The sequence below is a fragment of the Phoenix dactylifera genome, chromosome 7 (assembly GCF_009389715.1).
Source record: "Phoenix dactylifera cultivar Barhee BC4 chromosome 7, palm_55x_up_171113_PBpolish2nd_filt_p, whole genome shotgun sequence".
In the NCBI taxonomy this organism is placed as follows: Eukaryota; Viridiplantae; Streptophyta; class Magnoliopsida; order Arecales; family Arecaceae; genus Phoenix; species Phoenix dactylifera.
Window position 1 is genome coordinate 384,770 of NC_052398.1, and position 134,780 is coordinate 519,549.

General features: G+C 39.3%; 11 protein-coding genes and 1 pseudogene across 19 annotated transcripts; 5 read left to right on the top strand and 7 right to left on the bottom strand.

Annotated features, from left to right (window-relative positions):
* Positions 1 to 5,046: 5,046 nt before the first annotated feature.
* On the top strand, positions 5,047 to 7,385 carry LOC103714091 (WRKY transcription factor WRKY51-like). 2 transcript variants are annotated; one of them, XM_008801226.3, is made up of 4 exons: positions 5,173 to 5,819; positions 5,921 to 6,046; positions 6,121 to 6,348; positions 6,469 to 7,385. In XM_008801226.3, exons 1-3 carry the CDS (start codon positions 5,173 to 5,175, stop codon positions 6,308 to 6,310), a joined length of 963 nt encoding a protein of 320 aa, XP_008799448.2. In that variant the 3' UTR covers positions 6,311 to 6,348; positions 6,469 to 7,385. The 2 variants fall into 2 exon arrangements, with proteins under 2 accessions (XP_008799447.2, XP_008799448.2); XM_008801225.4 differs by having other exon boundaries at positions 5,047 to 5,819; positions 6,121 to 7,385.
* A 13,964-nt stretch (positions 7,386 to 21,349) lies between these two features.
* Positions 21,350 to 30,384, top strand: LOC103714092 (exocyst complex component EXO70A1-like). Its single transcript, XM_008801227.4, has 2 exons — positions 21,350 to 24,504; positions 29,962 to 30,384. Exon 1 carries the CDS (start codon positions 22,129 to 22,131, stop codon positions 24,169 to 24,171), a length of 2,043 nt encoding a protein of 680 aa, XP_008799449.2. The 5' UTR covers positions 21,350 to 22,128; the 3' UTR covers positions 24,172 to 24,504; positions 29,962 to 30,384.
* A 6,197-nt stretch (positions 30,385 to 36,581) lies between these two features.
* Positions 36,582 to 37,999, top strand: LOC120111272. Its single transcript, XM_039127811.1, has 2 exons — positions 36,582 to 37,189; positions 37,466 to 37,999. The coding sequence occupies exons 1-2, from the start codon at positions 36,852 to 36,854 to the stop codon at positions 37,842 to 37,844; spliced, it is 717 nt and encodes a 238-aa protein (XP_038983739.1). The 5' UTR covers positions 36,582 to 36,851; the 3' UTR covers positions 37,845 to 37,999.
* Positions 38,000 to 42,861: 4,862 nt separating this feature from the next.
* LOC103714095 (prefoldin subunit 1) lies at positions 42,862 to 48,315 on the top strand. Its single transcript, XM_008801229.4, has 6 exons — positions 42,862 to 43,024; positions 43,194 to 43,247; positions 45,763 to 45,868; positions 47,716 to 47,722; positions 47,844 to 47,928; positions 48,019 to 48,315. The coding sequence occupies exons 1-6, from the start codon at positions 43,001 to 43,003 to the stop codon at positions 48,130 to 48,132; spliced, it is 390 nt and encodes a 129-aa protein (XP_008799451.1). The 5' UTR covers positions 42,862 to 43,000; the 3' UTR covers positions 48,133 to 48,315.
* A 3,562-nt stretch (positions 48,316 to 51,877) lies between these two features.
* On the bottom strand, positions 51,878 to 55,791 carry LOC103714094 (annotated as a pseudogene).
* A 306-nt stretch (positions 55,792 to 56,097) lies between these two features.
* LOC103714093 (coatomer subunit beta-1) lies at positions 56,098 to 63,735 on the bottom strand. 2 transcript variants are annotated; one of them, XM_026807278.2, is made up of 5 exons: positions 63,472 to 63,735; positions 61,230 to 63,332; positions 57,967 to 58,476; positions 56,812 to 56,897; positions 56,098 to 56,658 (listed from the first exon to the last, which is right to left on the bottom strand). In XM_026807278.2, exons 2-5 carry the CDS (start codon positions 63,279 to 63,281, stop codon positions 56,454 to 56,456), a joined length of 2,853 nt encoding a protein of 950 aa, XP_026663079.2. In that variant the 5' UTR covers positions 63,282 to 63,332; positions 63,472 to 63,735; the 3' UTR covers positions 56,098 to 56,453. The 2 variants fall into 2 exon arrangements, with proteins under 2 accessions (XP_026663079.2, XP_017699988.2); XM_017844499.3 differs by having other exon boundaries at positions 61,230 to 63,387.
* A 2,905-nt stretch (positions 63,736 to 66,640) lies between these two features.
* LOC103714126 (plant intracellular Ras-group-related LRR protein 1-like) lies at positions 66,641 to 70,292 on the bottom strand. The gene is made up of 4 exons (XM_039128429.1): positions 70,111 to 70,292; positions 69,459 to 69,627; positions 68,361 to 68,530; positions 66,641 to 67,370 (listed from the first exon to the last, which is right to left on the bottom strand). The coding sequence occupies exons 1-4, from the start codon at positions 70,290 to 70,292 to the stop codon at positions 66,641 to 66,643; spliced, it is 1,251 nt and encodes a 416-aa protein (XP_038984357.1).
* Positions 70,293 to 77,565: 7,273 nt separating this feature from the next.
* LOC103714097 (protein MANNAN SYNTHESIS-RELATED 2) lies at positions 77,566 to 82,953 on the top strand. The gene is made up of 6 exons (XM_008801230.3): positions 77,566 to 77,856; positions 78,517 to 78,670; positions 78,772 to 78,842; positions 80,402 to 80,487; positions 81,054 to 81,636; positions 82,496 to 82,953. Exons 1-6 carry the CDS (start codon positions 77,755 to 77,757, stop codon positions 82,772 to 82,774), a joined length of 1,275 nt encoding a protein of 424 aa, XP_008799452.1. The 5' UTR covers positions 77,566 to 77,754; the 3' UTR covers positions 82,775 to 82,953.
* Positions 82,954 to 84,268: 1,315 nt separating this feature from the next.
* On the bottom strand, positions 84,269 to 110,767 carry LOC103714099 (calcium-transporting ATPase 5, plasma membrane-type-like). 5 transcript variants are annotated; one of them, XR_605159.4, is made up of 35 exons: positions 110,526 to 110,767; positions 110,233 to 110,411; positions 108,986 to 109,102; positions 108,860 to 108,902; positions 108,011 to 108,123; positions 107,783 to 107,914; positions 107,588 to 107,677; positions 106,245 to 106,314; positions 104,202 to 104,272; positions 104,013 to 104,096; positions 103,844 to 103,921; positions 103,692 to 103,763; positions 102,246 to 102,329; positions 101,893 to 101,975; positions 101,708 to 101,816; positions 101,572 to 101,627; positions 101,399 to 101,441; positions 101,235 to 101,318; positions 100,918 to 101,052; positions 100,113 to 100,178; positions 99,925 to 100,023; positions 96,799 to 96,909; positions 96,553 to 96,720; positions 95,606 to 95,665; positions 89,396 to 89,560; positions 88,072 to 88,188; positions 87,861 to 87,959; positions 87,633 to 87,770; positions 86,975 to 87,075; positions 86,085 to 86,130; positions 85,839 to 85,926; positions 85,441 to 85,548; positions 85,256 to 85,347; positions 84,719 to 84,798; positions 84,269 to 84,572 (listed from the first exon to the last, which is right to left on the bottom strand). XR_605159.4 is itself a non-coding variant. In XM_039127812.1 (35 exons), the coding sequence occupies exons 2-35, from the start codon at positions 110,365 to 110,367 to the stop codon at positions 84,532 to 84,534; spliced, it is 3,225 nt and encodes a 1,074-aa protein (XP_038983740.1). In that variant the 5' UTR covers positions 110,368 to 110,376; positions 110,526 to 110,766; the 3' UTR covers positions 84,269 to 84,531. The 5 variants fall into 5 exon arrangements, 4 of the variants coding, with proteins under 4 accessions (XP_038983740.1, XP_008799454.2, XP_008799453.2 ...); XM_039127812.1 differs by having other exon boundaries at positions 85,839 to 85,973; positions 110,233 to 110,376; positions 110,526 to 110,766; XM_008801232.4 differs by having other exon boundaries at positions 85,839 to 85,973; positions 110,233 to 110,379; positions 110,526 to 110,766.
* A 3,931-nt stretch (positions 110,768 to 114,698) lies between these two features.
* Positions 114,699 to 120,543, bottom strand: LOC103699000 (zinc finger CCCH domain-containing protein 40). Its single transcript, XM_039127814.1, has 4 exons — positions 120,368 to 120,543; positions 118,622 to 118,891; positions 116,828 to 117,051; positions 114,699 to 115,724 (listed from the first exon to the last, which is right to left on the bottom strand). Exons 1-4 carry the CDS (start codon positions 120,470 to 120,472, stop codon positions 114,884 to 114,886), a joined length of 1,440 nt encoding a protein of 479 aa, XP_038983742.1. The 5' UTR covers positions 120,473 to 120,543; the 3' UTR covers positions 114,699 to 114,883.
* Positions 120,544 to 123,756: 3,213 nt separating this feature from the next.
* Positions 123,757 to 124,464, bottom strand: LOC120111274. Its single transcript, XM_039127818.1, has one exon. The coding sequence runs from the start codon at positions 124,324 to 124,326 to the stop codon at positions 124,123 to 124,125; it is 204 nt and encodes a 67-aa protein (XP_038983746.1). The 5' UTR covers positions 124,327 to 124,464; the 3' UTR covers positions 123,757 to 124,122.
* Positions 124,465 to 124,712: 248 nt separating this feature from the next.
* LOC120111273 (metal tolerance protein C4-like) lies at positions 124,713 to 133,866 on the bottom strand. 3 transcript variants are annotated; one of them, XM_039127815.1, is made up of 13 exons: positions 133,184 to 133,829; positions 133,012 to 133,063; positions 132,235 to 132,367; positions 132,018 to 132,073; positions 131,629 to 131,743; positions 131,438 to 131,495; positions 131,233 to 131,351; positions 130,879 to 130,998; positions 128,266 to 128,367; positions 128,117 to 128,189; positions 126,678 to 126,745; positions 125,315 to 125,375; positions 124,713 to 125,238 (listed from the first exon to the last, which is right to left on the bottom strand). In XM_039127815.1, exons 1-13 carry the CDS (start codon positions 133,506 to 133,508, stop codon positions 125,114 to 125,116), a joined length of 1,407 nt encoding a protein of 468 aa, XP_038983743.1. In that variant the 5' UTR covers positions 133,509 to 133,829; the 3' UTR covers positions 124,713 to 125,113. The 3 variants fall into 3 exon arrangements, with proteins under 3 accessions (XP_038983743.1, XP_038983745.1, XP_038983744.1); XM_039127817.1 differs by lacking the exons at positions 124,713 to 125,238; positions 125,315 to 125,375 and adding an exon at positions 126,013 to 126,569 and having other exon boundaries at positions 133,184 to 133,866; XM_039127816.1 differs by lacking the exons at positions 124,713 to 125,238; positions 125,315 to 125,375 and adding an exon at positions 126,013 to 126,575 and having other exon boundaries at positions 133,184 to 133,866.
* Positions 133,867 to 134,780: the final 914 nt, after the last annotated feature.

The window sequence follows — 134,780 nt, forward strand, 5'->3', positions numbered from 1 at the left end:
GTCCAAGCTCGATTTAACTTGATTATGCTACTATCGAGCTCAGGTAGTTCAAGCATTTTTTAGAGTGGAGCTCGAATAGCAAAATAATCAGCTTGAAAACTTACAAGCCTAGTCGAGTATACACATTTTTATTAATATTTTTTATTTATAATTGATGGAAAAAAATATTGGATATCTTGGTCTCGGCTTAAATCGACCTCCTTGACCTCGATTAATACAGGGTGAACAACATCGGTGAAAACTGAGGTGCCACTCTACTCGTACTAATAAAAACCAACAGTTAAGGCGACACTACAGTCAATGCATGATCAGCGTAATTGTCGCCGCATGTTGCTCACGCGGGACAATTACCGTGTTGTTAACGTGCAGCCGACCATTACTTTACAACCAAGGCATATCATGCCAAATCAAGTAATTGATGAGTATTCTACCTTATATAAAGGGGTGGTCCGGAAATTCTCAGGTAAGTTAACTTTTTGGACATTGTACTTGATAATTTTTTTTCTTCCACACTATAGACCTATTATTCTAACTTAACCATCGAAATTCCTTCGCCGGAAACCTTTCGACAAGCAAACTTCCTGCAGATTGATCTCGGCAGCATTTAGCTTATTTTCACCTCGGCCACATCTGACCTTACTACTCTTCGGTTCACATTGACCTTACAACACGCTAAGTAGCTGCCAATCTCAGTGTAGAATTTAGCGGCAACAATAATATATTATTAATATAATATTTTAAAATATAATATTATGTTATATTTTGTTTTAACTATATTTTTTTAATTATGATCAAGGCTCGAATTCAAGTTAAACTCGAGCTCGGATGTGGCTCAGCTGATATTCGAGTTGAGTTGAGTCAATCTCAAGTGCTGCTTTTTTTTTTAATCAAATCGAGCTCAAGCATGGATATTAAGGTTCAATCGATCTTGAGTCGAATTTTGAATTTAAGTATTTTGAATTAAGTCGAGTTCAAACTTCTATATGCCTAATTCATTTTGACTCGATTGCACCCCTACCTTAGAGCGGACACATGAGAGGACGCCCCCGAGATTACTATGCAGCATCGGGACAGCGGGTCAATCTGACCAAATCAGCTATTACTTTCAGCCCGAAGACCAAAGTGGCGGTGAGGCGGTCTATATTGGAGATCTTGGGGGTGGAGAGCATGAGGGCACGATGACATACTTGGGGGTCCCACTCTCGGGCCAGTGGCTGCGGCGTAGGGACTATACATCCCTAGAGCTTAATATCAGACGCAGATTAGAGGGGTGGCAGATGCATACACTTTCTATGATGGGTAGGATCACTTTGGTTCGATCAGTTCTTACTTCGGTCCCTATTTACCTACTTCCAACACTATCATTCCAGTTACACTCTTGAGGTCCCTTGAGCAGCTATTCAAGAACTTTATTTGGGGGAGGAGCAGTGACAGAGGTGGAGTCCATTTGCTGGCATGGGATGTTGTATGTCAGCCGACTAGCTACGGAGGTTTGGGGGTGCAGTTCCTGGTGGCGAGGCGGAAGGCCTTAGCGGTTAGACATGCAGCTAGATTTGTGCTCGAGCCCGAGAGTATGTAGTCCTCGCTGATGAGGGCCAAGTATGGCGCCTTGACTCCCGGGGTGCGAGCTGGCCGTCACCATTCTCCGATCTGGAGGGAGATGTGTACTAGAGCTGCGGTGGTGCTTCCAGAGATCAGATGGAACATAGATGACGGTCGGTCTATTGATATGCTGGAGGACAGCTGGGTGACCGAGCTACCGATTTGTCGCATGCCAACCATGGTGGACCCGATGAGATTAGCTGGCTGCAGGGTTAGCGAGCCGCTGACTTTAGAGGGGGGTCGATGGAGGGAGGAGATGATCCGAGAGGTTTTTGGGGAGCAGCTGGCGGAGTCGGTTCTGTCTCTTTCGGTTCCTTCCGGGGGAGGCCGACAGGCTAGTATAGATGTCGACGGGACGGTCGCGGGTTCGTGCTAGAGATCTTCATGCCTTGATCTGTAGGGAGCCATCTCGTCAGATTGAGGGTGGTTGGATATGGAGACTGCGGATTCACCCCCGTGTGGCGTTATTCATCTAGAAGGTGGCCTGGGACTGCCTTCCTACGAGGAGCTTGTTAGTCTGGTGTGGCATGGCGGTCTCTCAGTGCTGTGAGGAGTATGCAGATATCGAGGAAACGACCGAGCATGTCCTTCTGCATTGCCCTAGAGCCCAAGAGATATGGAGGAGGTCACCGGTCCTACTACCCGACTCGATGGTCTCTGCGCAGGATATGATTCATATGCTGAGAGTATCCATGCGGAGTCCCGTATCTGCTGAGGCTGGGATTTTGGTGGCATACTTGTCCTACTACATCTGGTTGGAAAGGAATGCCGGCCTGTTTGAGGGAAGGAGGTCGCCTCCGAGGATGGTAATGGACAGAGCGACGCTATATGCGAGGGAGGTTCTTGCGGCTACTGTTGGGTTTTCTTCTGGGATAGCCAAGGACATCTAGGGTACTCTTCACGCTACTTCAGCTCCCCGGTTTGCCCTTGTTTCTTGGGTACCCCCACCCCTTGGCTATCTCAAAGAAAATTTCGACGGCAATCGGTCAGTGGATGGTGTGACTGGAGGGGTTGGATTTGTGATCAGGGACCACCTTGGTAGGATGATAGCAGCAGGAGGGCGGCGCACGCCAGGACTCACAGTGGTTGGGGCAGAGCTGCAGGCAGCTTGGGAGGGTATCTCCTATGCGTGGCAGGTACTTGATGTGAAGCGAGTCTGCCTCGAGGGAGATTCATCTGGGGTTATCGACCGGCTCCGAGGGGCGGATCAGTTTGGAGATGGTCATCCCCTCATTCGGAAGATCCGTAGGATGGCGCGGTTGATGGGTGATGTTCAGATAGAACATGTGTTCAGGGAGGCAAACGAGGCTACAGATTGGGTCGTCTCCTTTGTTGCCCGGCATTCCGAGAATTTTCTTTGGACGTCTGTATCAGACATTCACCTCTTTTTGTATCTTTTACTTTTCTGTGATTTGGCAGGTTGTACTCACGTTAGAGTTATATGAAATGAGTAGCCGCTTTTATCAAAAAAAAGGAAAAAAAGAAAGAAGGTCCAAGAGGTTATGTGGCCCAAAATCGGTGACGATGGAGCCACCTCCGTCCTACCCCACAAAATATTGCCGGGCCTAATGGGCCATCGCCTATCTCAAAGGCCACTGATCCAACTACTGTTGATGGACCCTAGTACCAGCGAGTGCGAAAACAACATCATCAAAATTTTCCCCGAAATAAATACTTTCGGCAATACCTTCTTTCTCTTATCTTGCAAATTACTGGGATGGCTTCTTATGCCCTCTTTATTTATCATCTCCGTGCTGCACGTGTTAAATTCTAGCCGTTAAGAAACAATTCTACTCTTGGCTCTCTCCAACTGTTTTGTCCTAACACATAAATTATATAATGTTTTTTCTTGAAAAATCCAGCCAACACTAATATGATATTAACTCTGTAGGACGTAGTTACCAGGAGTGCTTTTTGGTAGAAATTTAGAGTAATTTTTGGCATATTTAGAGAGAGAGGAATAGGCTGCAAATAGATTAGATTGGTTTGTGACTCACATTAGTTTCAACGTGAATTGTTTTTAAAAGCCCAGACATCGAGCTGGGTTTGAAAATTGAACCTGATTTAAAAATCTGGTCTGACTAGGTTTGGCATTTTTTTAATCCAATCCAATCCATATGTCATTCAAGTCTAATTTAATTTAATAAGGAATACATCCGGCCTTAGACCAAATCAAATTCGAAAACCTAAATTATAAAATATATTCTTCTACATCCTAACTATCTTTCTAGAACCATGGAACGAATTTTCATTTACGATAATCTCTATTCATCTCAACGACTCTTATCTCTCCTCACCTACTTTTATTAAATTATATTTAAATATTCATACTTTATTTGATAGTTTCCAATTTGTAACGTTCTCGTGTATATTGAATAAAGTTTACGAACCTATTCTTTTACAATTATCATTTTTGGATCAAACTAAAAACGTTTTTGAACGAATCTGTGGCTAGCTTTTTAGTTTTTTCTAAAAATTTCCAATAATACAACTTTGAACTATAAAATGAGTAGCTAAATGAAGTTATAGTCTATAGGCCCAACCTAATCTGATTTTAACTCAAACAAAAATATATTGGATTAGGTTTAGATCATACTTGACCTCGAGCCAACCAACCAAATGGTATACCACACCTAATTCAAGACTTGAGATATAAAATTGAGTGGAGCGCCGGGATAAAGTATGCCTCTATTCAAACCTCGCTAGAAATCAAAAAAGTATATATCTTTATGATGTCCATTGCAACCCTTCGGCAGTGCTTCATCCGTTGACTATTTTCTCGCACTATTTAAAGTGCTTTTCACGTGATCCATCCGATACCACCGAAAGACAACTCAGATCATCTAGAAGTCCATCATCCGCTACGTGCAAAGTCCACTACCACCAAAACCACCAGATATACACCGAGTTCCAGTGTACACAAGGACAATGATCTCATTAAACTGAAAACATAAATTAATAATAAGATTCCTTCAAATTACTCTTCTCCAAACGACCTATTAATGCAGAAGGTTGATTTGTTCGATTTTCATTATTTTTCCAAATTTTAACGGTTGACTCGTAACCTTAAGCACGTTCTTTTGCTTAATTATTTATAACCCGTAACTCGAGCCAAAAGTCCATTCGTCGGAGGGAGGGGAGCGTCCAATACGCCGTGATTAAAAAAAATAAGAACATGCTCTGGCGATACAGGTACTTGGACTTTCTTTTTTTTTTTTTTTTCCTCGAAGGACGAGCTTGAAGCTTCCCACCACCTGCTCCATGCTCATCCAAGAAGTTCTTTATTTTTTATTTTTTTTTTGTTCCCATCACGAGAGTAAGGACATAAAAAGATCACATAGATGCTGGCCGTCTGATGCAAAGTCTCCTTTGACTCCAATCTCGTTTCCCCTCCCATTTGGTTTCCCAGGACGAAGCGCTCCTCTCTATATAATCCCCTGCTTGTTCCTTTTTCCCTTCCTCCTGATCTCCTTCTCGGTCCCTCCTCCTCTTCCTCCTCCTCTGATGGTGGCCTGATACTCTTCTCGACGAAGAGAGGGTTCGGATTCTCTTGTGATCTTCTTCGATCCGATGGCCGTTGATCTTATGGGCTACTCTAAGATGGACGATCAGATCGCTATCCAGGAGGCGGCGGCCGCCGGCCTCCGGAGCATGGAGCACCTCATCTTCCAGCTCTCCCACCACAAGTCCCCGCAGCTCGACTGCCGGGAGATCGCCGACGTCACCGTCTCCAAGTTCAAGAAGGTCATCTCCATCCTCAACCGCACCGGCCACGCTCGCTTCCGCCGCGGCCCCACGGCGGCGCAGGCTCCCCAGATCCTGACCCACGCGCCGATTCCCCTCCAGGCGCAGCAACCCCAGCCGGCGGCGCCACTCCCACCGCCGCCTCCTCCCCAGACCCTGACGCTGGACTTCACCAAGCCGAACCCGGGCACGTACCCCCCTGTCATCGAAGGCGGCGAAACCGCCACCAGCCAGTACACCAAGGAGAGCTTCAGCATGTCGACCCCGATGCCCTCGGCGAACTCGTCGTTCATGACGTCCATCACCGGCGACGGCAGTGTCTCCAACGGTAAGCAGGGGTCATCCCTGCTCCTCCACCCTGTCGCCCCCTCCGCTGGCAAGCCGCCGCTCTCCTCCTCTTACAAGAAGAAGTGCCACGAGCACGCCCATTCCGAGTACGCCTCCGGCTGCCGCTGCCACTGCTCCAAGAGAAGGTAAGCAACCACCCGGCGAATTAATTCCGGCAAGCCTTACTCATCTCCTTTGTTTTTGTTCGGTGAATTAATTCTTAAATAATTTTTTAAAAAAAATGCAGGAAGTCTCGGGTGAAGAAGACGATCAGAGTTCCGGCGATAAGCTCGAAGATGGCCGACATCCCTCCCGACGAGCATTCCTGGCGCAAGTACGGGCAGAAGCCCATCAAGGGCTCCCCCTACCCGAGGTAACTAACTATCCTGACGGTCTGATCTCGATCAGACGGTTTGCACTTGATCTAACTGTTCTCTTTTCTCGCAGGGGTTACTACAAGTGTAGCAGCCTGAGGGGGTGCCCGGCGAGGAAGCACGTGGAGCGGGCGCCCGACGACCCGTCGATGCTGATCGTAACGTACGAGGGGGAGCACCGCCACGCCCAGAACGCTGTACCCGAGTCCACGGATGCTCTCGTCTCATATTCGACTCCTCCTGTGAGATCTGATCAGATCTGATCGAGGGTTCCTGCGATGTCGTCCCTCCATCCCATGAGGTGCTCATCGTTGTATCTCGTCCTCGGATCCACTCCTCCTCCTCCTCCTCCTCCTCCTCCTCTTTATTCTGTTTCTTTTGATGGCCTTTTTCTTTTTTTTCCCCCCTTCTCTGGGTTCAGAGCTTTGTAGAGGGAGGTTTGGTATATCGTGTAAACAAAAAGGAAAGAAAATTGGAAAGAAAAATCAAGATATTTGACCGACAGGGGAGGAGCAGGGGAGGGGAGGCGGCCGCGGAGCGGAGGCCGTTTTCCGAAGGTGGATTTGAGACTGGTTTCGGGTCCGGGGGTCTCGTTGCTTCGCCCGTTGCGCTCGGCGGAGGTCAGAGGCCGCGGGGCCCACGGGCCGTAACTGAATTTTTTATTTGCGGGAGGCGGTATGGACGAGGAGGTGGATGTGGGCGGTGGGTCCCGCTGCCTCTCTGTTCTCTCCGTTGACCGGCGTCAGGTTTCGTGCATCCAACCATGAACTGTGACCATATGCATGCCTTCCTTATCAATTGCATTTGGATTTGTTTGATCAAATGTCAATGGAGCATTTAGTACGAGCTCATAGAGGTCTCTCTCAAGCGTATGGGGTTGGGGATGCAGTGACGGGAGTGAGGGATGGCGATATCCACTAATTTCTACTGTTGTGTAGCTTCTTCGCAAAGTTTCATAAATGGGGTAAGTTATAGATTTTTAATGGGGTAGATCGACTTGTATCCAACGCGACAAACATTTTGGAGACGCGTGATAATGGGATGGGGATGGTCCATGTCACGTGAGAAGCTTTAATTTAGGAAGTAAAGCTGGTTTCTTGATTTTTTTTTTTTTTTTTTTTTTGAGTGTTGAAGATGAGCAATGATTTCTTGTTTGTCAAAGATGCTTTGGGCCATTCGAGGTGTTCTCTTTGTTCCATTATTAAAAGACCGTGCTTGTCTTTTTTTTTTATTATTATTAAACAATTATAAGTGGCCTTCCTCGGGGAAATACTCCTTTTGGAAGACCAAGAAGATGATGTTATTAGTAATACATTAACAAGAAATGGTTTCTTGATATGGCAGGCAGTCTATGGCTTCTATATATGTATCCTCTCTTTATTTCCCTTTTCCTTTTTTCTTCTTTTTTTTCCCGTGAAAAGAGTTTTGGAGGAAACTGTGTAATTTAGCGCTCGGGTCTTTGTGACAAAGTTTCTTGGAAAATAATAAGAAAATGGAACGTACCAACATTACAAATCTGTAGTTAAAGTACCTTTTCTAATTTCTCCAGTTGGCGAAGGAATCCTGTTTCCATAACCTGCCTATAAGTTCAGAGCAAGTTCCAAGTGTATACACTGGAACATATGGTTTGGTTATGCAGAGCGGAAACTTTATCTTGAGTGGAGAATATGGAATAAGAGGCTTTACGTTTGGATATAGTTGAATCCAGCATCCTATAGTGGAATCTGATTTGACTAATTTGCCCTGGTGGGAGAAGTTCACCTTTCCCCTTCCATATCCCACCAAACCTATTTATCGGAAGCATGTTGACTTGAAGTTTGGGCTAATCCAATGGCAACATCGGACAATACAATGCAGAAGAGTATTATGATCCCATTATTCAAGTCTATTCCATAATATTCCGTTAAAAGTCTCATATAATTCAATATCCCTTTCTTGTATGGAGCCATATATTCATCCTAGTGGGTGGAGGTTTGACAGCAAAAGGCAAGATGGTGGGAGGAGTCAATTCCCACTTTGCATGCTCTTTGGTGGAAGAACGAAGAGGAAATCAGCGAGCATCGTATCTCCATCAACTAAAAGGGTCTCCAATTCTGCTATGGCATGTAGATGATCAAATTATTTGCAGATAAGCCTTAGGTTGTCATCTTCTTTTGAGGTTAACAAGCTCTAGATGTTATCTTCAAGCTTACCTTTGCAGAGTTCCAAATAATTCAGTTAGGAAGAAATTTTAAAAATCCAACCAGTAAAATCTGTTCCAAAATAGTTCCCAAAAGATGCGATTGATAGAAAAAACAAGGAAAATAGATCTATGATCCGCAGATATGTCTTTTTGCTCACTGAACAATATTGACAACATATCTTATAAAGAGAATCTTATAGTAACCATAGTTCCTTTGTCTGGGAGAATTTATACCCCACTTTATCACATAGTCAACTTGAATAAAAAAGAAAAAAAGAAAAAGAAACAAAACGATAGTTCATAGAATATAATCTTCGGTCAGGATTGCCTAGGTTTGTGTCTGTCTTCATGTGCACAAGTCCAACGGCAAGGTTAACCATAGTTAGAGGAGGCAAGAGTCCACGAGCCACAGTGCCCTCGGGATGTGGGTGGGCTCGACCGACCATGACTTGCCAGCTAGGCACTTTGACTTAGCTTGTGGTCCTCCGGAGAAAATGTCTCAAGGGTCCCACCACCCACTATAGTAGAAAGCAGCAACACTTACGTTCTAGAGCATGGCAACATCTCCTATTTATATCATTCAGAGGCCTATGTTTTTTCTTCTTTTTTACGTTTGTTTGTTTGCTTGCTTGCTTGTCTCTGAGAAGGTCCACTTCCCTTTCATTCTTTCCTCTTCGCTGGACCAAAGGGACAAAGGTGGGGCCACTTGATAGCGCCCGGTTCCTAACTCTAGGGTAAGGAGTAAAGTTTATACCACGGGCCCAGCCATATTGAAGGGCACACAGAAGAAACCCCTTGCCAAAATGAGGGCTTGACAAAGGCCTGAGTAACTGAGTTGCGTGCCCACCCCCTCCCTTACGAAATTTACACGCATTATCAAATAATAAATGGGTCAACCCTCGGTAGGTTTGCAAGCGCAAAAATTAATATTCACCATTAATTTAATTTACGGATGCATGCACTTATCACCAATCACAGCTGCTTATTTTTATGATTCCTATTCATTAAGTACTTATTTCAGTGCACCGCTATGGAGATGAATGGCTGATGCATGCCGTGTAGGATATAATTTTTCTCAAAGAAAAAGTTTCAACAACATAAGCTGGCATGATAAAGGAGGAGATGGCGAGAGAGAGATAAGCCTTCTGTTCAACAACATAAGCTGGCATGATAAAGGAGGAGATGGCGAGAGAGAGATAAGCCTTCTGTTGAAGAATAGTCAAGAAGCGTGGATTGAAAACTTACATTGACTTGGCGCTCCGAAAAGGAATCGACCAATGAGTTCATACAACGCATGAGAATATGGTGGTGCTTATACGTTAAAGAATTGTAACTTGTCTTAGATTTCATGAAAACATAATTTTCTTCTTCGAGTGTTGACGGTCATTCTCCGTACACAAAATGGAAGAAATAAAAGGATATCTCCTTTGGCGAGTACGTGGTGCTCGAATTGGGCTAAAATTGGTTTCAATTTTAAGATTCTTATTTGGACTCGGACCTGAATTGATCTGAAAAAATTTCTAAACCTGCATCTAGACCCAAGACAGTTGAATAAAAAAAAAAAACATTTTCTTGCAACTTTGGTCTAGGAGAGCGATCCTTTTCTAGATTTGCGGATCATTGACTAATTGCCTTTTCTAGATTAGCGGACCATTGACTAATTGGGCGGTAAGAAAAACGTTTTGGTTCAATAACCAATAAGTAACCTCCACAATTAGGTTTTGACCCTTATTTTTTTCTTTTCCTTTTTATAGAATTGATGGGGAATACCGTCATTTTAAAAGATCAAAATACTTACATCTTGCACTATTTATAAATTGTAATTTAGAGTCCAACACGTGATGCACTTAATTAATTTAAGACCATTGAATTTTTAGTAGGCCACTGACATTCGATTTAATTCTATTTAAGATCATGTGGTTCGTTTATTGTATCCAACCTGCTTGACAAGGTTAAGGTCCCAACTCCCAATAACGAGATTGTAACGATTACAACGTTCTACGAACCTAAACAGCAATTTTGGTTGGAATTAGACAAAATTTATGGTGCCTTTTTCTCAAAATGGATCTTGCCTGACCTAGTGCTTGCCCTGTGCCAATCTATTTAAAAGAAATTATTAGTTGAACCAGGTCCACTAGCTCTAGGGTGGATCAGTCCAACTATAAAAAAGAACAAGTACAAATATGGACGAATAAAAAGAGAAAGCAAAGGGAGCAATGCAGACCTAAACTTCTGTGGTTGGACTTCAGCCCTAGTCTGACAAAAAATTTCAGGCTGGCTTCCACCTTCCATTCAGCAGGTTAAGCATAAGACCGGGTGAAGAGTCTAAATTTCCATGAGTCCCATTCCCAAAGAAACTTAGTCACCCACAAGTCAGCAAAGGTGTGGACGTATTGGAGTTTTGGTGATATGTTTCTTTCAACACGTGGAAAATCTAATTAAGTCAGTCTTCGAGAGGAGTCAACACTAAAGACGTACGCGTCGTTTACCTGACTTAGAAGAACCTCATTCTATTATTTGAACGAAATTGGCTCAAATAAACAATGCTGTGAATCGCCAGCGTGAGATTTTATACAAGTAAAATGAAAGGTTTATGCGTACACTACCTTTTGTTTTTCTTTTCTTTAAGGACAAGAAAGGACAGCTTTTTTAGACTTTGCTCAGGACTTGAGTTGCACGCTATTTATTAAAAAAATCAGCACTTTATTCGCGCACACCTCCAAAAAAAAAATAAATTTCATAAGGTTTCTATTCGAGTTAGAAGGGATTATTACAATTATCATGAGATTATCATAATTATCTCTCCTTTTTTAAAAAAAAAAATATGCGTTGTTTATGAGGCAATATCTTACTATTATAATGAAAATTCTCATGTTTTCATTCTGTTCGATGTAACTTTATTATTTATTCATTTTCTATACTAGTTGGAGTCCCATTATTCTCCACCCCACCCCCTCAAAAACCTCGGACTCCTATCGCCTTGTGCTTCTCTACAATCCAACCTCAAGTGGCAAGTTTCTTCTTTGGCTTCGAACATGGGCCTACTGGGCTCATGAAGGAATGACCCTAATCAGGTAGACTTTATATGGGCCTACAATAGAGTCTAAAGAATGGCCACAAGTACTAAAATTTAAACCTATTGTTTTGTTTACACTATAATTTGCATTATGCGTGAAAATAAATGGTGTGAACACTATCAAAGTTTTCATACAAAAAATGATGGATGGCAATCTATAAAAATGATTGCAATGTGCAGGAACAGGACACATCTTTTTCATTTGCGTTAATAGATGATGCTTGTTGTTTATATTTATTCTATGTCGTAATTGCAGTTGGTCAATACAATTTCATAACCAGCGTCTATCTTCTTATCATAATTTGATGTAGGATCATGGTGTCCATTCTTTAAAAATATTACTCAATTATTTAATTTGATGTAGGATCATGGTGTCCAAGGCGTAGCTTTGGCCCTGCCATCTAGGCTCAAGCCCGGATTTCCAGCTTTGGACCGGATCCCGGACTTTAAGATCATCTTTTGGATTTTCAAAAGAATATTTAAAAATATTAAATATGAAGAATTAAATATTGCCAATAAGCTACAAAGTATCTATTATTATATTAAATTCATATATCAATGATAATTATCAGCTAAATCTATAAATACATCAAACATAAATAAGTAACACAAGAAAAAAAAAAGGGATCAGACCATGCTTTTGTCCTTCTAGTCCAAAGTCTGGCTTGTTTATTATATAGATCTATTTTCCAACTGGGCCTGATGCATCAGGCCTAACAAATTTTGCCTCAGCCCGTCTAAAAGGATTTTGGGCTTGAGCAGGCCGGCCGAGCTGCCAGCTGAAGTCCTTTAATTCACATGTGAAACAAGAATAGCTGCCCTTCCTGTGTAGTGATTTCTCCCTCGCAACATAGAAACAGGTATGGTCGGTAGACCGGAAATTGGATGAATCCAGTGGGCGCCGAAACTTACATTTGTCGGCCCGTAGCGCAATGAGTCCTGGCTGGTGGGCTGTCCTGGTCGTTATCCTCGGGCTCATCGATCAAGATCTTGGTTCGGGCTTTTTCATGGGCTCAGACCTGGCCAGCAAGAAACGGTAGCAATTCATTTTATTCTGCCATGCCAACGGGGCCAGGCCTTCTTGGGCTGGGCCTTTGCTTGTTCCTCCGTAGTCGTTCTGGGATCGGGCTTCATTATCCAAGAGCCCATCTCATACTGGCATTTTTCGTTTCCCTTCGCGTGATGCCTTGAGGAAAGTCTAAATATCGACAAAATAAAAAATTCCATGGAATAGAAGTCCTTCAGGGTAATTGTTGCAACTCAGAACTTAAGATGTCACAAATCCCTCGATGAAGTGTTGATATTTTATGGGGCCCAAGCTGAAGACGGCATAGCTCGGCCTAGGCAATACTCGATCCATGTTACGGGCCATCTTCTGCTTCAGAACATTTCAGCTATGATCGATGATGATATAGCTTTTTAGGCCAAGCACGTGTTCGAAGATGCTAACAGAACCGCAGACCGAGTAGCATCGTATGCGACTTGTTACTCCGGAGGTACTTTATGGTTGAAAAAAAGAAAGCTGCTTGGAGTACTCCACGTTGGCACGCCTCCCAAGGCCACATCACCTGCTCGTAAACATACCCTTTCTACATACTTGAATTCATGGAGTAAGGAATTGCATTGCCTAATCCTCCCACTCGGTGGACCCCTGCAATGAATGCCCGGTCCATTACAACCACTTTGTATTACATCTACCGTGGATATAGGTAGCACATCGATTCCGTCGAGGAGCTTCTATAACCCATCATGATCGAACGATGACATATGTCGCATCAAACAGGGTTTGGAATGATATTTGCCAGCCTATCTCCCTCGTCCCATGGATTTGGACCCAAAGATTTAATACATTCGAGACATCAGACATGACCAGCATTTACAAGCCCTTAGTTCCGGCCGCCAGCTTATCTCCATTCTCCAAGCTCTCCCGAGCTTTCCTGAAACAGAAGCCTCAGTCTCATTTTTACACATAAACGCATGCAATAATTTTATGATATGATCCGATTTCTCCCATGCTTTCACCGCAAACAAACCCATGTAATAATTTCACAGGAGATATGATATGATCCTGTTCCTCTCGACACCGACTCTGAGGATCAGCATAAGACAAGTCTAATTAATTGAGTCAAACTCTGATTAGATGGGATCAAATTCGGAATTTATTTTATCAAAATCCATCGAGTAGTTTGGTCAAATCGGGTAAAGAATGGTTAACAATCTGCCTCGCATAAGATTTGCAGGGTGACCGCATATAAATTATAATAAACAGCATAAGACAGGATTAACTAAATGAAATTTATCGTTAAATTGAATAAAATTATTAATCATGACTTTGTATCGTGCAGTATTCGATAATTTTTTTTTAAAAAATGTAAATTACCCTAGATATAAAATTTTATATTCACTCCTTTTGTTATTTTCGAATGTATCCAATTCTGAACTTTGTGACCAGAAACCAAAAACCTCATAGAAAATGTTGTCTTTTCAAGGTTCCCAACACTTCAAGTCATGAAAACAATTAAAAATCATAATTTTTGAGCCTAAAATATCCAAATACAATTTTAATGGTTCAAATCTAATCCACACGCAAAGCCTGAATCAAAGCAAAGTCCAAATAACTTCGATTCGGATTGGGCTGCGTTATTTTTAAATTAGTTCGAAATCCGTGGAATTTGATACCGGAATTTTTCCTACGAGAATGGGATAAAAAGAAAGATAAGAAATCCTTCTTTTTTTTAACACTACCCCGCCGCTTCTTACTTTTTTTTCTTTTGTTTTTTTTTGGTACAATGGCTGCTCACACAGCTCTCACATGAGCACAGCCAACTACATCATTTTCAAGAAAACTATACAAAGCAGAAGAAACAGAGAACTGCTGGGTCTACAGACAATCTCTAGAATGATGAGCGACAATTGAGGTGACCCAATCCACAGCTTGATTCATCTTCCGAAAGACGTGCCTGATCTGGGCAACACGGCACTCCCGCAACAAATGTCGTGTGTCACTTAGGAGCAGGTACTCAACCTTCCTTCGCCCCTCCTCCCGTAAGCGCTCAATCAACGAGACTGAATCTTCCTCCAGAAAGATATAGCTGACTTCAAGTACGTATCTCGCATATAAAAGCCTCTTCCATGCGGCTCTGAGCCCTGCTCCAAAAACTGAACCCTTAAAGGAACGACATCCCTTGCAACAAGCAGTCTAGAGCAGTGGTTTCTGATTACAAATGCCACTCCTGCCCTTTTGTCCCTGGCAGACAAGCTTCCGTCAAAATTTATCTTACGATGATCAGGAGGTGGGGGCTAACTACCTCGCTGCTTCTTCGCCGTCCGATTACGAGGGGTCTCCCGGTACATCCGAACGGAGCCCCAGTGCTAGGTTGGTAGCCGGCGAGATCCGGATTCCAATTCCCAGACTATTCTATTCCACCATCATTCCACCGTTAATTATATTAGTTTTTTGAGGGGGACGCGACATCCGCACCGAGTCGTCCCAGATCCGCATTCCATTATTAAATGGCCTTCGGCAATCACCTCCGTTATCCCTTGATGCCAAGCAACGTTAGCGGAAACGCCTGAGCTGGAAAGTCAAAATTATTTTGCTAAAAGGTGGCATCAATGGAATACAGTCTCCTCGGCTTCGCACGATCCGCTTCCGTAAGCTACAAGCAACTCATAAGTTATTTCAACGTCAATATGGAAGTGCGTTTTTTTTTGTATAGCATTTTTAAAACACAAAGCTTATATCACTAGGTTTTTTGTTTTGGACGTCTGCACATGCCCAAATGTCACAGGAATTTTAGAAGCCCGAGATTTCGCACTCCAAGTTTGTCTTTGACTTTATGGCTAAAGACCGATCGGCCATTTCCAATCAATATTTTAAAATTTAAGAAGATTGACTTGCACTAAAGTAGAGAATTCATGAAAATTCATTTAAATTTCACTTTCATGTTTGCATTAAATAGATCGGCCTGCCTAGCATCTTTAGCTTCTTCTTTTTTTAATCCATTTATATTCTCCTATCCACAAATAGAGGTGCCGGGTTTGGCTACATCGAAGCCCAAATACAAAATAATTTTATTAGATCTAAGCCTAAACTAAATCCAATTAAAATCTATACCATACCCAACTTTGGACAATAAAAAAAATGGGTGCCGGGTCAAGTTTTTGGATAAAATCAGATATTTGACAATTATTTTACTAAACCATTGAACTATTTTTTTAAGTTATTTGATAGATCCAAAATACTCTCATATAATGCGAGGCACAAAAAAAAAAACAAAAAAATACAAAAAAATCTAAAATATAATATCTATTCAACAAATATTTTTATCAACAAGCTCCATATAAGATAAAGATAAAAAAAAAACGATCCTGGCTCATCCTACTGCAATCAAGCTCGATATAATATTAAATCTAATAAATATATTAAAAGGAACTAAGTGGCATGAATAAATGTTTGGCGGTAGGAGATAAAGAAAAAAAAAATATATAATATTAATTTGTAAAAATATAAAAATATATATGTTTGTATGTGACCATGTAACGGGTTTATATTTCAAGTTTTTGGGTATGTATATATTCAAACACGAACCTAGGTCTAATATTGGAATCTAAACTCAATCCAATAGCTTATCGGATCTATTTTCATACTCGAGTCCTATTTTTTGGATTTGTTCTAAATTAAGTTAATTGGTTATCAACTTTCATTAGTACCCTTAGCCACAAAGATTCAATCTCATCTATTAGTTATTTTATTATCTTTTTATTTCCTAACAATGCATTATGGTTGTATCTTTGATGTTTTTGAATGCTAACACAGCATCTTGACTCATTTGTTGACTCTATTATCTGTTTGGTATCACTGGAGCCAGGGGCGGCCCAAGCCTTAGGCGACCTAGGCGGTCGCCCAAGGCCCCGGCTCGAAGGAAGGCCCCCGCCAGACCGCAGACGCCGCAGACCACGACTCCTAGACTCCTAGTCCTAGCCTCCGGCTCCCAGCTCCCACACCCACAGTCCCACCCCTAGTTACAGCCTATAGTGTACGTAGAGCTTCTACAAGACGCTTGAGGTAGGGCCGCAGGAGCCAATGGCTACCTCGACAAGACGCCTGAGCTACTGAGGGTGTCTCACCGCGACGCCGTCCCGTGACCGGTGACTCCCGCCCCAATCCCATCGGCCATCGCCCATCATCCTTTTCTTTAAATTTAGTCATCATCCTCCTCCACAGCTCCACTCCTCCTCAATCCTCTTTTGCAGCTGAGCTCCTCTTCTACTGCTCTTAGTGCTCTACATGCTGCAAGTCTGCAACATCGACCCAAGCCTTTAAAGTTTAAAATCCTCTTCGCCAGCGAGGTCGTCTCCTCCGCCTCCCCACCCCACCTCCCCGGCATCCCGCGAGGCCGCGACCTCCTCACCTCCCTCCCGGCTGCCTGCAAGTCTTTGCCGCGCCAGCCGCCAGCAAGCCGGCGAGGTCGTCTCCTCTGCCTCCTCGGCATCCCCGCCTCCCCGGCATCCCGCGACCTCCTCGCCTCCCTCCCGGCTCCCGTCCGGCCGTCCCCTGACTCACGTTTGTGAGATTGCGACGGTGCGCCCCCATCTTTTTGATTTCTTCACGTCAGGTGATCAGGTCGTCAACCCGCCGGCTGCTGCATTTGAGTTGTAACTTGTAAGTCTCTCTCTGGCTTAAAGATGTTTGATGAAATGCCTAAACCAGTAAACCATATGTTATTTCTTCCTGTTTTTTAGGCAAAGGATGGGAAAGTTCATTAGATTCATTGCATTTATGATTTATATAAGAATATGAGATGAAGAATGATAGAAATCGAAAGAAAAACAAAGTTAAAATCAAAGCTGGTTGATGTCTAAGCATGATGGTTTAATTTTTTGGTTTGCTTGAAGAACTTCAAAGCTGCATTTTGTTTGCACAACATTTTGAGGTTCAGGATGGTAGATGTCAACCCAAGCACAACCAAGATCATGAGGTTGGGCTCCACATAATTAACAGTTTATCTTGCATCATAATGTGGTAAATGGTAATATAGGTATACCATATAGATCAGTTCACCAGAGGGTCTGGAAACCAGTAGTCAGGTGAATCACAATTCACACGGTATTGTCGCATGTGGGATCATGATTTATCCATGAGGTAATATAATTAATGGTTCTACATGGAAGTTGAAGCCACACTGCCACACCAATTTCCACATGAATTTCTGATTGAATGGGCTCCAGGTGCTGTTATACTAGGATAGTTTGATCCCCCTTTTATTCCAATAAAACTTCCTTCACTATTTTTTGTTTCTAAAGAAACATATTTTTTTAATTTATAATCTCCTGCTTCTAATTCCTCTAATTTTGTTAGAATTCCTATAATTTTGTTACAATTTTTCTCTTCTAATTTTGATTGTTGGTTTCATCTTACCGTTTTTGAATAGTTTGCATCTTGGGCGTGCTCGAATCTCGACGGTTGCGTCTTCGGTCTCTTCTTCAACTCCATCCGTCAGTCTCCGACACCGCTTGTCGGGGCTTGAGTTCGTTTTTCTTGACATTATCAAATTTTATCATTTTCGACTCTTTTATATTTTGATTTGTTTATAGTGATTGTCTTAATTGCTTTGCTTGATAATATAATTTTTAGATTCAAATGTCTAATAGAAAATATGAATGTGGATATTAAAAATTAAAAAAGAAAAGAAAAATCGAAAAACTCATTCAATCTCAAAAAGAAACTTTAGATAGTTTTATTGTCACAAACAAACAAAACACCACATCAAGTTTAACTCAGGAATTAGCAACAGAACAAGCACCCAAAATAGAGCTAGAGGATGACATGAAAAGAATGAAACAAAATGAGATTGACAACCATATTCATGGTGAAGAACACAATGAGAAATTAGAAGGAGATAGAATAAATAAGGATAGTGTAGAGCTTAATGAAACTAGCTCTATTTCTACAAACATATACGATCCTGGTCAATGAAAACAAATCGATACAAAGTTGAGAGATCTATTAGTGGAAAGAGGTCCAATTAGAGATTATGATCTTCATTTTCCGAGGGATGAAAATAATAGACACTTCTCTACGCTACATTACATTCGTAAATTACCTAATAGTGAAAAACATGATAGAAGATGGTTAGTGTATTCGAAGAATTTGGATAGGATATATTGCTTTTGTTGGAAATTATTTGATTCAACACCTAACATGAGTCACTTAGTCATTGAAGGAACTAGGAATTGGAAAAATGTAGGTGTTATACTCAAAAGTCATGAAATAACTAATGAATATATTACTAGCATGAATAAGTGGATTAATTTAGAAGTGAGATTGTTGAAAAATAAGACAATCGACAAAAGTTTCCAAGAACAAATAAACCAAGAGAAAGATCATTGAAAAAAAGTATTATTGAGAATTCTTGCTGTCGTAAAAAATCTCGCAAAAAATAATTTAGCATTTCGGAAAAAGAATGAAAAGATCTATCAAAACAATAATGAAATTTTTTTAAGTCTTATTGAAATGATTGCGGAATTTGATCCAGTAATACAAGAACATGTTCGACGCATTCAACATGGTGAAATTCACAATCATTATTTATGTCATAAGATTCAAAATGAATTGATTCAAATGTTAGCATTTGAAGTTAAAACTATAATAATTAAAAAGATTAAAGAAGTAAAATACTTTTCTGTAATACTTGATTGCACTCCTGATGCAAGCCATCAAGAACAAATGACTCTAGTTTTAAGATGTGTAGATATTTCAACAAGTCCAGTAAAAATAGAAGAATATTTTTTTAGAATTTTTAGAAGTAGATGATACATCTGGAAAAGGCCTTTTTGGTGCACTTATAAATATAATAGAAAAATATAAACTTAAGGTTAATGATATAAGAGGACAAGGGTATGACAACGGGTCTAATATGAAAGGAAAACATCAAGGTGTACAAAAAAGATTATTAGATATAAATCCTATAGCGTTTTACACACCATGTGGATGCCATAACTTAAATTTAGTATTATGTGATACTGCTAACTCATGTCCTAAGGCTATATCTTTTTTTGGAGTAATACAACGAATTTATACCTTATTTTCTTCTTCTACAAAACGATGGAAAATTTTACAAGATAATGTATCTACATTAACTCTTAAACCTTTGTCACATACACGTTGGAAAAGTCGTATTGAAAGTGTCAAAGCAATTAAATATCAAGCTCCTAAAATAACAGATGCCTTAGTTCAATTAGCGGAAACTAGTGAAGATCCTAAAATAAAGAGTGAAGCCATATGCTTAGCTACATATGAGATTAAAAATTTTGAATTCTTATCAGGCATGAATATTTGGTACGATATATTGTTTGCTGTTAACTCAGTTAGTAAGAACTTACAATCTGAAGACATGCATATTGATGTTGCTATAGATCAATTAAAAGGTCTTCTTTTTTATTTGAAAAGTTATAGAGAAAAAGAATTTATGAATGCTTTGAATTCATCTAAAGAAATTGCGAATAAAATAAAAATAGAACCTACATTTTGTGAAAAATGTGTGATCCGTAGAAAAAAATAATTTGATAAAAATACTGATGATGAGATAACAAGATCAGCTGAAGAATCTTTTAGAATTGATTACTTTTTATATATAGTAGATCAAGCTATTTCTTCAATTCAAAATAGGTTTGAACAATTCACCATATATGAAGATGTTTTTGGTTTTTTGTTTAATTTTAGAAAGTTAAAATCTTTGAATGAAGAAAATTTGAAAAAGTGTTATCTTAATCTTGAAAACTTTTTAAAGCACGGTGAATATTCTGATATTGATGGTCTTGATCTGTTTTCGGAGTTAAATGTTTTAAAAGAAGTTTTACAAATAGAAACTAGTACCCCTATTGATACTTTAAGTTTTATTAAAAAAACAGATTCTTTTTCAAATGCATGCATTGCTTACAAGATATTGTTAACAATACCTGTAACAGTTGCTTCTGTTGAAAGAAGTTTTTTCCAAATTAAAGTTGATAAAATCTTATTTGCGGTCAACTATGTCCCAAGAAAGATTAAATGGATTAGCTATATTATCGATTGAAAATAGTATTTTAATGAATCTTGAGTACAAAAATTTGATTAGTAATTTTGTATCTCAAAAAGCTAGACGGATTATTTTTAAATAAATTTTTAAAGTATTTTACACTTATTAATAATTTATTATTATTATTATTATTTTTAAAAAGGCCTCTCTTAGTAACCTCGTCTTAGGCCCCCAAATACATTGGGCCGCCCCTGACTGGAGCAGAAGCTCCTGCCACCATTGGCCATGCATGAGAAGGAATTATTCCCTCTGGGTTCAGGCAAAAGTTAATTTTCCCAGTGGCAACCAACCACGCGACACCAAAAAAAAGCAGTAAGCGATGATGCACTTCATGCACGTATCATCCGCTGGAATATGGAAGGCATGGGAATCGTAGCGGCCAAGAAAGAAAGCACATGCTCTTGACTTCCAATTGTTATCCGTTCACACTTTAAGCGAGAGGGACGTGTTACATTTTAAACTCGCAAACCATTGCTATCTCCCTTAGTTAATATATAAGCTTGCAAGTTTTTTCTATCGTAATACAAAAAAAAATCATTTTTCTGGGATTAAATTTTTCTTTTTTCACCCGTACTTTTCCTTATCTAAGTCAAGATAATATTTTCTGGAAGGACTTAAAGTTAATTAGGGTAATAAAAAGCCATTGCCGGCCTAAATCCATGCATCTCGGTTTCTATATGAAATTCGGACGGTCAAACAAGCGCCGGTTACGGCTTCTCTCCCTGTGTATCTCGGGTACAATTTTCTCTCTCCTTTTAATGCTGATAAAATGTCCATCCCCCCTTTATGATCTGGCCAACGACAAGCCATCCACCCAGGGGCGGGCGCTGACATCAAAGCGATCCTGCTGGAATTTATTTATTTATTTTTCCTCTGAGGAACCGCTGGAACCGTTTAAAGACGAAAGACGTTCTGCAAGGAGATCACAACGAAATCCCTTTTTATTATAGACAAATCGGAAAACCACGAAGAACTCGACGGACGGCTTCAGAGTCCCAGAGGACTGCCGCCAACCAAACAAACGAACAAAAATTAAAGAACAAGCCGATCAGCGACCGGGCCCCTCCTTCCAATCCCACGCTTCCACCTCCAAAAGCCTCCTCTCCTCTCTGTCCACCTCACCTCACGAAGCCCCCCTCAGATTCCACTCCTCCGATCCCCGATCCTTCACCATCCTCTTCCTCTCACCAGCCCAATCATCCCTGAGAGAAACCCCCCATTCCTTTTCCGTCTACTTTCCAGCAAAGCATTTTTTAGCACTTTTCTATAAGTTTATATTCCGCCCTCAATGCCAGTGGTCTAAGTTTCCCTCACTCCTCACCGCCTTTCCACCGCCTTCCCATCTCCATCCTATATTTCCTTTCCGTCATTTTCTAACCTAGTCCAACGTTCAACTCCTTCCCTCTCTCTCTCTTAACCGAACTCTTACTCTTCTTCCACAAAACCCTCTCCCCTTCTTTTTTTTAGCCCCCTCACCCCTGAGAGGCGCCGTAGACCACAAAACCCCGCCTATCTCCCCTCCGGTCAAAAGATTAGTTAATCCACCGCGAATCAACCCCCCAAACCGCGTCGTGCTCATCAACCTCCATCATCCTAATATCTTCTGACATAAAAAGAATGCCATCCCTTCTCTTCTCCGTCATCTATCCTGGCTAGAGTAATTGGAGAGTGTCGCGTCCGGTTCGACCACCACAACTTGCCGTTTCTAACGTCGTGTCAGGGCTAATCGACGGTTTTGGGGGGATGATGAGGATGGTTCCCGGGGAGCGAGAGGGCGTCGCGAGCCTTGTGGCCGCGCGGCGGTCGCTGCGGGCGAGCCTGGACAAGTCGCGGGCGCTGTCGGCGGCGCTGGCCCGCACCGGCCCCCGCCTCGACGAGATCCAGCAGCGCCTCCCCTCCCTCGAGGCCTCCGTCCGACCGATCCGTGCCCACGGCGACGCCCTCGCTGCCGTCGGCGGCCACATCCACCGCGCCGTCGGCCCCGCCGCCGCCGTCCTCAAGGTGTTCGACGCCGTTCACGGCCTCGAGCGGCCCCTCCTCTCCGATCCTGGCGCCGACCTCCCCGGCTACCTCTCCGTCCTCAAGCGCCTCGAGGAGGCTCTCCGCTTCCTCTCCGACAACTGCGGCCTCGCCATCCAGTGGCTCGACGACATCGTCGACTACCTCGACGATCACTCCGTCGCCGACCCCCGCTTCCTGTGCACTCTCAAGACCTCCATCGCCGCTCTCAAGACCTCCTCCTCCCCCCTCGACGGCGGCCTCCTAGACGCCGCCCTCGACAAGCTCGAGGCCGAGTTCCGGCGCCTCCTCTCCGACCACAGCACTCCCCTCCCCATGCCCTCCTCCGCCGCCGGCGACATTGCCAACGGCGGTGGCGCCGTCATCGCCCCCGCCCCTCTTCCGGTCCCGGTCATCCACAAGCTGCTCGCCATCCTCGAGCGCATGACCGCCAACAACCGCCTCGACCGCTGCGTCGCCGCCTACGTCGACGTCCGCGGCTCCAACGTCCGCGCCAGCCTCCGCGCCCTCGACCTCGACTACCTCGAGATCACCCCGGCCGAGTTCGACGACGTCCAGAGCATCGAGCCCCACATCGACCGCTGGGGCCGCCACCTCGAGTTCGCCGTCAAGCACCTCTTCGAGGCCGAATACAAGCTCTGCGCCGAGGTCTTCGAGCGCGCCGGACCTCCCGACGCCTGGGCCGCCTGCTTCGCCGAGATCGCCGCCCAGGCCGGCATGCTCGCCTTCCTCCGCTTCGGGAAGACCGTCGCCGAGGCCAAGAAGGACCCCATCAAGCTGCTCAAGCTCCTGGACATCTTCAACTCCTTGAACAAGCTCCGGCTGGACTTCAATCGGCTCTTCGGTGGGAAGGTCTGCGTCGAGATTCAGAATCTCACCAGGGATCTCATCAAGAGGGTGATCGATGGCGGCTGTGAGATCTTCTGGGAGCTTCTGGTTCAGGTGGAGCTACAGAGGCAGAGTCCGCCGCCCTCCGATGGTGCCGTTCCGAGGCTGGTGAGCTTCATCACGGATTACTGCAACAAGCTTCTCGGCGAGGACTATCGCCCGATTCTCACTCAGGTACTGATCATTCATCGGAGCTGGAAGCAGGAGAAGTTCCAGGAGAGGCTACTGACCGATGCGATTCACAATATTGTCAAGGCCCTGGAGGCGAATTTCGAGACTTGGTCCAAGGGCTACGAGGACACGACCCTCTCCTTCCTCTTTATGATGAACACCCACTGGCATTTCTACAAGCACTTGAAAGGGACCAAGCTCGGGGAGTTGTTAGGGGATGCATGGCTGAGGGAGCACGAGCAGTATAAGGAGTACTATGCTGCCTTTTTCTTGAGGGAGACCTGGGGAAAGCTTCCATCTTTGTTGAGTAGGGAAGGCCTTATTTTGTTTTCCGGAGGAAGGGCCACGGCCCGAGATTTAGTGAAGAGGAGGTTGAAGGCTTTCAACGAGACATTTGATGAGTTGTATCAGAAGCAGTCGAATTGGGTCATATCGGACAAAGACTTGAGGGAAAAGACTTGCCATCTCGTGGTGCAGGCGATCGTTCCCGTGTACCGGAGCTATATGCAGAACTATGGCCCTCTGGTGGAGCAGGATGCCAGTGCGAGCAAGTATGCCAAGTACACGCCCCAGACGTTGGAGAAGATGCTGACATCTCTCTTTCATCATAAGCCCGGGAAGTCTGCAAGCTTTAGGGTTAGGCACTCCAATGGAAAAGTTGACAGCGTCATGGCCAGCCAGTTTCGATCTGCTTCAACTGTAATGTGATACAAGGCCTCCCTGGCTATCCTGAAGGGAAAGGGACTCCCTGTTTACGCGCCAGTCCAAAAGAAATGGATTGTGCGGCAATTGGTGTTCGGACACTGGTTGTGTGTGCATATACTGCTACCTGAAGAGCTGGCATGGATGGGCGGCTTTACGTGAAATTTATTCAAATGATTAGCGGGGATTTTTCAAAGACTAACCACAGTGGAAACACGAGAAGAAGCGTTCCCTGCATGGCCCTTTGGGTGCCGAGAGCAGCCACATACGAGCATAAGCTTCTCAAGAGCAAAATTTTATAGAGGGTGGTTTTGGGATTGGTTCCTCAGCACATTTCTGGTAGAAATTATTATTCCCTCCTTTAAGTACCGTATTTTGACTCTTACTGTTCTCCCTACATGTAACACCTTAGGTTGTACTCATTCATTTTAGGCATTTAGGATGGGAAGAGCTAGAACGTGTACTGTTCTCTTAGATATATGTAAATTCGTTCGATTGAGTTGCATATTAAAAAAAATCCCCTTTTTTTCTTCTTAAACATCTGTCGTTACTAAGCTGCTCTGGATTTTGGGAGCTGTCATACATGCATAATTCCGTGTCTAAAGAAGGTGAACTTCAAAATGAAAATTGATTATAATATCCATATGTAGCTATCTTCTTTTTTTTTTTTCTGTTAAGTCCTCATCTTCATTTATTATGTTTTGCATTTGTCCTCCATTTCTCATGATGAAGGTGATGCTACAATTCTTGCTGCTGGTTTATGTGTTAAATTATTTGTTTGAAATTCTTTGCATACACTTCATTCACATCCTTGCTTGTAGCAGGCTTTGTTTCAAATCAGTGCAAATGAAATGTTTTATAATTATGCATAGTGGAAACACATAGATTTCAACATGTTCAATTTCATGTGTTGAAATTGTGGTTCGTGACATCTAAAAACATTTAGAACTCCCCTAGTAACAGAGAGCTCCCAAGTTGAGTTAAACCTAATGACCTTTTTTGGTTTCAAAAATTGTAAGACTTGACCATAGATTAACTCTATTTATAGATTTCTCGTTGCTGTTTGTGTTATAATTCAATTATTAGAATAAGGAAAACCCTTTCTTGCAGGGATCTTTCCTGAAATTCTTGTGGAATCTTTTTTATGCTCTTATAGGTTTCTTTTCATGGTAATTTAAATAAAGTATACTTGAAGTAAGATATAGATCATATTTGTAGGGTTCAAAAGGTCCAACTGCATATGTTGGGCTGACATCGTAAGGAATGTAGACAAGCAGAAAGCTCCCAACATGCCAAAGGGCCTTGCCATCTTGAGCTAAACCAAAGTCTTTCTTCTAATGCTTTATGTATGAATTACTATGCAGACTTACTTTGCCCATCCTTTTGCTTTAATATTCAAAAATCAAAAATCAAATATGCCTAGAAGAAGTCTGATTTCTGACCCACCACCCACATGGTGCCATCCACAGCCATTTTCATCGCCCAAAATTTAAAGGTAGAAGGCTTTGTGACCTTCTCACACTACAAAGAACATACTTATGGAATTAGGAATCAGGGTTTTGAATGCTCCTGACCTCCACCTATTTCCTCTCAACACGGAAAATAGGCCCTACATTTCATTCCCAACCCAACCACTTTCAAGAAGCTAGTTTCAAGCTCGAAAATAATCAACATAAAAGCACCTAAATCTTGGATTTTTGTCAAGATTAAGTAGTTGTCTATGCTATTGAGATAGGCATATCATCAGTTTGTTGAGAGGCCTCATAAGCTTGTCATTTTGAACACATTTGACTAGTTATCTGTGGAGACATGAGCTAGTTATCTCTAAGAATAGGCAACGTAAATGTAGCTTCTCAATCTTAAACTTCATTAAAACACCACGATGTATAGGGAACGGAACAATGTGACCCAGAACAGGTAAATTATCAGTAAGGGGAGGGATAACCAAACCAGCATAATGATGTAGTAATTTATGTTGGCATTTCTGATAAAATTTCCGTTCAGGCTATCACTTATTTGTTTGCAAATCTGAGTTGTACTTTTTCTTTGACAGAGAGAAAATTCTGGCTGCTAGCCTTTTTTATATGTATATATGCATAGCACTTGCATTTGTATGGTCGGGCTAGCACCTCTTAAGAAGAGAAAAAAATCTGCCCTTAAATTGTCCCTTCTGGTTAAAGAGAGGCAGCAGGATCTGTTAGATCTTAGATGCTTAAATGATGTTTAACTTTTCTTTTCCTCCTTCCCTTCCTTGGCCGAAGGACCTTAATCACTGCTTGGCCCTTGTAGTCCCCATATTCAACTACCCTGCTCTCCCATCACTCATTTAAACTCACCTCTGTCCCTCTCATCACCCCCTCTTCTTTACATCCTTGGAGATCAGATGACGGGAGTAGCCAATGGGAAAAAAAAGAAAGAAAAAGAAGAGGGGGTTGTTTTGGGGGGGGGGGGGGGGGGGAAGGGAACAGGATTGGGAAGAGATAATAGGAAAGGGATCTATAGGGGAGATGGGGGAAATTGAGGAGAAGAGGGATGGCGTGAGAGGAGATGGAAACAGTGGGGACTATGGGTGAAAGAAGAGACACTAAGTGAAGGGATCTAATTATTTCTGTCGCAACCCTATGTATAAACGTTTAAGAGGGGATGCTGCCACCTGTAAGAAGCTTATGCCAATTCTCTCTCTCTCTCTCTCTCCCCCCACAAACATGTGCATATTGTGTATGTCTACAACTCTACATGCATGTGCGCATGCAAAAATTTTAATTCTTTGTAATTTTCATTTTTTTGGCTCTTATACATGTGTTTTGAAAGCAGCATGTATTTTGATGTCTTTGCAAATTGGAGGTCTTATTTTTATTCGAGGGTTTTAAGAAATGCTAATTTGTTGTCTAATCTCTAAATAACTTACTCTCATAGATAAGATTAGAAAGAGTAATGAAAGTTCAGGTTTCATATGATTTGCCTGTCTTTGCCTCTTTGGTTTGTCAAATGCACTTAGATGCACTTATGCTCATGTTGAAGCAAGTCATGCTACCTTATTGGAAATTATGTGATAAGGTTGATAAGCATGCTGTTCTGCAGTCCTTGTCTTGAGGTTCACTTAGATTATGCAGTTTTATAAATCTGAACAGAAGAAACTGTACTTTAAACTTTTGAAAAAATCACTAGCCTGTTCTTCTTGGGCTGCATGTCGTTGACAAGGGCTTAAAGACTGACATAACAGAGTTTGAACCCTTGAAACCATCCAACAATGGCATCATGTAAGATGGATAGATGCTTGTTGTGGTCTTTAGCTTTAATGGGCGCGGGCTTCATTCTAATGACCATCTATCAGAAGTTTCAATATTGTCACCCTTCCAGTAACTTAATGTCATATTTTCAGGTGGGGCTCGGAAGCTCAAAAGAAATTTGGTTATGATAACTGTACTTCTTAATTCTGAAAAGCTTATTGAATTTGATTATGATGCCTCTTTTTATTATTAAGACCTATTTCATGTTAAAGAGTGGGAGATGATTTGTTAATGCATAGTTTAAATAATACAGCATCCAATTATTTAACCTGTAGTGTTCAGTTTTATGCAATCAATCATGTTCAAACATATCAGAAGTCATGAAGTTAATCCCTGTATCTTGAACTTGAATGTACTTGTGAGCTTGTTTGTATTGCCAGCCAAGTTTTTCTGTATGATACTTCCCATACGAATGGGAAGATTTGGAGAAGCAAAGCAGGTCAGAGTTCAAGTTCGGAATATCTGACGTCGCTTTGTTATATCGAACTCAGTATCCTAAAGAATATGAGACTGTTGGAGCAGTGGCATATGATGTTTCGTTCATCCCTTTCTCTGCTCAGAACCTTCCACCTGTATGGATAAATATCACACAGATATGGTTATAAATCTGTAAGACTCACATGTCTGTTGAATTTGAAGACCCATGTTTTGGATTAGCGGATGTCCATGTCCATGCAGCCCACCCTTGTACGGCTTGTGTGTCCATATTGTATGAGGAGTGCGCACTGCTGGTGCACCCTTAGCTTTTCTCTCTCTCTTTTTTTAGACTCTTATGTAGTAATCATACTAGTGCAATCAGGAATCTTGTCCCTAGGGTGCCCATAGATACAATAATTTGAATGAAACCAGCAAACTTTTTTCCCAATCTCATTATGTGCATGGATTGTGGCCTTTTGGTTGGATCTTTCTGCTGTCAATGATTGTTGAGGTTGACTTGATTGGTTTGTTGGTTTTTTTGTTTTTCTTTTTTGAAGCTGCACAATGCAAAATATATTAGATTTTACCTAATTTTTTTCCCACTTCAAATTCTTGACATGATTGCCTTGTTGCTATCATCTCTCGCATATCTGTTTATCATGACATTGCTTCTTTCTTTATCTTTAATAGTAGAAAAGATGACAAGAAATATATGCGGAGGAATTTGCTATGTTGGAATCTTATAGAAATTTTTTGCATAGATCTGCTGAAGCCTTCCTTGTATGTCCTTCATGTGATCCTGATAGGAAAATTACTGTTAAGTCGGAAACAATGAAACTTTACCTCAATTTATTGTTGTTTCCCATAAATCATTTCACTCATCTACCCCTTGTGCTGAAGTTTTTGTCTTCATCTTTTAAAAAAATTGTTTTAATAAATATTCATCACTCTTGACATTTACCCATGTTCTGTGGCTCTGCTAGAAAGCTTGTATATTAAACTCTGTGTGCTTGAATGGATCGGCTGAAACAAGATCGGGACAATATGCCATTAATTACCAGCACTTCTTCCTTTGTCATCTATCATTTTTTAGCTCCAAACAGGTTGTTACTGGCAAAGATGGTGTACCTAGGTAAAATCAAAAACTAGTCATTTGCACATCATCTTTAATGTGAAGTTCCTTTTCTTTTTTTCTCCATCTTTTCTATATGCCAAGCGATGATATCAAAACTATCATCTTCCTGTCATTTTTTTCATTTGTCAAGCTTTTTCTTCATATGCATTCATAACTGACAGGGTACAAGGCAAAATATATGGTTTACTATCATAGCTTATTGATTTTAGCATTTCGTTCCTTACATGGGGTTTCTGATAGAGAAATTTTAGGTAAATTTGCATTTGACAAATTCCTCGCAATGCATTGTCAAAGAACTTGACTTGCTTTGGTGATAGAATGATTTCTCTCATGACAATCATGCCATCTTATGGAATTTCTCTTCAGTGATGTAGCCATTGGTGATAGGGACCATGACCAGGCAATAAGATGGCATGATTGTCATGAGAGAAATCATTTGTTCGTATGGGTGACACCAGTTTAGGTTGACCTGCCGTCTCTCCAGACTTGTTCTATTCCTACTCTGCTGATTAATAATTCGATAGTTTCAACTGTTCCCCAATGGGAAGCAATGGTTATGTTCTACAGCAGCACCTTGGTTAGCTTTGTATGACCATGTTCTTGCTTTTTGGTAATGCAAGTCTCTTCCGTATTGCTTGAAGCCTCTCTGTCTGATTTTTTTTTTTTTATACGGTGGAAATGTGCCAGTCTTTATAAATATTTTAAATGTTTACTACTGTTGTTGGAAGGCTTTTGAGAAATCAAGCCATCCTTAACATTCTTGCGATGATGCATTTGTCAAATGTAAACCTTGTCCAGGTCATCACCTTTTGTTACTCAAGTTTTTGCTTACCCCTAGTGTTGTTATAGCTTAAAAAAAAAATACAGGTATTTTGGTACCTATTTGCACGAGAATGTTCGCTTCCAGAGCTTATATTTTCTCATGTCGATACTTTTTCTTGTTTACGCTTGCAGAAGGAAAATACTTTTGAGGCGCCCGTTTCACATACACGAAGAAGTCATTTGGCCTACAGCTGCTGATTTGGCAACTCAGTAATCAACAAACCCTCCAACCTCTGTGTTTGGCAACAAATCTAATGAGCTGTATCACTCCTCTCTTGGATCATGGCAAGAGAATCGTTCATGTGCATATAATCGGAGCCCCTTGGCGTTACTCGTTATAGAATTAGAAGGTAATGCCAGTGAGTTACTACTTCTCATTTTAGATCGGACATGCCTTTTTTTTTTTTCTGTTTTGGTTTGCTCGTCAATCTCGCCATCAATGATTCCCGAATTCAATTATGTGGATGTTGGATCAATTTCTACTGTCAATATAGCTGTTATATTACTGAAGACGATATGCTGAGCCTGCCAGTGAATATGGCTGTTCTATTTGAACTTTTGTGGGAGTTAAAGCATCAGTCTGCACAGTGGCATTAACTTGGATGAGTTAGGATTTCCATTCCATCAGGTACTGAAATAATACAGCAGTAATTTCATGCGATGTCAGTTTTCCATTTTATAATTCGTCCTTCATAATGCTCGGCACATAAAAGAGAGGCTTTGCTTCATAGATTCCAAGACAGGCATCTTCTGCTGCAGCAGTTCCTGAAGTTTGGGAAGAGATCTGCTTCCAGATGTTATGAGTAATGATCAGCCAATTTGAGATTGGACTGATATCAGCTAAATTTTTCAATAATTATTGAAAAATTTGAGGTTGTACTGGCCAACTGTTCGATCGCATTTTGACTTCCTAAAACCTTCCCAAATCTGAACCCATTGATACCAGTCATGTATGGACTCGTGTTCATAATCTCGTCCAATAAGTGTGAACCCATTGATACCGGTCATGTATGGACTCGTGTTCACAATCTCGTCCAATAAGTGTGACAGAAATTATGTAACAAAACAACAAAAATGAGAATTAATAATCACTTGTTCTATAATTTTTACCTTTTTTTTTTTTTTTTTTTTTGGTATATCGACTGTTGATGCTGCTCTCGTATTTGCATCACTATAAAAAATATCAAGAAGACTACGTAGAAGATGTGCCTGACCTGTTTTTTTTTTTTTAACAGCAGCAACGAGTGATTGAGAAGTTGATTTAACATATAATTTATTCACATTTCACCACATAATCCGATGTGGTAGATGGTGGAACCCTGGATGCTGTCGGGTAAAGCAACGCCAGCATCTGCCGTTTTACTAGATCATAATAGATTCGTATCCAAGACTTTTCGGCACGCTCTTATGCAAAAGTCCAATGTCTTCCCAGGTCGGCAATCGTACCATGTTGGCCGAAAAATATCTCACCATCTGCAAGGTGGATTCAGCCCCCCTTCCCTTATCTCCACCCCAACAAAAAGAGGCAGGCTCCAAATTTCCCAGCTGCATCGATGCCCACGAAAGTCCCACCTATTTTGTTCTACGATGATACTGGGCTGATGGGCCCACGGCAGGCCATCTTACCCTCCTCATCGATCCCATCGAATACTTCGAAAGTTTCCAGGAACTGGGAACGGTCCTCCAGCTGCTGCTGCGGTGGAGACCAAGCGGACATCGTGCTGCAAGATATTATGTGCACGATTTCCTTCGCAACCCAGATCTAAATCATGTAATAAAAATCCAAATAAAATTATAGAATTTGAATATTAGAATAAAGTAGAAATTAATTTTTGAAGAATTAAAATATTTTTATTTTTTTAATTGACAATTAGAATAGAATGGAAATGAAACCATCTCTAACGAAATGATTGGAATGGAAGTCACTCGCCCCAGAGTCCAATTGCTTTGTTTACTTGGATGCACTTGAGGTGGTCCCTGATGGATGAACATAACATAATGTCCCGAGACCACTGGAATTGATCAATTGTTGCTCCTATGGGCACTTGACAAGTTTTGCTACCTACCCTTGGAACATGTCAAACCAATAGACGCTGTAACGGCTCAGTAGGACTTTTAATACATATATATTCAAATGTCTCACCCACCTTGCAGGCTTGCACGCTTTTCTTTTTTTTTTCCTGTTTTCTGCCGCGAGAAATAAAATTTTATCCCAAACTATGGGTCAGACTTCAAAAATCAGAGTTCACAACTTATTTTCGGTTTGCAGCCTTATCTTCTATCATGACATCTTTTCAAGATAATTTCACACAATTTTCATTTTTATTTATGTACCTACACATTGGTTTTCCCTGACCAAGTCCATTCCCCATTTTTCAGTCTCCCTGGTACCATCAATCTTATCCTTTTTAATAAGTTTCCATGCAATCTTATCAAATTTTGACTCCAAGACATACTTAATGGTTAGATAGCACATTAACGTGTTCTCCTTAACTGCCACACCATCCAATTCCTCAATCCTAGTTGATTGTCAGCCCTATCGTTATCCTCAAGTTTACACGGCAATGGAAACCTCAACCTCTTTGAAAATAGGTTAGCCAACATAAGTCCGTCTTGGACGTTTGCACCGGACTTTGAATCTATACGTTTACACCAGACTTTGATCTTTCTTGCAGCAGGCGGGATCATTCCAAGTCTGTATACCTTCTTAAAAAATATATTTTTTTTATTTAGTTGATTTTTTAAAAAAATATTTTTTTATAAAAATAAGATTCTCATATTTTTTTTAAAAAAGAATAACTCAAAAATTACTTTTCTATCCATTAGAAATTGAGATTTTTTTTTTCTCCTTTAATAGATATTTCACATAACTCTTCTACAAGCCCAACCAAATATAAACACCTCTAGAACATATTCTTTTTTTATGGTCAGCCAAATATGTCAAAATTATTTTTTCAAGCATCATATTTTTAGAAATTAACTTCTCAAAAAAAATATTTGGATAAAAAAATCTTTTAGCGGACTAAATGAACCTTAAGAGAAAAAAAAAAATCTTGAAAGCCCAGAAGAAAGCTGCCCATTTCCATCTCCACCACTATAGTTTGGTCACAACTCACAACTACGTAAGAAGGTGGCCAAGGATCCCAATGGATGTCACACCGGCGAGAATACAATACCCACAAGAGAAAATACCTTCGTATATAACAGCAGAAAGCATCCTCGATTCAGAAGGGAAGTTTTAAGTCCAGCAAGCAGAAAGACGTACCATGGGTGAGAATATTCCAATTAACTACGATTCCGTCGACACGCCCATCCTTTTCGATGCGGACGCCACATGCATGCATGTAACGCAGTGCGTCTGGACAAAACAACACCCACCTTATCCTTCCTAACCTAGCTACAGGGCACCCGTTAATTCCCATGTCCATCCATCCATCCATTCGTCCCAGCTCCTTCGCAGTACCTTCTTTTGAATAATTAAGTAGCTGCAAATTAACCATAATATCTTCTTTCCCTTCCATGGAAGTGGGAGTTAGCTAGTTCAGTTTCATGCATGGATAATAACCTGCTGATTCATGAGGTACATCAAAATTCTCATGCAACGAATGGCTTATATTTTTTATAAGGTACGTCATAAAGTGGGGGACAAATGGTGAAATATTTAAGAAGATGGTAATCATGATGGGGCTCTTATTTGGTCCTAATCCAAGCGATTTGGTTTTCTAATCCATGAACCGCATGCTTCTTCCCCACACCCGCCCCCTCCCTTCCTCAACTTTACAGAACATGCTGCAAATATTTTTATAAGACCCTGCTTAGAATATCTGTCGGCCAATACCTATCTAAAGACACCAGCTAGCCATGGACAGAATTTAATAATACTGTCGCTGGGCCTTTGGTCAAGGCATTCATTTATGAACTGTTTTACTCACTGAGGTAATAACCTTTCACTTCTGTCAGAACTTAGAACAGCCCCCACCGATTGGAAAAGAAAAAGGATTTTGAAATCGTAGGTCTTTGATGGGGTACTGATGAAGCTCTCTCCGTGCGGGGTTCCTCCTTATTTACCCGGAGAACTCCGGCCTGTATGTTTAATTGCAGGAGTTTCGCAGCAGGTTTCGATGTGGAGAACGAGTTAGTACTACCACTGGATAAGCCGGAAGCCTTTTTATTATGAACAAGTCTCCTCTCAGAAAGAGATAATACCCGAGTCAAACTTTCTATGAGAACAAGAAATCGCGAGCACTGACTTAGACCTGATGATTTTAAAATTGTTCCTTTTTGTGCTTGGAAAAGAAAGGACAGCACTTTAGATCAGCTTAAAAAGTAATAATCCTAAAATTGTTCTAAGATTCTTCTAAATTGTTCTTTATGATGAAACTGTTCCTTCAAGGGATATATAACACTTCACATAAACTGAAAAATGTAATAATCTTAGTGTTAGGCCTGATTAGACCAGCCTATGTTTGTCTCAAAGAGATCTGCCACGTAATATGATTATTTAGCCAAAAAAAAAATAGAGAACAAAATAAGAGAGAGAGAGAAATAAAAAAAAAACTTAAATACTACACAAAGATGCTAAATAATGTGTTTTGAGGCAAGGGAGTTGTCATAATTGATTGAGGGCCGAGAGAAATTAACCTGGATGGATAAGGATTGACAGCTGCAAATTAAAGGATGGAGCAAATTACCAAGGCAACGTTTTTAACTGAATATTATGGTTTATCAAAGAAAAACTAGTAATATTTTATGAAGTAAAAGTAACAAACTAACTCGTGCTTTTTGACAAAATATCAATTAAAGTTAATTTTGTGCGCATAAGTTTGTCGGCAAATTTGAATTTAGATGGACCCTCAATTTATCGCTGCTAACTCAGAATTTTTATCTTATGGCATAATCTATTACTTGTAACTCCCTTATAAATGTATGAAAAACTATGCTTCGAATTTCTGATCATGTGTTTGTAGATCCATTTTTGGATGAAGGCGATGTGGTTGGTGGATCGTTATGCCTTTCAATAGTGCATATATAAGAAGTTATGTTCCATTTGAATAGGTATTAAGTAGCAACACCTACCGGTATTGGTTTAGCATGAGATAAATAATGTTCAGGTAGACATGCATGATTTTGTGCCAGATGGATGCCGAGTGTAGGCTAGCGCTCATGTAGTTCCTTAACAATAATGGTGTCTAAAATGCTACGAGCTAGGCATTATAGATTTGCCACCATCAATGTTTGTTTTTTTCCAATTAACCTTTATTGGATAAAAAGTGCTTTATTTACTAGATTCAAGCTATCATTAGAGATCTTTGTCATCAGCTCTTGTTCTCTCCTGCAATTTCCTTACAAACTTCATGTCAAATATTAGTAATATGCTCATTATTTGCCTTGCCTTTTGTTATACACCATGGTTGATTCAATTAAAAGACCAATTGGAATATGCCATCATATCTCTTATCCGATCAGCCTCATGCAATGGCAAGTTGATGAGGACTCACTTTACATTGTAAATGCGATTGCTTGTCATGTCGTGCGAATTTTAGACATTTTCAATATTATCCAGAATCATAAGTCTAAGTGGGTGGGCTTGCATTTAGATCTCTCCCGTATCATTCTAAAATTAACAATATCATTTTATCGGATTAGGCAGGAGTAGTTTTTCCAAAATGCTATCTAGTGAACATCTGTCACATACCTAAACATAAAGTGATTTCCTATATCTAATATTTCAGACTTTCTATGTTCTTTTAAGAAGAAGATATTGCATCGAACGAATAGACAAGCTCTTGCTTTTCAACAACTCTACTTTCTCATATGATTTCATCGAAAATTCTTGTTGCGTATAATGGTGTTGCTGTTTTCTATCGCATCTATGATTTATCAGGAGGACTGCCCAATCCAAATGATCAACCAGAACAATATGCTGTTATTTTTATAATAAATATGGTATAATGAAAAGTTGATGACTTCATATAAACGTAGGCTTTCATGAAACATCTAAATTTAGAAAATGAAGCAAAATATATCGTGCATTACTTTATTTTGTTGTAAGCTTAATACAGACAAGCAATTATGATGCATTTTGTATATTATCATATTCAATTTTTGATAATATATATACATACACGTATCTATCATACACATGCATGCGCACACACTCTGCATATATCCATCCATCCATGCCCTGGATGCTTATCTCCATCAAACAACCTAAAGCATTCATATTATGATCGCTAGGCCACTCCATCTGGTAGCATGAAGGATAACCTTTGGATGACATATAGCCAATCTCCGAACCGTGCCGTGCTGCCACCGAGCACAAGTGCACAACAAACCCCCATCCCCACTTGGCCCTCTTTGAAACCTCAAAACAGATCAGGGAACATGCAAGACCCAAAGATTACCAACTAGCAGCAGCCAACTGGTGCCGGATAATTCTGATGATCCTACGTTTATGGCGCTGATACACGCCCAGGATCAGGTTGTACAAGAGAGAGAAAGATGTAGAGATAGAGATGGAGATGGAGATAATGGGATAGAGGATAAGGAGGAGAATGGATTATGGGGCCCGGAGGAGAGGTATTGTATATTCTATGGGTCTTGGTGATAAGGTGGTAAGCGGAGAGGGAGTTGCGGTTTTAGGGGCCGCGTCGCTGTCGCAAATGGAGACACGTAAACGAACACAGACGGGAACGTGTCAAAGCCCGCCATCCCGACCCCTCTCCTTATATCCCCCCTCTTCTCTCCATTTCTCATCTCGTTCCGTCTCTCACTTCTCTGATCACTTTCTCGTTCTCAAAAGAAAAGAGAAATCTAAGCCCGGCGGAGCTAGGAGACAGAGAAAGGAGGGAGAGCAGAAGAGGGCATCGCCATGACCCCAAGTTAGGTTGGGACCCACGAGCGCCGCCCCCCTGCTTATCTTGTCCCCCCCCCCCACCCCCGCCGCCCGCCAGCCGTCCGATTGATGACTAGGGAGCTGAGGAGGAGGACGGGAAGAACGAGGCGCAGAGGAAGAGAGGGGGATGTCTCTGGTGTTCACCGGCGTCGAGTTGGCCGGGGGGCCCACGGTGGGGCTGAAGGACCACGTTAGCATCCCGGTGTACCTGCAGCAGCACGGAGATAACAACCACCACGACGACCGCAAAGGGGAGGAGGAGAAGGGGAAGAGGAAGGAGAGGAACGGGTTCTTTATAGAGGAGAAGGTGGCGGAGGAGGAGTCTTCGGAGACCTCTTCCATCGGAGTCCAGTCGTCGGATTCGTCGTCGGAGAAGGACGACGAGGAGAACGAGGAGGTCCAGAGCAAGGCAAAGGAGGGGGCTTTCGGGTCCTTGGATTCCTTGGAGGAATCGCTTCCTATCAAGTCAGTTTCTTTCTCTTCCACCCCTTTTTTTTTGTTTATTAAAAAAAAAAAAAACTTGTTCTTGAGTTCGATCCATCAGCTAGCAGTTTCTGGTTTCTATTATTTTTTTAAAAAAAATTCCATGTCGATTGATTCTCATCTAAATGCATGTTTTCAACAAACAAAGATATTCGATGGATTTTTTTCAGAGGAAAAAAATATAAAAAAAGTAAATTTGATTATTAAGATTATGATTTTGCATGATGAAGGATGTTTTTTTTTAATTATTGTTTGCAGGAGAGGGCTGTCGAACTTTTTTTCCGGGAAGTCGAAATCATTTGCGAGCCTGGCAGATGTGGCCGCTGCGACCTCGAGAGATCTCGTGAAGCCAGAAAACCCCTTCAACAAAAGGAGGAGACTGCTGATGGCATCCAGAACAAGGAGAGCTTCTTCCTACGCTTCGTTTGCGACATGCTTGCCGCCTCTTCTCTCCTCCTCCGACCACATCGCAGAGGAGAAAGAGAGGGAGGAGGATGAGGAGGAAGAAGATGAGCAGAATAGCGGAGACTCATCCACATTGGCTCCCCTTCCACCCCACGTCAGCAAAGAAAGGAAGATAAAGAAGGCTTTTAGATCCCCTAGGTCCTTCTCCCTTTCTGATCTCCAAAATGTTTAGTTGTTCTCGTATTAGCATGATGATAAAGTGTTATTATAAAAATCTTAGCATAATATAGTAGAAAAATGAAGTCTCTTACGTTTCCTGATTATTTTTTTTGGTGCTTTTGTGTATAAAAAAAAAATATAATAACATACAATGAGTTCTTAGGGAAATATGGACAATTCCAACCTCACTTGAGAAGAGACCTCTTGCTCTCTTTGTTCTGATTCTGGACTGCGGAGTTTCCTAATTAAGAAGCGAGACAAGGGAAGACATGAAGCTCGAGCCATGATATATTTTGGGATCCCATGATGGTTTATTATTATTGTGGCAAGCGTAGTTAATTATTGGATGGGGGATAGGATAAGGTTTAAGGGGAATGAGGGACCACCGCGATGTCTATGTGGTGATCTTATCCTTCTGCAGCGGACCATTAAAAATATGCTAAAATCGTACGCTTCCCTGTTTGTCTTTCTTTATCCAGCTATTGGTGAATAAGTCTGCTCGTCCTTCCAACTTCGAAGAATGAAGTGGTTGCGAGAGAGACCGGCGGATTCCCCCATGCAAAACGTCGAGTTGCGTAGAATTTAATCAACTTCCTTCTACATGACCAGGCATTCGCCTATCTATAATCTTGATGTTTTTAATTATACACACACCCTTGATTTTATTTTTCCCATCATTTTTTAGTTCTTAAAAAAAATCCATTTTAACAAATAATCAATATCAAGATTATAGACCCTCATAAACTGGACATTATTTATATGCATTTGCCTAGGGATAGATTATTTGGAAATGCGAAATGGGCCATTCGAATGGTTCATGCATTTTTAGTATAGATATATCCAAAAAAATTAAAAAATAATACATCATGGAGTGTTCTAGGTATTTTTCTTTTTCCGACCCACAACCTTCCAGAGTAATCGGCCACGTACGAGGCCATTCAATTCGTGACCCCATTAGCTTCTCAATAAATATGCACGGTTTGAAACACAGCATCATCTTTCATCATAGCTTGGATGTTTCGGAGCAACGCGGCGATAGCTTTCAAATCTACCAAATGGACAAGGTGGCACTACTTCTTCCATAAAAGACGGGGCTTTCTCATTATTTTGAAATCTGCCATGGGATTACATGCGAGAAGAACGCCTCGCTGGGGGAGGCAGCAGCTTGTGGAAGGTTGGTGCTGTAGGCCCCACTCAGATCACCCATGTAAGTTGTCCAATATGTTTGATCTTTTGGATTGGCAGCAGGTACATACATTTGGGGTAGGTGGTCGTGGGCCCTCCAATCTTTCAAGTATCCATTGGTCTTTGAGGTGGTGTGAAAGTGAGTGAAACTGGTATTCCAAGTTAGAGAAATCCAGTTTTGTCTCCCTTATCTCGGACTGGATTGGGTGGTCGCTTCGACCGTCCAACTAATTGAATAACGTCTTGGACAAGCAAAATGAAAGATTCCAACTCATTTGAGAGCCGGTGATCATGACGCGCCTCGACTTAGGTTGGATGCTTTCTATCATGAGATGTAGAAGCTTATGCTGGATTTTACGCCATATTGGTAGTGGATGTTGCTTATCTAGAACGAATTCAAGTTTGGACGCGCAGTGATTAACAGAAATGCAGGTTAGCTTATCAGTACCCATAATAAAAATTAGTTAACAAGAGGTGGAATGGTTAATTTGGAGGACTGAAAATGCTGTTGATACGATGACTATTCATAGCCTCAAAACGTTAGCTAAAGATGGGCTTTATGATAGCATTGCAGCCTAATTCACGGATGGGCATTGTGATCAGAGTCATGATTCACAGATGATTGCTGCCTTCGTGAAACGGAGGCTGAATGCGAAGTGCATCATCCTGGAGGGGGACTCGGTCACGGTGATAGATTGGATACGAGAGGAGAGGTGGAGGAGGATGCAAGCCTTCTACTCCATGACATCAGGCATATAATGGGAGGATGCAATGCCGTTCAGGTAGTGCATGTCTACCGGAAGGCGAACTGCGCCGCAGATTATGTTGCTTCCTATGCGGCTCAACATTTTGGAGAAGTCCTATGGACTCATCATGGAGCCTCTCCTGCACCGCAGTTCCAGGTTCTTGCTCTTGATTCAATGGGTTGCACTTATACTAGAGTAGGGTGAGCAGCTGTTTGACAAAAAAAATTAGCTAAAAAAGTACAATAGACAATTGGCCTGAATGAGAGGGATGGAGTTAGCTGCATGTAAATTATAATCTAGCTACTATATGAGGATCTGTGTAGGCATGTGTTCAGTCCCACATCGGCTATGCGCTGGCTAGATCTTAAGTATTCATCAAGATAAAAAAAACTCAAATAACACTTTTCGATTAGTTTTTTTGGATGAGATTCTAAGTTATGATATGTTCACAATTCTTTCATAATCTTCCTCGCAAAGAAAACATGTGTATGCATGCATGTGTGGTGAAAGCACCTGCAAGTATTACGGGATATACAATATTCTATGTTATTGGCATGCTTACCATTACTATAAAGGAGATAGAGTGCTTATACATGTTGGTGTTATTTCAATACTGGTGATATCTACAAAGCACATCATCCATCTTATGCAGTATCAAGCGTCAATAACTTGTTTCAAGAGATTAAGTATAAAAAAATAAAAATATATTACAAAAATCCTCTTGAGGTTTCCACTTATTACACCTACACTAAATAATTTATAAAATTTATACTTACATTAGTAAATCTATTTACCTCACGTGAAAAGTCCAAATTGAGTCTGAGTATGAGTAAATTATCCAATAGTTTGAAAAACCTACATTTATCTCCCTGAGGTTTATTTTTATTCAGTATTTTAACACATAACTTAACATAATGTTAACCAAATTGTTAACTTAAACAGAACCTAAATGCTATATTAGAAAAATTTAGAAAATGACCAAATTAGTCTTAAGTGATATAACATCCATCTAAGGAGGAGAATAACCGTGAGGCATCGGGGTTTGGAGCTTGATTTTGATGAATCATCAGAAAAGAGATATGTGCCAAGAGAAAAGCAATGTAGATCTCTGAGGCAAGTGGATGCCTCTAAAATTTTCTACTGCAAGGAACTAGTATCAAGAGTTTTGTCGCTTGGCCCAGCTTTTATAATCCAAGCCAGGCTATGAAACTACAACTGATGCATCCTCAAAAAAAAAAGCTCTTACATATATTGATTTGGATTCTTTTGATGACAGGCTGTAATGCTATAATACTTCTATATGTAGACATAGAAATCTTCATCCACAACTCCAATATTAAGGAATCATACCTACCATATTGGACAAATAAAACTCAGAATCAGCAAATGATACACCGATATCCCTAAACTCTACGACGTGGTGGGCGGAGATGCGAGAATAAAACATGATCAGGAAGAAATCTTGTTACCAGATGCTGGTCAGTAATTAAGAATGCTCGTCGCTAGATGCTGATTAGGAAGAAAACTTGTCATCGGTTGCTCGTCGGAAAGGGATGCTCATAGTGGGGTGGCAAAGTGAGAAAGAAACTCTAGCTGTTCAATCTTAAAGAAAAGAAAACTCTTAAAAGATAAAAGATTTTGAAAAGATCGGAGAGTCGAAAAAGTAAAAGAGGAGCCTTATTTTCTTATAAGGAGAATTTTAACTTGTTACAATAGATAAACGTTTTCATTAATGTTGTTAATTTAATTAAGTGTAACTATAGAGATGTAAGCGTAGGTTTTTCATATTATTGGATGTAAATATAATTTATCCCTAATCTTATGGAGATTTTTATAATTTATTCAAAAAATAAAAATACAGCATTGCTAGATTATTTCTGAAATGACCTCAACAACAAGTTCCTTTGCTTTGCTTTAAAAAAAACACAAGAACTTTCACTAATTAGCCAAAATAACTTGCAATCATGACACGCGAGTGCATGTAGTTTTGCTAATCTGTTTATACTGGTTTCCATGGAGATAGTTAATTTATGACGTCCATGATTTCGTGGGACATGATTAAATTACTGGCACTTGAGTTTTTCTCACATATAGGTTGTGCAATGTATATATGCGCCTATATATTAGAGATACCTATATTTGCCTTGTCTTATACTATTTGAGCTTCCCATGTAAATGTGCATGTACAAATCTTAAACTGCTTGAGTCTTTTTGTTTTGGTTAGAGCCTTTACAAAGAAATCACCGGAAGAGCGGGTCTAAACAAGAAACGCACCTTGGGATGGAATCTCTGCCGTCCCGTCGACCCGGTCTCGAGAACTCTTTCGGACTGGGCTTAAATTCTGATCCGAGTTCCGTGCAAAATTTATTCAGCCTTAATTTAGATCCAAGTCTGACCCGAACAGTATCAGACCTGATTTAAGATCCGACTCGAAGACGGCCTGAGCTGATGGGCCTCGAGCAAGTCCGGGCTTATTTCTAGCCCAACTAGAGAAAGACGGGTTTTTTTAAATAAATTACAAAAAATAATCTATAATATTAGAGGCCAATTGCACTTACCCTAATAGATAGCTGTTTAGCAGCGGTAGCTTATAACAGTATTATTGGTTACGTCATTAGATTTATTTTTATCTAATACTTAAACCCATGATTTAACAGAATATTAATCAAATCATTAACTCACCATGTTAGAACAAAAATTAAAAAAATAACCAAAATAACCTCAAATGATATAACAGCCATCCAAAAAAAATGTATATACATATGAATCGCCTCCTCACTTGGAGACATTTTTGATTTCTTACATGGGATACACGAATTTACTGGATGTTAGTATAACTTTTATAAAATACTGAATATAAGTATAGTAAACGTAAATCTCAAAAATTAAATTTGTAATTTATTTTTTTATTTTTCACAATCTGGCACTCATTTTTACAGCATGATACTTGCATCCTCCTCGCCCCGGGACAGGGATGCAGTCCACTTAACTCAACCAGCCCGACATCAAGACCCAAGAACTTGCCTACCGACGTCTGGCCTGTGGCTCGGCCCCTTGGCGGCCCAGCAATTTGAAAGGTCGCTCTAGTTTACGGCCTCTTTTGTACTCCCATGCCAAGGTGGGCTGGCGTCGATACGCACTCAGTTCTCCGTCGTGCTCTCTTTCTTCCACTCTCGATCTAGGGTTAGGGTTAGGGTTAGGGTTTGCAAATCTCATCAGCTTCCAAAGATCTGTAACAATGGCGGACGAAGCAAACCGCACGGTAATCAAACAATCTCATCCCCCCTACCTCGCTTTTCGTCCCTTTGCTTTTTGGATCTCTTGGAAGCCCCTCTTCTTCTTTTTCCCTTTGATCTCTCTCAGATTATACTTCTTTAGTTAACGTAGATTGTCTCTATAATTGAGTTCTTCTAAGAGAGATTTGCTGGCAGGCGTTCGTTGAGCTACAGGGCCGCATGATAGAGACTACAGGAAAGCTGAAGCAGGTCTGATCCTCTCCAGTAATGCTTTCCCTGATGTGGGATTCTTCTCTCGACGTATAAAAGATTTGCCTTTTGAGTAATAATCTGATAGTATGTCGGGATTGGCTAGCTGGGTTTCCTTTTTGCGGATGTTTAGTTCGAAATTCCAAGAACAGGACTAATGTTCACTCTTTTGAGTTAGGGATTTCGGACGGGAATACTGAGGCTTGCTAATACTTTTCCTGTTCTGTCAGTCCGTCTCTTAACATTTTAGCTGCCTGTCCATACATATGCTTCTTATATTTGTTATGATCCATCAGACAGTGTTCTTTGGTGAAACCAAAATTTGGAATCAGAGTGACTGGAAACCGTGGCCTCCCTGGATGGACAGAGATCTGAGTGGGAGTGGAAACTGTAGCCCTCTCTCCAAAACCATGCACTGAGAAATGTCTATCATAACATTCATCATTGTGCCACACTCGAATGACCCAACGACTTTAACGTTGCTCTCTTTTTTGATTGCTTTTGCTGTAATGATAACTAAAGCCTGCTGTATCAATCAGTCATTACCTGTGCTTCATGCTGCAAATAATTGAAATCCATGAGCCTTTCCTACCATCTCTTTGGATAATATTGGAAAACAGGAAGTTTGCCTTTTGAGTTAATCAGTAGATCCTTATTGCTATTAAAATAGAAGCCGTTGAAGTCTACTGATTTGAATTATTAAACTGCCATACAATCTTTATTTAGTCTGCGGGGTTGTAACTCCAAACAGTAGAGGTAAATAATAGCTGAGGCAAGTTTCGAAATGAAGATGTTACTTCTTTTTTTTTTTGAGTGTACAGATGTTACTTCACTTATCCTACAGCTTATAGATGTGAGCTGTTTTAGCACCTGCACAACACTGACAGCAATACTGAAACAATTGATTGATTAACAAGAATTTCAATGTCTAGTATAAATTTTATGAGTGCCTCTCAAGAACAAAAGTTCGATTATTTGGATAAACCGGTTATGTTGATCAAAATCCTGTTTGTTGAGTAGTTGACTTAAAATTTTTTTCTACACTGCATTTTAGTTGGTCATTTCCCAGTGCATTCTTTAGCCATGTCGACAACTTGATCATGCATCTGTCATGAATTTACAGTGGAACTATGATTATATGGGAATAACTGAAATGCTCCTTGTCTCCATTTAAAAGGAAACAAATATTGGAAATATGGATTTATGACACATATGGTGCCTAGCTGAAAATATACAATTTGAAGATTTACTTTTATGTTTTCCCAGATTAGTTGTGCTGAATGCTTTTTGACTCAATTTGAGGGACAAAGCCCTTGAGACCACATGACTTTTTAGCTTAACCATAGGTTTGGGCAATTTTATTTATAGAAATGGGAATATAAAAACCTACTCTTGAATCAATGTAGATGAAAAGGTTGTCTCTGTAAAATTGAAGCTTGCAAAACTAGTGCTAGGAAGTCAGAGAAAAGAGAAGGCGAAAAAAATTGTGGAATACCAGTGCAGGATAAGAGTTCCTTATGGACGAATTTCTCATGATCTGCTAGTAACTTGAAATCTTTTGAGAGAACTGAGGTCAATCTTCAAACAGTCTTTTCTTTAAATCAATTGCAACACTTCTTTAATTGTTCTCATGTTACTAGCTCGTCATATAGAGTTACCAAGTGCTCATAATGTTTGAGGTTTTTTCTTTCTTTTTATTTTCCATGTATGGACCAAGAAATAAAAAAGGTGAGAGTATCTGCTAGCAATATTGCTGCCTCTTTCTCGATAAGACTACCATGTGTAAGAACACAGTTGTGGTACAACATTCATGTGAGAAAAATAGGTTCTTTTTGAATTTTTGTAATAAGATATTTCATCTCTCCATGCCTGAAAAAAGAAAATTTCATTCTGGTCATAAACAGCTTCTCCACCTATGATTTCTTTTGTCTTTTCAATACTTATTTATTGATCTTGTCGAAAAGCAAGCAGTTGGATCAGGTTGATTATCTCATATCTGAGGTTCTTCTTTGTAAGCACTAAATGACTAAATGATATGATTGTTGTCAATACATGTAATCTGGAAGCAAAAATTCAAGGGAAAGTTTAGGAAGAAAATGGATTCTTAAGCAAACTACTAAATTTTGAGTTGAATCATGTCTGTTTAGGTTTATTTATTCAAGTATAACAAAAGGTAGACTTGCTCCATATTTAGTAACGGTGCATTATGAAAATTCTTTGTTTTTCCATTTCCTCCTCTTCGTTTCTCTTTGATGTGTTACATGGACTCAGGTATGAATGTGGGGTTTGTGCTCAAACCCAAACCCCAATGTCATACCCATAATCATGTTGTTTGTGTGTACTTATTAATAAATTGAAGGGTCTGATAATATAAGTTTATATGTGCTTGCTTTACACTAAAAAAGGTAGTTGATCATCCAGGTCTGTGCAAGTTATTGCATGTAAAATTATCATATTTACATATATATTGTTTAACTGGTGTTTGTTGGGATTGTCGTGTTTTTTCACCTTTTAGGTGCAGAATCAGATGCGTGCTAAGGAAGGCGAGAAGAAGCGCGCTTACCTAACACTGGAGGAACTTCGGCAGTTACCAGATGATACAAACACATATAAGTCTATTGGTATGAAAAGAGTATTTAATTCTTACAAAGTGTCTGTTTTGCATCCGCAACTTCTTTTTACACATCTTGCTAGTCTGGTAATACCTTTACTTCCTTTTTTTTTTTTTTGAGATGTAGCTTGCAAAGCAAAGGTCCCTAAAAGCATCTTTCCATGCACACCTAGAGACCATTTATTCTCTCTATGAATATCAAAACCTCAGTATACTTACGATAACCCCCAATCATGGTTGGCATTGGTGGTGCCATTTATGAGTTCCCATTCCTGAGCCATGTGAAGTTGTATCAAGTATATAATGCGCATATCATTCCTATTATTGCTAATTGCTGTATTCAGTGCAAGAGCAACAATAGGAAGATGATGAAACAGTTGTCTGCAGAACATTATGTGAACTTTCTTTTAGGATTTGGAGTGCTATCAAGGGATCCAGTGAGTAGTTATTGTTTCATCAACAAGCATATTGATCTTTAACTTCCTCATCTGCTCTAAGACCTAGCATTTGAATTCAAATCTTCTTTATAATATTATCAACCTTATTGCAAAACCATGGCCTCATTTAAACTACATTTTCTGATAGAAAATTTTTCTCTTAGTGAGAATTCAAGCATTATGAACAACATAAATTTCCCTTCTTAACTCCATGTAAGTGGCCTTCATGGATGAGAGTTCCATCAGACAGCCCTTGTATTAAAGGGGTGAAAAGAAATTGGGTGTCTATGAGAGTATTATCAAATGCTGGGTGGGCATGCACCTCTTCAGTACGATACCGTTTATCCTCCATCTATTACGTATATTGTTGCATTGTTGAGAAGGGGCCTCTTGTTTGATCTGTCTGTTATACAAGTACCAAGCACAAGTACTAAGGATCATGGCCTTTCTATTCCACTGGTCTTTGCAAACTAGTTGATTGATCATCTCATTATGTAGTGCTAATCATTGTCAACAAGTTGGATATGAGCTTCAAAATCAACTTGATTGGTGTCTTCGTTAGTATGAACTATGAAGGCTCTATCCTTTTTCATTACTATGAAGGCTCTATCCTTTTTCATTTAACTGCTACACGATACCTCTTGCTTTATGGCCTTGCTTTGCTAAGGGAACATTATGTTAATGCGATCTTATTCTTGCCCAGGTCCAAGGTCTGGAAGGGAGAAAATTATGCACATCACCCTTGTTTGAACCTTTCAAAGGATTTGATCTTGTTAGGAAACTAAAAAAAAGTGAAGACAAATCTGCTGACAACCATTTGAACACTAAACCATTTAGGACTTGATTCAGCTTTTAAAGGGCTCGAACATGTGACTGATAAATAAGCACTCTTAATGTATCATCTTTACCTAATTTTTTGTAATTTCTATATGACCTACTGATATTGGCATTAGAATTTTCTCCTAAAACTTAACCTTGGAACCTTGGTGATTTGTCTAAATATTGTATATAAACTATTTTAGGATGGCTGGCATGAATATTAATGCATATAATGCTTGGTTTAAATTCAGCATCATATATGAGTAAGTTAATATATGAAGGAAGAATATGTCAAAGTGTTCACACATCCTTGTGTAATGCTCGATAGTTACAGAGGACAGATGAGTCAATGCACGAAGTGTCCCTATACAGTGACCTGCATGTTCGCCCTGGTTAAAATACTGCAGTTACTTACTGGAGGATATGGAATAGAAGTATGAAGTTCCATCACTTTAGTTTGACATTGTTGGCAGGCAATCCATTGATTTCTTTGTCTATATAAATCAATGAAATAGTAGCATAGATAACGTAAGTTTGTTGATACTTACCGCACAACAAAGCTTTCCATTTAGTTTTTGATGATTTTCTTGTTATTTTGCAGGCAAAGCGTGAGTGCTGATGAACCAGAAGCTCTTCTTATCTGGCTAACGTTTTCTCGCTTTGTAATGCAGTCATAAACTGCAAGAATTATCTTAACAGTATTCCTCTATTTCTTTTAATGATGTCCAGGTTTGTTTTGGAGCCAAAATTGCTCTTGTTGAATGAGCAAGAGCAGAAGTTCAAGGATAGTGAAACAGCTATCTCCTCTTTGCAGGTCTGTTTCTCCCTTTTCTGTCAGTTTTCGTTCCAAGACCAAAAAAGGATGAAAAATATAAGATCTGCTGTTTTTTTTTTTTGTAATCAGACATCCAAGGAGTACTTAGAGAAGCAGTTGGCAGAGGTGGAGAACAACCTGCGAGAATTACTGCAACAAGATCCTGGTCTTGCACGACAGATAATGTCAATGACTGTGATGTAATTCTGTCCTTGCAGAAATTAACTGGATGATTTATGTATCCAACTAGTATTTGTATTCAAAGCTGTTTTTTTTTATACCAAATTATCCCGAGAGAAATTATTGTTTTGCATTAACATTATACTCTGTTTATATAGGCAGACCGACTATTTTTTACCTTCTGGAAGAATCTCAAGTTTAATATCATTTTGCTCCCTGTGCTAAAATATAGATAAAAAAATGCAAAGCTGAGGATCTGCTGATTGTCCTTGTTGCATGCATCACCTTTTTTTTAAAAAGTAAAGTAATTGACAGTTATTAATATTAATACATTAAATAGAATATTTTGGGTATGATTAATCTGTCACATCAGCAATTCTTTTTTGATGGCTTGTCATTATTACCATCACGATTATTATATAATAATAATATTAAAGACAATATAATAGTTTAATTATAATTATAATTATATAATATATTACTCTATTATTGTATAATAGTTATAATAACATACTTATTATATTATAATAATAACTTAAAATATACATACTTATAAAATTATAATAATATTTATCTACTAAAAAAATTATTATTAAAATGAAAAAGAAAACAGAGAGAGCCAAATATATTTTTTATCGTCAGCAATCTTAAAAGAATAAAAATAATTTTTCCTAACTTTTTTAAAAATAGAAATAATGCTAAACGCAGCCTAGGTTATCAATTATAAAATTTGAAAGTTTGATGATTTAGTTGTACCAAATTAAAACTTCAGAATATAAATAGAAAACTCGCACAAATTTAGATTTTTCAGTACGATAAATCTATATGGACTCTGTCACTCATCAAATGCCGGGGACACATCCATTGCATGACTGATATATGGATTGGTAAATGAACCAAAAAAAAAACAAAAGGGAAAGAAAAGAAAGCAAGCTCCATTGCCATGTGTCACGTGGGCTGGTGCTTTATACCCCAATCAGGCCCATTAGCATACTCCTTGGATGAGTTTCTTGGTTTTGTTGGGTTGCGGATCCCTTTCCTTACTAGATCAGTCTCCCCTTCAAAGTCCATAACTTCTGGAAATCAGAATAACTGATTGGGCGACATAACACGATCTACTATTGATTAGTGGAATTTTTCCCCCTGAAAGCGTTTCGTGGGAATTGGCATGGGCGAAAGTTGCATGTCTGCTCTTGATGAAATCTAAGATGGATGGGCAGCTTATATGTGCGAGATTTACCTTTTCCTGAATCTAGGAAGGGATTTCAATAGATTTTTCTGATGAAGAGATGGTTCGCTGTGGTAGGAGATGTTGAGCCCTTTAGCGAGGACCTCATTAACTTAGCCTACCCACTTTCCAGTGCTGTGAAGCAGAAAATTTCTTCTATAGGTTGTCGGAGATGGGACCTATAGCTATATCTAGATATTATAGAGCTTGTTTGAATGATTGAGTTGAAAATCTTTTTGAATTTATGGTTTGAATTAATATAACCAGCAAATCATAGGATTACAGATTGGGTTAGGTTTATATTCATAAGTATCCAGACATAGTTTTAGAATGGATGGGCTGAATCCCATAGAGAGGAAGAGAAAAAAACCAAATAATTTTTTTTTTCTCCCTATGGAATTTGGGTTGGCTTACTTTAAAGCTGTTTTTGGATACTTATGAATATAGATCTAACTCAGCTTATAATTCTATAATCTTACCGATTGTACTGGCCTTATTCATAAATTCAATAGAATGTTCAGCCCAATCATCCAAACAAATTTTCACGAAACATCGATGGAAGGTACACCCTTTTACCACTTTGGTGGGAAGAAGGCGATTCCATAATAGGGCATAAGCGCCGCTTTGACCCATCAATAAACTAAGCAAGAATGAAATGAATGAGCTGCTTCTTTTATGGAGGGGATAAAAGCTAACAGATTCTTTAAAAGAGAAAAGTATAAAGGCACTGAAGAATTGAAAATAAAAGAAACACCCAACTATGACAACTGTGAACTGTAACAGGATATCTTACACTGATTTATCAGTGACGAGGTGGATCCCCGTGTTCAACAGGCTGACAATCTAATGGGATTTTACTAATTATGTTTTTATATTCACCTGAGGAAATAGTGGGATTTAGGTGGTTGCCAATTTTATGCTACCAACATGTACAGTTTAGGTGCTATGAAAAGAAATCATGCAATTCCGTGCGAAGGAGAGATGGGATAAGTTAATACAAGGAGAGGGTGGGATTTAGAACAAGGCAGACAAAAATTTTCTAGAAGGAACACAAACAACATTGTCCTAATTGTGGCAACATCACAGAATACTTCATCAACCACCATAATAAATATCACAGATGTCACTGCTAAGAAATACAGGCTTTGGTTGGAAGAGGAATAAAATTATGGCTGTCCTTAGTTATATGACAGCCATTATTTACCAGACAAGAATGTAATGACAATGTTTATTGCCAAAGGAAAAAGATACAGCCATTAATCTTTCATAGAACATGAGAGAGCTACTGACAACAGATGGAGGAGAAAATGACAAGGTCAGAATCTCTTCTGGTCCCTCCTCTTTACTACGTCCATTTATTTTCCTCCCCAGTTTTAATACTCCGCAGATCAGAAAGTTACATATGCCGGTGATGCTGACATGCATTGGCTATCAGCTATTCAAATGAGCTTCGTCCAAAAAAAAGAGACGCGCATGGGATGCTTCATGCTTGTTGAAAGAGAAAAGGAAGTGGTCAGGCGAAAGAATGAGAAACGCTTGGGAGAGATTACATGAAGTAGGTGGTAGTTACGACTGCAGAGCGTAACCAGGGGTCCATGCTAGAGAGGGATGATTAGAACACAAACCTCGTTATTTTGTTTAGTAATTTATAGCCAGGAAAGAAAGAAATGCAGCCAAAATCACAGTGAGGGTAGTAGGATCGAGTCTAGATCACAGGTATCCAACATCTAATAAATTCATTGGCTGAACCAGCTGGCGGCCCCCTGAAACACTGCAGAGCCTCAAATTTGAAAAGGAAATTATAGCATCAAAAAGGGACAAACTAATGTGATAGAAAGTCTAATAACCATGGAGTGATGATCATGAGCATAATGATAGAAGCATCTAATCTTCGGATACAGGAAGGACTAGCCGAGGTGTAACCAGGAGATAGAACAGCAAAAACGACACAACATTCTACGTCTCCAGCAATTTTGCATGGTCCCCAACTCACCTTTCTATCGTTCTCTTCCATTTTGTAATGTTTGCTTGTCCCGCAGCTATCAGAGCAGCTGACATGATGGGTCAGATGCTTCATTTTCAGCTGACTAAGAAGATTGGAAGGCGTGAACTTGAAAATCTGTGGTGGTAGAGAGAGAGAGAGAGAGAGAGAGATGATGCCTAGTTATAATCGATGGAGTGGGGGCTCAAGAGCAAGGACAGTTGATTAAAACATATCCTCGAATATGATTTTTTTAGACATAACATGTTAATATAATTAAAAGGATTTGAAATAAAGGTCAGGCGATGCACAAACTGAAATAATCATTAGTATGATAAAGGTAACATTCACATTATAGATAGGAAGCAGCTTTTAACTGAAAAGATAGCCGTTGCAACCTTGCAAGCAACTGCAATATTAATTACAAATGAGCAACAGCCACCATTATAGACAACATAGTGCAATTCTAGCTCATCCCAGAACATGACAAGTGGTCATGTTTTTCATCATTATGTTAAGAAATGAAGCAAGAATAAAATCACACACATATAGATGGGAAGGGTATCGGTAAATGGCTTTAATTGAAGTTGTTCTTTTTTTTTGAAAGAAAACTTCAAAGTTAATTTTGTAGGTCTACAACTTAAAAAAAAGGATCGAGGAACAACACATTCCCGGTACGAGATACATTTGTGGCCATACAAAATACATAGTTATATACAATTCTATCAAACTGCGGCACCCCAGACTGAAAAAGAAATTGTCAGAAAAGAGAGAGACAGCTGAAAAAGCAAGCGAAAACATGAACTGGCTAGTTCCTATTCTTTATTGCTTACTTTCCGTATAATTCTAACTTCTTCACTCCATATGCACATACAAGCTAGAATATGTATGCATTCCCTAGGGTTGAATCTGCCCCTTAGACGGTTTCGGTGGTGCAGTTTCCTTCATGGGGATTGCTACCTTCCTTGCTAAGCTTAGATTTTCTTGAGGAAAATGATGATTGCCGGGGAGCTGCTTTAGCTGCTTGTTGATGAGAACCTAACATGTTGAGGTATGTGTACAAGGACATCCCTGCAAGAGCTCTGATAGCTCCACAGATACTTGACATACCTGGATTGGAATCGAAAAGAAGGTACCCTCCAAGAAGGATAACACATATTTTGAACTGTCCAAGAACAACATGAGAAGTTGCAGATGTTGCCCTGTGGCAAATAAGCAAGAGGCAACCTTTTCAGGATCAGGAAATGTTAAACTGCCACTCATGTCAATCAAATAGGTGTTGTCCCAGCTAAAAAATTTCAGCAAGTCTTCCTAATGGGAATAAGCATCTTATAGAAGTATTCCTAGACCAAAAACTCCTCACCCTAGTGCCAACGCCCCTGACCATTGAAGCAAAAAACCAAAGATGGCTGACATGGAAATAGCCGATGTACTGGAAAAGTTCCAATGGAAGAAGAGAACACCAGGGGGATCAAGCCAAGGCATCAACGCAACCAAAAAGAAAAGCGTGACTGGTGTCGTCTTCCACATTAAACTGATGGATGGCTTATCATTAGTCAAGGGTGCATGGATGCTAGCTAAAGGAAGCAATGATATAAATGTAAAGGAGTTCAGTGTCAGAAGACTACATACGCTAAGGCAGTCCAGTTATACTGTTGCTGTAGATTGGACCATAGAATCTTATTAACTGCACTAGGTATAATCCATGCTAATGCTATACACGCACCAAAGAAGTGGAATTCAAGGTCTGTAACTGTTGCAACAGCAACACCGATGGATACTATAGTTAGCGCCATCACCTGCAAGATCCAGAAACATGCATCACAACCAAAGCAATTGAAGTTAACCCTCGTTCATGAAACCATAAATCTTAACATGATGAGTTGTTACCTTCTGGTAAGAAACTGTCTTCCTAAAACGCATAAACTCGGCTAGAACAATTGTAGGAGTAACAGCAATCTTAGCCATCTGATAGAATCCCACACTGAAGAGCAAACAGTTTAAGCCTCAGTCAATGAAATAAAATTTCATAAAGCTTAGCCAGAAATGCTTTACATTACCTATTATACTTCAAGCTAACATTAGCAAGGCCATGACAATGCCCAGGGCTAGCAGAGAAGAAAATGGGGTTGTCTTGGCAGGAGGTGGGGCTGGAAGAAGTGAGAAGGCATTCAAGACAGCCATTAAACCCCAGCTCAAGATGTAGTGAATAAAGGTGAGAAAGATTGGATAACTGAAGCCCACTCTCCCAAGAACCTGAAGACAGAATCAAAATGGTAGAGTTCCCATTTTTGAACGACCAAGCATAAGACATAAAAACTGACAGACAGTAGAGGAAAGCCCACCAATTTCTTCATCATAATTATACCAACAGAAACCAGGAAATTGAAAGACAAGGCAACTGTTGGAGCACAAATTCGTTGCTGCAAACGCTTAGCACCCTCATATGTGCGTAGCTCACTAAGAAGGGAAGCACAAAGATCCTCAAGAGCTCTACCTGATTTTACAGAGAAAAACAGGAAATTCTTTGAGTGATAGAATTAAAAGAAAAAGAAAAAGAGGGAAAAATTACACTTTTAAGCCTTCTAATATTTTCCTCAACAGGCCAGTCTGACGTGTAGTCACATAATAATCAATGCTGTACCAGTGAAACAAAGCAAACAATAATCTAACACTAAATGCTTGCAAGTGGAGGTATAGTAATGTTAGACTCTATAAAAATTGAAGTAAATCCTCTATGCATGAGTGGTTTAAGTTCTAACATTTTGAAGGATTTTAGCCGACTACTATGTCTTATGTTATTACAACCAACCCTTTTTCGTCGCAAATTCTCAAAAATAGAAAAAGAAACAGACAATGAGGAGCAGACATGAACATCTAATCCCTCTACCTTCTAGAGTTAAAATCGTTTCCCTGATAAATCTCAATTCAAGTAAAAAGCAAAAAAATACTCACACTAAGTAGCTACAGCTTGATCCATCAGAAAAGAAATGCACCAATAAATCCACTGATTATGAACAGTATGAACTAAAATAGAACTCTACTTTGTTCCCCGTGTTCACTTCAATCAAAACGACGTAAGATTTCATACATTTAACCGGAAAAAAAAGAAGCTCTTTTTTTCTCTTTCCGAAGCCAGAAAAGCTTCCTGATTCCAATTACTTTTAACGAAAGCAACGATTCCCCTTCCATTGCAAATTCTTTAGTCTTGAAGAGTGCGAAATAGACGATAGGCACCAACAACGAAGCAACAAAACCCTTCGTTTCTCTCAAGTGAAAAAATCTTGCCTTCATAGAATTCTTCTCTACATAAACGGTAACATGAACAGAGCCTTATCATAGTCCATCAAAACGTAGCCGATAAATTGGATCAAACGGATAATAGTCATCAACCAAAGGTCCAAAATGATATATATATTTTTTTAAAAAAAACGAAGAATGCTAAATGCGGCAGATGAAACTAACTAAAGAGCGGAAGGCATCCAATTTGCCCCAAATCACGAACTCGGAAGAATCTAAAGACGAAGAAAAGAGCCTAGAACCCATGGAAACAGCCAGTTTTTTTTTTTTCTTTTTGATCGTTGTTCTTGGAGAGAGTGAGAAGGGGAGGGGGGAGAGACCTCTTTCACCGGCGTCGCTGTCCTTGCGCTTGAGGAACTTCCTTGCATCCTTCCTCAGAAAGAAGCTCATCACCTTCCGGCCGCAGAGCATCCTCCCGAAACCTCCTTCAAAAAACTCTCCACACTGAACTGAGCCAAAGTGCCGAGGAGAGGCCATGAAACAATCGATGGAGAAAAGGTAAAAGAGCAGAGAGCGCGAAGGGAGTTGAGCAGAGGTGAGAGAGTAGGAGAGAGAGAGAGAGAGAGAGAGAGAGAGAGAGAGAGAGAGAGTGGGCCAGCAACGGACCACACGCGGGGAGGTGATCAGTGGGTGGGAGTAGGGGAAGGTGACCACACCGCGGCGAACTGGGTGCGCGACAGGGCTGGAGAGAATGAGCCCTCCCTAGTCCCTCCGCCGACGGGAGCGGAGGACGCGTGGAGGGGAGGGTTGGTTACCGTTGCTCTGAACGGTCCAATGCGTGGAGCGCCGGGAGAGATAGAAATCGAATCCCCTAATGAATCATCAAATATGTATGCAACGGCACAGCTCTTAGAGCACCACGGGGATCAGCAAGGACCGGGTGCGGGGGACCACGACGGAACGGGGGCTGTTTTCTGGGACGAGCGAAGTGAAAGGCGACGGTGACTGGATGTTCTGACCTTCGGTTACCCAGGCTCGGCCTCATGGTGACAGCAGTCCAAGGCGAGAGAGGCCTATACGCGTAGATTTTAAGCTATTGTAGACATCACCAATCCAACATTATTTTAGACCACGGAAGAAGATTTGACATAAGAGTACATTACTCAGAAGCATGTTTCATGGAGCATCATGTCGTTTGTGGTCCATTTTCGGACACCCATACCACCACCTCACCTCACAAAGGTTGCAGAATGTCCTTAAAATACAGGCCGCACCATCTCAACCACACATTCGTTGGCATCTTCTGTCTCCCAGAGGGTGCCAATGCGAGGTTTGCTGGCATCTGTGCACAGCCATGTTAACATCCTGCTACAGTCAAACTAGAAATTATCCCTACAAGTGAAAGAGTACCTGCTCTAGGTACATCAAAAATGAAGAAATATTTTAAATAGAATGGTCAAACTTACCATGGCGCAGTGGATGTTTCTCACCATACGAGCGGGCACCAAAAATAAACTAATGCAACTCCAAGGAAAAATTCTTATTATGAAATTCCAGAGTCGATCGTTGATATAAATGAGTAGGCCCTCCAATTTCTGTACGTCCCTTCAACATAATGGCTATTTGGTCAGCCATGCGTTTGCTGACACATTGTTTCAAAAATAAAGCTGCAGCACACCACATAAAATCCGGTTCCCGAATACATGTACTACAAAGCAAAGCTATATGAAACACAAATGCTGGCCCTAATGATACTGCCACTAGCCCATAAGCATACAGGGGCAGCATAGCTGGGGAAAATTTATCAAATGCGAAAACTGGCAAGAACTTAATAATAGCAATGCAGTACGAGGATGAATAAATTGACAAAAGATATTCGACCGACAAGAGTTTCAGCTAACTGCCTCCCTTCTGTTTGAGAGTGATCTTGTCTCCCAAACTGAGGGCAATTCCTTGCGTCTTGCTTCTTATTCTAATGTAGCCGCTGAGCTTCCCATCGGCTTGCTTCTCAACGCTGACATTCACCAAAGCATCCTCCCCAAAGACACTCTTCGCATACAGATTAGCTGCAAGAAAGCCACATTCCCCATCCAATGCAGAACTGCATACAATAGCATTGAAAACACAAACAAGATTATTATAAGATTCCATAAAACCATACCTATAAGGACAAACACCAACTAATACATCGCATCATATTGATTCCATTTTCTATTATATACGTCTGCAACATGTTAATGTGTTGAGTACTTACGGTGGAGTGAGACACTTCATGTTTGTTGACTTGATGATATGATTCAAAAATTCCTTCTCATCTTGAATTACGGTGTTCACTGCCACCTGAAACGCAACCAGAAAATACCACTCTCTTATAATTCAATCACATGAACAAAATATGTTTGACAGCGCAACTAAAAGGCTCTCAAAGAGACGGGACACTGGCTATAGAGCAAAATATAGTTCGCATAAAACAAATGGAGATTGGAGGCAAATGATGAACTGTCAGCTAGGAGAAATGAGTTTCCTCGCTGTTCTTTGTTTACATAATGTGACTGTAGTTGTCTTGAATGAGGAAACAAAAATATAAAACAAACTCAGGTCATGATAAAAGTATGCAAAAAAGGCTCTCATGTGCATTGACAAACAAATAAAATAAACATGCACACATACAGAGGTACGTAGGTACATACACAAATACAATGTGCTCATTTAAAATTGGAAAAACAGCCTCCATAACAATTGGTTTAGATATTATATTACTAAGATACCGAAGGTGAGGATTTTCCTGCATAAGAAACAGAGAAAAATATAGGATGCCATAATCTAAAACTGGCAAAGTTTCCCTTGCTTAGAGTCAAAATATTAAGGAATTAGAATAGAATGCAAACAAAGGCGAAAAGAAATGAACAGACAGCAAAGGATTTTCCGCACAAAGGTTACTCAGCTCCCATACCCCTTTGCACGAAGTCCACTATTTTTTGTCACCTATAAGAGTTGAATGAAATCTGTCATTTCGTCCAACATGTTCCTTCAAATTTCAAGGGTAAATGTGCATATGCAGCCCACGTCAAATATCAACTATGCATTTAATCTCCATAACATTTTGGAAGATGGATAATCCTAAGCATGTTTAACTTGTTAGTAAACATAAACTGTAACAGCAAAATACATTCAAAAAATGATATTAGGAGCTACTTGTGTCAAATTCAAAACAAAGTCCATATATACAAGAAAAGGTTCTTAATACATTTGAAAATACTGAATAATGTTAAATATATATTACTATCACATAATATATGTGATCATATTAAAGCCCTGCATTGCATCACATAATTTCCAGATCACACAGAAATAGTCTGATATAAGTTAGCATCCATATGAAACAAAATGGAAAAGACGGATAACATACCTTGTTTTCCCACTCGAATTCCGCCCACATATTTCTAAATGCCACATCAGCACAGGTGGAAGGAGATATGTAGTCCATGATGTCAATGTGAATGTCATTAAGGACAACAACGGTTCGCTCAAGTACATTTGAAGTCTCATAAACAATGTTACCAAATATAACTCCTGTTTCTGTTGATGAGACCTTAATATTGGCTCGAATTTGCTTGCTTGACTCTGGTGCTAGCGTATAGTTCTGCGGGCGGTCTACAAGTTTGAGGTCTCCCATGGTTGCCAGTTCCAAACACAAGTTCTGAAGTGTCTCCTTTGTACGGTTGATGACTGTAACATCAAGAACAATGTCATAATGATGGACTGTCACATATGCTTCAGCATACACAGGATCACTAAATCCTGTGAGTTGAAGAATACGATTCAATTTATTTGCATCATCTCCATCCTTCATAAACTCTCCAGTTGCACGTTTTAAATCATCTTGAACTTCATCCTCTAACTCAAGCTGGCTCATACCCTGTAAACAGAAGGTGCCAAAAACACAAATTATAAGAAGAAATCCGTCACAGTGCAGTGATTCCAGTAGATGAATAAAAGCATCAAAGTGGCACAAATGAAGTCTTAAAATGGGAAAATTAACATTTTCTACCATCATTTAAAATAAAAAGAATCTTACAGTACTTTTTTCTTTTTTTTTCTTTTTGTTTTTTGGGGAGAGAGAGAAAGGGAGGGAGACCCACCCATATTATAATTATTTAAGTTCAGATTTTTATGGATGCAGCATCCAAGAATCTTACAGTACAAATTAATAGGTCAGCTACCATATTAGAAATTTTGAAATAAAGAAAAAGATTCATGGATGGGTATTAAACTTTCCTCATCACCTTCTAGAGCATTAGCATCATAGATTTACCTCAAAACAAGCAGATAAAAAGGGAAACTTTCAAGTACAATGTAAAATGTCAAAGTGATCCCAAATCAACTTCAAACTAAGAAGCAAGACCACTTATCTTATTGCAGTTTGCTCTTGATTATCTTTTTTATCTAATTAATATGGACTATCAGACAAGCCAAAATAGTGTTCTTCCAGATACAAAAGACAAATTCGGTTGATGAGTTATTATCATTTCCCCACATGCAACTTTCAACATGTATCACATTGTTACCCATACAATTACATCTCCTGCAGGAAATGGGAGGTCAACAGACTATATTTTATATTGTTTCTGATGACCTCTTGGGCCACACCTGGTGAATATTTACAATACCCAGTGCAATCTCAGTGTAGAAACCATGTCTTTTCTCTCACTGAAATCCTTCCATCAAAAAACAATGATGATAGGGCCAAGATATCAAACACTTCGCAGAAATGATTAGAATCCACGATTACTTATCTAAGGTAAAAGACGTAATTCATTGTCAGACAACCTTCATGATAAATGGAGAATCATGTGCAGAACAGTATTACGCTGTAAATATAACAAGCACTGCGAAGCTTCACAGAGGATTAACTGACTCAATCACCCAATCCAGCACTAGATCACTACAATCTCATTCATGTATCCTGCAAATTGTTGTCTAGCACCCTCTAGTATCTTAACCCTCTAGTGTCAAACATGTACTAGCATTGAAGTGGTTCTCACTCCAACACCTCATGATGGTCTAGTAGGCGACTCACCAACCAAGTGATTTTCGGTGGGAATTGACCAGCCTTTCACTAAGTTGTCAAAGATGATACCTCTAAGACTAAAACTAGCACTTGTAAAACTATTTCCACTTTAGATATTCCGATTGCTTCCTTTCACTGCCATGGAAAAGGATAGTGGCTTTCAGGTAGTTTTAGTTTTTAATAGAATAGATATATAGTAGCGGCCAACATAAAACTGGTACTTTTAAAATTTTAAAAATGGAGAACATTGATCTTATACAAAATCACCCCATGATCCTCAAGACCAAATACTTGAAAAAATATTCTATTTATTTTCTTTTGCTACCTAGAAGAAACTGAAAAATTATAGCATATAGAAGAAAAATAAAATATCAGATGTCAAGTTGAAAGGCATAAATGATCTTAGCTAAATTCTATATGGCTTTATATTTTGATGAATCCAGAAATGTTTCTTTTATAGGCTGATCATAGCACAATGGGTTAATAACTGGTAAATTCTTCATGGATTATACATAGTTTTAAAATTAATGTATACATAAAAAGAGAAAAGCTATGATGCTCAGAGAACCAAATCCATTTAATGTTGTTCTTGAATCCTGTTCTTTGGATTTAAAGAGTCTAGCACCCCATACTGGTTGACACCAGATCTTGTACACTATTATAGCAAAATAGCCTGCTTAAATCTTTCACATCCTTAAACATACATGTTCAGTACATTATGTAAGGAACAAGAATCTCCTTCCCTGCAACTGCTAGAACTAAGACCTCCTATTACAGTTTGATTGTGCTTTTAAGTTGAGTGAAATATTCTGTTTTCAATTGGGCGAATGTGAAAACCCAAATGCAATTCCTTTGACCAAATTACTGTACATTTCACATTAAGAGATTAGTTCTTCCCTTCATGATATCTAATAAATATGCCAATCTCATTTTATCCTAACAAAGACCATAATTAATCTATTTTTAACATGGACCTCAAACAATAAAATCTTCTTAGAGGCCAACCCTCTCCTAACTCTGCAACGTATAGCAATTCAATGCAGATCCTAGAAACAAATTTAAAGAGAAAATAAAGCTTGCCAGCTTCAGGTTACAGTGAAATATGGCTGCATGGTCCAAATTTAAGATGTCAAATGCTAAATAACTCCAAAAAATGTTCTTATTCTCACATTTCTATTAAAAAGAAACCTTGTTTTTTGAGAAGAACAACTCCAGAAACTCGTTCCATGAAACAAATTAAGAGAACTCTGGTTTTAAGATGTTTTTTACCATTATTGTTTAGGACTCTTCCGCATGGTGCTAGAAAAAAACCCAAGTTTGCATGTTCATGTTGCTTTCTTTTTTTCCCATAAGTTCACTATCTACTCAAAAATAAACAAATTAGAAGGTTCTTGCTGTCATATCGAACTTTCTGCATTAGAACATATCTATTCCACTTTTCTTAGTTATGCTTTTAAGTTTTGTACAATTTTCAAAGTTTCCCTCAAATAATTGCCAGTTGTATGTCTTGGAAATGATAAATCAATCAATAATAAGAGATGTAACAATGCAAGTGCATATCATATGTGATTATGAAATGCGAAGAGTTGATATTCCAATACCTTTCTACTCTTCAAATGGTAGAAATCAATAAGATCATCAGGCTGTGCATGAGATATTTGGGCCTTTGCTTTAATCTCCTCTGTTTCTCGGAACTGCTTCTCTGCAAGCATCTTTGCAAAACTCTGGCGGCATGATAGCAACCAAATCTTCCGAACCTCATCACCAGTATTGCACAGCAGTCTTATGCAGAGCACGATTCTGTCATAAGAATCATCATCAATCGGGTGGGGTAGAAATGAAGACTGCCCCAACTGCAGCATGGAGACCATGATCAACAAGGCACTGGTGCAAGCTTTGTTGGCCTCAGCCTTTGATGGCTGAACCTCCTCCAATCTCAAAACAAGTTTAGTCAAAGTGCAAGCCACAACTGCCCCTAAGAAGAAGTCACCTGAAAGAATTAAGGACCTCAAATTTCCAGTTGAAGACATGGAGCCAGGAACAATTGTGGGGGCAGAAAGAGCAGTCTCAGAAGCAGCACTTTGTGTGGCATACGTCCCATCCGCCAGAATCATGGGCCTTCTCGAAGAAACAGTAACAGAGGAGTTCACCTGCTGCGGCCGCTTTGAAGCATCAGTCGGCTCCCCCTCCTCAGTGGTAGTGTAGAATGGGAGATCTCCAAGGCACTGCTTAATCATTGCGATCCCACTCTCCACTTCAGACAATGAGAGGCAGTATTCCCCGATGATCCAAAGGGCACACGAGCAGACACGTGCAGCCCTAATCTGGTAGAAAGTGTCGAGCAGCCTCGTGATAATAGAAACTCTGAGCTTTGGGTTGGTTTCAATTATCTCCCGCACAAAGAGGACCACATCCATGGCAGATGCAACATTGGTGTCTCCAAGGAAATCCATCAGGAGATGGACAACAGTGCTCGCAACCTCCGGGAACTTGATCGCACACGTGTGGATGGCTTGCACCAACATCTGCCTATACTCTCCATTCTTCTCAAGCTCTCCACTTTGGGTCTTGACGACCTCCTTCTTGAGGGTGAGCACCACCTCGTCAATGTTCCTCGGGGTAATCAGCTCCAATGCAATGTCCAAGGTCTTACGACGGATATCAAGATTCGGACTTGATAAGGCTCTGAGAACATCCATGATGACCTCCACCATGATGTCCTTGTGGGAGGACTTGAGCTCGTTGAGCCGGTCGAGGACAATAAGCTTCACATTGTTGTCGCTCTGAGAGGAGAGGAGCTGGCAGTAGGTGTTGGCGGCGGCCCGGATGGCAGTGGGGGCGGATGAGAGGGAGACAAGTATCCCAGCAGACTCATAGATGACCGCGGTAGAGGGGGAGTTCAAAAGGGAGATGATGATCTTGATGTACTTCCCCTTCTCGGCTCGGTTAGAGCGGCAGACCTTGCGGATGAGGTCAAGGGCGGCCATCTGAAGGAGGTCACCCCACACAGGGACCTGATCAGCGTGGGAGAGGAGGTAGCTAACAGCACGGTCCTGGGCGCAGGTGGCCAGCATGAGGAAGGCGTTGCGCCGGGCAGACAGGTCCTGCTCGGAGGAGAGAACCTTCTCGACCAGCTCGGGGGCATCCGGGAGGAGCTGCTCGCCCTGGGGGAGACGGTAGATGGCGCAGATGGCGAGGAGGGCGTGGCGGCGGATGAAAGGGTGGCGGTGCTCGAGGTTGGTGAGGACGGAGGGGATCAAGGGCTCCAAGATCTCGGACTCGGAGAGGCGGCAGAGGAAGCGGAGGGTGACGCCGCGGATGTACTCGTTGGGGTGCTGGAGGTTGTTGCGGAGGTTCTGGCAGATGAGGATCATCTCCGGGAGGACGCGGCCACGGGCGTCGGTCTTGTCGATGATCTCCAGGTAGAGCAAGAGGAGCTTCTGGATGGTGTGGTCCTCGGAGGGGAGGACGTAGCGGACGATAGTGATGAAGAGCTGGGGAAGGGTCTCGCCGTTAAGGAGGAGCATGACGGCCTTCTTCATGGCGTCAATCTTGGCCGGGGCATCGTTGCCCTCCATGGCCTCCTTGATCTCGTTGGCCAAGGCCGGGGAGCCCTTGTCGAAGTGGATCAGAAGCGTGCAAGATTTCTCCATCGCTTCTGCTAACCTTAACCCTAGATAGCACTGCCGCTGCAGATTCTAACCCTAACCCTCGAGGAGGACCAACGAGGACCCAGATCTGAATTAGATCGCTTCGGATCTCCGGAGAATTATGGGGGGAAAGATCAAAATCCTAGAAGATCTAACAATTTGGTTAGAATAGATATGAAGTAATTGGGGTTACCTTGAAGGAGGTGGAGATAGGATTGGAGATCTGGAACTTGAGGACGATTTCGAGCACGGATCAGAGGCGCGGCGCCGGAGATCGGATTTAGCCTGGAGGGGGTATCCTATGGGGATTGAGGGGAATTTAGAGGGGATTGGGCTTTCTCTTCCAGGAATCGCAGGAAACGGGAAGGAGGAGAGGAACCCAACAGATGGCGGGGGAGAGGAAGAAGCAGCGGGGAAGAATGCCTTCAGATCTTGGTTTATTGTCTCCAGTAGTACTGTCGAGTGTTGGTGGCTGGAATCCAGTCGAGACTGGGCCACCTCCCGAACCTGGTCATCCGAGGGCTAGAGTTGGTTTCCAGATCGCGCATGCATCCGGCCCATAACGATATAGTTCATGGTTCGGATGTGGCAGTTTATGACCCGATTGTCCAATCTGACATGTAATCAGCTCGTTTTTAATTGATTCGGATTTGATATAAATAGTTCTAAGTTATAAATTTATCGATCTGACCTAGCCCTATATTACTGCTGAAATCCGGTCCTATTGCTAGACACCGTATTGACGAGGTTGCTAACTAGGTCGGTGAGAATTTTGTTGTGTTTGGCAAGGTCGCCTGAACTCGTCGCCGATGTCCGGGCTGAGGAAAGTGAGTTGGATGGCGGTGGTTGTGCTCAGATAAAGGCGCCAACTCCAATTGTCTGACTTGAAACCAAGAAGAAGCAGTCTACTTGTTGGAGTATGTCTGATAGGAACCTTATGATGCCTAAGTTGGGCAAGGATCTCAAGAAAGTACTGGGGGTTTTAGAGTAGCAGAGTGGCAGCTTACAAGTAATGGGTCACGAGAATATCCCTAGAAGTCCTCTAGATATTGTTTATATAAGTGATACTATAGAAAAACTCATCTTTTCCGGCACTTTTTAGAACCTTTACCGACGCTTATAAGCGTCGGCTAAAGTTCCGGCGACGCTAGTCAAAGCGTCGTAAAAGCGTCGGCGATACTTGAGTGGGAAAAGTTTTTCCCGACGTTTTTGGAAAGTGTTGTAAGAGGTTAGTTTTTAGCGACGCATTGTAGCGACGCTTAAAAACGTCGCTAAAAGCATCAAAGCCGACGCTTATAAGCATCGGCGTTAGCCAACATTTTTTTAAAAAAAATATTTTCTTCACGGGGTGGACCTGGGGACCGTGTGTAGGCCGGGACTCGAATTCCCCAGGCTTAGATCCAGATCATGGTCGCTGTGCCGGAATTTCAAAATTGAAAGAAGAGTGCAGAAATGGGAAATCGGAAAGAAAGAAAAGAAGGGCGAGGTGATGCCGAACCTGATGCTGGAGAACTCGTAGAGGGGAGAAGATCTGAACACCCTCCTTTTCCTCCACCTCTTCACCTGATGTCAAGTTTCTCAAAATAGATAGAAAAATAAATAAACCAGGAGAGGGGAGGAGATCTGAACACCTGGAGCCACGGCCCGCCCCTTCTCGGCCACCGCCTGTCCCCGGTGGCGCAATGCCGGCGCTCCGACCCCCTGCATATCCGCTTGCTTTTGTCACCCCTGCAACAAAAATAAAGAAAATAGAACTTCTAGAGAGACAGAGAGAGAGAGAAAGGAGTTTGTACTCCCAAATTAATACCCACATGGGGGCTGAGTGGAAAGATATGCTCACCTAGGCTTCGGAGGAGGGGGGATTGGAGATGGAATGGAGGAGAGAGAGTGTTCGGAGGACGGAGGTCTTGCTGAGGATTTGGGTATTCTTTGGGGAGTTTTTCTGGGCTTCCAAACCTGCCATCAAACCCTTCCCTTCTCTCCCTTCTTCTTCTTCTTCGGAAGCGAGGTTGGTGTCGAGACACTCTGGCTTGGATTCGTGGCTCAGATCCAAGAGACAGGGGAGGCGGTGGATTGATATCAGCGCCAGAGGGAGGAGGAGAAGGGAGTGGCTCAGATCCAAGAGACGGGGGAGGCGGTGGATTGACGTCGGCGCCGAAGGGAGGAGGAGAGGAGAAGATATAAGAGCTAGGGCATCGAGAGGGGTTTGAGATGGAATAGGTATTGAGATGGTTTTGGCCTCCGACGACGCTTATAAGCATCGTCGTAGGTCCCATTTTTCACAACGCTTAAAAAACGTCGTCGATTCTAAAGTTCTACCGACATTTTTTAGAAGCGTCGGCATAATTTGGCGTTGAGCTAAAATTTTCCGACGTTTTCCTCTAGCGTTGGAAAAAAAGCTTCGAAAAATCTTATTTTTCCTATAGTACGAGAGTCGGTGCCTGTTACCAAGTAGGGCGTTATGTCCGTATAGATTAATAGTGCACGATAATGTGCTAAGCTATAGCGAATGCAAGTTGGAGAGAATTTGAAAACCTTTATGTGCCCTTAGCGTAGGTCACATAGCCAACTCCTATGGGTCGGTCTACCACATCGGCTAGGATTGGTTCCGAGATATATCACCTCGTATACTAGGATGCCGTAGAGATAAGAATTTACTCTGGAGTCGCAGCAGTGCATTGAATCGATGTCTGCAGTGGAACCATACTATCAAGGGAATATAAGTTATTTATTATAATTAACAACCAGAAGTCACCATCAGCAAATCTGTCTAGAGTGAGATAAAATGAGGAAATAAAAAGAACTAAAGTCTGAAAAACTATTATAGTGGTCCATAAATTAATTGATAGCCACTGTTTTCATTCTAAGCGAACAGCCAGATCTGACCAGATCCACAAGCATGGCCAAACTCCATGCTACATGCATGCATTAATAGCATTAGAAGTATAATACATAACATAGCAACATGATATTGGGGAAAGCCACAAAAATCTTTTGTCATAGACATCGGACGGTCCTCAGGTGTTGCGCCTAGATGATGGTGATAATGGTTATGGTGTGATGAATTTTTTTATTTTTAGACGTCATAATTGCACTCCATGTGTATATGATTTCAAACAAAGTTAAGCAGAGCGCATGGTGCATATATATATATATATATATATAAAGAAAATTAATTTAGCACTGTGTAGTTTTAAAATGGGCCCGAAGAACCTGACACCTCAAGAAATTCACTCTATTTTGATAAAGCTGCTGCTTCTGGCAAATGCACAAGAAGAAAACTAGGAGGAAACCACAGCTAAACCCAAGAATCTACATACATACTTACAGCAGCAACCATAGCCAAAACCATTCCCTCACCATCACGATATACGAAGCACATCATTCATCTCTACAGCTTTCAGAGACTGAGATCTTCGTGACGAGAAGAGCCGGCGGGGCGAGAACGTCCCCACGTGCTTTGGAGTCGCGAGCCCCTTCACTACGCGGCAGTCCGAAAGCAAGGACTCGTCGCTCTCCCGCTCTAACCCGCCGGTCGATATCCTCCGGCCACTGAACGTTGTGCATTTCACCAGCTTTCCGACGAACGACGTCATGGTCGACGGAAGGCCGTCTCTTTTCGTTCTCTCGTTCAACCTTGCACTCAAGTACTCACGCATGGCGTTTACTCCTCGATGGACGACGTCCGGGGGAGGGCTAACCAGGGGGTTGCCCTCAACATGGAGGGCGCGGAGATTGGCGAGGCAGCCGAGGGAGTTGGGAAGCGCGGTGAGGTTATTGTAGCTGACGTCGAGGTCGGTGAGGGAGACGAGAAGGCCGAGGGAGAAGGGGAGGGAGCTCAGGTGGTGGAAGTTCTGGCTGAGGTTGAGGGACTGGAGGCGGATAAGGTTCTCGAGGCCGTCAGGGAGGGAGCTGAGGCAGTTGAGGCGGGCGTCGAGGGAGCGCAGGGAGGTCAGGTGGAAGGTGGAGGACGGGAGGAAGGCCAGCTTGTTGGAGTTAACTGAGAGAGTCCGGAGGTTGGTCAGCTCGCAGCCCATGGTGTCCGGGAGCCTGGTCAGCTGGTTGAAGTTTGCAATCAGCTCCTCTAGAGCCCTGTTTAGAGAGATTAGTCATGAGAGAGAGGAACAGTTCTGAAAAAGAGAACAATTTAAATTGGATTATTTGATGGCCAGCATCCGGCTAAGGAAACAGTGATGTTCCTACTCTTGGCTCTTCTATAATATATAAATAAGATTACAAAAAAGCTTATGCTCATATATATTACTTTATCATCAAGCATAACATTAAGCTGATCATAATTGAAAACAAAGTCATATTTTTTATTTGGGTAGCATCACCCTCTTTTAAATTTAAACGGTATAATAACATTCATTTTGACACGTACGCAGCACTTTTCAAGTATTTCTCTTTAGACTAATACGATACAAGTTCTGGGGAAGGCCCAAATTTGAGGCATCTGAAGAAATTTTAAATTTGAGTTACTTTTTTGTTTTTGTTGTAACGGATGATTTATATAATTTTAGTACAGATACATTCAATAAGACCAGAAAATAATAAATTTGAGTTACATTTCAAACTCATACATTAATTCTTCAAAATTTTCAAACTTTGAGTTGCATTTGAAACGTCAGTGACAGTGAGTTACCAATATTTTAAACAAAATGTGTTATTTAATCATGGTGACTCGTTCCCTTGTACCATCTCAAAATCTGATTAGTTGAATTCAAAGGAGGACCAAGAATTTAAGCGCAACAAACCCAGCCGAACAATATCTTAATCTTTGAGTGCCCTAATTAACAAAATATGGGTTGACCACGTTATGTAGAACAAGCAACAGGTTTTGTTAATCACCAAAAACCCGAGAATTGGGACATGATCAGCACCTAAACATGCTTCCATCCTTGCAGATGTGGATACTCGAATATTTGGATCAGACATTTCTTCTATTTGGTGCTTCATTACAAAAATTTCTAGTTTTTTGAAGTCGAAAAACTACAAATGATAGAGCTAGGATTTTTTACAACCTTAATATGTACGACGCTCGCCCTATTATTTGGATAAAGGTAGAGGGAAGGTGATTACCGGCACTTTTCAATGGCCTTCGGGAGGGACACAAGAAGGTTGCTGGAGACATTGAGGACCTTGAGCTTGGTAACGCAACCAATAGAGTTGGGCAGCGCCTTCAGCTGGTTCGAATGCACGTCCAATACCTCCAAGTTCAAAAGCCTCGCTGTAAGTGATTCTGGAATGCTCTGTTACCCACGGTACAAGTGATAGTCAGCAAAGAATAAGTAAAAGAATCTTTTTACTAAACTACGAGGCTTGGAGGCAAATAATTCTCGACTCAACTTGTTGGCAACCCCTCTTTTTAAAGGTAAAAAGAAGGCTACATAGCAGGAGGTTGGCACTCCTTTCAAATATTTTTTTTTTATTTGAATATATATATATATATATATATATATATATATATATATATATATATATATATATATTCGTATTTTGTATGAAAAAAGAGGTCTGAGTAACACATACAAGTAAGAGATCCGCAGAAAGCTTCTCTCTCTCTCTCTCTCTCTCTCTCTCTGTGTGTGTGTGAGAAGTAGTAAGTTTATCTTGTTATTAGCCCTAGAGACGCAAATTGGGCACACAGTCATTTTTAACTTTTGGAAAACAACCAAAACCTTGGTGTTCCTGTCTTTATTTAAGACCTAATTTGCATGTACGATGCCAAGTAGCTGATATGTATCAACTTGCTAATTGTTAAATTATATGCTTGAATAAGCATGGACTAAGTAAACAACAACCTACCAAACCCATGTGGTCTTAAAAATATTTGTAAGTAAACAAAGAGATACTCAAATGGCTGCCCTTCTTTCAATACATAGGATGAAGTTTTTCCTGCAGAATAATATTTATCCTAAACAACAAGAAATGAAATGAAATGGAGGAAAATGTAAAACATCTCTCTCTACGCCCGCGTGAACACTTGGACTCTGGAAAAAATGGGGTGTTTAAACCTATAAACAGTTTTGAAAACGTTCTATTACCTTTTACTTTCAAAACCATCTAAAATCTTATGGAGAAAACAATAAAAAAAAATCTCATGAGGTAAACATGGGATAACTCAAAAATGTTTTCATTTAAAGTTATGTATGGAACATCATAGCGAAGCATGTCTACCTCAAGGTTGTTGTTGGAGAGGTCGAGCTTGGTAATGCAGAACAATTCCATAGTAGGGTTCGAGAGGGAATTCAAGCTCATCCCACTGAGATCCACCACCTGCGCTTTTTCCTTCACCTTTTGTGCCGTGTCCTTCTCCACTCGCTTTCTTCCCTCCATCCTTATCTCCCTTAACATAAACCAAACACAAAAATCAATACATTACAGCCTGAAACCCGAGACGTAAAGTACGTAGAGAAAACAAACTACTAAATTATCTTTTCTGAGACGAACAAGCTAGTACAACCTAGAGGCCTCACCTCTTCCTCTAGTTATCTTCAAGAAAGACGAGAGAGAGAGAGAGAGAGAGAGAGAGAGAGAGAGGCCTCACCTCTTCCTCTAGTTATCTTAAAGAAAGACGCGCGCGAGAGAGAGAGAGAGAGAGAGAGAGAGAGAGAGGCTGTCTGTTTTGCTGGGGAATATTACCTTTGAATGGAGCTTTTAATATAGATGTGGATCCAGAGTGCGAAATCCGGGGGCCGGGGTACTTCCAACGTACGGACGGACGTTCGCTGGTGGCAGGATGACACGTGTCTCCTGCCCACGTCGCATCACGTGTTCCCGTGGAGAAGTCAACGGTGACGTCACTCCACTGGCCTCCTCCCTCCACCACCTTGGCGGCTCCCGGAGGCGGAGCCGCCAATTAGGACCCGCCACGCCATCGGGCAGCGGAGGATGTTGGGAGACCCGGTCAAACATAACAGCACAGCTTGGAAGTTCTCCTAAAATTGGCTTCGCGAAGCTGACGATGGGGCAGACGATCGTCGAGCCGCCAATTAGCACCGGCCACGTCATTGGACAGCAAAGGCTGTTGTGAGAAACACAACAGCATAGCTTGGAAGTTCTCTGAAAATTGGTTATAGGCGCTAGGAGTTTCCAGGTTCACAGTATGTAGAACTAACGCCACTCTATTAAAATCTAGCTGAAGCTAATGTGCCAAAAGAAAAAAAAATCTAGATAAAGCTGGCACTTGTGATTAGGAAGCTAAGTTATGATGAGAATCCAAGTATCGCCCATATTATAACAACTTTTAATGAAGGAGGTAAGTGTACGTCATTGGCATGTTATTCTCTCTCTCTCTCTCTTTTTTTTTTTTTTTTTTGATATAATGGCTGCTCACGCTACTCTAGCGTGTGTGCAGCTAGCGGAATCAAAAGAGAAAAAATGATAAAGCATCGGAGGGGCGACCCCTTGGTGTGGCGAGAGGATCTCTCCGGAGTGCTGGACAGCATAGGTAGCAACCTAGTCAACGGTCTTGTTTGCCTTCCGGTACACATGTACAGCCCGAAAGACACTATAGTTTTCCACCATCTATCGAATATCATATAGCAGAGGGTTTCCATCCTCTCTTCGCCCCTCACTCTGTATCCACTCGATCACTGTTGCCGAGTCTCCCTTTAGGATGATACGTTCAGCTCTCAGCACTCCTTTCGCATAGATGATGTCCTCCTATATTGCTCTAAGCTCCGCTCCTATGGCTGTCCATCCGACCCCTCCAAAGCAGCAAACAGCCTAGAGTCATGTTATTCTCAAGGTAGATGTGCAACATATGTTTAAAGTGGCTTGTGGTTGTGAAATTTGAACATTGAGAGTTCTCACTCTCATTACACTCGACTTGGTTTTGTTTTTCTTTCTCATTATTTAGTAGAATGGCATTGCATCTATTCTGCTTAAAATAAAAGAAAGCTATAGCTATAAGAGGTGGAGAAACATCCCGGCCACCTCTGGCATACATCGATTAATTCCGATTTATTTTTAAGACTTGGGCCTGGAAAACTTCAATATACATCCGATCAACTCAAATATGAACTGGCTGAGTTACTTTATAATCGCGTATCACGGTTATTTTTGGCTAGACCCTTCTATTCTTATGTTGCCAATCCTTGCGTACCCATTGGTACAGTCTTCATGCACATTATATACTTGCTTTGCAGTTTACGTAATTCCTCATTATCAGATGCTTGATCAACCCAGCCATGCATCCCTCAACGCTTCAATTGCTGAGCTAAACAGCTTGACTACTGTAAAGCTTGAAATTAACAACTACGCATGGTGATCGATCCACTATCCACAAACCATCAATTAAGTTACTTGCCTTGGGCCATGTACCAAATCTATGGATGCATTAATAGGTTGTCGGTATCCCATGCACCTCAATCCGCCTAGCTACTATGCATCTAGGTATGTATAAGCCTACAATCTAGACCAGCTCCAAAATAACCAATTCTAAGTACCTGGATGACATTAAAAATAGACAAATGTCGAGGAGTGCCTCTCAATCACACCGTAAGATCTATTTTCTAATACATCCCCCTACAATCTAGCTAATCCGGTCGTTGTCCCGGGGCAATTAGGCTAATTTTCTAACTCTCGCAGCCATTAATATTTCTGCTCGTTGCCTTGTAGCACTCGCCTCCTTTTCCGTTTTATCTTATTAGATTCGAAGAGCATTCGTAAGCCTCGTCTTGTCCATGAAAATTCTTCTCCTAAAGTCATCCAAGTAGAAGTGATGGCTTTTGTTTTCTATTTGCCCGTCCTCTTCCTAAGCATGCAGGCGTCCACGTACACGTCAACCTTTTACGATTGTATCTTTCGCGTGAAAAAAGATCCAAATTCTTTCGCAACTTCAACCATTAGATCACGTACGGCAGAGCTCTCAAAATATTTCAACATCTCTTTTCCCATTTGTATAGATCACAACACGGGATGCAATAGTACCTTCTTTCATACTAAAGATACAATCTGAACTCTTACAGATATAGCCAACTGTTTATATAGCGATATTTTGCAGTGCATCAGTTGTATTATAGAGTGCTGTATGTATAGTTCTTGATTATTATTATTAGATGATAGAGAGTTATGTTCATCTTCTGATGGTAGCCATCAAAAACTATATATTTTTTGCTTCTAGCTGCTATTCCTCCCCCCCCCCCCCCCCCCCCCCCCTCTCTCTCTCTCTCTCTCTCTCTCTCTCTCTCTCTATATATATATATATATATATATATAGAGAGAGAGAGAGAGAGACGTTGACTTTTTTGAAAATTGCATACGAATCCTTGGTATGGTTAAGTTTAAAGAGAGTGGCTTTTACATATGATTGGTTGTACCATATGAAAGGTCAGATGATGGCCTCATTAAAATAAACGTTAAACTTTCCTCTACATTAAAGTTACGATTCCATTAAAATAAACATTAAACTTTCGTCTAAATTTGATAAAAGCTGGGAGTCGGGTCCAACCATTGGAAGCCTCCCTTGTGTCCATATCTGCGAGGATCCTAAGTTCTGGACTTGGATTACATAACCGAGTCTCCATCAATAATCCTATGTGCTATCATGGACGATGCTGATCCACTCTGTTTTTTTTTTTTTAATTCCTTTCCATTCCCCCTTCTCCTTCTGATAAGTACGGTAGCCTCGTTGTGGACAATACAGCTTCTGTACGTTTCATTAGACTTTGATATGCATGAATCATTAATCACGACAAAATCTCATGGAAAAAAATAGCTCGCGCATTATAAAATAACACAAGTGATGACTTAATCAATACTCCATCAGATGAATGCGATCCTTCCGATATATAGATCACAGCTGTTTTGTTACATATTTTACTAATGATTTCGGTCATTTTCATGAACAAAAAACAACGAAGAATCTCCTCCAAACTTTGCCAAAACAAAAAACATTCATATTTTTTAAACCATGCTTGGCACACGAGGAGGCTGTCCTGGTTTCTTTCATCGTTATCGCCTTGACATCACCTTATTGGATTTATATTCTGGGTTTCTTAATTCATGAGGATTAGGAGACTGGGTTTCATGACCCTTAACTCACCTAATACTTGTCTCACTATCGGCTTTGATGAGACCTCAAAGAAGCAGCCAAGGGAGCTTTTAATATCCCGTTAATGGCGGGCGGCTGATAACTATCCGAGTCTGCACCTCACATACGAACGTTCACGGAAGATGATCCGAAGCTCCGATCTTGTTTGCTAATAAGTTAATTAAGTTGCTTGTTCGCGGGCTAACACGGCTCCGCTGCCACCATTACTCATAAAAGAACAAAGAGTAGTTTTCCAAATCATATTATAAATAAACATGTTGGGATCTATGGAGTAACTTCTTTTATCCATTTAACTAATTGAGATATAGCCCCGTGATCATACCTCTCATTTAAGTGGAGAGGTGTTGGATTGGGATCTTCTCTTCTTCTTCTTTTTTTTTCTTTTTTTTTCTTTTTTTTTGTTACTTCTCTCTGGCAAAAAAAACAAAAAAAAACAGAACCCTTAATTTGTTTCATTTTTTAAAAAATATAAAATATAAATAACAAAGAACAAGAATTCACCAAAAACTAACCAACCTCACATAATCCACTATCATATGGTCTGATCGTTTGTTGTAATTAACATTCTAATAGCTTAACAAGCATTGATGAACTAATCTTAAACATGAAAGTGAAAAATGGTATGATTTTCAGTGTAAATTAAATACGCCAGCTCGCAAACACCAGTTAAATCAAACAATAAAGACTATAAAGTAGAGGAAAAACTTGGAAATATTAAAAATATTAAAGAAAAAAAGGTCAAAAGAAAATGTATAGCTCCCTCCGGTCAAGATGCCCAAAGATCTCTCTCATCACTTCACTCTACCCTCTACCTCTCTAAATACAATTGTTCATTTACTTTCTCTCATAGTAAAAGACAAAAATGCTGCTATCTTGCACTAAAAAATAAACTTAGGTGCATTAGGCCTAAGACTCAACTTAGCTTAACATGGACTAATATTAAAAGGTAAAAAATATTTTATTGATAAGTTAGAGTTCATGATGATTTCATCGCTCTCTATGATTGTAAACTTCATGTCAACAAAATTGAACTTATAATGACGTGAAACACCACATAAGTTATTGCTATTATTACTACAGTAATAGGATGACTTGTAGATTTAACAACTAAACAATTCAACTTCTTTATCAACTCCAACAGTAATTGATAAAATTCGAATCGAATAATACCCTCCTACCAGTATCCCCAAGTATTTAAATTCAAGTAATTACAATCATCGGCCCTTATAGTTGGTAACCACATATTCTAAATTTTGAGTATTGAATGATGGATCGAAATATTTAAACCTAGATAATTATTGTATGGACATGTCTTCCTACCCAACTATGTCTTCCTACCTTCGAGCAAAAGAAAAAAATATTTAAAGAAGTCATATCATCATAATCGATCAACCAGATAGGCTACCCCTTCTAGCGTGGCCACCATTTCGGCAATCCACGAGAAAAAAATCATCCTAAACCACCTCCAAAAGACTATCTGCTGCTTGCAGGCAATTTCTAAATAGGATAATAAAGAATAGGATAAAGTTATACAGGAAAGAGACCGCAGGCGTCCAATATAATAAGCATTATGATGACATATGCTAATTGAATAATTTTTTCATAGTAAATAAGGGGGGCATAATTACATTCCTCACCCTCCTATTTATTGATGTCTTTTTCCACTTTTTTTTATAAGAAATGGTGCCGTCCATATGCTCATATCTACCATCTGAATTTATGCTGCACTCGCCGGTAACGTTGACTTAAAAAATAATTGCTATGATCATGTTACCACCTCCATCAACCCATGCTGCACTAGGCTAATGGCCGAGTTCGCTCCGATACCATCTATAATAATTCAGTATCTTATCCAAAATAATTAGTCAAAAAATATTACTTAAAATTTCACCATGAATAATCGGTGGGAAGCTAAATATATATTCGTACGGATCTTTATAATCATCATCAAACGGGAGCCGGAGACTCTCCACCCGAAGCGGGAGTAGCTTAGCCGGTCAGAGCGTGTGGCTGCTGACCACAAGGTCCGTCGGAACTACATGGAAGTCCGTTGATGGATGCCCGCCGGTTGATCGTCAAGTGCATACCGGACTCCGAGACTGATCACGAAAGGCCTGCTCAAACTCGGCAGGCTGTTGCCGGCATATCTGCGCTTTGCTTCTCTCAACAGGCCTGACCTCTGTTGTTTGGACCTGGACTGGACATTTGAAAACTGACTATTTGCTGACATTTTTTGATGAGAAAAAGATAAATACACATGCAAGTGCGGGCAAAATTTCCTGGATATGATGTAGAGTATACCTTTTTGCACTTGGTAAGCATGCAGCTAGCAGGCAATCGTATATATGAATTAGATATGCAAGGTTCATCATAAGCAAATTTATGGTTCATGCTACATGCTTTCTCTTTTTTTTTTCTTTTTTTCCAGAGGAAAAAAACTACAACGAGAGATAGCCTGGCTGAAACCAGCATGGATGGATGCAGGATTTGAACCTAGATCTTTGATATTTAACATCCAATGAGTTGACTAACTGAACTGGTTTTATCTATGAATTTGCACAAATCAAGTTTAGTATCAACAGGATACTATATATATATATATATATCCTATGCCAATGACCAAGCTAAGCACATACTCAATTGGTCATATATGCAAAGGCTAAAATACATAGCCAAGTGCATTGCGGAAAAAAATAGATCATTGTTGTTTACAAGTAATGTAGTTGGCTTCTACCCCTTCTATAATTGGATTCTTCTATAAAAAAAAATTGATTAATTTAAAAAATATGGTTAATCCATGATTGCAACAGGCGTCATGATCTCAGCCATCTGTTATGCACACCGCGTGGCTCATGGAGTGGCATGCATGGCTACGTGTGAAGCGGCAAACAATAGTGCCGTGTGTCACTCGAAATCGGTTCGCTAGAGACGTGAATGCTACTTCAAGAGCCACGTAGTGTGCATCTTTTTAGGCGGTATTGGTAGCTTGCTCGGTTGTGAACTAGCATACCTCAGCTATCGCATGCAGTACCAAATATTGTTGAACTAAAATCATTTCCTGCCATCCCACAAGGCACATAGGGTGCATCATTTAAGAAGCATCCTTGACTCACTTTATCCAAAACCAAATTTTCCCATTACCTCTAATCAAGAGCACTTCTAAACAAACCCTAGGCTCATGTTTGATCTAATTGGATACTTAGTTCTCACTTTTCGCCAAGAACATGTTAGGTGGGGATCGAGGAGTTGGATTCTGAAATGGGAATGGGAATCAATGTCCCACTCTAATTGAGAAGAGTTTCATTTCCATTCCTATATATGGATCCCCAATCCCATCTCTTCCTCCAGCATTCAAATCCCATTTTATCGAATTTCCTTAAGCAACAATATTTCAAAAATATCTTTCCGTTTAATTGCTTTTTCAAAAATATTTTATTAGTATTGGGAAATATGACTATTCTAATTCTCATTTCATTCTAATCTATTTGAACTCCGGTTCCCATTTCTATCACAAACTAGACGCACCCTAATAATTTATGTCTAATTAAGTTAGCTTGACTAATTAGTAGTTACTAATTATTTCTCCAAATCTACGCGTCAGTGAATAGCTTCTAGGTTAGAGCGTGCCTAAAATTTTTGCACGACCAATGCGACACGACGTAAATAGTTCTAGAACCGGCCAATGGTCGCTTGGGGAAGCGACAGCCAGCCACAATTATTACACGGCCAAATCCCGCAAAGCCCGAAGATACCATCCTCCAAAAGGAACCATCGCTCGTCACCTCTCAACGAAAACGTACTGAAGTCTCAACTGCATGTGGAGCAGTCTACTTCCATGACCCATCTAATCACCATTTTTGAATCTCCCCGCAACCTCCTCTCCTTCTGCCCAGACACAGACAAAACGAACAAAAGAATCAGCATCTGACCCTCAACCTTTCCCTCTTCTCATTCTGCAAGCAAAATCCATCCACCCACCCACCCGAACCAAATCATCTGTCCGGAAAAAAACAAAGAAAAGGTAGAAGAGAACAAGAACGGAGAAAGGGGGGAAGAAAAACACCAAAAGCTTTCAAGTAAAAGGAAGGACCGGGAGTCAAAAAGGAGGAGAGCTATCGTTTTCCGCTCGTCTCTCTCTCTCAGAGTGTCGGCACTCGGAACCTCGTGCAGCTCCCCTTCCCGTCCTCGGCGAAAGCTGGGGGCTTTCTGTACTCCTCTCTCTCTCTCTCTCTCTCTCGCTCCCTTGGCCGGATCCCAGAAAAAGCTCTCTGGCCCCCATTCCCCCTCGGGGTCTTTAAATTGATCGCATTGCGGACCGCTGAGGCACATACCAACGCGCACTCTGGTTCTTTCTTGAAACCTTTCTCTTGCTCTTTCTTTTCTCTCTTCTCGTGGTTTGCTTCTTGGAGAAGGGAAATGGCGGTGGATCCGAGGCAGGTGCTGGCGGCGTTCTTGACGATGTCCATGTTTGCTATGCTCGGGAATATGATCAAGAAGGATCACTTCGATAACATGGAGGTGATCGACAACTCGATCGTATCTCTTTTCTCTCATTTATTCCTTTTCCTTTCAGGTTCTTGATTGGTTCGATCGAAAAATCGGTATCTTTATCCAGGTCTCTTGTCAAGACTTATGGAAATTTGTTTTTTTTTTCTTTGTTTAGCGGTTTGATGGTAATGCTAGATTCGGTGGGGTTTCGGCAGTGGACCTTGTTCTCTGTTTCTTGGCATGCACCACAACATAGCCTGGACGATTCCATTTGTATCAAATTTCGGGATCGTACTCTCTTTTCAAATGATGGAGAGGCTGCAGCGTAGTTTTTTTTTTTTTATTTTTTTTATTTTTATTTTTACGTGCATGTTATATCTGATGCTAATTAAAGCAATGATGCATGGAGATAAAGCTGTATAAGTTTACGAAATACTTATATAAGTATATACTAAAGATGAGATTGATTCGTTCTGTTGTCTCATTTACCTTTAAAGTCGGGCAGGCCCTGTTACCCCTTATCGTTCTCTCGTTTGCTATCTTTTTTAAATTCTAAAAAAAAATATTTGCATATTTAGAGTTCCCAATGATTTGCGATGCCCCGTCGAATTAATGAAAAAAAAAAAACATTCTATTTTTTGTATGCTGAAATCAATTTAAGTATTGATAGATTGTTTCGCATGCATGTAGCTGAGTTTTACCATGCCATCATTTCCATCGGAATCTAAGGTTGGTATAATGAGAGTTGAAGAGATGGTTGGACGCCAAGCTTCTACAGTGAAACAAGGGCCATGGAGCGAGAGAGGCCAAGAACTAAAAGCTTGTTGGAATAAACCAGCTATAAGTAAGCTGCAATTGTTTGTTTAGAATCTACCAAATTATATCACAATTGAATCTGTAATAATCTGAACAACATTTTCTGATGGTTTCTGTTTCCCTTTATAGAGGAGGAAGGGCAGTCAAAAGGTTTCATTACATTCTCTTTGACAGGTGGTCCTGAGTACCATGTCTCCCAGGTATCCTGGTCACACCTTGTTTCTTCTTGGTTGTGCCTCTTATGCTGCTTTGCAGTCTGTTTCACTTATACATGGCAATTGATTTAATGCCTATATCGGTGGTGATTAGCTTAATTTGGTGAACAGTATGCTGATAGCATTTTACTTGAAAACTTCTAGTCGTACTCTGTTTCTTGTAATTTAATTTACATACATATGAAAATTCTAGTTAATGTCTGAACAAGTGGAGATTATCATGTTTTATTGAAGAATGTGCTTATAGTAATTTTTCTTTAAATACCTGCATATGCTTCTTTAATTTGGACACTTGGACGTGGCGTGTGGCACTCCTAAACGCGGTTTCTTGTCAAATAGCATGTTATTCCAAGCGATAACACCATAAACATCATCATCCCAAGCGTTATACATATTTTCTTCTTTCTGTCTAATCTGAGATGGCATGAATAGAAGTTTTTCTAACAAAAAATACCATTTTAACTTAGTCTAGTAGTCAATATACTTTTCTTTACACACACACACACATCACATATGTAGACACACACACACAATCACACACTTATATGTTCATATATCCATATAGTGTAAAAGTACGCTAGGTCTCTTGCTTTATGGAGGTTAAAATGTTAAATGCTTTGGGGAACTTGTATGCTTGGTAAGGTGCCTAGTATTTAGGTAACACTTTAGGTTAGGGGTAATAGATCGGTTAATTAGGTTGGGTTTGGGTCTGGTTCATGTCATATAGCAAGTTATATAGGCCAAACATGAACCTGATCTGGCACACCAGGGGGTGAGCCATGATTGATTCAAATCTTACATGAGATTAACCTCGCTAACACAAACCTAACCTATTTATGTGCTTGACAGTAATAGCCAATGGCATGACACAAGGTATACAGCATTGAAGTGGCTTGATCAAATGGTGGGAAAGCGAGACGTGCATCAAGGTGGCTAGATTTGGTGAAGGATGACTGGATCTACGATGGGGCGGTCGAATCCAATGGCAGACAAGCTTGATCTTTGCATTAGAAGCTTTTTCTTGGAGTGGCTGGCATGAAGTTGAGGGGGAAGTGTCATTTTGGCAGACTGAGGATGTGGCACCAATAAGTTTTCTAGATAGCAAAAATGGGAAAATGAGAGAGATAAGGAGTGAAAGAAAGGAGGAAATGAGTCCTTTCTCCCCTCTCTTAGATATTTATATCCCTACTAAAGTACAGAAATCCCCCTTCCATGGTAGTCAGCTGGGTTAGATAGGTTAATTGGGTTCTGGTAAAGAACAGGTTCTGATATGCTAGTGGGTTAAATATTTAAATGGGACTTGTACTAGGTATGGGTCCTAATCATGTCAAGCTGATCTAATTATTAAAATGGGCTAACTCCCAGTTCATGATGCAAATCCATTGAACTCGTGACCTGAACTATGAAATAAGGTCCAATTGTTCCATTCTCATAATCTGGAAACAAAACATCCTACATCTAATTTGGCAGATGTATCTATTTTGTTATGCTGCTTAGTTTTTTTTCATTTATACCATTAATCTGTGTTCAATTTCTTTGATCAGATTACAGATGCGGTGGTCATTGCGAGGTATCTGGGTGCTACACTGGTGCTGCCTGACATCAGAGGAAGTGAATTGGGTCAAAAGAAGTAAGTTGTTCAATTATAAGCCCACTCTATTTTTGCCTCCGTGGTAAAATCTCTTTTTCTATTTTGTATCCTATTCAATCCAGTTACTTAGTTATCTAATTTACTGCATCCTTGGTCATGACCAAAAGTTTAAGAGCTTTGCTTCTTTTGAACACTGGCGTTATGTATATTTTTCAAATTAGAAAAATTTTAATGGGGTTTCGCAATGAGCATGTTTAAATGAACTTCAAAATTAAGGACTCGAATATGTTGTCATAGCACTTTCAGATGCTCGGATTCCAAGTACATTAGTTGCTAGAACATTTGATGGCAATTGCTTGATAGAATTGCAATAGTCTCCTCTTCTCTCTCTTTAGGCCTAACTAACTGTTTGGTCAATTTCTACTAGAATGAATACCTCATCCTATATTATGAATAAATTTGTTCTCTCTCTTAACTACCTACTTACCTCCAACATTATTTTTCTATTGCCAAGAATGAGATAGATTAACTCACACTGACCATCATTTACAGATCTGATAGCTTACGATCCGTTTGATGATCTAAAGTTCTCAATGCATTTGCAGGAATTTCGAAGATTTGTATGATGCTGATAGATTCATGAGGAGCCTGGATGGTGTGATAAAGATGGCCAAGGAGGTCCCTGCTGAGGTAGCGACTGAAAAGCCAACAGTTGTCAGGGTCCCCAACGGGGTGTCAGAAGACTTCATCATGGAGAATGTTGAACCAGTATTCCGAACCAAGAGTTACTTGAGGCTTGCAATTTTTTTCCCTTCAGTAAGTATGAAGGCGGGGGGAAAGCGGAACAGTGACCTGGTTTCAACTGCTTGCTTAGCAATGTTTGGTAGCCTTGAGCTGAAACCTGAAATTTATGAAGTTGCTGATCGAATTGTGGAGAGGCTGAGAACCCTTAGCCACAAGCCAGATGGCCAGTTCATTGCAGTTGACCTGAGGGTTGATATTCTGGGGAAAGAGAGGTGCAAAGAGAGTGGAGGCACAGGAAGGAAAAGTTGTTACAACGCACAGGAGGTCGGAGACTTCTTAAGTAAAATTGGCTTTGATGGCGATACCACTATTTATCTGACTCAGACTTGGTGGCATGAAAGTCTTGATCCATTGAAGGAGATCTTCCCAAAAACTTATACCAAGGTGAGTAACTTCTTTTTTCTTTCCACTCAATGATTAGTCCCAACTTCAGCAAGAAATGCCGCTGATATTTCATTATATAGCATTTAGGATAATAAACAGAAGCTTGACTTATAAAAGCAATCTTCCATTTAGTAAGGGGGATTAAGTAACTGAAATTTTTCTTTGTTAAATCACATATATTTCTATATTCGTGATATTGGGATCTGTCTTCTTTTCTCTTTCATTGTCATCAAATGAGACTCTACCATGTGAGCTGATATTATATTCTGATAGGGCTTTTATATTTGACCTTATTTTTCCATTCATTGCTTAAGCCCAGCACCAGAAAGAAAAGCATCGCCACCGATTTTTCATTTTTTGACATTCAAGGCTGCGCTACTCTCGTCACAGTTACAAATGCACTCCTCACATTTACAAAGAAGCTTCTTTTGATAGCTTAAGGCTTTGTTTTTCCTAACAATGCAGTAAATCTTGTTATATTATGAAAACTGTGGGAGCTCTCTCTTCAATGCTTTTACAGTTGATCTGATATTATATTATGCCTGCCGATATCTAAATTTAATACTCAACCTTGTTTTGCATGGTCTAGGTCATCTTCTAAAAGAATTTATAGGACAGTATTCATGTGCTGTTCACAAAAAAAAAAAAAAAATAATAATGAAGCTTTTGTGAAAGTTTGATGGTTGATATAATGTACTAAACACTGGTTGAATTTGTTGACGATACTGCTAGATGTCACTCTGCGGTCCGAGTCATAGCTTTTAACATATCAAATAGCAACACTGCTATGCTGCAGTGCCTTCTATATATGCTGTTTTAGTAAGTATTAAAACTTGCCTGTCTTTTGGTACTGTTGCAGGATGATCTAATGCCTGCAGACAAGAAGGGTGAATTCCTCGGGTTAGAAAGTTCTGAATTAGAGAGAGTTGTTGACTTCCACATTTGCTCCCGCGGCGATGTGTTTGTGCCTGCCATTTCTGGCCTGTTCTATGGAAATGTTGCTGGGAAGAGAATAGCTTCTGGGCGGACCCAAATACTTGTCCCCTCCCAAGTGCCTGGTTCTTCGGCCCCAGCTTCTGATTTCATCTCAGCCTATGTCACCAAGAAGAACCATCTCGCATACTCATGCTATTGCTAAGCTTGTGCTGGATAAAATATAGAAGCCGAAAGAGACCTCACCTGTTCGTGGAATCACCACGAGCATGCGTTGACTTTCCTTTTCTCTATCGTTGCTTTTCCAATCATGTAGTGAACTGAAAAGGTACATTGTTGGAGTCGATAAGTTAATAAAACCAACTTTATTTATTATATCAACAAGCTTGAGCTGCAGAGTTGCATTGTTTGAATCATTGATGCCCAATTTGTTAGTGAATAGAATGACAGATGCACAAAATATTTGTTTGGATATTTCTATAGAATTGGGTTGAAAATTCAGTAAGAATTAGACCTGTTGGTCCATCCAACTCCATTTTCTAGTAGCCTGCTTAGGTTATTTCAGCCTAAATTTGACTCTTTGGATTGCACGAGATTGAAAGATTTATAGAGATCTGTTGTGGGAATAAAAAGTTTCGTATTTAGTCCCACATCAGCTAGGTAGCAAAAAGATGTGTGCCTTAAATGGAAAGAGGCGCCTTTTGTGGGACAAAACCGTCTCGGGACGGAAGAGACTATAAAATTCCTTTTCAGAGCGGACAATACCTAGCAAGGGACGCAGCCGTTCTTCTGCCTACATCCGGTTGGGACTGAGCTTCGAGGCCCGGGGATACCCTCGACCTCATCAAGATCTTTTTTTCCTTCACTTAGGATTTGGGCTAGAAAGAAAATTAGCCTAATTCTAGTGGATTACTTATTTCGTTTTTTTTTTTTTGTCCTTGCTGCTGACCAACAGCCTCTTGGATAGGATTGTGGCTATAAGATTAAGACAGGCTTTAGAAGAATATAGACTGAACAAACCAATATGTCCGATTCCTGCAGAAAATCCACCCCAATCTCACTGAATTTTCAAACAAAAACTAAGTGTGGAACACATCCCATTGATTTAGGATGTCTAAACTTTTTTTTTTTTTGTTACAATGAAATTTGTGGATGTTTGTAGCAAACGGGAAACTGGGGCCGCTTTTTAACCGGCACTTAGTATTTAATAGTGATGTTTCAATGCCACCCATTAGTTACTCGGCGCGTGTAGGCGGGCACGCGCGAGTCTGTCGAGGGCCGAACTCCTCCAATTATTTTTTTGTTAAATAATTTTTTAAAACTAAAAGGAAATAGGTGAGAACCAGCCTCCAAGCTACCCATTCTGAGGTACGTTCACCTTCCTCCGGGAGGAGGGAACCGTAGCCTGTCTCGCACGTCCTACTTACGTTTCATTGTTTCTGAAAAGGCAATAAAAAGGAGAGAACCTGCAGACATCTTGGCCTTAGATTCCATCAAAGGGACAGCAACCAGGTTCTAAGGCGCGAGCCAAAATAAAAGAAATAAGTACTACTGCTGGCCGTAACAACTATAGAGCAAGCACTGGGTTTTCGAAGTTACTATGCTCCCATGATAATAACCAAAACGGAATACGTACTGCTGCTGGCCGTAACAACTACAGGGCAAGCACTGGGTTTTCGAAGTTACTATACTCCCATAATAATAACCAAAACTATAAACGGATGGGAGATCTGTGACTAGCTTTATGCAAGCACATGGAATGTTTGTTACATATATTAGACCTTGAGATATGTTAGATGTCGCCCCGTACAAAGGAGTTGCACTCGCTTAAGAGCGAAGTAGAACCATTTGTTCAATTAATATACATATTAGAAGCAGGGCTATGCTCTTCACTATATGACGCAAGAATGCGACAGCTAGGCAGTTTAGCAAAATATCCACATTTTGAACAGCTGCTGCATATCAAATATTGTTGTCATCTCGCTGCCTGTCGGCCCTCTCATCTGCAAGATGAAGAAAGATAAGTAAGGCAGAGTGCGGTCACTTTTTTCTGAAAAATATAAGCTGTTTGTGGCCTCGATTTGTTTCATAAATATATATAAAATTATGATACATAATCAAGCAATATTTATGAATCATGAAACAGGACCTTGGTGTTGGGGGTTCCTCCGGCATCTGAAAGAAGCCTCAGGAACTGGTATGAACTTCCCAAGAAGAGCCAGAGGCCAACTGAGCGCAGAAAATATGCGAGAATACTGTGAGTAACTTTTAAGAAAACGGAAGAAATATTAATGTATAATGTGTGTGCTTAGTGACAACCAATTGGTGAACACTGTTGAGGGCCAAGTTTCTTCCATTCATTGAGAGAATGTTCATAAGGACATCCATGAGCCTTGATATCATATGTTCGATATTTATTCGATAACCCATGTTATATTATCTCCACTAAAACAACTAGGATTAGGCAAGTCACAATGTTAGTAGGGCTAATGCAATGGTGCTCCATTAAACTGGAATCCAAGGGCCTATTCATCATTCTGTACAAATATCTGGGCGGTTAGCTAAACAACGAGGGGTTGACTGAAAAGGTGCTGTTGACAATTTCAATATGTAAAGACTAAAGAAACAAGAGGCATGACAAATGCTCACAAGATCACCAAGTTGCTAAAACAATAGCAAGGTATACCTTACAAAAGCTATAACAATTGAGATCAGCCACAGCTTCCAATTGAGCCTGACAGTTGAAGTAAAATGTCCAAGGAATTCGATTATCAAAACCTGCAGCACGTTGTAGCCACTTGATTGGTTGCAAGTGATCACAAAAGAAGATTCTGCAAGATTCAAAAAAAATACTTTCTTGAGTTTTCGTACCTGAAGTAGAACGGTTATTCCAATTATCCCCATGAAGAGGTGGTTCTTTGTGACTCCACGGAAAACATTCTTTTCATCCGGTTTTCGAGCATTGAACTCATTGAATATCTGATAGGAAAGGTCATAACTATATCATTAAACCTTCAAGAAACAGTAACACATAATCTCAGGCTTAAGATGAAACAGACACCAAGAGAATGATTACAGATACAATCCTATTCTAAACAACTGATTAGACAAGTTTATGTTAGCCACAATTGGCAGTTTGAGCAGGATTATAGTTCCATGAAACAAAAGATGCTGGAGAACATTCAATAAGACATAAAAATAATTAAACATAGTTAAAATGCTTATCCTTATTTTTTTGCTCAACTCTGAAGGAAAACAGTTAGGCTTACCTGGCATAGGACAAATGTATTAAATACAAAGGTATTCTTCACTTTTTCTGCATGTTCTACAGTATCATCCTTCATATGCAGGATACTCCTGCCACCAAAGTTGAAAGCAAGGAGGATAGCTACTTGATAAAAAGCCTGCACTTGCTCTCATTGAACAAATCAGTAAACTGAAGTAGGTCCAGCAAACATAAAATTCAACCAAAAGAGTGAAGGATGCACAGTTATAATACTAAAAAAAGGAAATACCTGTATTATTAAATTTCTCCACATGATATTTGTAATGAGAGGCTCCCTGAAGAAATAGATGAGATGCCATTGTATTAATTAAACAAACTTCATAATTATATGATCATGTATTATCAGAACTAGGATTTAAATATCTAAAAGAAATAAAATGTACTTCCTCCTGAAATGAGTTCAGAAGCAACCTTTTCTCTGGTCAAAGTATGAGAAATCATCAATAACTACATCAAAATCAAAAACAGTATGACTTGGTAAACCATCATAAGTTGATTAGCTACAAAATTTTTTTTTTGTGTACATATCAAAATGCTGTTCCAAATAAAGCAACAAGAGAAACTAATGTTGCAATCTCCAAATCACATCTTCCTCATGCTTTATGCTATTTAGCCCAAACAAAAAGTAAACAGCAACTAGAGATTTATCGCTGAGCAACAAGCTACTCTGGACAGCTTTGAAACCATCTCCCTTATTGTTTTCGACATAATTCACCATCTACTACTCCTATATCAGTGGCCGATGTCATCTTTTCTTCTAGGAATTTTTGTTGACATTGTCTGAACATAAGTATTCAAAGGATTGGCTGGAGAAGGTATATGTTTGTATTGTCCATTAAAAAGGATTATATATTTTAGACTATAAATGCATGGTTTCATATTGGTGCAGTGAATACTCAAAGTGTTGATGCAGAATTGTCTTTGCATAATTCTACACTTTCTCCACCTGTACTGTCCCTCAAAAGGTAATGCATGCCAAGACCCTTGAAACATTGAGGTAAACACAAACAAAATAAAAGCATTAGTGTAAATTACTACAGTAGTGCTACCTGTCATCTAGTCCATTAAATCACCATATAAAGTCAGCATATATATCAATAGAACATAAATTCTTCTAACCTTCGACCAACAGGGGGTCTGTTCATAAGCCGGTTTGTTGGTGGTTCAGTTGCCAATGCAAGCGCTCCAAGCGTGTCCATGATGAGGTTGACCCAAAGAAGCTGCGAGAGACAAGAAAAGTGAAGCTTGGTACATAACTAGAAAGGGCATGTTTTTGTAAAAAGTAATATATTAATTTTTCTACCCAAACAAGATGTATCCAAGCAAGTAACTTTATTAAGATCAGCATATATCTTCTGTGGTCATTTCATCCTTACAGAAAGGGCATGATTTTGCAAAAACTAATATATTAATTTTTCTACCCAAACAAGATGTATCCAAGCAACTTTATTAAGATCAGTGTATATGTTCTGTGGCCTTTTCATCCTTACAGAAAGGCCATGCTTTTGCAAAAACTAATATATTAATTTTTCTACCCAAACAAGATGTATCCAAGCAAGTAACTTTATTAAGATTAGCGCATATCTGCTGTGGTATTTTCATCCTTACAGACGAGAAGCTAGGATACAACTCAATTGGCATGCATTTCAGGCAGCATAACAGCTATTCTGCATAGGGACTCAAGTAGAATAGCAACAAATGAATTATATTTGGGCAAGACAAAAGAGAAGTTGCCAACCACCACCAAACAAAAAAAGGCAAAGAATCTTATATCAACCTGTACAGCATTTAAAGGTACATCGCCAGATGAAACTGCTGCAACCACATTTATTACAAGGGCTGCAACATTGACAGTTAGCTGGAACTGGATGAATTTCTGAATATTTGCATAGACAGAACGGCCCCACCGGACAACCTGAAATGAAGACAAAATCATACATCTTCTCATCCCATGTAGCAGCTTGAATCCAAGTGAGTACATTTAGCCCTAAGATTTGTGTCCAACCTTGACTACTGATGCAAAATTATCATCCAATATGATGATGTCCGAGCTTTCTTTTGCAACTTCTGTCCCCTGAATTCCCATTGCAAGACCTATATCTGCCTAAAAAACAAGATATACATCTTGAGTATGTTGCATTTACAGAATAGGAGTCTTAGCACTAAGCAAATATAATTATATGTCAAATAAAAAAGAAATAGATAGACAGCCAAACCTCATGTAATGCAGGAGCATCATTTGTGCCATCTCCAGTCACAGCAACTATATGACCCTTTTTTCTTAATTCTTGGACAAGTAAAAGTTTGTCATTGGGAGACGACCTACCCATTACCTTTACATAAATTTTCACAAATTAATGAGTCATTCTTATGATAGTTATGCAGCCAAATACATACAATTCATCTTTATTTTTCTTGTTGAATGTATGAAACTAATTCGCATGAAATAAGTACATCAGAGCCAATGTATAAACATATACACGCCCAAGCACTTGCGCATGCACACACATGAAAACACATACCCCTTATTGGAAATATTAATCATAAAGGATTAGCAAAGAATGATTCATGAAGCATGACACACAAATTAAGGCTCAGTGGTTATTGTTTCATAAATCCTTAATTCTTAAGCCTTATCTTATCTATATGGGGTTGGTTGCATGAAAGTTCAACAACATCCTTGACATTTTATGACTGACTCCCGAGTTAATGTTGATCATCCAAGAGTTGTGCCAATAACATGCAAATTTGGATTTTACCATAAAACCATAATGATGTGCTGGTTCAGAGAAATGTCCAGTTTACTGGCTGTGCTTGTGCAATACAAGCAACAGAACCAGTGAATCACGCTCCAAAGATTCCCTCAAGCTTGGAATGGAGTCTCAACTAAGGAAGAAGGACGACAAGGTTTGTTATAGAGCTACATCATTGAAGCACCAATTTAAGCCAAAGTGCCAAAACTGAAGTGCAATAAATTGTAAAGAATTAAATGACTAAGTCCTTCAATGTATACTCTATCCTGTTAAATTTTTTTTTCAAAATAGGAAGTACAGTGGTTTTTGTGGTTATATAAAGGACAGCACTAAATTTACCAAAACTTGCAAACTAAGAAACTTGTTCTAGATGCCATGCAAAAGAAAGATGCATGCGGCACTCATAGAGAAAATCAATTTATTCATAGTAGAGCTGGAAATTTCCAGATTCTGCTTGAATCATGCTTGAAAGTATTTATACTTGAAGTGTGCACCAAGAGAAGTTATGAAAAGCTTGAGCCAAGCAAACATTATGAGATTGGGCATATGACCAATTATTCTCTATTGAACTCAAGAGAAGCATAAAATTTTTGAAACAAGTTATCTTTTGAGTATTTATATGTCATTATTATATAAAGCTTTTCTTGCAATAATATATGCCCAAATAAGTAATGGTTAATGCTGCATGGTGTAATTATAAGTTTGTCTGTGAATTACGGTGGTTAAAACAAACAAGTTAAATTGCAAAAAAGCACTCTAAATAAGTACCATAGTTGTCTAAACTTACAGTTATCCTCTCAGCAATTTCTCCTCTTGCTGTTTCAGACAAGGCACGGAATGCTTTTCCTTCTATAACGGTTGGTTCAGTGGCATTGTCATCTGAATCAAGTATCCCACACTCCAAAGCTATGGCCTTTGCTGTTTGGATGTTGTCTCCAGTTACCATGCGCACCTATTAATCCATAAGCAATCCTTCAAGCGTCAATTGATCACATGGTATAAAATATAGATGTAAACCAAACAACTGAGAATCAATAAGATGTAAGATCTCCAGAAGAGCAAAGAAAAAAAAAGTTACTCAACAATAGGGAAACCAAAAACTTTTTAGAACAAATCTAGCGTGAAACACATGACCATAAGATTAGACCCCAACTGATATAGAATACTACCATAAATTCATGACAAAGTCTGCAAGCACAGATTGCAACCTCTTTTTACACCCGAAACTCAATTAACCTATTCTGAAGACATGCAACTTCCTCTTCACATGCAAGCAATATGAGCATGTGAAATTGTGTCATTTGTCAGAGGCAAACTCTTGTTAGTAGAATAGAATGCATATTTACACCGCAATCTAAAAATAAACGCACAAAAAGATTATAGATTTATTTTTTTTACCACATACTGTGAACTTTTGCAGATGAATAAATGCGCTTCACAAGCATATGGCAAAGGCTGGAGAGAGCGTATTTCCAAAAGCATTCCATTTTAAAATTCTGTCCCATTTTATCTCCATTGATGACAGTGTTTGCTTTAAGAATAGGAATGCTTGCTAATGGAAGTGGTTTACATGTAAGCTGGTAGCAGGACACCACGCTGAATGCTTGACATGTGTTCAACATAATCCTAATCCATACTAACCTGATCCACCATATTTTCCTTCATGTTTTCCTTATTTAAACGTGAGCAGATAAAAAGCAAGAGATTCACAAGGATTATGATATAGGTTTCACCAGCAGTAGAGCCAGGAACTTGCTTGAGGGGGCAACAAGAACAGCCACTGATCAATGACTGCGATGGCAATTGGCAATGGATAATTTATTAGGGATATAATGATGAGAAATCAACATGATGGATGCTTTGTGGAGGGAATCTACATTCATCGCTTTTTTTGTTGTGCTGGTATTCACATTATAACATTAATGGATTAAATAAATAGCATTAATTTTACTTATTATCCTAGTAATGAAAAAACACAAAATAAATCATAAATGCATGTAATTTTTCATTATATTTGCTAGAAAGAGACCCTAAAAGTTAAAATGTGGTTAAAAGCAAAAGGAGAGATGAAAATGGATCCATGGAGGAAAAGACCTCCATCGAGTCACCTCTCTCTCCTCCCGTCCACCCACACACGAATGGGTAGCAGGATGGCTCTTGAATTTTTGTTCCTTCCATCCATGTAAGTGGTGAGATTTTTAACAAAAACAAACAGGAAAAGATTATTTCTGTTTTATTAAAGGTATCTATGTCTAGTCATATCTGCTTACCAGATCTACATAGATACCATTAGAAATCGGTTTATGATTAGACTCTATTTTAGGAATAATTATTATCTGCAAATCGGCTAAGGCTAAGTATAAGAATAGATAAAGACTACCTCTATGATTTTAAATATTATTCCTCATTTTTTATTTCACATCCAACTGTCCATACTTCAATTGAAAACCAATTTCTCTAGAGTCAATTGCCCCCATCACTTTCCCTTTGCAAGTTTCATTATTTCAGCCGAGGTAGGCTGAACTAGACCGAACCGTCCGGTATGGCCCGTATCAAGCCAACCCGATGAAGAACCAGATCGGTTTGCCCATTAAAATCGATTTCGGCCTCGAACCGGCCGGAATGGGTTCCGAGGCGACCAGAACCAACTGCAAAGGCCCGAACCAGTCGGAACGAGTTTCGAACCAACCATAACCGGCCGAAACCAGCCAGTTTCAAAACGGATCAATTCGCCCATTAAAATCAGCTCCCGCTCTGAACCGGCCGAATGGATTTCGAACCGACCGGAACCAGCTGGAAAAGAGCAGAACCGGACCGAACGGCCGGAACCGGGCTCCCTCCCCCTTTGTTTCTTTTGTTAAAAGTTTGGCCTTTCCAACACCTCTACTTCGTTTAGCATTCAAGATGCCTAAACGGCTCCCTCTTCCCCCCAATTTGCAAAATCACACCGATTCAACGCGATTGAAGAAAGATCCAAGCCTAAATAAGGTATGTGCTTCCTCTTTCCCATCTCATTCCCTCTATTTTTTGAGAGGGCTTGAAAAAATAGCTCGAAATTTGCAAAATAAGGAATGATCATGCCAAAATTTTTGATTTGGATTTGATTTTATAATATATTATAGATATATGGACGATCTACACGATGACATAAAATTTTTAAATTTTTGAGTTATATATAATTTTTAAAAATAAAAATATATTTTTGAATTAAAAAACTAAATAAATATATATAAAATAAAATTAAAAAATGTAAAATTAGAAGTGTATATAGGAACATGCAAGCTACTCTCCAATAAAATTTGGTGTCCATTTATTCAAGTTTTGATGCGATCATATGCACAATGTCCTAGGCATAAACTTAGAAAAAGTTGAGTAATAAATAGCCTTTGATGCATGCTCACGGACCTAAAAAATATGTGTAGCACCCATTATTGGGTTCTACATGGATCTGAGCTAAAATTAAGCAACAAAACTAGTGAATCACGCTACAAAGATTCCCTCAAGCTACGAAGATTCATAGGATGCAGCAGACAGTGGAAACAACCCAAACCATCACCAGATATATTTATAACTATACATGAATCCTTTCGCTGATGAGAAGGTATGCAGAAGAGATCTTGAGATCAGGAGTCACACGGTTTGCTACCAACTACGTCACATTCGATAACCTTCTTGAGAGGAAAGCAGCCCTGCGTCAAATATTTATCAGTCCTGAGTTAATAGAAAAGTAGATATGCGAGGGCCGATACTGAAGGGAGCATTGTCTAGGACTTGGTAACGAGGCAGACATTCTGGCAGTGGGCCACTACGATAGTAAAAGCTATCAGACCATTGTATGAAGTGCTTCGGATCGTGGACAACGAGAGGTTACCCTAGATGGGCTTCTTGCATTATATGATCGAGAAGGCAAAGATTAAGATCAAGAAGGTAGATCCGACGCATGCCCAAGAGTATATCAACATCATTGAGCGACGGTGGGACTACCAAATGGGTAGGAACTTGCATCTAGCAGGTAAGAAAAAATATTGAAAATTAAACTGCTCATGTACTTGTACGTACAATTTTATTAAGACAATAACGAACTCTATCTGTAGCATACTACCTGAACCCAAAGTTTTAGTACACCATAGCTAAAATTGATATGGATGACGAACTTCTGACCGCTCTGCATAATGTGATTTATAAGATGGAGCCTAATCCAAAAGTCGCGATCCTATGTCTAAAAGAGGTAAATTAACTTAAGTAACATGTGTAAGTTAATTGGTATATTTAATTATTAACATATTACAATACAGTTTTTTTTACAGACTAAAATATTTAGAGATAACACTGACAGCTTTAGAGTCTCAACAACTATCGTAAGTAAAAAAAAAAATAAATTCAGGTATATTACACATCAAGAGGACATTTACCTGGCATTAGATGGTTACTAATATGATACTATCTTATTAATAATTTTTTTCAATGTTTTTACAGCTAAATGGTAGATTCATTTTGGTTTGTCCATGAAAAATTTTAAGTAGCTAGCTATCCCAATCCTCTTCCAGACAGTCTCTTTGCGTAACTGTGAGCGCAACTGATCCATCTTTGTCCTCATCCACAATAAGCAGAGGAACCGTTTGATACAGAAACGCTTTAACGACCTTATACATGTTCACTACAATCTGAGGTTGAGGCTGAAGTGCATTTAGAAAGAAGTGGAGCTAAAATACACAGATCCGATCCATAGTGCTTTCGTTGACTATGAGGATGATCCTATGATCGGATGGCTTGTGGACCAGCAGTAGAAGCCGTTGATGAGCGAGGATCGTCTCCACGACGGAACAGTTTCGTAACCAATAAGGCTAGGATCGATGCAAGGCAATAGGCAGAAAGCAATATTCTACGCATCCTTCCAACTAATCAGTCACAGCCACAGGGGAGCCAGTCACCACATGACTTCTTGTCCAAGATATCCTCTCAGAGATATGATCGAGAAATGCTTAAACGAGACTACTACACTACCTAATCGATTCGATCAGAAGGGCAACATACATAGTCCCAATATAGATAGGCAAAGAGAGGCATGAAAGATAAGTAGACAGAGAGTAGCACGAAAGATAAACAGACGAGTAGCACGAAAGATACTAGCACATCAAAAAGAAAAACAAAAGACACCTGCAGCCCCTATAAAGAGTGTGGAGGAAGAGCCAGTTCACTCATATTCAGAAACCAAAAGTAGCAGCTCTAATGGTCATGGATCTACTGGCCACGGAGAGTAGAGTATATGAGACCACCATTTATAAAACAGCTGCAGAGTAGTCTTCAATTCACCGATGAGCCCCATTTTACGCATGTTACACAAGAAAAAATCATGGTACACGATCTACTGGAGCCCACAAGAATTCGATTGCATATAGGAGACGAACTACTCGAGGTCATTCAGGACACGATGCCACTGCAGATGACCTCGCATGTGGAGTAGGATCCATAAACGTATCAGGTTCCGAGTCGTGTATTGGATCCTATTACCCGCAGCCACAAGAGCCTATAACCCATATGGATATAGATATGAATATGGTGCGTCTGAAGCATCTTCCGGAAGCTACTATCCTATGTAGGTCGAGGCATCTTGCGGGTCAAATTTTGTTGCCGGCATATTCAGATGAGCCCCTTTACATCCGTTTTATCAGCCAGAAGATACCTTTCAGAGCTAGAGCTTCAGCGAGAAATCTGAGTGCTTACAATCCGGAGCGCATTCCTTATGGGATAAATATACAAAACAATAATGCTACTTGGTTAGAGAGATGGGCTGATGTGCCTCCTGACTATGCTAATGATCCGGATATCTACGGAAGGCATCGCCGCTCGACGAAATTTTAAACATCGGTATGTATGTTGTACTTTAAATATATATAATTGATTGTATTGTTTTATATTTTTCACCTCACTACTTGATTTGAGGATATTTCATATTGTTTTTTGTAGCATGCAATATCTCACTAATCATTTTATGTTTTGTATCATTTTAAAACAACAAAATGCATCATTTAGGTTAAACCAGGATCATAAAAACCTTAAAAAACATCAAAAAAATATCAAAATAAACTTAAAATCATTGAAAAAGTTGAAAAAGATTGATTACCAATTAATTGAACTTGAAAAACTAAAAAAAATGGGTGCGCCGGTTATTAGCACGCCTAAGTATACCGTCTCGGTACGGTACCGGTATCGATACCGTACCGACTTGTCCGCCGACGGCGGACCTTGATTTCAACCTGGAAAATGCAATTGACTTTTGATTTAGGAAATGCCTAGCCTGCTCCTATATGGTAACATGTTCTTATAAAACAATGGGGCTTGTGCTTGAACTAAAATTGGCAGACATGCATAAGAAAGGATGTCAATTGATCGAGCATTGGAAACTCTAAGCCACCTTAATCAAATCATGATCTCTGTGTGTGTGTGTGTGTGCATGTGTTGATTACAGGCTGAGCTATGCAAATATGATATCCCTAACAACAGATAGCCACCATTTGTTTTGAACCTGTGATCATTGATTCTTTGCTCTAAAGCACTACAATTATGCAATTGGTACAGAGCCTAAACAGATTACAAATGTCTTCTGGTTTTAATTTACATGAACAATTAAGGACCTTTCTCCCAAGTCTATTTAATGATTTTTAATCAATAACAGAGGATACAAAAATGACAATATTCAGCTCATGTGGCATACCATGTCCAAGCAATTGGCATTAAAACACCAAATGACCATGTGAACTCAAACCATATTGACAGAAAAGCATAACGGGACCATGGTATTGAAAAGTCAAACGGATAGTTAGACATTAATGAATATTGTAGAATAAATTTTTTTACAATTCTGCGTTCTGTCAAATTAAAGAAACGTTGTCCAAAGGGTCATGTGAACAACTTAAACTGGTATTTAGCAAAACAAATTTTGCTTGCATTTATTGTATTTTGTCATATTTAAAAGAAAACAAATATCAAAGGATACCTTGACACCTGCTTTAGTGCATAATTTCACAGCATCCATTACCCCTGGACGACAAGGGTCCTACAAGAAAAAACACTTGTTTAGCAAAAGAGATGAGAGGTGAAACTACCCATTAAGTATAGCAATACGTATGATCATAAGCAATGGAGTCACTACTTATTCCTCGAACTTAGAAAGGCAATTTTTGGTGTGGTCACTGAGAGAGGATCAAGAAGCATTGTCTGGTTGTATGGATAGTATATTAATAATGTCTGTTGTTGTGCCTGTCTACAATAATAAAATCATACAGATGTAGCATTTTCAAGATTTAACACTCCAACCACAGGTTTGTGGCCAGATAATTTTTGGTGGTCATCAATGGTCATCAATTAAGTTTTGATATAAGAAAAAAAGAGGTCACTTCATTATGATATCAGCCAATTTAGCTCACATATTTTTCTGAAAGACACATTCATAGATTGAACAATGCCACTACTCTAGATGAGTTATCATCAGCAACAGTCATCAACTTGGTTCATAAGCATACCAACCTATTCAGTTTTGCTGTTATAAACTAATATAAGTTTTAAGAATTTTTGTATTTACTCTAATATTTTCCTATCATCATTATTTTCTCCCAAATAGATATTTGCAGGAGTTTTAGGTCCCATAAAATTTTCTGATTAGTGTCCAGAAATTTTATTATGAAGACAATTTCTGTGTAAGCTAAAACCACTCCTCAGTTTTCTTCTTGGTTTTCTGGTATGGAAATCGCTAAAACCACTCCTTACTTTTCTTCTCGGTTTTTTGATATGGAAATCAATAATGAACATCTAATGCTAAAGAATGAGCTTCAATAATAAAACAGAGACTACACCAGGGGCTGTTTTGAAGTAAACAACTAAAGATACCTCAAGGAAAATAGAAAATCAACCTGGAGATTGTTAATTAAATTTTTTAGAACAAACCTTTATCCCCACAATACCAAGCAGAATCAATTCATCATCAGGCAACTCCCAGGTGTCTCTATGTTCCTCATTTGGAACTTTTCCCAGATCATACAGTCTATATGCAAGCGCAACACAGCGTAGGCTAACTGCTGCCATATCCTCAATTGACTTCTTAAATTCGTTCATCTGCAAGGGTTTGTGAGAGTTCAGAAACTAACTTATTATGATCAAAGGGGCATAAAGATTGAACTGAATGATTTCTACCTTGTTTGAGGTCATTGGTTGAACCGAACCATCCAGAGCAAGCCAACTGGAACAACAGGCTAACACTAATTCAGCAGCCCCCTTCCAATGGACGTGAACCCTAGAGTCTGGCTGCAATTGTAAACAAACAGAAGGATATATACACCATTAAAATTGAACGTTGGATCACATCAACATACTCAAAAATAGCCAATTCTGTTAATGAACACATGATGATAAACAAAAAGGAAATAAAACACTGAATATAGACAATTATAAACAAATAAAAGGCTAAGACTAATTCAGCAGCTCCCTTCCAGTAAACATGATCTTAGAGTCTGGCTGCAATTATAAACAAACAAAAGGAGGCATGCACAACTAAAATTGAAAGTTGGAACACATCAACATACTCAACAGTAGCCATTGTATACATGAACACGATTGTGAAAATAAACATATGGAAATATAACACCGACTATACACAATTAGAAACAAACAACCAGCTAGCACTAATTCAGCATCCCCTTCCAACAAGGGACATGGACCCTAGAGTCTGCCTGCAGTTATATACAAACAAAACGAGATATACACCATCAAAATTGAATGTTCGATTACAGCAACATACTAAACAATAGCCAATACTATACATGAACACACAAGATGATGAACAAAAGGAAATAAAATATTAAATATCAAATATCAAAGCCATGAGCACATTGAGACTTAGGAGTATGCTAGGAGGAAGTGAAAGCATGATTAAGTGGTTTTCCTGCCACAACCTTTACAACTGATTGATGACATTTCCAGTAACAAGCACCATATAACACTTCATGATCTACATGTAATTCACTAGTCATTACTGCAGGATAGTCTACTCAGAAATTGACTACCATTCTTTTTAGCTAATTTTGGAAAATTTGAGCTTCTGGAATCAGTTAAGGAGTGGAAGCAGTGACCAATGATTGTTAAGAAGGTACTCCAAGCATCGCAATACTGCAATCGCTAATGAATAATGCCTCTACCAAGGAGAGACTACAAGAATATAAGATCCACAACAGTACCTCACTCAAGTAAGTACCTAATTAAAATCACAAATCGCAACCACAGTCAACAAGCTCCATTCCATCTATTCCAATTTAGACATGAATCACGAGTCACCCATTTCAAAGTAGGTTCACATCCAAATGATGAGGAGCCCCCTTTGGTCTTTTGCTATCACTGCTATTGAAGACTTCCTCTGTCTTGACATGTTTTCCTAAATCAAAACTCCTCTCATGGTGGTTGACCTGTCAAGCCTCCATATGCATGCATATCACTTTTTTGTGCTACATTACTTGTTGCTTCATTGGAACACATCCAATGTTAGTAACATGTACCAAATTTGGACAAGAGTTTGCATCAATAACTCCACATCCTCATCTCTGGTATTCCTCATTCTTCTAGTGAGATCTGAGAGGGCAACAATATGAGATTGTTCGGCAAGAATAAAAAAATAGATAGACAAAAACCAAGGAGAAGATCACGGAATATCATATCTTACACAAATTGTAAATAAATTAATATATCGCAATTTCAGAAGTAACTAGTGCATCATCAGAAAAGTTTGACAGTCACTATGAATTCCTGTTGTTTTCTTTTACATTTGGTTATAATTGTGCTAGACATTTGTCGAATAGGCATGATGATGGCTTTAACTAGCATGTTCAGTATGAAATCATATGTAACTGTGCTTGCTGACATAAGGTCCCTTTTCCATAACATGGATGCATTTTACAGCAAAATTCCTCTTGGACAGCAAAGAACAAGCTATTTGGAGGAAAAAAGAAAGAATAGGAAGGAGAAGCAACTCAACCTCACTATGAGTTCATAAATAATATTCAAGGTTTCACTAATGGCAAAACTATTTCCTTTCATTTACTTTATAAAAAATTACAAGCCTTTAATCCTTTTGATTTACATTTGAAGGAGGCTCTTCATATTGGGCTGAGAAAGGACATTATTTGGCCTTGTTGCATTATATGTGATGCAAGAATAAAGGCTCAAGTTTCTCTACGAGACTGTACATGAGCTTTTGCCTCCACTTCACTTTATGTTCTCACATTTCAGCAAACTCCAATGGTGTATTTCCATTATCGTCCTAAACCTCTCCAACCAACACAAAAGGGCTCATATTATCATATGGGCTTCTACTGAAGTTGACATCATGAACACCTACGGAAAGGACTTCCACCTTGGCTTAGGGCATGTTTGGCGTTGCTTCGACTTCTCAAAGAATCATTCTCAAGAAACACTTTTACTTAACTTCTAAATAAGAACTTTTGTATATTTGACGTTTGATAAGAACATATCTTAAGATAACTTCTTATTCTAGACTTGTCATATTTGAAAGATAAGGAGCTAGCTAATAGAAGCTAGAAGTTTAGTCTTTCCAGCTTCTCCTAAACTCCACTTTTTGACTTCTGCTCTTTGAGAAGCAGTTCTTAAATGATGTTACCAACCATCTACTTTTTTCAGAAAGCACTTTTTGACTTTACAAGCCAAAAAAGGCCTTTTAAAAAAAATACCAAAGTTTAAGGTCCGCCATATCGGCCGTACCGACGTACCGATGGGCGCCGGTACCGATACGGTAGCAGTACCGTACCGAACCGATGCCGTACCGGTTTGGCTGGTTCGGGCCAAAAGCCAAAAAAAATTTGGAGCCGGTACGGGCCGGTACCGATCGGGACGGGCCGGTACGGGTTGCGAATGGTCGAAACCGAAAAATGTAGTTGTACCGAACCGATTCTGTTCGGTACTGGCCCGTACCGGCCCGTACCGACCGGTACGGCAGATCATGCACCAAACACACCCTTAATATAAAAGAACTATGTTCCAGTCTCGACAATTGTGTTTAGATAATATTGGCTACTAGCTGTCGGGGTGCTTCAGGGACATCAATATGTGTTGAATCCCAAAAGCCAACTTTTAAAGTGAGAAGCAATTTATCTCAGAATGACATCTCCAGTCGTATTTGCATCATATATAAAATGTCAAGAAAAAACTATAAGGTTGACCAGGAAAGGAAAAAATGTAGATAAAATTTTATTTCTTATCAAAAGAAAATACAGAATCAGTGTAGCTTTTAGAATTTATATGAGATGTCATTACCAGCTGTACTGCGACACCTCCTCGCTTTTTATCTGAGTTGAAAGGAAAGACACGAAGGATTGAAGATTTAGATCTCACTTCATTGAACTTCATTCCCAGCTATAAAGGTATGATGCCAATTATAATCAGAATTTGATAGGCAAAAAAAAAATTATAAGAAAAGCAACTAGAATTGCATAACCTTGTACCTTAACCCCCCAAGAAAGGATGGCCTTTTCTGTGGGTGAGCCGGAAACCTCAATAGCTTTACCATCCTATTTCAGAAAAATATGTTCAATTAAATGTTTCACATGCTACAGAATATCATTTCACTTCAAGGCATGTAACAGAAAGGTTACAACAGAAAATAAGAGCTACACAAAATTTTTAAGTCCAGAACATCATCCAAGAAAAAAATAAACCTCCTTTACAAAAAATGGCAACAAAGGCATTTGTATAAATCAGATGTGCAACAGTCAAGAGAAGTAGAGAACTTTACAACTATATAATCAACAGTGAAATAGTCAAACACCTCAAAGAAAACAGGAGTCAGTGAAATCTCACAAACATCATAACAAGCATTCTATAATATAGCATTGCAAAATGAACAACAATAACAAAGGTACCATAAACAGACACTGAATCTATAGTCCAGACTCTTATTCTAGCCAGTGTTTCAGACATTGTTCTGTAAAATACAAAAGGTTTTATAGTTCTGTTCCAGAAGACATGCACCAATTGTGTGCCAGAAGTACTAATTCAGCAGAAAAATACAAAAAAAAATCAGATTGCATCTAGAATATCACTTGTATATTACCATATTAGTGGTATTAGTTGGTAAAAAGTTGCATCTCTGCCTTTTACTAAAACAGTATGATCTAAGAAGTTTAATCACAGGAAAGCCCAATAAATTTAGTTACACAATAAATTGGGTTAATTACAGTTCTTCCAACCCATTTGAAATAGTAATCCACGTTATAAGATTGACATTTAAACCAGATAAAAGAGGTTTACCTCAGGTTCAAACACATCACCAGTTGTATTCTGAGCAAGGCCTTCAATCAGTAGAGGAGATATATCACACAACTGTTCAACATCATCTGGAGGATCTAACTTCATTCCACCAGCATATGCCTCCACAACAGTCATCTATAACAAAAGAGTAATCCTTGTAGAGTTTAAAGCCAAACATATAAAGCTTACTTCAAGTTCACATGTTGCAAAGATGTTCATCTCATGATCAAATAGTTAAGCAATTAAACTTTTTGAAAAGAAAGTATAATTATCATCAAATAACAAAATTGCAGCTACAAAAGTGCAAATTGATATACCTGATTCAGGGTCAGAGTTCCAGTCTTGTCACTGCAGATTGTTGTTGCTGAACCCATGGTTTCACAAGCTGAAAGCCTACGCACCTGTCGTACAAATATTTTAAATCTCATTCAATTTTATAGGTCTACAAATGTGTTTATTAAAAAATATGCAAAATACGTGCCAGGGCCTTGTCTGCCATCATCTTTCGCATTGAGTATGCAAGGCTGACAAAATGGGGGAAAAAGTTAATTTATACAAAGAGGAAAAAGTAAGTGACCTTTCAATTTAAGGAGAAAGTGAACTTTTTAATAAAACAAGATAAAATAATCTTATCAACATATAGCACATCCTTACGTCAAGGTCACAGCCAGTGGAAGCCCTTCAGGCACCGCAACAACCACAATTGTCACCTATCACAAATGACAGGATCATAAGCCCCTATAACCAAAATATTATACAATATAAGTATACTAGATCCACCAATACATACTGCAACAGTCAAGATCTTAATGGCTCCATTTACTGCATCTCTTACACCTGTTTGTCCCCTTATGAATTGAACAGTTCCATCAGGATTCTTTGTATGCCCAGTGAAGTACCTGATTTTTTTTTTTGAAAAAAATGTAAAAAAAAAATGAATAATCCTAAATTAATTGCTCAAAAACTCCCATTTACCTAGCTAGGAGGACTACAAGAACTGCAGCAGCAACTGTCAGGCCAACTATACCAATGAAAGTAGCAACACCATTCAAGCGCACCTAATTCAGCGCAAAATAACCATGTAAAGCCATAAAAGGCATACTCCACTAAGCCATTCACACAACTCGTACAAGATACCAAACAGCAAAGAAAACAAACAACAACACCATTAAAGCGCACCTATTCTAGAGAAAAATAACAATATAAAGCCATAAAAGGCATATTCTACTTAGCTATTCACACAACTCATAGAAGATACCATACAGCAACGAAAATAAACAAACTCTCTACAAAATAGAACTCATTCTACCAAAAACGAAAAAACAAACCTGCAAAGGAGTTTCTTCACCATTATCCTCCGAAATACTGGCCATCAATAGACCCCATTCAGTATTGATTCCAACAGAGGTTACCTGGACGCAGTTCAAAAAAGGAACAAAAGATGAAGTGAATAATGTAGTACAAGACTTGCCCCCCGATAAAGTAAACACATAATGATTTTCCTGTAGAATAATAATGTCATTTTAGAATCTTGTCAAAACTTTTACATCATAGTTTCCTAATGGCCAAATAACAAACCTTGTCCCATCCATATGGAGTCAGCATTATACATCCAACTTCACCGTTGGTCTATAACCAAACCCGTTTCCTTTGAAATGGTAACCATGTTATAAAATCCCAGCTCAAAATTCCAGTGGTGCATCATTTTTGACATTTCCCTCCTGATGTAGCCACTTAAACCGAATCCAACACCTTTAACACCAATACTTCACAATTCCGGACCGTCTTTAATGCCCCCCCCCCCCCCCAAAAAAAAAACATATTCCTCTATCATTGCCAGTGCTATTATTTTGGGTACAATTCTTCAAGTGGATCAAAGTTTCAAACAATTCTTGAAGACCAAAAGCAGTGTTCCTCTCATCAACAGACCTATTTACAGGTTCTCAATTGGCTAAAATCTCATTATGTAAAGAAAGATTTGATTTTTATTGTTTTACTACATAGGAAGGCTGAATCTTGAAAGTATTAACCTTGCTTCAAAAAAGATATCAACTATTACGGATTTGATTGTACTGAACACATGGTTTGATTTAGGATGTCAATATACATGAAAAGTCTACATTAGTTAATTTATAAACTTACTATTATTCTTTGACCTTCTTTTTGTAAATATGCTAATAGAATATAAATGTAACTTTCGTGAACAGAGTACTCAGTTGAGTAAAATACAGGAACTTTCTTTTCCGGTGAACAAAACAAAGCAGCCTGCACAACTGATCCGACAATTTTATATGTTTGAGCGAGGAATGCCCCTTGGAAGCAAGAAACAAGACAATGGAATAACCAACAAATTCTTGAATTGAGTATATAAGCTGAAAATCTCAATAATCTTATAAATGCGTCTTGTTCATGTCTAAAAATAAATATTAAGTCTAAGCACTTTCTGCTGCAGCCATCTTGACCAGATATATTTATTATATGAATTTTAATGCATTTTCGATGGTTAGTGTTGATACTTCAGAACTCACTTGTGTCTGTGCATGCTAAGTCTAGCCCAGAAAGACGGTATTCAAATTTCTAACAATGTGACCATATATTAGAGAAAAGAGAAGGCAGTTTCATGGCTATTGGTTGGTCAGATGGTTTTAAGAAAATTCAAAACTTGCAGTACCACCGTTTACAACTTAAGTCTCAGCATATGAAAATCATATGTTTCTAAGCCAAAGTGATAGGATATATGGCAAAACATCAGCATATGTAAAACAATCACTTACCAACATGGTACCATAGCCATCAGCAACCTTACAACCAGACATCAAAAATGGGGCCTTTTGATCTTTGTGAACCTGAGGCAAAGAATCATATTACCACTGCTCAATACATTTTGAAATAAAGATCGAGAAAGAAAAAGAATATAAAAACCTACAATCTTGGCTTCTCCGGTCATACTAGATTCATCAATGGCGAGAGAATGGCCAGATAGTAAAATGCCATCAGCAGGAACCTGAAAAACAAATTAAAGTAGCCCAACCAGTTTGAATATGCAAGATGGCAAGGTGGATCTTAGTCTAGCTAAAATTACTTTCACTACCTACCTGATCTCCAATTTTAAGAGGAACAACATCACCAACTACGAGATCAAATATTGAAACTTCAGTTCTTCTACCACCTCTGATTACCTAGGTATCCCAAGGAATAGATATTTAAACAGTTCCAACTAGCAAAACTCCGCATTAAGAAAACAAAAGGAGAATTACAGGAAAAAATCTCATGGTGATACTCACCTCCAAATGTATATTTTGCTTCTCCTGGTTCAGATTTTGAAATTGAAGATTTTGTTTATAGTCACTGATAGCTAAAACATGGGGAAGAAAAAAGAAGGTAAAAAGGTTGTGCTGAATAGACGTTAATTAAAGCTGCATGATTAACATGCACTGATTCCAAGCCTAAATAAAATAAGTTCACACACAAACAGTACATTGAATCCTATCTTTGAAAAAGAAAGAAAGAAAGAGAAATATCACAATCCAAAAGTTACTGATAAGCCTAACAATTAAGTTTTAGTCTACCAGCAAAAGATAATACTTCATCCATAATATCACCCTACAGTAATCTATTTAAGGATCAGAAAGTGTAAGATCTATATCATTAGCAAAGAATTTAGAAATATGTAGCTTCAGAAAGGTTAGACAACTCTAGGCTGCAAAGCATATGTTCGCTCTTATATTGAGAGGATAGAGGTGGCTTGACTGGTGAGTAGAAAACCCACAAACATGAAAGAGGCATCCAATCAACCATACAATGAAGCAAAAGATGACCAAGCATTCTCTCAGCTTGTAAAAAAAAAGTAGAAAAGTTGGGGAAGATATCATCCAACTGATTTAATAAGCTTTCTCATGCGTCAGGATAACCATAAAAGGCACTACATGCTCCACAATTCAGGCAATTAGCTTTTTCCCCATAGTTATAAGAACTGGATGAGACTGGCTGGGCAGACCAGAAACCCAGCAAACTGGGCCTAGGTCAGATTCAGTTCAATATTTGAATCATATCTGCAATCAGCCTGGGTTTGAACCATTGAAACACGCCAAACCCAGGCAGTTTCCACTCAACCTTGCAGTTTTTATGGACCTGTATGATCCTTTTATCCAAGGTTTTAAATCCCATGGGACAAGGTTGTCCCGTTTTTCCCATGGAATAAGATGCACTGCCATCCTGTCCCATCCTAACACTTGGGACAAGGGATGTCCCAAAACGTGCCGATTAGGATGCTGGGATGAAGGTGGGATGGTCCTATCCCAACACATGGGATGGTACCCTGTCTTGGTATCCCATGGGTTGTGCCATCAGGACTTGAATCCTTGCTTTTATCTTTCAAAAAATGTCCTCGGTAAAAGTAATTGTAAAACAGGTGAGAACACTAAATCAAATCTCTGACCTAGTGTAACAGGCTAACTCTCCTAACTAATGAGATACATTGCTGAGTCGAATCATGATACTTATTCTCAATATAATTTTAACAATTTTATATTATTTTATTTTTTCAATATGCCTTTGGCTTGACCGGTTGAACCGGCAGTTGAATTGGTGACCACTCAATTGGACTGGTGACCCACCCCCTTGGCTGGGTCGGTGTCTGGTCTGCTCTGATTACTATGTTTTCTCGAACGTTACCTGGAGATATGGCATGGTTGTCAAGTGTCCAACTGTCTGAAAGAGTCAGACTTGGGGTCTTAAAAAACATACAGGGACATGTCATTATTATATAGATATGTTTACAAATATGTACGGACACGTGTATCCAATGAATAGTTTGTTAAACCAGTTGCTGTTTTTTTTTTGAAAGAGATAGAGAGCGTGGATCACTTCGTTAATTTATAGAATTCATAGAAATTTTGCTAAATGTTATGTTAGAGTGAAAACTTCTTAGTGCCAAAAGTTGATACATAGCTATGATGATATTACAGTTTGCTGATCTGGTCAAGGAATGTTATGAAGCATCTAGGTTCCAAGTGTCTGGACATGGCAAAATCCAGCTTCTGCAATGTCTGGATAACATTGCTTTTCTTATTTTGATTTTTGTTGTTAATGGTTTCCAACTGAAAACAACAGTTTGCAATACCTTAACAATAATAGAATATAGGGCATAAGGACTACACAATGGCATCTTGACACAATAGGATGCATATGGCTGCTAAGCTTTTTCATAAAGTATAAAAGGAAGAAGTTTCAACACACAAGTATATTGGAGAGGGGTAAAAAAGTTCAAGGTCATACCTGTAACGAGTGCATATATTGGAGAGGGGTGAAAAAGTTCAAGGTCATACCTGTAACGAGTACAACAAGAATAACAGCAAAGGCAATGCTACCACCATCATACCATCCTTCGCTTAAACCCTAAGATGAAAGACAGAAGCACATGAAAGCTCGGGCAAAAAAATCCGAAATCAACATATACAAGGGGTTCATTCATTGAGACTCCTTTTCAAATGCAAAACGGTTGAAAGAAAATTCCGTAATATAGAAAGCGTTCATTGTCTTATAACAGTCCATATGGTTTGCCGTACTGGCTCAAACCGGACGATACAAGGCATACTGTATCGTACTGGTTCAATACCAAGACCCGGCATAGGTGGCGTACCAAAAGGCCTGTACCATCCCATACCGACATAGTGCCAGCATAGGGTCCGGTACCGAGATGGTGAACCTTGGTCCATATATTCACGTTTTTAGCACACAGAATTTCAATTATGTTCATTAAAAGAAGTTCTGCACAATAAAGAAGTAAAGAAGATACCATTTGGTTGTTAATTAAAATAGTATAGAGGAAAAAGGATGTCATTAAAGTTGCAGGATAGAACCGAGCAAGGAGTGTGTCACGTAATAGAAATAACCCGACATCACAAAAATAATCATCAAGAATCTGTCATCCTTGAAAAGATGCCCAGTTTGATAATTCCCAGATGGAGGGATCCGCAAAGAGAGTTTTTTTACTTACATATAATGAAATCACATTTGTAATAGAAGAGATCTGTCAAGCACTTAAAATATTGAAAGCTTACTTTTTTCAATTTAAAATTTCTACACATAATCCTCAGTTTGATTAAAAGAATGAAACCAAAAAGAAAAAGACTAGTAAATCTATAGTCTTGGCCTAAAAGCAAGCCTCATGGAGACTAGAAGGGAAAGCTGTTAAAGAAAAGATCTCAGAATATGAAGTAAACAAGTATTACGTCAAAGAAATTTACCGTTGGCTAGAGAGTAAAACCAGCTGTGGGGTTCCAAAATTCCAACAAACATAACAAACCACTTTACCCGGCATATTTTGATCTAGTTAATAAAAGTCTTGGAAATGTTTAAAATCTAATTAGGCATGATCTATGTATTACACACATAGCAAAACAAGAGGGAAAAAAGGTGACCTAAATGGTCTTTTTTTAATTCATAGAACAAATATTTCAAATTGCATAATACAGGACACCATGTGAATTCAAAAGACCAATGGGATAGAAAGCTACAAGAATAAAAATATAAAGGAGGAAGACAATGAATATTTGGAAACATAGGTACAGAATAAACAAACATCAATCTAACATATTAAAATTGTTGCTGTTGCATATGAAGGCCAGTAAAACAAAATCTTCATTATGAAATACAAAGTAAAACTTACCTCTGTCTGTATGCCCAGTGCCAGAGATAGAATTGCAGCTACCATCAAGATAATAAGGGTTAAATCTTGGCAGGCTTCCCATAAAAAAACCTACAATCACCAAATGAGAAGAAACAAAATTCAATTGAACATGAATCCTCAGCAAGGAGCGACGTTTGAAAAATAAAATAATACTAAAGCTAGGTTAAATCATACCAAAAAATTTCTTCCTTTCTTTTGAGGATATGTGTTAGCCCCAAATGTATTCCTTCTATGCAATAATTCTGCATCATCTCCACTAATTCCCCTGTCAATATTGGTCTTCAGCATATCTGACAGCCCTTTAACCTGAGCGTACACAAATTTTTGCACACCTTCTCTATAGTTAATAGATAACACAACGAAGTGTAAAGAGTGAAAATATAATATCTGAAAAGTACTTGCCCCCCCATATTCTTGTAGAGCCGAAAAATTATGATCCCTATTCATCACAGTGAGCTGCTCCACTCCAATTTGAAAACCACCAACAGGAGCTATTGTCTTTCCTCCAACACTATCTGTTTATGAGATGCAAATGAGCATTATACAAGATAAACAGAATAGAGAAAAAAGGCAGTGCGAAATCCGGACAAGTATAAAACAATTCAATGGCATGATATTTTAACGTAAAAAAGTTAATCATGACCGGTCATTTTAAGATCTTACAGAACAAATTAAGAGAAAAAAGACATCATACTCTGATCAAATTAAAGCAGTCTGAGTGCAAAAATAAAAAAAGAAAGACACAATTAAAGAGGAACAGAAAATAGAAAGAAGAAGTGAAATAATAATAGAGTAATGGAATCCTAAACCACTTTGGTCGCATAAAAATTACACAATCAAGCAATTGTAGACGCATAGGTAAGTAAAATTTAAACTATGCAAGGTCCTATAAGGTAATTTATCTGGCCAAGTTACAAAAGTAATACCAATACTAAGAGATCCGTAACTCAAAACTTGAGACCCGATTACACAATTACACTTCAAAACAGTCCAATATCACCATATTATGAGAACAAAATGATATCAAATATACTCAAGTCAACAGTTCCTTAACAATGGAATGAGGAACATATTGGTAAAAGAAAGATCAGCAAATACCCTCAAATAAATTCAAGATACAAAGAGAAAGTCCAGGACAAAGACATGATAGAGGTAATTAGATTTGTGAAATTCATGGCAATGCAAATTCCATTTTCCTTCAAAAAGAACAACAGATCATTAATCAAGCAAAAGAATTCAAGAATAGAATACCTGGTGGCTCTCTTTCCCCGGCCTCCTTAAAAAGATATGCTGCCTGAAAAAGACAAATTTAGGATGCATGCAGACTATCGCAGATTATGCAAAAAATTCAGGCCTAATTGTGGATGAAATTAATACCCGTATGACTTGAGCATGAGCCCGAATTTTCCCCCTTATTTGTTCTTTTTCTTCATCCCTTTTTAGATCCAATGTGTATCTAAATCGACGAGAAGCATTCAACACGAGGGCAGCTTGCTGCCACAAAAGAAAATAACCATATCGTTAATTACCATAATCCACAAGACATCTCATCCATTTGAGGTTTTAATAAGACAATTAATTGAAAAAAATAGGCCATACTTTTGCTAGGCTTAATTATCATATAGCAGAAAAATAAAAAAGAACCAAACGTACATTCTTCCCTACCAAACCTAGTAATAATAAAACTCTTCATCTTAGCCAAGAGATGCTTAATAATTCTCAATATTATAAGAGCATTCTCTCAGCTTTATACCACCTCAATTGAAATAAAAGAAATTGGCTTATGGAGCTCTTGGAAAGTTCTACAAGTAATATTGATTTCCTCTGACTATTTTGCAGACTATTCTTTCCACGATCTTTCCTTCCAATCCAAATGTTTCCATTTTCTTAATCTTTTTTTTATATATATAATTTTTGATAATCTACGATCCAATAGTTTCTTGATATTTCCCCTAACCACTGCTGAATTATACCTTTTTTTTTCCTTGACAAATAATCCCAAATTCAGTTGGCATTCTTTGTTTAACCAGTTCTTCTGCCATTTCAACTTAACTTTTATTAACATTTTCTACCGGAGACCTAATCTATCATGTTCTGTCCCAGCCCATCTGTGCGCATAAAGGGCATTCTCAATCTCAAGGTTTTGCGCTATCAATGTGAAGAACCTTCTCTCTGAATTCCAATGGAAGCAACACATTCACTATGTCCTCTATCTGTTACAAATAATGATCTTCAATATCAAGGTTAAGTTAGCTCCTCTCAATAGCCACCATTCAGTTCTCGTTCGTGAAACACTCCTTGCCTTAGAATCGTACCCGACAACCATAAGAATAAACCCTCCCTAGCATCTATTCTTTTAGCACGCGTGCCTTCTCCCGACCAGGACCGCCGATTCAAGGTTACAGAAGCCAGCACATAATGCAATGAAGAATTACTCATCAGTTCATTTTTCGTCGAACTCCCTGTCGGTTCGAATTCGTCTCGGTTTCCATTATCAAGAAGAAATCTCCAACTTTATCAAGAAGCAGAGAAAGATGAAACCAAGAAATGATCTATACACACAGCACGCAATCACGTCTGCGTCTCAATCAAAGCAATGTGCGGGAGAAGGGAAGGGAACATACCCTCCATCGGCGGAGGCGCTCGACGGGGGCGTTCTTGGCCGGGATATCGAAGTCATCGCTGGATGTGCAGACCTCGCTGCCGCCGTACTCCTCATCGTACTGCCGGAGGTACCGTCCCGGCGATCGCAGCTCCATCCTGTCGTCCTGCTGCAGGAGAGATGACACCGAGCCCACCGAATCTGGGCCGCCCGATCAGCATCAGACGTTCGTCTCATATCCCCAACAGGAAATCAAGAAAGAGAGACAAGAGGGGGAGGAAGAGGCGACCGCGTGCCGTGTATATGGAGTCTCACCTTGAAGGTGTGGGAAGCGGGGGCGAGGGTGGGCGGAGGAAACGCCTTCCTTCTGGTCCCCTTCCTCCCTCTTTCCTTCGTCTCCTCCTCCTTTCTCTTCTCTTCTCTTCTTTCTTTTAATGTAACATCTATCTCTTTCGATAAGGATGCCTTCTTCTTCTTCCTCCTCCTCCTCCGCTAATCCGGTCTCTCGTCGCGGAGTCTTCGGAGAGGCGACTTACCACAAACAACGGGAGCGAGATGGATGTTTGGTTTATAGGCACCTCTGCAAGACCGTTGCATGTTCCGAGGTGGCGCATAAAATTAGTCCTGTGCGAAAACTTTTCCGTACTCATTCTGGCTGAGGGGAGGAAATTAATGGATCGCATGATTACACGGGCGGGTAAAAGTTGCGCGCTCCCGAGATTTTGAATTGGATGGATCTGGCTCAGATGGGACAGCTAACGTACGTATACGTTTTTACCGCCGTCCGGATGGGAAAAGTCACGGACACTTTAAACTGGGTTGTGGCTGACGTGTAATTCACATGCGAGCAAAAAGATGGTGGTCCCTTAGCCTCCATAATGGGCCACTCAGAATTTAATTACGTAGCGAGGCCCATATAACTTGAACGCTGAAAAAAAATATATATAGATAGATTATAAAAAATTAATACTGGGATATATAATTTCTAAAAAAATATTATATTTTAATAAAAAATATCTTATCTTTTGTTTAAAAGCTTAAAAATATTTTTAAAAAAAATCTCTAATTTCTAGTTGGTAGGAATTTGATTTTTTTATATAATTTTTTTTATAAAATTTGAAAATCTTATATGAAAGCTATTTTTTTATTTTTTTCTTTAAAAATTTTATCCAAACTTGAAGTATTTTTTCTTTTTTTTGTTGACACATGTTTCTCCTTTTCTACCTGATTTGATTTTAGTCTCATCTTGAACTCTGTCGAACTTTGTCCCATGTATTCCAATTTTTATAAAGAAAGAGGAAAAAAAATGAAACACGAAATATGATCCAAAGGTGTGCAACTTGGAACCACCGCCTAAGAGAGAACGGTGGTAACTTTTATTAACAGTTGGAAACTAACCCGGAGATACTAAACCCCATCATTCCAACCTCCTATTTTTTTTTTTTTTTTTTAAAAAGAATGAACCCTAATCCTAAGTGAAGCTACTAATTAAAATAGCACCAAGTTTTCTATATCCATCAATCCCTTGTGCCGCACTGTAACCAGTGTCTCCTTATTTCCACAATGTTCCCGGCGAATTATATTTTTGGGGTCAATAGCCTTCCATGGTCTTGCACGGAAGCCCGCGTCAACGGAAAGTCAACCCGAAGTAGAAATCTAGACTTCTACAGTCTTTTTTTTTTTTTCGGTAAACAACTTCTATATTCTTTGTCAATCATCCGTTATGAGCTTTCCGAGCTTCTTCGTTGTTTCACCTCCTTTCCTTGTTCTTGTGCAGAATGTCAGAGTATGGAAGCTTGTCCATTGGGACAACGAATGCTGCATTCGGAATATGCCAATTAAAGAACAAGGAAGATAATAGATTTATATACTTAAAGCATCTTGGAGTAGACATTGAAATTGAAATTGGAAGCAACGGAGAAGTTACCAAGAGAGCAATAATATGGAGAAGAATTAGCATCACTTGCCAGTGGAAGCAAGCTCACCATCTATCTTAACGTACAATTCTAAATGACAGGAGATGCTCTCACATTCCATTCAAACTAAGAGGTCCAGTCTATGATATATTCTAGTCTAATTTCATATAATTCAGGTTGCATCATCAACTAGAGTCGGAAGTCTCGTATATGCTTGTTGCAGATATAGTGGCGAATGATTCCACAACCATTGTTGCATGCTTTTGTTTGGGTCATTAAAGTGGATTCCAGAGCAATTTGGATGGCAATTTGCAGGTCACGTCGCACCACAGGGGGAGTCGTAGCTTGGAGGGTATTGCGTGGTCCGTGGTCGTATCCAATAACAACGGGTTGTCATGGTTGTTACGTGTCAGGTGCAAATAGGATATTAGGTAAGTACGTCAGAAGCATGGATCAATGACTATGGCTCGAGTTTATGGTTGTCAGAACATCATACATGGGAACAAATATAGTTATATAATAAAATGGTTGTAATCCAATGACCGCACCTCTCTGTTAGCAACCAGAATTTGAGTTTTGAATATAATTGATGGATGATGCTTTTTCCACAATCTGATTTTAGATAATTATAGGTATGCGGGTGGATCTTCTCTCCTTTTTATAGAAAATTTTAGTTGACATTGTATAACAAAGTGGTTGTGGTAAGTTTGTGTGTGCTCTTATCGACCATTTTCATTGCCCGTCTCGCCCGGTTGAAATCTTTCGCTTAAAGTCCTAATTGTATTCAGGTAACAATATTTATTTATACAAGAAAATGCCATAATTAAACAATACCACTGGTTATTTTATCATCATTGCCCATTATTTATTATTAATAGCCATTGGCATAAGGCGTTATTAATTTTTTAATCTTTTAAGGGGGACCAGGAAAAAGAACCATCTCCATGATTTCTCAGCTAGTCCGTCTCTTTGAATGTATGCGTACAAATAGAATCTAAAAGAAAAGCGTTTCTTTATTGAGATACTAAATTATAAATTGCATTTCATCTAACATCAATTAATTATGATTAAAAGTTAATTTGTTAACTTCTCACAAACATTTGTCATTCAACTACTCAAAAAAATGTGTGTCGAAGACCAAATAATTATATCTAGTTAGTAAACATGTCTAAAGTACAGACTAATGAATGACGGAAGAGATATCAAGAGGGTTGTTCTGGTAAATAATTCATACCTTTAGTATATATACTTTACATTAATCTTGTAACAGGAGTTCATAGTTTTAAAATCTATGATAAACAATCTAAATTTAAAATTTAAACCATTAAACATGATTTATACTATAAAAGATATCTCGAATTAAATTTTATATATTTAGTGGTCTCTAATTTATGCATTAAGTTGGTACAAAAAAGAATGATATCAATTGCACTAATATTGTAAAATATATGATATAGGATATAAATTAAAAATCTACTTTATAGATCATGATGCACACATCTTGAAACATAGATAGATTTTAATTTACTAGATTTTAATATTTATATTATATCATGTTATTTACATAATATATAATATATATTTATATTATATCATGTTATTTACATAATATATATATATATATATAGGTACCAATATAATACTACAAATATGTTCGAAGATATGATGCAAAACGGCAATATATACCGAAAATCAATACAGTACAAAACTGCATATCGATTTAGTACCAATATGGTGGACCTTCATTTCATGATATACTACCTTCTAACTACTTACTTGCTAAAAACTAATATGAATTGAAGATCTTTAACCTATACAGCCAATTAGTAAAAATTATACATGTTATTTAAATTGTACATTTTTGACCGCTACATGTATAAGCAGGCACAAAAGGAGTCATCCAATATAGCGCACATGCAAGGTCAGTTCCCATACAGTCGCCTGATCCAGAGCAAATGCAATATCAGCCAATTCATTGATGACCTGGTTGCCCTGCAGAATATGTTGGAAGCCCAGAAATTTAGCAATAATTCACAGGAGCCACGTTCACAGTGGTGCTCAGACCTGTACTTGAGCTTATTCTTCTTCATGATTTTTATCACAGCTAATCTCGGCTGTAGAATATGTTGATGCTGGGCATTATTTAGCAAAGGTAGCCACGCGTGCAATATGAACAAAAACGAGGATTTATAATCATGAATTTTGGGAAGGCCTTAGCAGTAGAACTGCAATATAGAATCATCAACAGTATCCTTCATTGTAGTAGTAACAACATAGAATCATAGCCAGGCAAAGATATCCTGCTCTCAAGAATGATCTATGGACACTGGAGAGGCTCTTCAAGTACCAGCTTCAACAGACGAGGAAATTTAACATATCAGAAACCTGGTAGCTCTGAAAATCTTACCGCCGAACATCCACTGTATTTGGCTCACCCACCTTGGAATTGGGGTGTAAATGCACCGTGGTTCAGATGTACGTTCTTCAAGCTCACTGCACTTCAAACAAGAATTTTACTCTCCCGGGTGTTTAACGAGGAAGGTTCCTCCAGACTGACTGGCAATAATATCTCTGGATAGCAAATATAAACATCCCATACCATTGTTCATTATAATCCTGCCAAATATGACGATCTCATAAAGAGAACTTAGATTTTGTGATCCATATATAATTCAACATTGCACAAAGCCTGATTCGATGGATAGCAAAGAGCACATGAATTCAAGGGAAAAAAAGAAACGCAGCCAAAAAAGGATCTCAGCCCTGAGAAGATGACCCAGGTGCACCTGGAGGGTACTGCTGCATTGCAGGTGGTGCAGGTGGAGGTGGGGGTGGAGCCATCATTGACTGGTAAGGAGGATACTGCTGTTGATAAGGTGGCCGTGGCGGGGCCATGTAACCATATGGTGGATAATATTGTGGGTACTGGCTCTGAAGATGTGGCGGCAAGACAGGGTACGCTTGCCCTGAGCTATTCGGAGCTCGCAGCAGTCCCTGCTGCTGTGGCTGCTTCTCTGATCCCCCTTTGTTATCACTCGCTTCCTGAGACGGGACCAGAGCACCCATCCTCTGGGGATCCATCGAGGGGTAGAAGGTTCGCTCCACTGGGGGCGGTGCTGGAATGTTGAAGTAGTGCAGTGGTGGCTGCTGTTGGTCCTGTGTGCCTGGCGGTTGAGGCTGCTGGTTAGTTTGCTGCTGCGATATAACAGCCCTTGGAAGCATCCCTCCAAGCGACATGAGCCCTTGCTTTGTGACATCATCCTCTGGCACCTCTCCCTCTGGTTTGGATGCCTGTGGCTTTCCCCACATCAGCTTCAGACGCAATCCTTTAACGACCAGCTTGTTAACAAGCTCCTCTGCTGCTTTTTCCGCTCCTTCTCTTGTTGTGTATGTCACAAAGGCACATGCTCGTTGGAGCACCATCCTGATTGACTCAATCTCACCATGGGCATAGAAGTGATCCCTCAAATCCTGCTCGGTGATTCGAGCATCAAGGCCCCCAACATACAGGGTCTTTATGCTCTCATCTTCTGGAGGACTCAGAGATGGCATTTCACCTGCCTTGCTTAAAAGCTTCAGAGCGACTGGGTCATTCACTCTACAAAAACGAGATGCCATTATTATGAGAGAACAGCACTTCAATGAAAAAAATGACAATAAAGAAAAAATTTACAAAGTAAGTTTAGAATGACCGAATGAAGAGATGCACAACACTTGCAGAACGACTGAAATCCAGATGCAGATGCTAATATTAGGTCTTTGTTGAGTCAATGCCACCAGAACAATATCTTCAAGCCCACTATAACTCTATCCATAAAATAAATTTGCTTTAAACCCAAAATCTAATAGCGTCAATAAGGCAATGACCAGCTCATTAAAGCTTCATCAATACTTATAGTTTACTGCGTCCCTCATGATACCAAATTTTCAGCATGAACCGAATGGGTACAAAATTACCAGCATTTCTAATTGACCCAGTATTCTTAAATCAGTTCTTTTATTGGGCTCAGTTGGTACTCTTGAAAAATGGATTGCAGAATATTAAGAACTGATGGGCTTGCATGATCTGGTCAATAACCAATATTCTGGCCAAATGTAACATTTTGTTATCATCATAGTGAAAACAAATATCAGGGTGGAAGGACCCAAAAAGCTCAACTAGCATGAGACACCCACGCAGCACTCAAGCTCATAGCAATGTTTATTGTGATGTATCATAGGCATCCACGTAATAAGAAATATGGTGCACATGGAACATATAAGCAAGTATAGAATATGACCTGAATCAAAGATGAGGAACTTAAACACTTGAACATATTATTCAAGGGATGGTAAGGGGATGGGGGATGAAGGTATGCAAAAACCTTCTAATGCAAGAAATTGATTAGAAGCAAATGCTCAAGTTTCATATAACATCTTAAATAGTATCCACTGTTCCTAGAATGTGAGTTAGCACCACGGCTCCATTAATCAACAGATAAACTTTTCAATAGACATTAAAACATGGAAAATAACCTTAATGGCTTGTGCCAGAAGCTTATAGCAGATTCCAAGGCAACCATTGAGCGAATTCAAATAAGATCAAGCTACTAGCACAAGCCAGAAGGTTTATGTGCATCATATTGATCCTCTGATATTTTGTTCTCTCTATTGCATGCTAATTAAACTTACATCCCTTTGATGCTCAGCAGTCATACATACCCATAATACCGATCTTTTATGTTCTGCTGAGATAGTTCCCCAGTAACAGGCATCTCATGCCGATATGGACATTCGGCACCACGTGTGCATTCACCGCGTGCATAAAAGCTACAGACATGTGCCCGATTTCTTTTGTAATATGGTGTCGTCCTTTGAAGCTTTAAAATGGTGTCATTTGGATGAGCCTTTCCATATGAAGACTCATAATCTATGCCAGCTCTAGCCTGCAATAGAAACAGTTAATACAGGTAATTTGTCAACAGATGTCCATTTGCTGCAAATAATGGAATAGGAGAGATGACACTCTGACTTGTCGCTCTAAAAGAAGCATATATGCATACCAGATAAGAGTAGATTGTATATATAACAGATAAGTGGTACCAATTACAGTTAATTTTTATTTATTACCTTGTTATGGTCATAGATATCAAAATAGTTATAAATTCAAATCAGGATATTTTCCTGCTTTCAGGTCAGATCCAGTAGCCATACGTATACGCCCCAGATATGGTACACTTACAAGTTACAACCATAAAAATCATGTCCATCCACATGGAAAATTATCAGATGTGGGTGGGTATGTAGTAGCGCATTGAGCAAATGAATGAGCATAGTGATGTTTCATCTTGACAGCAGTCAACATAGGGTTGAAGGAATAGATAGAGCGCCATTCATTGATTGTACACCACTTTCATCATGCAATTATCCAATTTGGGGTCACTGAGAGCTGTTTGGCATGGAGATCATTAAACTATATATAATACAAACTAACCTCATGAATAAACTGAAAAAATGGCCCAACTTCTCTCATACGGAATAGAACTCTTGAATCTAGAAAAGGAACCCCTAAATCTAGAAGGGAAGATATTAGTGGAAAAAAATCTAACATTCAGTAACATACTTAACCCTTTTATAAAGTGCCTTTTTAAGGACCAAAGTCTTCATTTTAGTTGATTTAATCCTACCTACAGATCTCATTCAAGAAAAGAAAAGTCAAACAGACTAATTAAAGTTTCATTTACATATCCCAAGATAAACAAGTGCACAAATAAGACAACACCTATCATGCTTAATACCTACTAAATCCTTTTGTGATGCAGTGATCCAACACACACACACACACACAAAAAAAAAAAAAAAGCTACGTTAAGTACCTATGGCGCGACAAAAAGAAAAGGAGTAACCACAAAATAAGATAAACACTATCCTAGGGTAGTCTAGAGGATAGACAATAAATTCTAATCAAGACATACCAATCTTAGACATGTGACATGGGTATTCTATCCAACTGTCTAGAAGAATCCAACACTCAAATCTTCTAAAAATCGGACATAGGGACACATCTATAATTTATGTAAGTATGTGCAAATACGTGTTGACGTATGTATATAATAAATAATGAGCTAGAGCTATGCTTCTAAAGTTCATAAAATTTGATAAAATTGTAGCTAATTGTTATGTAAGAATTAAAATTTTTCATTGTATAAAAAAATGCATAATGATGACGGCATTATAAGTTGGGGTATGAATTGCCAAAGAGTGTCATGAAGTGTCTTAAGTGTCCCAAGTGTCCAGCACGTCAAAAAAACCAAAAGAGCGTCGATGTAACACTAAATACATGCTTTGGTATAATCTTGATAGTGATCTACACCTTTTATCTGAAAAGTTGATGAACATTAAAAGAAGTAATAAACAAAAAGAAAACACCGTAGCAGTAAAATGGTGTGTAAGAATGAGATACTAGTTAACAATAAAGTTAGCAAAAAAATAGCTAAAGGCTTTTCACCAACACACCCTGCGGTCATGCTCTTCTGCAAAGTACTCCCTATTCACATCGCTCTTCGGGATAGCATCATTGGAATTGATAGCCAAGGCAGTATCCCGAACCTGAACAGGCAACCCATACTCAAGATCCAAGAGGCAGACCTGGCACACATTTTTCAGCTTACAGCATGTCTGGCAGATCTCCGTCTTTTTGTATCTTGCATCACGACCCGGCCTCCATCTGAAGACTGTAAATGGTCGTGTGCAGATCTTGCACTCCTTGTCATAATCTGCCCTTGTCTGTTAAATCCAAGCATAGAAACTGGAAAAGTCATTACCCACTTCCGCAATGAATAACTCAGTATATGAAACAAAAGATCATCGCACAAGAGACGTCCCATCACCAATCATGTGAGAACAATTATCCACAAGTTTGAGCTTCAAACAATAGAAAGAGTTTCACCCTGTGCAGCTAGAACAAGAATACCACATTCATAGATCAAAAGATGCACATTCTAAGCCGCACAAGCAGAAAGATACAATTAGGATTTTCTCCTTCACACCTAGACCAGTTCTGAGCACTTAAATAAGTCATAGATTAAGATCAAGTCCTGGTCAAGAATTGTAATCCTATGAAAACAAATTTTTGAGAGGTTGAACCTTAAATGGAATAAAAGGACAAAACACTGAGTTTACTCTGACCAGAATTCTACACCCAATTAACCAATACATTCCTTTGTCATTCTAAGTAAGGGAAATCAATTCTGAGAGTTAAAAATAAAATCTAAACGCAGGGGGAAATAAAAGTTTTGGTGAATAAAGAAGTTAAAAGTTATTCTTTTAATTTGTATGACCGATTTAGGGTTTCCACTAGTACCTCTACTTTCCCACTCAAAAAACTATGTGACGATAACCTAAAGCCCTAATCACCACTCCAGATTCAGAAAACCAACTTCGTCCTATATTACTCTTATCTGAGAGAGAAAATTCTTGACAGCTACAAGGGAACCAAACTTAACAGAAGCTAGGAGATTTAAAAAAAAAAAGAAGTAGAGTTTCAATTTCCGTGTATGGTTAGGGTTTCAGCTCGTGTCGATCATTGCAGGCATCTACCATGGGAGAAAGAGCTTCTGACCCAATCACCAATCCTATGAAACAAACCTTGAAGAGATATCAGTTGTATTTAAGAAAAATGAATTATGCTCGATTTTACAGGACCTGGAATTCATAGTCCAAGAAACAAAGCATTCGCTTTTGATAGTAAAATAATGAATGGAAATCATATGTGAGCGTCCAAAAGAAACCCAAACCTAAGCACAAACAACTACATAGGCGTAAAAATTGAGAAAATAATCTTAGGGCTCCTCCTCCTTTGTCTGGAAAGTTTTAGGGCTTCCGCTTGTTCCTTCTTTGCCTTTCTGAAAACACGGCACGAAAAAGTACAACTCAATCACAGATCCAATAGAACAAACTTTTACAGATCTGATCTTTATTCTTTTAAGAGAGAGAGACTCAGATTTCCTAATCCTCCCATGCCTCCTCTCTGCCTAATTAGAACCATTTCTATTACCTGCCTACAAGAACCCCAAATCAGAGATGGAATAAGTAAATTAGGCAGAGTACAAGAAAAGTACGATTTGGTTTCTCGGTATTTTTGTATCCAATGCTAGGATTCCAAACTAAAACCTCGTTCGAATCCTCTTTCGAAGGAAGAGAGTTCGAGAGAGAAGAGAAGAGAAGAGCAGAGGGGATGCTTCGGCATCAAAGAAGACATACCATTCGAACGTAAGGATTGTCGCCGAGGCAGGACTCGCAGATGATGGGAAAGTCGGAGCGCTCCCATCCGTCGGCCTGCGCGTCTCTCAGCAGCCGATGCGCCATTCCCGACGACGCAAGCGAAGAGGGGAGAGAGAGAGAGAGAGAGAGAGAGAGAGAGATCTTCTTAGCAATCCGGCCTAGGTAATAATATATCTTATTATGGGCCAGCGAATTGAAACTTCGATCCGCCCAACAGGCCCAATGATTCGATATGGGCTTGGTGTTCATAACGGGCCACAGAAAATGGGCTTGCAGGCCAGTTCATCTCATTTCTTAACGCTCGTAGAGCTTGGGTGTTGGGGCATGATCTCTACCTACTCAAAAGTTTAGATTTTGTTTTGGATTGAATCTCAGATGGGTTATCCTGAGTCCTACTCCTGAAACACTGTCAAACCTAACATAACGTTCAGCTTGGATGATGCAAAGCAAACCAAGTTTTCCAAGAAAAAAAAAAAAGAAGGTTTTTGAATGAATACCCTTCTGAATATCAAATTTTGCATGAATACCCTTCCAAATTGATATTTATATGTATACCATCGTCAAACACCTATTTTACTATTCTACTCTTTTTTTTTTTGGTGCATATGTACCCATGCCTTCTAACACCTATAAAAAATTAACGATTTTAAATTAAAATGACTAAAATACCCTTAATGAGTAGATGTGTAAAAAGAAACCACCATACTAGGGCCATTTGTGCAAAAATAGTATTTTATGAGGATAAAAAATAAATATAAATTTTATGAGGATATTCATACAAATTTAAATTTTTTTAGAAAGATATACATGTAAAAAAATCTAAAAAAAAATATCAAGCTCTCAATTTCTCCATTTTGTTTATGTATTTGTTTATTGTGTTATCTCTGCCGTAATAGATATGCTTGAATATGAATACATTTTGCTATGCTGTTGATGGAATGATGAACTTTATCTATCCTATTAGAGGAATTTGGGCATCCATGCATGGCAGGTTGAACACCACTTGGAGGGTGTTAATTCGAGTGGACACCCAATCAAACAGTCAACGCAGGTCCACGCAGTCAGCGCTATTAAATATCATTAGTTTGTATTGGGTGGAATGGATTGTAGTGATAACCTGTTGTGATCTCCTCAATTTGAACTGTTGTTGTATCTATCAGAATCCCTAGTAACACATTTACATGAAGTTTCTTGGTATTAGCATTTCGATATAAGTTCAGTTGCTTTGTTGGTTAAGCAAATGACATAGTTAGTATTTAAATTCGGATTCTCCTTTTCAGCAATTCATCTGTGATCCTTATGTTTCACCTGATTACCCAATGAGATACGTTTGGAAGACAACGTTATTTCATAAAGATGTGGAGGAATACAAGAATGAATATTTGAGATGGCATATTGTTAATGTTGAAAGAACCATTTCTGTTGAGATCAAATTCAAAGCTTATGAAGGACCACCTGACGCTTATGAAGGACCAGGAGAGAGTTGGAAAACATGAGGGCTGATATCTCAAAGCTGATAGAGAAAAACTAATTCGCAGGACGAGAAAAACCATTTTTTTTTCACCAAAATATGTTTTCTGAAAAGTTGATTCATAGAAATATAATGCTTGCAAAAATGATTTTGGTATATTTGATTGACCATGGAAAAGTGGTACATTCCAAGTGGCTTATGTTTAGTCGGACAACCATTTTTTAAAAAAAATTGTGTGAAATATTTGTTATACTCTTAATAAAGAAGAAGAATTTATTCATAGATTTTGATAGTTTAATAGTAGTTTTGAAAAAATAAAGGATCCCAATTCCAAACTCGAGGGAATGTAGCTTTTCCATGTTCTTCATGAGTTTTTCTTTCCCATGAAACATGAAATTTTTATTCCCATGAAAATGCTATTTTCTATCTCTCTTCTTTAAAAACTTTAACCAAACAAGAGATCTTTCTTTATTTTCCTGTTTACCACACTTTTTTTTTTGCTATTCCCTCGAATCAAATGAGTCCTTAGCGATCACCGTGTGAACATTGTAGATGATTATTCTCCCGGCGGTTGAATTGATGTCATAGTGTGAGATAGAACTTGGAGCGTTCCTACTTGTTGAACATGTTTGGCTGGTTTCTTTGCTGGTAGGTTTAGATGTATTTCCAAGTTCTAGAATGGTTTAAATGTGTCAAAAAGGTTTCAACTTGGCAGCTATATTTAATTTTTCATAAACATCGGATGTCACAACACGCCATCCCTTAAAATCAAATTTACCAATAAGTCCCAAAATGCTATGGTTCTTACATATAATTTTTTAATTTATTTAGAAATAATTTATCAAGATCGTGCAATTTTTTTATTTATCTATAAAATAAATAAAATACTATAAATAAAATGCAGTCGGATAGATCCAACATATTCTTTAAATACATAACTCACATGCACTTGCTAAAATATCGGTATTAAATCCAAAACCCCTAATGGCCAGTGACACACTACATTTTTCATATGATCTCCTCTTTTAAATACAATTATTTTTTTAATAGGAGTAGATTAAATCTATTAATTTAATTTGATAATTTTAAAATTTCTTACTTGAAGTTTCCAAGAGCTAAAGATGCCATCTCGATCATTTTTTTGAGAAAACAATTATAAACGGCCATATACATTTTTAACGCAGACAAAAGATTAAAGCACAAAATGATCATCAAAGACAAATCAAACTTTTCAATCAACAAGGATTCGATATCAAATGACAATCATTCTGGGCAATGGATTTCAATTTGGATCGATTACCTGAGCACGCAACTATTACAAGGAAGTAACAGCCGAGAATTTATTGATGATCTTTTGAATCCTGATCAGTTCTCAATTTTTGGATCATATTGAATCGAAAAATAGTGGATTCATTAAGATTGGATCAGTTCAGGTTGGTCCTCAAGATACGCAAAAATTATATAAAAAATTAAAATAAAAGGCATATGGTTAGCATTATTCAGAGCGGGTTTTGAGGTTCGGAATCTCTTCACGCCACCTAGGGCCGATCAAATGGTCCAAAATTTATGATGTGTCATGTTATGACGACTGTATTACTGATGCTATCCCTAAGAAATTCCTCTGTTTAACTCATGCTTATCTGAAAGCACCATGGGCCACCTTCAACGAGAAGGCAACCATCTCAATTAAAAAGCCATGAAGACAAAATAGCTACAGCGTGCGTTCTTACGTGTATCACATCTCCTCTCTCTCTTTCTCGCGTTTCAAACACGCAACCATAGCAAATTTAACACCCTCTTCATCATCCGGCAAAATCAACTAAAACAAGAACATGGAGAAATCGATAAAACTATAGCGGAGAGCTCAGACCCATTCATTAGTTTTTTGATGAGGAAATAAAAGGAAGGGGAAAGGCTTTATTAATTCATCATCATATAATTGCAAAAGGAAACAGAGTCTCCAAGTCTTCTTCGAGCAGAGGTATCTGATCCCAACCATAAGAAAACCCCTTCCGTCCTCTCCTTATCGAAACCCCTTTGGGTTCCCCCCCGCCCTCCTCTCATCCAAACAAGTTGGAACAAAAAAATAAAACAAAAACAAGAAAAAATTCACACTTACACACCCATCATCATAGCAGGAACATCGAAAATTACAACCAACCAAAAGGTATTCACATATACACACTCTAAGCTCATAAGAAATAGATGGTGATTCCTTCACCTGATAACAGCCTCTAAGTTTAAAGTTTCCTATGGTAGGGCTTTAGGCATAGGCGACCAAACGGCGCGCACAAAGAGTGCAGTAGAACTTCCTCTTGGCCCTGAAGCAGAGAGGGAGGAAGCAGAGCCTCCACGCGCTCTCGACGTCGGTGGCCATCACCACGCCCCCGCAGTAAGGGCAGCTCCCTGGCGCCTGATGGCTCCCCAAAACCCTCTCCTCCTCGTCGCACACGAACACCAAGCACATCCCTCCTCTGTTTTCGTTTCTGTTTTCTTCTTCCCCTCCTTTTTCTTGCCGCTAATCGCAGGTCTGGAGTGGTAGCGGCGGGCTCACGCGGCCTCCCCGGGTTTACAACGAGACGGGCGAGACCGGGGGAACATTCCAGGGCCGCCTTATTTTGTCCGCTTGTCGGGGACACGTGGATGGAAATATCTATGTTTTTTAATTATTATATTGAAGTATGGATTAGTTGAAGTATTAATTAAAAAATTGAAAAACTTTACCTCATTCTAGAAACTAAAATTCGAGGAAAAGATTGCGGTTGGAAAGATATCAGAAAAACAGCAGGCAAAAAAAAAAAAAAAATAAGCCCGCATTTTTTTAATTTTTTTTTCTAGAAATCCATTTTTTAGTTGGAAGGTGGATCACTTATCAGCAATGAAGTAAGAAAAGTTTCGGCTCCCAAGTCCATACAGATGACGTCAACTTACAATTTTGAAAGAATAATTTGAAAGACATCCAATTTTGTTGTCGAGTAGACACATTTCCTCCATGAATCCGAGCTGCTTTATGGGTTGAACCAACTCCGCAATGATTCCCAGACACCCAGAAATTATATTTTCCTTCATAAATGATCACAGCTTCCTGCTCTGCGGCAAACAGTTTACAGGCACCGATGTATCTATCAGTGAAATGGCTGGCTTCAAGGGAATAAAACTGAAGCCTCCTGACTTGAACAAATGACTTATAATTTGGCGAACAATCAATCAGAAGGAAATGATGGTCAGTCTATGTTAGCCACGCAAATTGGAAATCATATCGACATCCCTTCTGGATTGTGTGCTTCAATGTCGACATGCCTGATCCCTGGGACAATCTTCTGAATCTCTGATTCAAGCCGATCCACCTCACTGCCAAGAGCTTCAACGACGTCCTCACCTTCCATAAACAAATTATTTATAATCCATCTTAAGAAAGCTGTGAAAAAATATGCATGTAAAGCATATCCACGTACCATAACTAGCCATGACCTTGAGGAGTGCAGCATCATCTTCACTTTTTGCAGCCTCCCGAAACTGTAAGCATCAGCAAGTGTTAGCGATCAGTATAAGTTTCTCAATATATCTATATATGGAAAGGAGACTCCTTTCAATGAACGCTCATTGTCTTCTTCCAAAAATTGTTGCAATGCCAGTGTCTAGTTACAAGATCTATAAAATGAGGATGCACCCAAAAAAGAATTATATACAATGCACAGCAAAAAACTGGCAGGCAAGAGCTGGTAATTGCTGTGCCTGGACGGGTTTTGCCCTCTGCACCGGGAGAGGGTTATTTGTAGAAGTCAGGCAAGTTTCATCCCTTGATGAGGAAAAAGAACTCAATTTACTGATTGTACAAGCAGAACTGAATGCTCAATAACAAGATTACCAAGAAACTAGAAGAAACAAAAGGGGAAAGCGAGTCACTTATCGTATAAACTTAAACAAATTCAGAGTTCTTATATTAAAAAAGATGTTAGTTCTAATAAAGATGAGCGCCAAAAAAATGTTTTCATGTACTGATTTTAAGACCTAAGTTATCTAACTCTAAAGCCCTGAACACATTATTTAGGAGACAGTGCAGCATTAATTAGCGGCCCCAGAATCTGAGCATCATGGAACAACAATAAGCAAATACAAACAACAGAAGCACATTGGTTTGGCATTGTCATCATAACTAGAAAATAAATCTAGATCTTTATAGATATATAATATAGCTTTACATAAATGAAATCATAATTGCCGCAAAGCACCATCCCATCTAATTGCAATTCACCTCACAATTCTATACAATTCACTACTTCCAAGTCTATGCAACATTTTACTTATCGTTTCTCACAAGTCATGAGTTATTTTCAGATTATTGTAGGTTATCTCATCCTCTTTCATGACTCTTTGCTAGGATTCTACGACCCTCTCCTTGACACACCTCCTTGTGTCCCGTTGCTACATATCCACGCTATATTGATTCTTTGCCATTTCATCTTGGTACAGCGTCAAGGCCTCCTCCATATCCTTAACCATGATGGTCATCACCACACGCATCCTATAAAATTATAGTCCAGCATTCCATTGCATATGACTCTGAAGACCTCAACATTGTCCTGTAGGAATTCTACTGGTCTAAAAGCACGCAGCACGCACAGAACGACCAAAGGCACCCTACTGTTTTTGTCAGCCTCGCTGTAGTTCTACCATCCAAGGCTTTTGCACTTTATGAGGCAAAAGATACTGAAACTAGCTCAAAGAAAAACAGAAAGTAAACTGGTGCATACTAGGTACACTATGTAAAGAACTAGTACAAAAATGCAGCAATATTCAGCTAGAATAATAACGTGCCTGTTTTGCCCATTCTTCACGTCCAGTTCTTTCCAAATAATTTTGCACCACCATTACGCCATTGAAATCTGTCACAACCAACATCACAAATAAGGTTGACATTCAAGTTCTAAGAAATAAATATATTGATACAAACTAATTGCTAGTCTTGTCAGCAAAAGGTTTATCAACTTATCTAGTTGGAGTTTTGAACTGCACCACTAACAGGATGAAAGTTCAGAAAAAAGGGAATGCTTCTCTTCAAAAAGGGAATTGAACATAAATTAGGTCCTCATCCAAACTACACCAAAAGATGTCCCCAAAGAGTTATATTCAAGCAGCTTTAATTATTTTATTGGAAAAAAGAACCCTAGGCTGCTTGTTTGCAGGATAAACAAGGAATAGACCAAAAAAAAAAGAAGAAAAACAACAATTGGGCACTTATCTCCCATGAAGGAACTTCAAAAAGTAAACCCCATTTTCTTATTTGAATTGAGGAAGCTAAAAGTATAAGAACCGAATGAAAATTTAATATTCTACAATACATAATATAATTATTCATGAATTGGGCAAATTACTCACTCATAGAAAAAAAGGATCTTGTTGATAGGACAGTCACAATCAGGAATCAAATAGAACTAGAGTAAATCACAAAAAACAAGAAAAAAAATAGTTCTAACCTGTCATGATAAAAATTGGAATCATGGAAACATATTTTGCAGATATTTACAAGAAAATGAGATAGTCCACCAAAAAGACAACATTTTTTTCTACTTCCTTTTTTACCTCAAGAAATTGCTCATGCCCCATTAACTCGGACAAAACTATTCCCAATGAAATGGGCCTAAGCTTCACCATTTGTTTGAACATCCATTCATGTCCCACATCTGTACATTATAGTTTTCTCTCCTCCAAAAAATGAAACGAATGATTCCTCACAAAGTTTTGTGGGCACCTTAGCCCACATGACCCCAAAATGTAACCGAGCTGCCAGATTGTGTAAGGCTCCAAGCATGTCCAGGAGTATTGGTGAAGGTCCAAAATCTCCTCCAAGCTTACCATCAGAATGTACAAGCCTTTAAAATGTTAGAGCTGTTTTCATCTACTAACCCCACAAAGCTTGTGAACCTTATCAACCTTTAGTTTCTCACGAGGATTTCAGATGCAGGGATCTTATTATAGGACAAGTCATACAAACACTTCAATGTTCAACCCATTGAATTAAGGGTTTCCAGACCAGACTATGAACATCAAACCATTAACTAGTATTTAATGAATAGAACTCTATAGAAATTACACATCATTCACCACCTCCAAGTTTCTTGTATCTACCTAGAAGATACCTCAATTGTGCATTTAGACATACAATGATATTAATCTGGTCTTAAAAAATACTTAAAAACCTATCATTGTAAAATAATTCTGTATTGTGCATAATTATAAGGTATGAGAAGAATTACCTATTTCTGCTTTGAATCTAAAAAATCCAGGCCCAATTACCTCGCTTTTGCAATCATACAAGGCATCTACAACCTGTCACAAATTAATGCAGAATTACAAAACCCAAACATGTAATGCATATCTAAAACTATTGTGGTATTATCTTCACCGGATCAGATTTCAACAGCTGAAGTACTCTTTCCATGTCATGATCATCAATTGCCCTACCAATTAAAGCATGCCTATTCCTCTGAATGAGGAATATAGCAACCTGCAACAGGAAAACATAATTGTAGTTGCACCACCTTGAGGCATATATTGCAAAGGAATATCAAGATAACTATAACAGATGCTGAAAATGATGAAAATCTGTTATTCTTTTAACTAGCAGTTGTACATAAAATCTCGGCATAATAATTGATTTGATGCCACTTATCAAAACTTCTCCATTAAAACTTCCCATTCTAATCCAATTTTCAAATATTTATGCATTTAAAAAAAAAATTGATGGCAAGAGGCACAAAGTTCACTGTTCATACTTCACATATTATTCCATTAAAATCACTATTTGTAAAGTTTAGAATAGTATTTTATTTGATAAAAATTACAAACAAGACAAATTATATTCAATTTTATTCATAAGTTATTTTATTGTTTTAACTAGCAGTTGCACATAAAATCTCAGCATAATAATTGATTTGATGCCACTTGTCAAAACTTCCCCATTAAAACTTACCATTCTAATCTGATTTTCAAATATTTATAATTTTAAAAAAAATGATGGCAACAAAAACACAAGAACAGGCACAAAGTTCACTGTTTCCATTAAAATCATTACTTGTGAAGCTTATAATAGTATTTTATTTGATAAAAATTACAAAACAAGACAAATTATATTCAATTTTATTCGTAAGTTTGCTAATACTATCTCCTTCTATCAAACTCTTAAATTATTTTTTCCGTCCCTCCATCCCCCTATAACATTTTCCTAACTTCCTTCCAGTTACTTGTTAGTTTTCGACCTTCTTAAACTAATTCTGTATCCAGATATTGTCACTATGCATTACAAGATGCGGCAGCTCTGCATACAGGGTATCTGCCAGAGACCCACCTGTAGCCATCATGTCTACCGATTCAACTGCTTTTAATTACATATGCAGGAGTAAGTCTAACATGTTAACGGCTTCGTAAGGTGAACAACCTAGATGAGCTCACGTGGTTACTTTTTGGCAAGCTGCAAAATTTTGGCAGCAACCTTCTTTGCAAGTGATGTTCTATTAAATCAAGTAGGCTAAAATAGCAGATAGATGGGCCAGTTCGAGGAAACAAAAGTAAGACCAATCAATATCTGGCAAAATCCATCCACATCATGCTTGGGAAAATGACGAATAGCTGTGGTGTTGGGGGGGGGGGGGGGGGGGGGTGTTGTGCTAAACCATTCGTACTTGCCATTAGCTGTGGTGTTCCTTATTCTATTTTATAAGTGCACATGTTCAGAAACGATGAGACTTTCCATCTCACCATCACTTACTAGTGCTACAAGTTTAACCATGTTGCTTTTCCTCATAGGGTTAAAAAGGTATTGTCCCACCAAATGCAGTTTTGGAGTATGAACCAGTTAAAGATGTGTGGTTTACTGAACCATTTCTCCTATTTGAATCAAGGATATAGCAATTTTCCTTGGATTTATCAGTCTAAGTAGGAGACAATATACCTTGATATTATTGATCATTCTTTGATTCAAGGAGTCATCCCATCTTAATTGAAAAAGGAAATATTTTTTCAGGAAGAAATCTAGTTCTGCTTCCTTCTTTTTCTTGGATTGTTTTTTCTTTTTACCTTTTTTAATGTCTGATCCCAACTGAAGGTAATAATTTTCTAAGCTCACTGGGATCATTTAAGTTGATACAAGCTAAAAGGAGCTTTTTCATCATTTAAACAATTGAATTTCATATAACAAATCCTCTATGAGGTTATATAAATCGTTTTGTGATTTATGACCTCCTTTTCTTTCTGATTTTCTTGATTTCCCTTATATTTTTATCACTCAGCAGACTTTCACAAAGTTTTGAGTACTCTCAAATCTCGTTTGCACATCAATTGTTATCGCACATCCTAAGCATCGCCTGCCAGCATAACACCTAGCACCAATATTTGACCCCCTAACATCCCAAAACAATTCAATCACTGCCCCCACAACTAGCCCATGCTTCAACATATTGTAATAGATTAATTTCGAATGGAAACAAGCTAGGAGTCATCTTGTAGCTTATCCTTAAATCCAAAATTGGTGTACAAACTCAAAATCAGAGAGAGAGAGAGAGAGAGAGAGGAGGGGGAGGTGAGCTCAAAAAAGATCATAGTTGCATGGTCAAATGATGTAAACCTTAAGCTCTGCTAGCACACAATCAAAGGATATCAATAAGGCACAACCAGTTCCTATAAGCTAGGAATAATGAAGCCTATCCACCATGAAAAAAGGATGAATTTGTCCATATTGCTCAATTTCTCCGATCATTATATAATTTTTTTATATGCTTCAAACAACTACCTTAACAATAAGATTTTGTTCCTATATACTATCCATCTCAAAAGCTACCTTTATCAACCAAGAAGTATGATGTAAGAGATGTAATATGAACAGGTATCATATAGTCAATCCAAACAGACCAAAAGGCATCTGTTCATAAATAGTTATCAATTGCTAGCATTCACCAATAATATTAATTGGCCTAAAAATAATTATCAAGATTCAAAATTGAGGCTAAGAAAAATAGCATACCATTCCAAGTAAACTACCCACTACCATAGAACCGATTGGGTCATAAATTGCATTTCCTGTTGTATTAACAGCCACCAATGAAGCTGCAGCAATAGCAAGACCCGTAACTGCAGCACCATCCTGCATAGCAAGGACTAGTTGAAAGACCAGAAGATGAACCATGGCATGATCATATCATGGCCAAACACATAAATAACCAATAATAAATAAACATTAAATATATTAACCACATATGAATGATGCTGAGTTGCCAAATTGCGAGCAAAAAATGGCTGCAGTAACCAGCATTTTCATGGAAAATATGTATACTTGAAATTAGTAAATATTTTACAACTATTTGTGACACAGACTCACCTCTGTCATAACAGCAACTGACGTTGGATCGTGCCCACGCCAAACATAGTCCCACACCTTCATTCCTTCTGCAGCTGCTCCTTTCTTGACAGCATTTATGGCAACAAGCAGAGAAGCACCTGGAAAAGTCATCAACTTATATTATTTGACCAAACCAAAGACCACAAACAACCAAAGAACACAATTTTGAATGCATGGGGCATACCTTCAATCAGGAACGATCCACCAATCACTAAAGCAGCATAATAAATATTTTCAGGAGGCTGTTCAAGAAATCAATGCTCGTAAATGACCAGAGATATTTAAAATTTTGACAGAGCAATGTAAATCAAAATAAGAAAATTATGGATGATTTCAATCAGATGCGATTATCTAAGCCAGATAAATGTGATATACATAAGAGCTCCATAGATTCTGAAATCCATGCACAATTGTTGCGCCAGAGCCCAGGCAAAAGATGCCGACAGCAGATATCAAAGACCAGACAAATCTTTCCTTTGAATAACCATAACTGCAGAAGAACAGACAAGATTATTAACAAAAACAAAAAAAATCAACAGCTCCAATGATTTAATGATGAAAATCCCGATATGTTAGCTCGGTTAGTCTAAAATTTCTTCCTTAATCATCAGATCCAAAACATGACCAGGAAAATGCAAACTATAGCCTTTCATTGCTGTTCAGTGTTGGCAATGCTATAAGAGAGATTTTCATTGCAGGGTAATTAAGTGACAGGGAAAAAAAAGAATGTTACTTCGTATAACATGAATAGGGGGTAAACCTACGGGTGCAGAGCATCTGGAGCACGCCTGGAGCTATTCAATCCATAAGCAAGAAGGGCCTATAAAATCAACAGGAGTCAGCTCTTTGACCTGAATTCTCAAGAGCATAAGTTAGAAGCAAGGTTTGTAGAGATAAATAGGACACATGCTTAGAAAATAGTCGAAAGCAATCAAATGACAGCTAAACAAGAAAGGGAGTGCCTGAAAAGTGAAAAAATACCTGGTTTGCAAAATCTGCAACTGAGTGCACCACTTCAGCTAACATAACATGGCTGGAAGTTGAGAGCCACACCCCAAACTTGAGAGAGAAGACAAGAAAGTTGCACCATAATGCAGTTGTAACTGCACGTTGGCTGAAAAAAGCATCCCATTTCAAGTTAGCTAACTAACGGGAGACACCCTGATGCATGTATAGGTGCTACAATCCATGAATCCATATAAAAAAGATATTATGGACAGGAAGCTATGAGATTGAAAAGTCGCAAACAGATGTATCGTATCACTCAGAACATTTGATGGTCCCATTGCTTGTATGAGTTTGTGAAATTATGATAGACAAACATAATTTGATAGAAAAAATGTGTTAGACAAAACACTATAACACCAAAATTATGGGATACTTCCATGTTCCATCCCATTCTCCTTTAGCTATATGTAAAGTAGTCAAGCAGGCATTGGCTTTAATGAAATAGACATTGTCTTGTTAAAGGCCGCATTTTGAAAGCTTATGTACAGTTTGTTATAAAATTTATATGAAAGAATGATAGATAGATGATGACATCGCTAATGGTGTGTCAGAAGGATGAACTTGGGGAGACAAGTGCCTCTTTCTGAAGTGTTTCGATCATCAGTGGGAGTTAATGACAAAAATATTACCGACGGTCAAAAGGCAACAACTATTTCCACACTGATAATTCCCTTTTGAGGAACCCCACAAAAATAATTTTGACTTGAAAGGGTGGCGGTAAAAGAAAAGAAATGTAAATTATGGCATTACCTGGTGTCATCAAATTCGGCTCTTTTAACCTTCGCAACTCTAAGAGAATAAGCTGCAATGCCCAAAATTTAATTAGATTAAAAAAACATACTAGCAAAGAACACCTATATGATAGAGAGAGAGAGAGAGAGAGAGATTTTCATGGTAAAAGGTGGGACGAGAAGAAACCAACTGCGAAAGAATGAAAGGAGAGCAGCAGAAGAACCGATCCCAGAAGGTCTCGCCGATAAGGAGAAATCCCTAGAACAAGCTTTCGAGAGGTTAAGGGATGAATCGAGAGCCCTAAAGAAGCGAGCGCCGGCGGCGGAGGTGAAGAGGAGAAACCCGCAAGGTGGAGCTTTGTCCTCTCGTCCGAAGGGTGGGTGGAGAAGGGAAGAAGAGGAGGCGAAGGGCGCGAGGATGGACTCGGAGGCGACGGAGGGAGGAAAGGGCGACCGTCGGGTAGAGAGGAGGAGGGATTCGCGGAGGCGGTGCCCCCCCCAGCGGGATGTAAGCATCAAAGGAATCGCCGCCGCCGCCGCTGCTGCCGCCGTCGCAGCGCAGCTTCCATCAAAGTCCCGAACGGAAGGGGGATGGGGGAGGGAGAGAAGTGAAGAGGTTCTTAAAGAATATGTTTGGTATTTGCCTCCGCCCTCGGCCCCTCCCGAAGTCAGCTTTTTTTGTGTTTCCTGGGTACCCCCACCCTTATCATCTCAAAATAAATTTCGAGGAAGTATGCCATTGAGGCAAAGCTTCGGATTTATGATCAAAGATTTCTGAAGCAGGCTGATGGCAGCCAAGGGTCGGGACATCGTTATTGGGGCAAAGCTTCGGATTGCATAAGAAGGATTGTCATATGCAAAGAAGGTCTTCGATGCTGAGTGGGTATTTTTTGAGAAAGACTCTTGTGCGATGATTGACTGGATCCGAGGTGTGGATAGATTTGATGACGACCATCCCCTCATTAGAGAGAGTCGAAGACTGACTCAGAAGTTGAATTGCTTTCAGGCAGTACACGTATTTCGGAAAGCAAATAGGACAGCAGATTGGATCGCCTTCTTCGTCGTCCGGTACTCCGGAGAGTTTTTCTAGACTTTTATAGAAGAGATTTCTCCCTCTTTGTACTCTTTACTTTCTCATGATCAGGTAGGATGTACTTACTTTAGGGCTATATAATTTGCCGTTCTTATTGCAAAAAAAAAAAGTCAACCTTTTTGTCTAATTATTATTTCAATGATTGTATTCATAGTATCCAAGTGTAGCTGATGTGAAAATTAGCGCATGTATTGTAAAGAAGATTTTTATGCTGGGATAAGTTTAAAAATATTTTATGGAAAAATTAAGATTTAAGGTTTTCGATTAATTTTTTGATTTAGGCAGTACTTTTCCTGTTGATCGCAAGTGCCAAACTTGGATTCAACAAACCGATAATGGCAGATTTTTTTTTTTTTTTTTTTTTTTTGCTAGTGAAAAGGGGTAAGGGGGAGGAAGAGACAAGCCCAACCCCGCGTAGCAGCCCCCACTGGGCCCCCGCCCCGCCAGGAGAATGTTCGATGCGGGCAGAAATGGCCGTGTGTTGGGCACCCCGACCGGTTTTACTCATACCCTCCCCACCCATGGGCCCGGCTCAGCTACCCCTCTGGGCTCTGGCTCTAGTCCCAAGTGTGAGTACGTCACACCCGGCACCACCCCCGGCTACTAGCGGTTCAAGAGCGGTCCTATACCTCAAGTCCAAGCAGTGGCCAAAGTAGTGAGCTCCGATCCACAATTTAATCATCGCCGCAGCGATT

Bases quoted from the DNA above. Each gene is read 5' to 3' on its own strand.
- LOC120111274 (XM_039127818.1), bottom strand. From the start codon at position 124,326: ATGTGCTTGGTGTTCGTGTGCGACGAGGAGGAGAGGGTTTTGGGGAGC.
- LOC103714092 (XM_008801227.4), top strand. From the start codon at position 22,129: ATGATGAGGATGGTTCCCGGGGAGCGAGAGGGCGTCGCGAGCCTTGTG.
- LOC120111272 (XM_039127811.1), top strand. From the start codon at position 36,852: ATGTCTCTGGTGTTCACCGGCGTCGAGTTGGCCGGGGGGCCCACGGTG. The intron at 37,190-37,465 runs GTCAGTTTCTTT...TATTGTTTGCAG, and splicing joins GAGGAATCGCTTCCTATCAA to GAGAGGGCTGTCGAACTTTT.
- LOC120111273 (XM_039127815.1), bottom strand. From the start codon at position 133,508: ATGCTTACATCCCGCTGGGGGGGGCACCGCCTCCGCGAATCCCTCCTC. The intron at 131,496-131,628 runs GTATATCACATT...TTTCTTGAACAG, and splicing joins AGAATCTATGGAGCTCTTAT to CCTCCTGAAAATATTTATTA. The intron at 128,368-130,878 runs GTATGCTATTTT...TTCCTGTTGCAG, and splicing joins TGGGTAGTTTACTTGGAATG to GTTGCTATATTCCTCATTCA.
- LOC103714126 (XM_039128429.1), bottom strand. From the start codon at position 70,292: ATGACGTGGCCGGTGCTAATTGGCGGCTCGACGATCGTCTGCCCCATC. The intron at 68,531-69,458 runs GTAGACATGCTT...CGTGGGTAACAG, and splicing joins TCTCCAACAACAACCTTGAG to AGCATTCCAGAATCACTTAC. The intron at 67,371-68,360 runs GTAATCACCTTC...CTCTCTAAACAG, and splicing joins AAGGCCATTGAAAAGTGCCG to GGCTCTAGAGGAGCTGATTG.
- LOC103714097 (XM_008801230.3), top strand. From the start codon at position 77,755: ATGGCGGTGGATCCGAGGCAGGTGCTGGCGGCGTTCTTGACGATGTCC. The intron at 78,671-78,771 runs GTAAGCTGCAAT...TTCCCTTTATAG, and splicing joins TTGGAATAAACCAGCTATAA to AGGAGGAAGGGCAGTCAAAA. The intron at 81,637-82,495 runs GTGAGTAACTTC...GTACTGTTGCAG, and splicing joins TCCCAAAAACTTATACCAAG to GATGATCTAATGCCTGCAGA.
- LOC103714095 (XM_008801229.4), top strand. From the start codon at position 43,001: ATGGCGGACGAAGCAAACCGCACG. The intron at 43,248-45,762 runs GTCTGATCCTCT...TTCACCTTTTAG, and splicing joins CTACAGGAAAGCTGAAGCAG to GTGCAGAATCAGATGCGTGC. The intron at 47,929-48,018 runs GTCTGTTTCTCC...TTTTGTAATCAG, and splicing joins CAGCTATCTCCTCTTTGCAG to ACATCCAAGGAGTACTTAGA.
- LOC103714091 (XM_008801225.4), top strand. From the start codon at position 5,173: ATGGCCGTTGATCTTATGGGCTACTCTAAGATGGACGATCAGATCGCT. The intron at 5,820-5,920 runs GTAAGCAACCAC...AAAAAAATGCAG, and splicing joins TGCCACTGCTCCAAGAGAAG to GAAGTCTCGGGTGAAGAAGA. The intron at 6,047-6,120 runs GTAACTAACTAT...CTTTTCTCGCAG, and splicing joins AAGGGCTCCCCCTACCCGAG to GGGTTACTACAAGTGTAGCA.
- LOC103714093 (XM_026807278.2), bottom strand. From the start codon at position 63,281: ATGGAGAAATCTTGCACGCTTCTGATCCACTTCGACAAGGGCTCCCCG. The intron at 58,477-61,229 runs GTATTGGAATAT...TTCTGTTTACAG, and splicing joins ACCATTTGAAGAGTAGAAAG to GGTATGAGCCAGCTTGAGTT. The intron at 56,898-57,966 runs GTATGTTATCCG...GTTGCGTTTCAG, and splicing joins AATTCGAGTGGGAAAACAAG to GTGGCAGTGAACACCGTAAT.
- LOC103714099 (XM_039127812.1), bottom strand. From the start codon at position 110,367: ATGGAGCTGCGATCGCCGGGACGGTACCTCCGGCAGTACGATGAGGAG. The intron at 95,666-96,552 runs GTTTGTTCTAAA...TTTTTCTTGTAG, and splicing joins TTGGTATTGTGGGGATAAAG to GACCCTTGTCGTCCAGGGGT. The intron at 84,799-85,255 runs GTATACCTTGCT...TTCTGCGCTCAG, and splicing joins ATTGTTATAGCTTTTGTAAG to TTGGCCTCTGGCTCTTCTTG.
- LOC103699000 (XM_039127814.1), bottom strand. From the start codon at position 120,472: ATGGCGCATCGGCTGCTGAGAGACGCGCAGGCCGACGGATGGGAGCGC. The intron at 118,892-120,367 runs GTATGTCTTCTT...TGGATTTAACAG, and splicing joins ACAATCCTTACGTTCGAATG to ACAAGGGCAGATTATGACAA. The intron at 117,052-118,621 runs GTGTGTTGGTGA...TTTCTATTGCAG, and splicing joins CAGAAGAGCATGACCGCAGG to GCTAGAGCTGGCATAGATTA.